The 144,179-nt window shown below is 43.7% G+C and overlaps 1 protein-coding gene across 4 annotated transcripts; it reads left to right on the top strand.

Annotated features, from left to right (window-relative positions):
• Positions 1–29,279: 29,279 nt before the first annotated feature.
• On the top strand, positions 29,280–96,936 carry LMCD1 (LIM and cysteine rich domains 1). Of its 4 annotated transcripts, XM_025375811.1 has the most exons (6): positions 29,280–29,548; positions 61,116–61,204; positions 65,588–65,843; positions 76,259–76,594; positions 93,726–93,941; positions 95,744–96,430. In XM_025375811.1, exons 1-6 carry the CDS (start codon positions 29,507–29,509, stop codon positions 95,900–95,902), a joined length of 1,098 nt encoding a protein of 365 aa, XP_025231596.1. In that variant the 5' UTR covers positions 29,280–29,506; the 3' UTR covers positions 95,903–96,430. The 4 variants fall into 4 exon arrangements, with proteins under 4 accessions (XP_025231596.1, XP_025231598.1, XP_025231597.1 ...); XM_025375813.1 differs by lacking the exons at positions 93,726–93,941; positions 95,744–96,430 and adding an exon at positions 77,561–78,947; XM_025375812.1 differs by lacking the exon at positions 65,588–65,843 and having other exon boundaries at positions 29,380–29,548; positions 95,744–96,936.
• The last annotated feature ends 47,243 nt before the right edge of the window (positions 96,937–144,179 follow it).

Raw genomic sequence — 144,179 nt, 5'->3', positions numbered from 1 at the left:
ACAGCAGATCTCTCGGCAGAAACTCTTCAAGCCAGAAGAGAGTGGGGGCCAATATTCAACATTCTTAAAGAAAAGAATTTTCAACCCAGAATTTCATATCCAGCCAAACTAAGTTTCATAAGTGAAGGAGAAATAAAATCCTTTACAGACAAGCAAATGTTTAGAGATTTTGTCACCACCGGGCCTGCCCTACAAGAGACCCTGAAGGAAGCACTAAACATGGAAAGGAACAACAGGTACCAGCCATTGCAAAAACATGTCAAAATGTAAAGTCCATCAATGCTAGGAAGAAACTGCATCAACTAGCAAAATAACTAGCTAATATCATAATGACAGGATCAAGTTCACACATAACAATATTAACCTTAAATGTAAACTGGACTAAATGGTCCAATTAAAAGACACAGACTGGCAAATTGGATAAAGAGCCAAGACCCATCAGTTTGCTGTATTCAGGTGACCCATCTCACATGCAGAGACACACATAGGCTCAAAATAAAGGGATGGAGGAAGATCTACCAAGCAAATGGAGAACAAAAAAAAGCAGGGGTTGCAATCCTAGTCTCTGATAAGACAGACTTTAAACCATCAAAGATCAAACGAGACAAAGAAGCTCATTACATAATGGTAAAGGGATCAATTCATCAGGAAGAGCTAACTATCCTAAATATATATGCACCCAATACAGGAGCACCCAGATTAATAAAGCAAGTCCTTGGAGACTTACAAAGAGACTTAGACTCCCATACAATAATCATGGGAGACTTTAACACCCCACTATCAACATTAGACAGATCAACGAGACAGAAAGTTAACAAGGATATCCAGGAATTGAACTCAACTCTGCACCAAGCGGACCTAATAGACATCAACAGAACTCTCCACCCCAAATCAATAGAATATACATTCTTCTCAGCACCACATCACACTTATTCCAAAATTGATCACATAGTTGGAAGTAAAGCACTCCTCGGCAAATGTAAAAGAACAGAAATTATAACAAACTGTCTGTCAGACCACAGTGCAATCAAACTAGAACTCAGGACTAAAAAGTTCAATCAAAATCACTTAACTACATGGAAACTGAACAACCTGCTCCTGAATGACTACTGGGTACATAACAAAATTAAGGCAGAAATAAAGATGTTCTTTGAAACCAATAAGAACAAATATACAACATACCAGAATCTCTGGGACACATTTAAAGCAGTGTGTAGAGGGAAATTTATAGCACTAAATGCCCACAAGAGAAAGCAGGAAAGATCTAAAATTGACACCCTAACATCACAATTAAAAGAACTAGAAAAGCAAGAGCAAACACATTCAAAAGCTAGTAGAAGGCAAGAAATAACTAAGATCAGAGCAGAACTGAAGGAGATAGAGACACACAAAACCCTCCAAAAAATCAATGAATCCAGGAGTTGGTTTTTTGAAAAGATCAACAAAATTGATAGACCGCTAGCAAGACTGAAAATGGCCATACTGCCCAAGGTAATTTATAGATTCAGTGCCATCCCCATCAAGCTACCAATGAGTTTCTTCACAGAATTGGAAAAAACTGCTTTAAAGTTCATATGGAACCAAAAAAGAGCCCGCATCTCCAAGACAATCCTAAGTCAAAAGAACAAAGCTGGAGGCATCACGTTACCTGACTTCAAACTATACTACAAGGCTACAGTAACCAAAACAGCATGGTACTGGTACCAAAACAGAGATATAGACCAATGGAACAGAACAGAGTCCTCAGAAATAATACCACACATCTACAGCCATCTGATCTTTGACAAACCTGAGAAAAACAAGAAATGGGGAAAGGATTCCCTATTTAATAAATGGTGCTGGGAAAATTGGCTAGCCATAAGTAGAAAGCTGAAACTGGATCCTTTCCTTACTCCTTATACGAAAATTAATTCAAGATGGATTAGAGACTTAAATGTTAGACCTAATACCATAAAAATCCTAGAGGAAAACCTAGGTAGTACCATTCAGGACATAGGCATGGGCAAAGACTTCATGTCTAAAACACCAAAAGCAACGGCAGCAAAAGCTAAAATTGACAAATGGGATCTAATTAAACTAAAGAGCTTCTGCACAGCAAAAGAAACTACCATCAGAGTGAACAGGCAACCTACAGAATGGGAGAAAATTTTTGCAATCTACTCATCTGACAAAGGGCTAATATCCAGAACCTACAAAGAACTCAAACAAATTTACAAGAAAAAAACAAACAACCCCATCAAAAAGTGGGCAAAGGATATGAACAGACATTTCTCAAAAGAAGACATTCATACAGCCAACAGACATATGAAAAAATGCTCATCATCACTGGCCATCAGAGAAATGCAAATCAAAACCACAATGAGATACCATCTCACACCAGTTAGAATGGCGATCATTAAAAAGTCAGGAAACAACAGGTGCTGGAGAGGATGTGGAGAAATAGGAACACTTTTACACTGTTGGTGGGATTGTAAACTAGTTCAACCATTATGGAAAACAGTATGGCGATTCCTCAAGGATCTAGAACTAGAGGTACCATATGACCCAGCCATCCCATTACTGGGGATATACCCAAAGGATTATAAATTATGCTGCTATAAAGACACATGCACACGTATGTTTATTGCAGCACTATTCACAATAGCAAAGACTTGGAATCAACCCAAATGTCCATCAGTGACAGATTGGATTAAGAAAATGTGGCACATATACACCATGGAATACTATGCAGCCATAAAAAAGGATGAGTTTGCGTCCTTTGTAGGGACATGGATGCAGCTGGAAACCATCATTCTTAGCAAACTATCACAAGAACAGAAAACCAAACACCGCATGTTCTCACTCATAGGTGGGAACTGAACAATGAGATCACTTGGACTCAGGAAGGGGAACATCACACACCGGGGCCTATCATGGGGAGGGGGGAGGGGGGAGGGATTGCATTGGGAGTTATACCTGATGTAAATGACGAGTTGATGGGTGCAGCAGACCAACATGGCACAAGTATACATATGTAACAAACCTGCACGTTATGCACATGTACCCTACAACTTAAAGTATAATAATAATAAATAAATTAAAAAATAAAAAAAATTAAAAAAAAAATAAAAAATAAAAAATAAAAAAAAGAAGAAAAGAGAGAAGAATCAAATAGACGCAATAAAAAAATGATAAAGCGGATACCACCACCGACCCCACGGAAATACAAACTACCATCAAAGAATACTATAAACACCTCTACACAAATAAACTAGAAAACCAGGAAAGGAATAATTTCCTGGACACTTACACTCTCCCAAGACTAAACCAGAAAGAAGTTGAATCCCTGAATAGACCAATAGCAGGCTCTGAAATTGAGGCAATAATTAATAGCCTACCAACCAAAAAAATCCAGGACCAGACGGATTCACAGTCAAATTCTACCAGAGGTACAAGGAGGAGCTGGTACCATTCCTTCTGAAACTATTCCAATCAATAGAAAAAGAGGGAATCCTCCCTAACTCATTTTACGAGGCCAACATCATCCGGATACCAAAGCCTGACAGAGATACAACAAAAAAAGAGAATTTTAGACCAATATCCCTGATGAACATCAATGCAAAAATCCTCAATAAAATACTGGCAAACCAAATCCAGCAGCACATCAAAAAGCTTATCCACCATGATCAAGTGGGCTTCATCCCTGGGATGCAAGACTGGTTCAACATACGCAAATCAATAAATGTAACCCAGCATATAAACAGAACCAAAGACAAAAGCCACATGATTATCTCAATAGATGCAGAAAAGGCCTTTGACAAAATTCAACAGCCCTTCATGCTAAAAACTCTCAATAAATTCGATATTGATGGAACGTATCTCAAAATAATAAGAGCTATTTAAGACAAACCCACAGCCAATATCATACTGAATGGGCAAAAACTGGAAGCATTCCCTTTGAAAACTGGCACAAGACAGGGATGCCCTCTCTCACCACTCCTATTCAACATAGTGTTGGAAGTTCTGGCTAGGGCAATCAGGGAAGAGAAAGAAATCAAGGGTATTCGGTTAGGAAAAGAAGAAGTCAAATTGTCCCTGTTTGCAGATGACATGATTGTATATTTAGAAAACCCCATTGTCTCAGCCCAAAATCTCCTTAAGCTGGTAAGCAACTTCAGCAAAGTCTCAGGATACAAAATTAACGTGCAACAATCACAAGCATTCTTATACACCAGTAACAGACAAACAGAGCCAAATCATTAATGAACTCCCATTCACAATAGCTTCAAAGAGAATAAAATACCTAGGAATCCAACTTATAAGGGATTCCTTATAAAGAACCTCTTCAAGGAGAACTACAAACCACTACTCAGTGAAATAAAAGAGGATACAAACAAATGGAAAAACATACCATGCTCATGGATAGGAAGAATCAATATTGTGAAAATGGCCATACTGCCCAAGGTAATTTATAGATTCGATGCCATCTCCATTAAGCTACCAATGAGTTTCTTCACAGAACTGAAAAAAACTGCCTTAAAGTTCATATGGAACCAAAAAAGACCCTGCATTGCCAAGACAATCCTAAGCCAAAAGAACAAAGCTGGAGGCATCACACTACCTGACTTCAAACTATACTAGGCTGCAGTAACCAAAACAGCATGGTACTGGCACCAAAACAGAGATATAGACCAGTGGAACAGAACCGAGTCCTCAGAAATAATACCACACATCTACAGCCATCTGCTCTTTGACAAACCTGACAAAAACAAGAAATGGGGAAAGGATTCCCTATTTAATAAATGGTGCTGGGAAAATTGGCTAGCCATAAGTAGAAAGCTGAAACTGGATCCTTTCCTTACTCCTTATATGAAAATTAATTCAAGATGGATTAGAGACTTAAATGTTAGACCTAAAACCATAAAAACCCTAGAAGAAAACCTAGGTAGTACCATTCAGGACATAGGCAAGGGCAAGGACTTCATGTCTAAAACACCAAAAGCAATGGCAACAAAAGCCAAAATTGACAAATGGGATCTAATTAAACTAAAGAGCTTCTGCACAGCAAAAGAAACTACCATCAGAGTGAACAGGCAACCTACAGAATGGGAGAAAATTTTTGCAATCTACTCATCTGACAAAGGTCTAATATCCAAAACCTATAAAGAATGCAATCAAATTTACAAGAAAAAAACAAACAACCCCATCAAAAAGTGGGCAAAGGATATGAACAGACACTTCTCAAAAGAAGACATTCATACAGCCAACAGACACATGAAAAAATGCTCATCATCACTCGCCATCAGAGAAATGTGAATCAAAACCACAATGAAATACCATCTCACACCGGTTAGAATGGCAATCATTAAAAAATCAGGAAACAACAGGTGCTGGAGAGGATGTGGAGAAATAGGAACACTTTTACACTGTTGGTGGGACTGTAAACTAGTTCAACCATTGTGGAAAACAGTGTGGTGATTCCTCAAGTATCTAGAACTTGAAATACCCAGCCATCCCACTACTGGGGATATACCCAAAGGATTATAAGTCATGCTGCTATAAAGACACATGCACATGTATGTTTATTGTGGCACTATTCACAATAGCAAAGACTTGGAATCAACCCAAATGTCCATCAGTGACAGACTGGATTAAGAAAATGTGGCACATATACACCATGGAATACTATGCAGCCATAAAAAAGGATGAGTTCGTGTCCTTTGCAGGGACATGGATGCAGCTGGAAACCATCATGCTCAGCAAACTATCACAGGAACAGAAAACCAAATACCACATGTTCTCACTCATAGGTAGGAATTGAACAATGAGATTACTTGGACACAGGAAGGGGATCATCACACACTGGGTCCTATTGTGGGGAGGCGGGGCAGGGAAGGATAGCATTAGGAGATATACCTAATGTAAATGACGTGTTAATGGGTACAGCACACCAACATGGCACATGTATACATATGTAACAAACCTTCACATTGTGCACATGTACCCTAGAACTTAAAGTATAATAATAATTAAAAAGAAACCTATCATTTATTTTGCTTATAAATCCAGAGGTTGACTGGGCTCAGCTGGGCAGATTTTGCTCAGGGCCCTCATGTGGGTGCAGTTGGATGGTGACTGAGATAGGGTCATCTCAATGGTGTATTCACTCATGTGTCTAGATGTTGTGCTGGGAAGTCTCCACAGCTGGGGCTGGATGAGCTGTGGCTCCTTGTCTATCTTTCATCCTCTGTGTTTTCTTTCTATGTGGGGTCTCTACCTGGGAGCCTCAAAGTCCCTGGGTTTCTTATACTGTGGCTATAAGTATAGGCCCCAGAGCGCAAAGATGCATGGCCTCTTCTAACTTGGCCTTAGGTGTTCTGCAGCATCACTTCATCCCATTCTGTTCGTTGAAGCAGCCACTAAGGCCCACCAGGCTCAAGGGGAGGAGACATTGATGCCACTTCTTAATAGGAGGAAAGAATTTGCAGGCATATTTTAAAACTACTACCTGGATATTAGCCCCCATTTTAATAATGGGAAAACTGAAGCTCAGAAAGGTTAAGGAACTTGGTGAAGGTCCCCAGAGCCAGTAAAAGGCATTAAACTCAAATCTGTCATCTACGAGCACTATCTGCCCAGTGTGCCCGAAGCATTGTAGGTGCTCAATAAATGTTTGTTGAATGAACAAAAAAATGAGAGCCATCATGATGATTATTCTTAATTTTCCCTTCTGCCATGCTTAATCAATGGCTCCCTGGAAATCACAGCATTCAAGAAATGATAACCAAGAATCATGGCAATTGACAATCAAGGAAGAATTTAAAAGAAGCTATTAGGTTGGTGCAAAAGTAATTGTGGTTTTTACCATTACTAAACCGCAATTACTTTTGCACCAACCTACTAGGACTATCGTTGTTCAGCCCAGGCCTCCCACACCCAAATCAAGTAAGATACTTAGAGCTGCCAGTCAAGACCTGATTATCCAAGACCGTAGAGACCATGCTGTGGACTGGCCAGATGGAGTGGAGGCTGCTGGGGACCATTCTCTCCCCCAGCACACCAGCCACTTTGATACCTAATGACAAGAAGAGTTAAAATGTTGGGGACAGATGATCTAAGATTTACTGGAAGAAACTACAGCACAGATGTACAGATGAAGAAACTAAGCCCAGAGACATAGGGACCAATTCAATACTCTCCAGTCCATTGGTGCTATGGCAGGGAAAAGCATCAGACCTTGCATTGTAGGTCCATAGACGTCTCAGTAGGAAGATATCATGGACCAGGTATTTGGGATATACACCAAATCAGACAGGCCTGAGAGGAATGCTGGCCCTCCATGTATGGCTACATGATCATGACCATGACCTAGACCATTAACTCTAGGACATTCAGTTTCCCTGTGTTGAGAAAATATAGCTATTAATTGTCTTTCTGGATTAGTAACAATAACACATTAATAACTCCTATAAAAAAGTCACTAAGCATATTAGTCTGTTCTCATGCTGCTAATAAAGACATACTTGAGACTGGGTAATTTATAAAGGAAAGAGGTTTAATGGACTCACATTCCACATGGCTGGGGAGGCCTCACAATCACGGCAGAAGGCAAAAGAAGAGCAAAGGCACATCTTACATGGTGGCAGGCAAGAGGTCATGTGCAGGGGAACTTCCCTTTATAAAACCATCAGATCTCATGAGAGTTATTCATTATCATGAGAACAGCACAGAAAAACTTGCCCCCATGATTCAATTACCTTCCAGCAGGTCCCTTGCATAACACATGGGGATTATAGGGACTACAATTCAAGATGAGATTTGGGTGGGGACACAGCCAAACCATATCACTAAGTAAAGCATAACTAATGTAATAGGAAAATGTGGGCAAAAGAAAGGAACAGATAATTCACGAAAGAGGAAACATAGAGCCAAATATATATGTGAGTTGTTCAAAATCTTTAATGATCAATGTGCAAATCAATACCACAATTTTTTTAATGTTCATTAGCTTGAAAAAAAATTTAAAACTGACAATTCCAAACATTGGACTGACTATAATCTACGTATTTCCAGTAAGCATGTAAATTGGTTCAACCACTTTGGAAAATCAAGATGCAAAAGAATGTTCAAGGCCACACTGTTAACAAGAGCAACAGTCTGGTGATAACCCAAAAGCCCATTCGAGGAAGAATGAATGAATAAACTGTGGGATATTCCCACAATAGAATATTTAAGAGTATATGGCAGATACTTAGAATATAATAAGAGTCTAAATGGATAAACTACAGAGAAATACAACAACTTGGATGGGTCTCAGCAATGTATTAAGTAAAGAAGACAAGTCCCTAAACTTCCCTAAAGTGTGATCACCTTTTATATACATTTTAAAACAACTAGAATGGAATAGACACAAGTATTTATGAATATGTATAGATGAAATAAAGTTATATAAAAAGGAAAGGCGGGGTGACGGATATGAGACTCAGGACAATAGAATGATGGGGGGGTGGGGATGAGATGACGGAGGAGGCATACACTTAGAGGTAAGTTATTGTCAAAGTCTGAGATTTTGTTTTAAATTTGAGGTCATGAGTATTCATTACATGATTCAAATATGAAATTTTTAGTATGTGTATAAACCAAGAATCCTTAATTAATTAATCCTCAATTTAATTTTGTGAAGCAGAGGACCAGTGACAACAATTTCTTCTTGGTCAGGATGCTGTGCAGATGCAGAATGAACAGCCCAGTTCTTACATAACTCCCCAGCACACAGCAGGCCCACAGTAATAGGGCGGTGATTGCTGAAGTGGGCTAAAGAAAATAAAATCCCTTTACTCCAACCCCCTCTGCCTTGTGGCTTCATTAATTTTATGCATAAATACAATCTTTCCATTCTTGAGGGGCCCATGCTTTTAAAAATCACCTAGGTCTTGTCTGATAGATAAGAAGACCTACTCACTTCCAAATCTCAGCAGATTTGTTTTGAACAGCAAGCTCTTTAAGGTACGGGGATGTGCCACACAATCCTTTGCTTCATAAGGAGCTCTCACAGTTTGATCTCTGGCCCTGTCCTTTTGAACCATTTCTCTTGGTCTAGACCTCAGGTCAAAAGAAAAACTGGCTTTCCACAGAGGGTGAGGGTACCTTGTTGACACGGCTCTTCTACCTGGCCGTAAGTTCGAGGTTTTTTTTCTTTTTCTTTCCTTCCATGCAACACAAGGAATAGAGAAGTCATTTAAGCCATATGAATTCTTGCAGGCTTAAAAAGCACATTGCCAGCCTTAAAAACATGTCTCTGTTTCCTTTGGCTAATTTGCAAATCCAGTAATATTTTCAGATAAGAAGGTAAACAGAGGATGGAGGAGATTAAGGAGGCCTATCTTAGGCTAGTATCTTTATAGAGAGACCAGGAGAAAAAATATTACTGAAGTCTTTCCTTTTCAGGGAAAAGAATAGTAGCCAAGCCCATAATAGCCTCAAAACCTGGAGGGTGATTGTATAGTCCATTCTCACGCTGCTATGAAGAAATACCCGAGACTGAGTAATTTATAAAGAAAAGAGGTTTAATTGTCTCACAGTTCTGCATGGCTGGGAGGCCTCAGGAGACTTACAATCAGGGAGAAAGCACATCTTTGCAGGATGACAGGAGAGAGAATGAGAGCCAAGCAAAGGGGAAGGCTCTTTATAAAACCATCAGATCTCGTGAGAACTCACTCACTATCATGATAACAGCATAGGAGTAACCATCCTGCCATGACCCAATTACCTCCCACCAGGTCCTTCCCATGACACATGGAGATTATGGGAACTACAATTCAAGATGAGATTTGGGTGGGGACACAGTCAAACCATATCAGTGATAGAGGGAGGTACTTCTCTCTGCACCTTCAAGAAAAATGGGAACACAGTGAATAGGGTGCCAGACATATTTGCACAAGACCTCAGCCTCAAGGCTTAGAGACAAGGAACAGTGTTAAAAAAGAAATTGGAATAGTCTACAGTCAGAGCTCTAGGATGAAATGAGCTGCCTGAGAAGGGAGCAAGTTCCTCATTTAAAAAAAAAAAATCCATTATCTTTCAGTAAGTTCTTATTTGCAAGGATACTGAGGAACTGTCTCAAGATGTTAGAACCAGATCAAAGGTTTTAACCTACGGCTTGGATTTGGGGAGGTAGGGGGGATGAATTATCAGAAACTGAAGGTGAAAGTTTGCATAGATTTAATGAGGATTCACATCTTCTATAACATTCTCAAAGAAGTGTGTGTTCCTAAGAAAGATAGTGAATCAATAGTATACGATCTTTAAGGTTGCTTCCCCCACCGAATCCCAAGACCTGGAATCATTTATGTCTTTGAATTCAGGCTGAGGCAAGTAGATATTTTATAGGCTTAATTTAAATATGTACCCAACTAGAAAGTAGGCTCCATGAAGAAAAGGATTTTTATGTTCCCTTTGTTGCTCCATAACCGGTCTCTAGAACAGTGATTGACACATACTAGGTACTTGGAAAACATTTGTTGTTGAGTGGATGAATTGACCCTACCTGAAGCCTGCATTCTTTTCACTTAGTGTGACCCACAGACAAATTATACCTCATCTGACTGGCAGTGGAGGTGGCTGGACCTTAGCAAGCACTCATTTTTGGACTTTATCTGCACCAAGTCAAGGAGTGTCCCACATAATGCTACTGACAACCGCATCGGCAATCAAATGTCAGTGCCTGATTATTTCACCTAATGGTGCAACTCTGAAATGTCACCCTACCCCCCACAGCAAAAAAACCCTTCCTAGTCCAGAAAGAATGGTGTTAACTGTGGCCCTGGACATTGGATTTATGAAAGGCATCCGCTGTTCCTGACTTCCAACCTTCCCACGTTGTTGATATTGAAACCTAATTGTGTTGATGTTGGTCTCCAAGGTAAACAAAGCTTTACAGGGGAAATGTTTGGACCTAGAGATTCCTGTTTGCTCCAAGTATGGACTAATGGCCAGAATAATGAGCATTTTCATTCATTTCCTTTTAAAGTGCTCCTGTGAATGTAGCTAAGTGGACAGCTCAAAACAGTTCCTACTGGCCAATTATCAAAAACAGTTTCTGGAATATGATCAATACTTCCCACCCCTGTGGAATTTTCACTTAGAGAAAATCCCAAGAATTGTATCTTTATGAAGGCCCCAAGATCCTGAGAGTAGAGCAATAAAAGAGGGGAAGTAGAAGAAGGGAAAAGAGAAAGGAAAGAGAGGGATGGACATCAACTGCTGACATGAGTGCTTACTACATGCCTGGGACAAAGTTAAGTTTTTCAAATATATGACCTCATTAAATTCTTTCGACAGCCCTAAATGAAAAATTTTCTTTTCCCCATTTTGTAAATAAGAAAACTAAGGCCCAGGGACAGTTCAAGGTCACACAGTTGAAGTATGACCGTGCTGGGCCTTGATGCGAAAGCCTGTGCTCTTATACACTAGGTTGCACTGCCTCTCAAATCTTGTTCCTCTCTCTCCTCACCATATGTAGTTTTCCCCATAGTGTGAGGATGGTTTCTGAATTCAACTGTGAGTCCTCTGGCCTGGAGAGGAGAGAGAATGCATATATAAAACAAGTAACCAATGGTGGTAGCAGATGGCAAAGGCTGGAGATGGTAGTAGAGGTTGGTGGGTAGACCAATGAAGTTGGACCTTCTCTGGAGGGCAATGGCGGCCAACGCAGGGTTGGAAGTAGGGGAGGAGCATGGCCAGGACTGTGTGTTAGAAACAACATGCTGACGGTGGTATGCAGCCTACATGGCATCCTGAACAAGACAGACATCACTGGGCTGAGGAAGTCGTCTAGCCCATGAGTGGCACTTGTGGAAGGACTGAGCCTGGCAAACCTCAGCCTCGTAACCTAGTCTGGGAAGCCAGCCTCTGTTGGGTTTGGCAAGGAGACATGTATGAGCTCAGCAGGAGGGAATGCAGAGTGTCACTGGTTTAGAGAGGAAAACGATCTGCTGAACCAAGACCACAGCTGGGTCATCCTACAAAAGGGCTTGGCAGTGTATCCAGGGCTGCCTTTGTTTTCAGACACATGTGGTATCACATCCACACTGGAGGCAGCCTCAACCCTGGCACACAGGGGCTTACGGCTCTGAAAACAATCCCTAGGAATCTTGTTCCTCCAGGTGTGGTCCAGAGACCAACAGCATGATCATCACCCGGGAGCTCATCAGAAATGCAGAATCTCAGGCTCCACCCAGACCTACTGAATCAGAACCTGCATTTTAACAAGTTCTCCAGGTAATTATTTTAAATTTGAGAATCACTATCCCGACATAGTGAATCAGAATCTCTGGAGCTACATTTCTCAAATCTGCATAATTTCTAAGTTCATCAGATGAATCAGACACACACTAAAGTTTGGTCACCAGGGCAGGAAACCTTTGAAATGTCCTAAGAATGTCAATATTGTGGCATCTAAACTACATTCTTCATAGGCCTCCCATACCCAGGAGTGTCACAAAAATTCCCTGTGAGCAGGCATGGGCAATATCATGACTTGACCTGCAATGTATCAACTTCTGAAAAAGGAATTGTGACTGTTTATACACAGAGCAGGTGGTCAGCTAAGGAGCATAATAGAATGTGTTCTAAAGAAATTCCACAACCTGCCACCCACTGAGCATGTCTCTCCATATCTGGAGGAGTTTCTAGCCTAAAACCCCAACACTGGCTTAAACTGTGCTTCTTTTAAAAACTTACATTTTTTTTTCTTGGATAAACACACACACACACACACACACTTACACTCAGATTAAGTTTTTGACGACTTTTCAGAGCCCGCTTTTCCTAGTGGCAATTTATTAGCAAGTATTTTCAGTCTACCTCCAAAGAAAATCTTGGATGTTCCACCTCTCTACACATCCACTGCCACATCTTGTCTCATCTGCATGCCTGCAAGAACCTCCCAGCTGATCTCTCCGCCTCTACTCCTGCCTTCTCTGGTCTCTACTCCACAAAGAGCTCCAAGGGCCCATTGGAAGACATAAATCAGACTATGTTATACCCCAGCCTGAGGCTAAAATCTGCCTCTATCAGTGTCCTTCAGCTGCTGTAACAAATAATTACAAAGATGATGGCTTAAAACAACAGAAACGTCTTGTCTTCTGTTTCTGAAGGCTGGAAGTCTGAAATCCATGTCACTGGACTAAAATAAACGTGTCAGCACAGCTGTGCTCCTGGCTCTAGGGGAGCATTCTTTGCTACTTCCAGTTTCTAGAAGTTGCCAGCACTCCTTGGCTTGTGGCTGTATCACTCCAATCTCTGTCCCATGTTCACATTGCCTTGTCCTCTTCTGTCTGTGTTGACTTTCCCTCACCTCCCTTTTATAGGAACATGTGTGATTACATTCAGAGCCCACCTGGATAATCTTCCCATCTCAAGATCCTTAACATAATCACATCTGCAAAATCTGGTTTGTAATATCAGATAACATTTACACGTCTAGAGATTAGGATCTGGATACCTTTTGGAGACCATTATTTAGCCTGCCACATTGTCTTTCCATTACACTTAATAAAATCCAAAGTCTTTACTGTGACCCATAGTTCCTACTGATATGGCCCTGGCCCACCACTCAGACCCCATCTTCTTCCACTTTTCTCCTCTCCCAGCCCACCCTGCTGGTCTACTTTCAGGTCTTCAAGTATGTTCCTACCCCACAGCCTTTGTTTTTGCAGTTCCTTTTGCTTGGAATGTAATCTTGGCCTAATGTGCTGAGTGAATGAATAGCTTATTCCCACGAGAGCAGAAAAGACAATGGCAAAACTAGAAGGAGCAGCACGGCTGGAGACTAACTTTGCCCACTTTTCAATTTGACCTAGAGAGTTTTCTGGTTAAAGATGTTTTTACCCCCTCTTTTTTCAATTACCAAATATCCCAAAATATCCACAGTTCTTAGTTATCTGTGGGCTCTCTAGAAGGGAATCACTTTAGACAATTGTACCCATTTGAATTGGGTACTGATGGAAATCATGTCACATGGAGCAATCTCCAGGTTCCTTGTTCTTGTAAAAACAAGGCAGTCTGAGAAAATCCAATAGATTGGCATTCCAATCTATTTTGACTTCCAGCAAGAATTTTGATGAGGCTGCTTCTTCTAGTGCTTGATGAATGTTCATTGTTGACTCTGGGCAATTTTACAAAAGCCACTGCTTCATCCTGCCCTGGAGACAGAAGGCCTGCCCGTGGCTAAGTGGCCTTTACTTACCTCCTGACTCTGAGAGCAAAGCTATCATTAAATGGAATTTCTAATAGGTTATTATGATGAAAACATAAATATAAGGAGGTGTTTTTGCCCCATAAAGATTCTAACTTCTATACAGTTACACAAATTAATATCAGTCACTATAATATAGATACTGGGTTATCTAGAGTGACCAATTCAACTCATTCTGGTTTGCCTGGGACTTTCTCTGTTAGCATTGTAAATCTTGCATCCCAGAGAAACCCCTTAGTCCCAGATAAACCAGGACAGCTCGTTGCCCTAGTAGTAGCTACCTGACCCTACCACTTGGTCAACCCAGGGCAAAGGGTATATAAGTGGAGACCCATATAGCATAGGTCTAAATATATGAGTTGTAAATCAAGCGAACACACCGTTGAATAAAAGTGTGTTCTCTCCTACCCTGACAAATGTTTTTGAAACAATTTGGCAGTTAAGGTTTGAATTCCAAGTTCTTGAACTTCTCTCTGGATCCTGGTCTGTCTCCACCTACTCTTCCCACTCCTAGCTCTGTTCCACACTTCAGGGGTCTTGCTCACATATATGCGTAAACTCCATCTATAACCCATACACAGCCAGCTCTTGGTTATTGCTTGGGCCTAGGGGTAAATTGTTATGAGGTTCATCTTGGAAGCAAATAAACCCAGGAAAGCGGCCCACTCAGCTCTGGAAGTGGGATTAAGACCCTTCAAAGACCCTTAGTGGGGACTAAGGTACTTAAAATCCGGCCTAGAAGGAGTGGATAGCCTAGAGGAGGGCCAGAGTGTGGTCCTCAGGACTGGAGCCACTCTTGCCTGGGCATGAGGGTGATGCTGGTAGTCACAACTCACTAGAGGCCCCTTGTAATTGGAAACCATGAAATAATTTCTAGTTTCCAAATAAACCACCAGGTCCTTCTAGGCAGAGGTTAGAGTTGTTCAACCTAGAGAAATAAAGTTGCACAAAATCTTACAGATGCCCTCAAACTATTCCTAGAAATAACTAAGGTCCTTGCTAGAAGAAACAATTATAGTACAGTAGAGAAAAAATACATGTAGTACATTATAGTACAGTAGTACAGTAGAAAAAAAAATTGCTTAGAAAATGACTCTCATGCCTGGAGATTTATAAGAAAAGTATCTGCCATAGAGGAGACCAGAAGCTTGACAAACTCCTCTTTCCAAGTTCATGTTAATGCTAGGATTTCTGTTTTCCTTCATGGGATTTACTTTGATGGATGATGCAGAGGGCAGTGGAAGTATCGGTAGGTTCAAAGGACCACATGCTCAAAATGACTTGTCTGATCTTGCAACCTAATCATACAAGTGTGGTGCATGCCAGGAACTCTATGTTAAGTAAATAACGGTACAGATGATAAGAGGTGGTGTAAAAAAATCATGAAAGTAGAAAGTGATGATGTCATAGTGCCAGATAAGCTGGGTTTAGATAACGCCTCTGCAATTTACTACTGGTGGGGCTTAGGTGAGTTACTTTACTTATGTGAGCCTTGGTTTGTTTCTAAACAAAACAGGGATCCAAACAGTATCTACCACATAAAACTAGTATGAAGATTGATTAAGATACAGCATGTAGGCCAGGCGGGGTGGCTCACGTCTGTAATCCCAGCACTTTAGGAGGCCAAGGCAGGTGAATCACGAGGTCAGGTGATGGAGATCATCCTGGCTAACATGGTGAAACCCGTCTCTACTAAAAATACAAAAAATTAGCCAGGTGTGGTGGCGGGTGCCTGTAGTCCCAGCCACTTGGGAGGCTGAGGCAGGAGAATGGCATGAACCCAGGAGGTGGAGCTTCCAGTGAACCAAGACTGCACCTCTGCACTCCAACCTGGGCAACAGAGTGAGACTCCATCTCAAAAAAAAAAAAAAAAAAAAAAAGATACAGCATGTAAATAACTCAACCCAGTGCCTAGAACCTGATAAGTGTTCCAAAATACTGCTTACCTATAGTAATAGAAGTGGTGGTGGTGGTAGTTGTAGTATGACACAAGTACAGTAGTACTAATTGTTTTCAGGAACAGGCAATAATTGTAGCAATATGAGGTGCAAGCAGATTACCTGGTGATATGGTTTGGCTGTGTCCCCATCCAAATCTCATCTTAATTATACCTCCCATAATTCCCACATGTCTTGGGAGGACCTGGTGGGAAGTAATTGAATCGTAGGGGTGGGTCTTACCCATGCTGTTCTCTTGATAGTGAATAAGTCTCATGAGATCTGATGGTTTTATCAAGGGGAGTTCCCCTGCACATGCTCTCTTGCCTGCTGCCACATAAGACATAACTTTGTTCCTCCTTTGCCTTCCACCATGACTGTGAGGCCTCCCCAGCCATGTGGAACTGTGAGTCAATTAAACCTCTTTCCTTTATAAATTACCCAGTCTCATGCATGTCTTTATTAGCAGCGTGAGAATGGACTAATACAGTTGGATTCTGAGGCTCACTGTTCTTGAGTCTGGATAAGAAGGAGCCAACTTTAGTGATAACTGAGATACTGGGTAAAAGAATCCTTTGGGGGAAGGAGATGACATATGGATGAAGAAGCCTGAAAAAACTGTAAAATGACCAAATGGAACTGGCAGGGAAACATGAATCATTCATGCCTTCATGAGAATATGCAGCACTGTGTCAGCAATGCCTTGAGCATAGAGCCATCCCAAACCATGTAGGGGACACCAAGAGAAGCTTCTGAGAAAGCTCTCCAGCATACTCACAGTTATGAAGACTCCACCTGAGTCACTGCAGCAAGTCAGTGACATCTTAGATGATAGAAGATGGGTCACTTACTGGCAAGACTGAATCAACACCCCCCTTAGCAACTGTCCCCATCACTGGCCAAACTTAGGTACTACACGATCTGTAGATGAATCAGTTCTAAATTAAGCATGAAGATTTCCAAGTTAGTTCAAAACGATCTAACATCTAGACAGAAGGTACATATCAGAGGACAGGAACATAAGGAGTGAGAAAAAATAGAAGGCTATGTTCTTTGAGAAAACTATTTTCTTTTGAAAGGCAGGACCTATTTTTGCAAAAAAATGACTGACTCACTTTATTTTTTGGATCACTGAAAAGGAAAGAGAGTGTGTGTAATGGATTGCTTTACAACCAAATAAAGATGTCATGTGTACATTAAGCTTTCTAATTTGGTTTATATTATTCCAGCTACAAAGAAAATGCACACTTGAATCTAAGATTGATTCATTTCTGGGTTGGATTCTCTAACATTCTTTCTACTATTATAAGTAACTTCTCGAAAACCTTTCTCATGCTTTCTGGGACTCAGGAGCATAGTTCACCCTAACATGCCCTCTGACCTGGTCACCCCAATTCCTCCTCTTGTTCCCAAGGGCTGTGAGCCTCACTGCAGGGTTATTGGCTCTTTGGGAGTAAACTAGGAAGTTCCTGAGTTCTCGAAGTCTTTTGTCACAGCTTTTCCAGTTCCAAGGCTTGTGTTGGGGCACAAGCACTCATGGTTATTACCAGGAGCTCAGAGAGACCACAGTTCAACTCCCAGCTCTGCCACCTGGCTCTGCATGACCACAGACAAGTTGCTTAATCACTTAGAGCTTCAGCTTCCTCATCTGTGAAATGGGAGTACTCAGAGGCCCTAACCCTAGGATTATTGGGAGGATTAAGTGTGACTATCTTTGTAAAGGGCTTGGCTCAGTGTCTACCCACATGGCAAGAGCTCCACAAATGTTAGTTCTTACTCTTTCTAATGGAGGAGTGTTTGGAGTTATTTATTTAGATGTCCTAGAAGTTAAGCCACTGGAATCTGATACTTTCGGTAATAGAGAACTGTAAGCGCCAGCCAAACTCAACTTTTCTTGCCTCAAGGCCCATTCTTTTCCTGTCATAATGCTCCCATTCATTACCTTTTGTTGTAATTGTTTGCTTAACATCTGTCTTCCCCAGGAGAGTGAATCCTGTGTGTGTCTTTTTACATTGCTGCATGCCCAGCAGAGCTCTTGATACAGAAAGAGATGTGCAATCGTTATTTGTTAAATGCCTGAAAGACTGCTCCACAGATTGAATAACTGAGTAATTCAATGAAAAAAAGAACAAACTCAATGATTGAAGTTGGCCATTTATATTCAACTGGAGTATATAAAAGTACTTTGCTATCATGACAAGAGGTAGGACTACAGAATTGTAGATTTTACCTAGGAAATAGTAAAGTCTTTAGAGGAACACATAATAACCATTTCTGAATATATTGAAGAGTTTAATTCTGTTTTTGCTACCCATCAGTGATGGGATAGGGAGTAATACCCTATGGCAAAGCACTCACTTCACATTCACATAGCCCTCAAATTGTACATCCCTCCCACCCTCCATCATAATCCAGGATCTGTTTGACAGCTTCTGACTTCAGTGTGACTATCCATGTCAGATGACGTCATTGCTAAACCATGTGTCTTGGGTTGTGAGAAAAGCTGGGAGAATCAACAGGAAGGCCCAAAACTTTTAAAGCCTAATTTCTGATAAGTAAGAATCTTTCCTGAAATCTCCTACCCATTCTTTTCTTCTGGGTGAGCTCATCCAGTCTTTCCAGAAAGACTGATCAGCAGCAAGGCATTGCTGGACTTTGTCAGGGGGATTTGGTGTCTTCATACCTTGTTCATCAGCCATGAACACACTCATCTTTCAGAAGCTTTGGAATTCTGCCCATGGCTGTCTGGAAATTCTGCTGCATTCCCAAGGGGCCTCTTGGGATGTGCATGTTTAGTCACAGAATATCCAAACTATGTTTTTAAATTATTACCTGCCTTGTGGGAACAAACTAAAATGGCCATTGAACAACATGCTGACTATCCTATTTTGCTCCTAAAAATCTGTGATTGTGATAAGTGGAACACTTACTTAGTGCCATTTTTTGTCACTAGGGAAGACTTGACTCCCAAATGTAGCCTGAGCAAAATCTTAAATGTCACTGGAAAGAGTTTCTCAGAGAACCAAACATGATAGCTACCTACCTGGCAATTAGAAAATAATTATACAGTACAGCTACCAAGTACCAAACAACTTCTCCATGCCAGGCACTAGCTGCACGCTGTTCGTTTCATCTGTGTGCCAGGACTATGAGGTTGGTAGTATTGCCTCCATTTTATAATAGGTGGATTGAGGATCACGGTAAGTAGCCAACCAGGGATTTGAACCAAATTTGTCTGACTCCAAAGCAGGAACTTCTACCCTCTTACAGGTCATACCAGCCCACTGAGATGGGGGGCGGGGGGCACTGCCCACAAAGTGGAATATAATGGTGGAATCAAACTTAAGCAGAGTACCATAGTGCCTAAAACACAGAGGGGAGAAGAGGAGAAGACCTCTCATGCACATGATCCTAGCTTTCTAATAGATTAACTGTCATCATGCGGGAAAGGGAGAGCCTTTCGAATAGATTCCAGAGGCTGGAAAAGCACAGAAGGGTGACAGCCCCAGGAAAGCAGATGTCAGCCCAAGGTAAAGAAGAACCTTCTAACAGTGAGAGCTGTCCAAAAGTACTTGGAACTGGCTGGTAAAAAAAAAAAAAAAGAAAAAGAAAAAAAAAGGAAAAAAAAAAAAGAGCTGCTTGCCATGGAAAGCATCCAAGCAGAGGGAAGCACACCCTGTTGGGATGCTACAAAGTTGGGGGATACGATACCTTTGAGGTTCTGTCCAGCTCCCAGCCCCTCTGTTTGCTTTGGGAAGATGTTTACTAATCCCCCTTGCCTGCACGCAGCTACTCCCTATTGCAGACATGCATGTAAAAGAATCTTTGCAGAATCAGTCTGACAAGACAGTTTCATCTCCCTGGTGATGAAGAAAGTAATATGGGGAACTGTTATTATGAATCCAATTCATGACAAACAAAGAAGAACTAGGTGGACATTAAAAAGGAAGGGAATCTTGGGAGAACTATGGGTATGACTCTGTGCCAGGCAATGGGTGGGTGCTCTATGCACATCATCTCACTTCAGCTAGATGCCTCCCTCTTGATGCCGGGCTCATCATTTCCATTTAATAGCCAGAACAACCTGGGAGAGAAGTCCATTTGCCTGTGGCCACATAGCTAACAAGTGATGGAGCTAGGGTTCAAACTCAGATATGCCTGACTTGGAAACCCTCACTCTTTCCTCAAAAGTATGCTGCTCAACCCAGTGAGGGGAAGGTGAGACAGGGCACTGAGAGGACAGTAGGCAGGACAGGTAAACTTTGATGGGCAGCAAATGAATAATGAGGCTTCAGCACGGAGTGAGACATAAAGGACTAGGACACTAGGTCAGAGGGACATGCTCGGGCAGATAATTTCATCACTGAGGAAGGGTGAGAAACTGGGAGGAAATGGATCAGGGCAGACATCCCCTCCTTCACAATTGAGTCTAATTTTGGCCTTGAGCCCAAGCTACAGAAATTATTTCCAATCACAAATGATGCAGGTTCATAGACAGGAGTTCAGACACAGGTAACATTCAGAAGCATCTTCACCATTTTTTTTTCTAGAAAATGACATGATTTCAACATCCCATGGGGCAATGTTGCCAGGTAACATCATGTTTTCCAGAAGGCATTGGAAAATTAAAATGCCAACATGGCAAACAGAATGGAAAATGTGATAATGGGAAAAATGCTAAGGCTTTAATTATTCTGATTTTTATCTCCTCTCTGTCTCTTACGTTCTCCTGGAGAACACAGGTGCTATAAGACTTCCCTCCTCCACTCACTAATTAGAGATTCCCTGATGGGAACATTCCCAATTTTCCCTATTTACTGGTGGGTAGAAGGTTATTCTAAACTGGAATGTTATTCTAAATAGGCCACATAATTAGGTTATTGAGGGTCACCTACAATTAGCCCACAGGTGTTAAGTGATGGGTAGGGAGGAGAGGAAGTGGTTTTTATTTCTATCCCAGGTCCCGTAGCACAGCACAGCTTGGCACATGGTAGTTACCCAAGAAGTGGTCACTGGTATTTTAGCTGTGGTTTTGTCCTTTTTCTCAGTGTTAACTTTGAAGTCTGACCCATGTGGGTTCAATTTCAGGCTCTGCAACCAGCTATGTGACCTTGCAAAAACTACTTAACATCCCCAGGGCTCAGTTTGCTCTTCTGCAAAATGGAGATAAGATCGCCTGACTCAGGAGAGTGTCAGGAGGATTCAGTGAAATTTTGTGTGGCTAGAGCCTGGCAATGTCATGTTGGTGGTAGCTCAGAAACAGCACCTGGTACCAATTATCCTGAGCATGTCCCTCGAAGCTGACAGTTCCCTCTTTGACAGGCTACTGTAAATCCGCAACCCAGCCCCCTGGAAGCTAGTTCACCCCTGCCACTACTCTCCCTTTTCCCCAAGAATCAAAGTGATTCTTAGACTAAGAACTTGAAACTGCTGTATTGCTCCTTAATCCTATTCAACACACTTTCTCGGTGAGTCATAGCGACACCTGATTCCCTGAGGGACACGTAGATAATGACAAGGACTTGGTTATATCCCACTGCAAACTCTACCTTTGGGTCAGCAAATTACAGAGATTCAGCTCAGTAAGAAGGTCCAGCTCAGCAATTGCTCTAGGTTCCCCACTACCTCACACTCACACCTAATCCCCAAAGAATCAAGAGGAGATTAATGCAACTGGTCCCCCTGGTCCAGGAATCCAGGCCATCAGGGCTCAAACCATACTTTTGCAGACAGCCCCAAATCCACTTCTCACAGCAAGTCCTACTTTTTAGGGGCAATTTTTATTGATAATTATTTTAATGACAATATTTCTCTTGCATCTTCAACTTACAAGTCATTTTTATGTATAGGTATTCCTGACCATAAGAAGTCCGATGGCTCAGGATTAGATTAGCTGAGGGAAAAGCACAACATAGAAAGTGAAGGAAACCACTCAGGAGAAGTGTTTGCCCACCTGTCGCCTCATGGCCCAGTGAGAGGCCCTGGTGCTATTTTCCATGACCCCGTGAAAATATTGATGGTGTTGACTGTTTGCATCACTCGTGTTCTTTGTGTTTCTTTAATAAGGCTGTTCCCATACTTGAAGAGGCCACATTTTTAAAGATGAGGAGACCCTGGCACAAGGGACTCAGTGCCTAAAGTCACTGTCAGTGGCTGAGGAAGAACTCAGCAGTCAGTTTCCTTATGACTCAAGAGCAGTCAACAAATCAATCTAGAAGGCTGCTAAATTTTTGTCTTGTCTTCCCAACACCTCAAACTGGTTTTCCTATTCTAATTCATTTCCAAGTCTTCAATTCAATTATTTTAATTAATCCATATACTAATAGACAAAGATAATATAAAAGAAACATACCGGGCAGACTATATCTGAGCAAGCCATCTAAGGCTGCCCTAGGATCATCTCTCAAACTCACTGTTGTGTCTGCGTGGGTTAGTGTTCTGGCTGGAAACACTCAAAGGGGTAGCTGGAGGGAGTTTAATGAAGGGGTTATTTATAAAGGAGAAGGCATGATTCAAGGACTCCCCACTGGTTCCCACAACAGTGGGAAGCAGGGACCACCCCTAGGCCTGAAGAGGCCAAGGGAGAGAGCAGTCACCAGACCAATGGGAGCTGTGGCTTTAGATAGGGAGGATGCCAACCCCTCCAAAACCCTGCCTAGCCCAACAGGGAGGCAGTGGGAGAACAAATACACCCACCCCTGATCTCCTACCTCAGACTGGCTGAATCCAGTGGAAGACAGCAAAGGAGTTCATGGATGGAGTCCAAGGGTCAACTTCCTGGGCACAGAGCTGAAAGAAGAGGGAAGAGAGTGAATCTGAGGGGCACATGGAAAATATCCAGAATAGTTCCCAAAGGCTGGGGGTCCAGTCTCTCCATCCTTGTCCAGGCTATGTCCTCACCCTGAAACCAGGGGTCTTCTGAGCAATCGCAGGGTAAGTTTGGATTCCAACTAGCGACGAGGCCTGGAACAGCTTACTTAACCCAGCAGAGCTTCAGTCTCTCATCTGCAAGTAGGAATAACACACTTTCCCCTGGGGTTTTAAGGATTAAACTTATAAAGCACTAATGGCACATTGGAAATAAAAGGCATGTGTTCACTTCCTTCCAGCTACCCAGAATGGGGGCCTCTCCAATTCTGCTGCCCGAAACAAAAATGATAGAGGCTTGACCACATCCACACACACCCTCAGAAGATGGATAGGCTGGATGTGTCATTAAATAGTACACTAGTTAAATTAAATGTGTAATATGATTAAATCCTCCAGGACCATAGCTAGAGTCATCTCCTAGATGCTAGAATAAGAGAAAATGCTGCTTTAAAAACGAGATACTCAGCTTATGGCACTTAGTGCCCCAGGAAAGTATAAGAATCAAGAATCAATTAAATGAAACCTTCATTTAAAAATAGGTACCAAGCTTTTTTACTCCAAGAGAATTAACTCTTTAAAACAGAACCAGGAAAGATGGGGATGATAGTGCATTGGTTTTCTACGCTATGTAACAATACCACTAACTTCACAGAGACTCCAAAGTATCTTGTTCAAATCACCCAGCTTGCCCCTGTGATGGAGCTAAACATGCAGATTTTCTGGGACTTAGGCATATGTGCCTTCCACTCCCTTATCAATCTGTCAAAGAAGGGAATGACGCCATTGCACCATCAGGTGGGATGTGTGACTGATGTGCAGAGCAAGTTTCTCACTTTCCCCCAGTAAATTTTGACAAATTTGAATTGCCAGATGATGGTCAGTCACATTTTTAGCAGAACCAGGATCAAAATGCAGGGCTCCAGAGTCCTGATCTATTGTTATTTTGTAACAGGCACATTTTCCTTGTGTTTCCACTTCCCTTGTCAAAGACTGCAAGGCAAGACACTGTTTGGGACCAACAATTATGTTCTGTTTTTATCCAGATGTTTTAGCCTTATAGGCAAAAACTTTTCTGGTTCTAAGAGGTCATCCAAAAATCTGGAAAAAATTAGACAGTTATTCTAAAGTGAAAGTTACCATGAAAATGACAGGAAAGAAACCAAAACCTTAAGTTGTGAATAATTCACATATATATGGTAAAATGATGGTCCACGTTGATACAAATTAATGTAGAAGGTTCTTGTATATTTATATTAGTTAATTCAGATATCCTGTGTTCCATGGACCATTTCTGTCTACCGATCCTTAAGTGTTAGTTGTGTTCAATGAATACAATATGTAAAAAAAAAAATCCAAATAGGATTTGGTTATAATTTAATTTAACTAGTATACTATTTAATGATATAAACAGAACATACTATTCATGTTTTCACATCGAAATAACTTGGGCCCTGCTTGCTACATTGTAATAGTAAAAACATCATTATGAGCCATGATTATTGGGAATTTATAAAGATGTTGGCATGAAACCAAAAGATCTGGGTTCAAGGTCTTTCTAGTTCTGCCCCTTTCTAGCCTTGTGACTCTGACAAAATCACGTGTGCCTCCCAGTGCAGTGTTTAGAACACATGGTAGACCATACTGCACCAATTAATTACCAGTTTTTAATTGCTCAGTTTCTCCGCCTGAGAGTGAGACATTGTGAGTTACTGGCTAGCTTTCCATTAACACCTTTTGGTGTCCTTGCTGTGAGTAAAACAGTAAATCAGACACTGTCATTCCCCTGTTTAAGACTCTCTATAACTGCTCTGCTCAATATGGTAGCCACCATCCAGATGTGGTTGATGGTAGCTAGATGGAAGCCACCAGCCAGATGTGGTTATTGAGTATTTGTGACGTGGCTAAACTGAAGACAGATATGCTGTAAGGGTAAAACACACACCAGATTTCAAAGACAAAGCACAAAAAAAAGTGTAAACCATCTCAATAATTTTTATATTAATCACAGGTGGGAATGACAACATTTTAGTTAAATTGAGTTTAATAAAATATATAATAACTATTTCACCTGTTTCTGATTTTTTTAATATGACTATTAGAAATTGTCAAATTACACACATGGCTTGCATTGTGTTCCAGTGGGAAAGCACTGATGTCTAACCTCCCACCACTTTCAGAATAGAATGTAAACTCCTTAGCATGGTTTATAGGGCCTACATGAGCCAGCTCCTGCATGCCTCACCTGAGGCTCCTCATACCATTCTCCCTGTCCCACCACACTGACCTCATGATCCCTCAGACACACCACACTTGCACTCACCTCAGGGTCTCTCCACTCATGACCCCATCCTCCTGGAATGTTCTCTCTATGGGGACTCTACTCACAGCTGACTCATTCTCCTTCATCAGGGCTTAGTTCACACACCACCTGTTCAGCCAGGCCATCCTGGATCCCCTGATCTAAAACGACTGCATCCAATGAATTTGTCCATTTATTTCCTCCTAGGCACTCACTGCCATCCTTAATTACCTTATCTAAATATCTGTCCACTTGTTTAATGCCTGTTCCCCCCTACACACACATTAGAATAGAAGCTATATGAGGGGAGGGGCATTTCCTGTCTTATTCACTGTTGCATCCTCAGCTCATGGCCTAACCCATAGTATTTCCCAATTCAATCTTTGTTTGTTTGTTTAATTAATTCATTCATGAATGGTAAAAAGAATACAAAACTCAGAGTCAAAAATCCCAGTTAGGACAAGACCAGTGAAAATGAGGACAACAACAGCAGCATCTTAATCCAAGTGCTTCCTGTTTTGCTTATAATTGACCATCTGCAATCATTATGGAAGCAGTGCAGTATAGGTGAAAGGGTGCAATCTGAAGTTAAAAACTCTGAATTTAAATTTCAGCTCTGCCACTTGCCAGCTGAATGACCTTTGATACAGCCCTGGGACTGTTTGGGATTTCTGTTTTCTCTGAGACTGGTGGTCTTGGAGTTCAAGTAAGATTAGGGCTCTGTCAACCAGAGAGCCCCAGAAACAGTTATTAGACCAAGATGTTCTCCAAGGAGAAGGATTCTTTTATTTACCTTGATATCTCTAGCGCCTAGCAGAGGGCTTGGCTTATGGCATGTACCCCAAAACTCCTTGATAGATGAATGAATGCTTCTAATAAGCCCCAGTGTCAAAAAGCAATGACCCTTGGAGAAATCAGATCTCTACTCTTTCAACTTGGAAAAGATATCCAATTTTCTTCCAAAGAGAGGTGAAGAGGACCTCAGAGCTGGAGTGAGGCTCAGGTGAAATAACTATATTTCCCTCATTCTCCTAAAAAGTCCCAAGTTGTAATAGTCTGTCCAGGTGTCCGGCTAAGTCTCTGAATACAGGTCCCCTGGAACAAGTGGGTCAAGTGTAAGGTTTAAAGTGTCAAAGTCAGAATCCTCAACTGAGGAGACAGCAACTTCTAGCAGAGAGCAGGGATCCCCTCTCTGCCTACAGCAGGTCTTTTTCCAGAAAGGAGGGAATGAGCCACCCCGAGCAGCAGCTCCTGACACTCACATTCTGAGAAATTCTGAGAAACAGCTGCAATATCTGCCTCCTTAATTGTACCTGGAGCCAAGGGTAAAAATAAGGAAGGGGAGAGACTCTTGTGGTTGGAGCTATTAATAAATAGTGTTAAAGTTAATAAATTAGTATTATTTCATGGAACAATATTTTTTCAAGATGGGGCAAGGAGGGTGGCTGGGAAGGGAGTGGGAAATGACTTCACTGGGCAGGCTTTTGCCTGGTTTGAAAGGGATAAAGCTTGCCTTTGTTATATTCCTGGCTTCTGTTCCCACAGCTCTAAAATATAAAAGCTTCTGACATGACATCCTGATTTAGCACTATTGTTCCTAGGATTTGCTACTGAAAGGACTATTCATGTGGAAACCTCCTCTCCCAAGCCAGGCTTCTGTTGACCACTGTTTATTTACATACTGGTTTAACATGCAGCCCACCTTGGAAGTTTGGACAAACCAGGCCAGGTGTGCCATTGCGCCATCTCTCCCTATGCTTACCTTGCCTGCTTACTGCATGGAGGTAGAGAGTAGAAGGTTACCAGAGGTTGGGAAGTGGTGGGCTGGGGTGTCAGGGAATTAAGAGAGGTTGGTTAATGGGAACAAACACAGTTTGATAATAAGAAAAAGTCTAGTATTCAATAGCACAGTAGGGTGACTATAGTTAACAACAATGAATTGTATACTTCAAAATAGCTAAAAGAGGCTGGGTGTGGTGGCTCACTCCTGTAATTCCAGCACTCTGGGATGTTGAGATAGGAGGATTACTTGAGGTCAGGAGTTCAAGACCAGCCTGGCCAACATGGTGAAACTCTGTCTCTACTAAAAATACAAAAATGAGCCAGGTATGGTGGCTCATGCCTGTAGTCCCAGCTTCTTGGGAAGCCAAGGTGGGAGAATCCCTTGAACCTGGGAGGCGGAGGTTACAGTGAGCCAAGATCATGCTGCTGCACCCCAGCCTGGGCAACAGCGCAAGACTCTGTCTCAAAAAAAAAAAAAAAAGCTAAAAGTGATTCGACATGTCCCTAATACGAGGAAATAATAAATGTTCAAGGTGATGGAAATCCTAAACACCCTGATTTGATCATTACACATTGTAAGCATGTATCAAAATATCACACATACGATCATTACATATCAATTAAAAAATATATAAAAGCCAGAACCCAACCTCTATTCATTTGCCAAATGTGTACTGAGCCTATATCACATGCTAGGTACTTCAGGATACAGCTGGGAGCAAACAAGGCAAAAATCAATTATAGCAGAAATCTGTGAAAGAAGAAATAGGTCAACCCTCATCTTGGAAAAGAAAAGCCACAAATAGAAAGCCCTTTCCAGGAATGTGTAATAAAAAGTCACAATTCAGGATCCCTGGCCGAGATTTGGGACGACTGGAGACAATGATAAGAACTAAATTGGAGGAGGCTTTCAAGAGGAAAAAGCCTCCAGCAAGAGACAGCCCCCAGAATGGGAACTGCAGCCTCCCCCTCTCAGCAAATCCCTCCCGAAGGGTGTACTTCGGAACCACTGTTCAGTCTCTGTGCAACCGAGTTTTATTTTAGCCCACAGGAGCCCTGGTTTCTAGCAGGGGGCACTGCAAAGAGGCGTTACAGGCCGAACCCCTCACAACAGAGACGGCAGTATTCTCTCTAGGATAAAAAGGGCTTGTGTTTAATCCTCTGTCAGGGCAGGGGAAAATGCCTCTGGGAATCCAAGTTTGTGGAACCAGCTCAGCAAAGAGATGTGGCTTTATGGGCAAACAACATGACATAGAGAGAGGAACCTGGCCAATTCTGTCTTACAAGAGTAGTTATGTTATGTGTTGCAAGGACTCCACATTCCATGGATTTGTGAACTCAATGGAATCTTGTTTGTCCAGGCCTTCATGACCCCATTTATCTAAAAATTACTAACTTACCAATTTATAGTTTACAATCCTGTGCCCCCCGCCCAAACCCCACCCCCATGAGCTCTCTCTGTCTCTTACTCTCAGTCTCTCAGGTTAAAGCCTTGCTCAAGAGTTCAGCTGTGGACCACTAATTCTCTCTGATTATTTCCTCATCTATCGTCTTAGAGTCATAATAATAATCATACCTGAGATAATATAAGCATACAACAAGACAATATGTCCTTAGGAGCATCTCTAAGATCAGGACAGTGATTTCTTGCTCATGGAATAGAGAGGATTTATGTTAAAGCAAGTTATGAGAGAGCAGTTTAATACTTTACAAATGTTAAGTTAAAAAAATTCATAACTCGCTGAATCTTTTCTCCTCTCTGGGTACTGGAGAACTCGCCCAGGTTTGGGAAAAGTTAGCCAGCTCCTGCAAAACACCTCCTCCCTCGGCCCTCCCCGCGCCCCCTACGACCAGGCAGAAAGGGTGGGAAGGGGAGCACAGCTCAACATTTATTTCTGGATCCAGCTCACTAAAAATACCTCGGCCCTCCTGTTTGATCACTCTCCCTTTTGACCTGAATGGATCGCGGGAGCCGCGCCGTCCGCCCCACCCTCGGCCCGTTGCCCTTTAAAGGAAAAGGGCGTGGGGACGGATTCCTGCCGCTCGAGGGATAGAAGCGAACCGGGCAGTCAGGGGCCGCGGCCATGCTGACGTCAGGGCAGCCAGCGCTCCGCTACGCTAGCGGCCACAGTGCAGAAACCTTCCGTCAGGGACAGCCTCGCGCTGCGATTGGCTGGCCTCGCGCGAGCGCCTGCGCGGAGTGGCTGGCGAGGTTTTAGAGGGAGTCCCGCTCTCCAATTAAAGCGGCCCAGCTGCGCCTGGCTGCGCATAGAGCTCCCTCCCAGGCCCGCGAACTTGGCCATTCAGCCGCCGCTGTCCCCGCTGCGCGCCCTCGCGCCTCTGCCTGAGAAGCCAGGCGCTGTTCCTCCACCCCAGAAGAGGATGGCAAAGGTGGCTAAGGACCTCAATCCAGGAGTTAAAAAGGTGAGCGGAAAGCTGTCTGTATTTACCCAGACTCATTCTTTTTCTTGTTTCCCCTTCCCATCTGTTCTCGGAAACTTCCCAAAAGGTAATGAGAAGGAAACTCTTTAAATTCCAAAACTGCATGGAAAACAAATAGTTGGGGATACATGTTTGAGCTAACAGGCACACACATCCCAAACCCATTGTTCTGTAAAATATTTGCAAAGGGTCTTATGTCTTTGGTGATGCTAGTTAAAATTTAATATTTAATTAAGATGAAACATATATATATATATATATATAATCTTATGGTCTGTAAAGGAAAAACCCCTAGCTTCCTCACTCCCTGTCCTCAGGTGGCTGAAGTAAGGGTTGAGGGCATGTAATATTTACTCATAGTCTCCCTTTTGCTATTATCCCAGTGTTTTGTGTGTTTTCCCCAGTACACACACACACACACACATGCACAGTTTCTTTAGTTGGTGATGTTGGCAGTGGCAGCAGTTCCAGCATAAGGGAACTGATTTCTGTCCCCAGGGTCTGCACGTTTCCCTTTCAAGAAGGGCTGGCCCGGAGCCCAGAAGGTCACGGGTAAACTCCTTCACAGGAGACTGCGGCTGTGCCTATAGCTCCAATATCATTTGTTGCTTACCTGAATGCAGCTGGGAGAGGGCACAGGCTGGAGACTTAGAGAACATGTGAATGGGAAGGGAACAGAGAGACAACCTAGGCTTTACAGATGGGGAAACTGAGGCCTGGAGTCACAGAGAGTTGGTTCTAGCAGGCAGCTGACTGTAAGGAAAGCCCTAGGTATCCAGACTCAGTTCCTGCCACTTTTTAACTGCACAGTATTCACCAAGTCACTTTTCTGAGCCTCAGTTTCCTTGTCTCTGATGTGGGGATGACAGACCTAACCTCCCTCAGGGCAGTGGTAGCAGGGATATTGACACTGTGAGTTAATTTCCCAAAGCAGTAGTTGTTAAACTCTGATTTCACAGGATTTAGTCTTGCAGGGCAAAGTCTTCCTTAAACATCTGCCATTAACCTGCAGGATAGAATGAGAGGGGGAAGAAAAAAGACTGTGAGAATCAAACTAAAGACACAAACAGCCACTTAGAGGCACAGCATTCACCATCTAATTTATAGCTGTGATCTTTTATAGACAATTTGCCCAGACCCTATCACAGAGTCCAGTGGATCCTTCTAAATGGGTATACCAAGTCACATTGAATCTGGGCATTTCTCTGGAATGTATCATGCCTCATTGCATTTGCCAAGCTATTTGCAGAATCAAGTCATTTCCCTTTCTACAGAAATTACCATAATACTTTAGACTCTTAGAAGATACCTATTAATCTCTACCTAGTAGTGAGTTATGCATGCAATGCTCTTATTTCTCTATACATTTTTCTGGACTCCTTGAGGACGAACCTGTCTTGTTCATCCCTGTTCGAACATAGCACACCATGCCACACAGCAGGACTCAAAAACGTATGAGTGAGCCACGAGAATGTCTGTCCAGCTAAGACCACACTGTTTGCATAGGCTTCATTTTATGCATTATTTTTTAACTTGTACCATTGATATTTGTGTGTCTGAACTGCCTCCCCAAGTTCAGACACAGAATAGTTCCGGGCTAAAGGTGGCAGAGTTCCATTGTCCTCTGGAAAGTGAAATGATTCTGAGTATTTTTAACATAAGCTGGTTTATGGTTACTGTATGAGGTGAGATGAGGTATATGGAGACTCCCCCTCCTCACTGCAGTCCTGGGTTGCCACTTGGAGGAAGCCTTGTTTTTATTTTCCTTTGCACAGGGGAGTGTGATTATCCTGATTAGAGGTGGAACATGTTCTCCTTCTTGTCACCCCCTAGTGCCAACTTCCTTGGCCTGCAAAGGGTTTGTTTTCCATTTAGATCCAATTACAGGCTTAGAGAAAGAATGCGGTGGGTAGAGATGAAAGGGCAGATATTTTTTTACCTCTTGGGACTGCGACAATCAGGAGGAAGATCACCATTTTGTAGGTTAACCAATGCCTTCAACTCAAAATGTGGAGGGGAGGGAAGAGAACCGACAAGCTCCTCTTGCTGAACTGAATGTCACAGAAGTGATTAAGTACTACGTGATATCAGCAACATGCTGAAAAGTTTTTACTGCATATTTATTTTTTAAATCTGTAACAGTGGGGGGGAGGTTTATAACATTTGGCTTCAGGATGCATAATCACACTTAGACATTTTGAAACAATTTCATAGACTCTTAGAGCTACAAGGGGCCTATTTACAAAATGAGAAATGGCATACAGGCTCTTTCCATTGCCCTACCCCCAAGGGGGTTGGGGCAGGAATCCCCACCAACTGGATAGTCATAAAAAGATCTTCAGCAGAGAACACAAAATCTAAAAACTGGAGTAGACTTAAAGATCATCTCACCAACCCCAGGCAGGCTAGGGAAAGAGACTCACTAGGGGCCACATACATACATCATGGCAGACCTTACAAGTTCCCCAACTTCTCTCTTTCTTTCTAAGTAAAATGCTACCACTGGCTGCTCTTGAACCATCTTTTTTTTTTTCTGTTAGGATAGAGAAGGTTTCCTAGCCCAGACAGTTCCCTGAAAATGGTGAAATCGCCAACATGTCTTAATAACAAAGGGCCTTGAAGGCCAAATGCCATTTTTCTGGGTGAAATCAATCTCAACTATGGATTTGTTCTTGTTGATTAAGGATGCAAATTATTAGTGCAGGCTATGGCTTCAGATCTGGGTTAAGTCCCAGCTCCACCACTTACTAGCTGTGTGCTCTTGGGCAAGCTAATTAACTCTGAGTCTGTATCCTCACCTCATTTGAAAGTTGAAGAAACAGTAACAACATCTACCTGCCAAGGTGGCTGTGATAATTAAGTGAGATGATGTACATAAAAGGCTCAGCATATGAGCACTCAAAGTTAGCCATGGCAGTCCTTGGTGGTGGCAGTACATTTCAGTGGGTGCATGGATACTGAAAGGAGTCTTTTGGCAAATGAAGGACACTTTTATTTATAACTGTCCCCATCTGAAGAGCACCCAGCTTGCACTCAGCTGAACCTAAGCCATTGCTCAGCTTTGACAAGCTAAGACAATGACCAAATGCTATTGCCTTCATTCTCACCCAATGGATGCAAAATCTGCTTACGTGGAATAGTCTTCCCTTCCAAATGTGGATTGCCAGTTATTGAGCATTTCACTTTGGAGTTATATAATGTTGGGCCTGGAAGGGGAATTGGAGCTCCTTACTTTTTAGATAAGGAAACTGAGGTCCAGAGGGATCAAGCTCCTTGTCAGAAGTTGCAAAGAAAATGTACTGAAGCCTATTAGGTTCTGCAAGAATACAGACCCCTTGACTCTCAAGGAGCCATCTGTAGGAATTTAGAAGGGATTAGAAGAAAGAGAGCTAGGAGCCTGTTCATAGTTGACTGTGCAGTCACCAGTGGGCTGGCTCCACAGGGAGCCAATTAGAAATTCTCACCCCTCAACAAAATGCCCACGGGGCATTAAATGATGGTAATTCTAAGTGCATTGCCAGGTCCACCTGGATGTCTCTCTCCATGCTTCTCTACGTCACATCCCTCTTGGCTTTCCTGTCCTTCAGGCTAGGCCTTCCCTCTGTACTCAGCCCTTCCTGCTTTCACCTCCACTTCCTGCAGTGTGCAAAACTACTGGCACATCACCCGGGTGAGCTGATCCAATGTAAACACGGCTCCTCGAGAATTGTCGTTGGCTCCCTCAATCTTAAAAACATATTAAACTGTCACTTAAAGACCTTAATAGCCAAGACATTGGAGACATGCCCATAGGTGTATAAGCAACTTGGCCCAAAACAGAGCCTTATTTTTTAAAAACAGAAATAAATTATCCAAGTCCCTTTTAAAGGCTCTCTAAAAACAGATGCTGAAACCATTACTTTATAAATTGCAGATTTTTGTCCTAACCTGCAGGTGTGTCTGACTATGTGGAGTTGGGGGCTGACAGTTAACTTTCACCAATGTATCCGCCACTGTGGTAGTGGGAGGCAGGGAGGAGCTTCATCAGATTATCTTCAGGCTTTAATCTAAGCCATCTCAGCTCCAAGGCTAGGAATTTGCTCAGAGCTTACCAACACTCCTACGAGTTGGAAAGTGGAAAAATGACTTTGGCATTCCCCTCTGAGGATGCTTGGTTTGATCCTTTCTTCATGCAACTGACCAAAGGTGACAAGGATGAAAAAAGAATAGGCTGAAATCAGCAAAGGCTGGGGACCAGGAAGGAGGGGCTGCGCACAGGCTTTTGTGTGTGTCTTTCCTTCCGCCCTTACGCAGGCCACTTCCCAAGAGGAAAAGGTAAAGAGTAGAGAAGTAAGGGAATAGTTCCTCTCACAGTCCTCTAGAGCCAAGAGGGCTCCAGGAGAAGTATTCGATTTGACTTTAGGGAGGCAAATCGTCCTTTCTTTTCAACTTCACATTCAAAATAGCTTGTGTGTCTCATAAAGTGGAGATTTGCCATGATAAGTAACAGACCTTGAGAGCTCTTATCTCCCGACCATTCATCCAACACCATTTAAATCTTTATTTTAAGAACAGATTTCTGGCAGGGGCGTGAGTCATTATAATAACTGCAGGCATTTACTCACTGGGTGACTTTGGACAGGTCACCTTTCCTAGGAAGTGGCAGAATTTGGGTAACAACCAGGGTTCTTTCTGCCTCCAGCCCACTGACCTTTCCTTTACACCAGACCATCTCCCAAATAACAAATGATTATGAAAAAATAGGCTTAAAACTTCATTCCACTGAAAGCGGAATTGTGAAGCAGCTTTTCAGGACATCCAAAATGAAGAGCCAGCTGTTGCTCTTGAAGAACCTTCGTTTAGAAATATCCTCACATCCCCTACCATTTGATAACAGGAAGAGGATTTGCCCAGCTGCTACTATCTCACCAGGTGCAGGGCCACCAGCTACTTTTGCAGGACTCCTTCAAGATCACAACATTTCCTTAACTCCACATGGAACAATTGGTGTGTCCCAAACCATTCTTGAATGTTTACACATAGCAATAGCGTAGATCTGCAAAAGCTCTAGAAAATGCTCTCTATAAAACTTTTATAGAAAGAGTTACATATGAAGTGAGTCTCCTATGTCCACCAAGGCTCCTTTAGTGGCTGAAACACAAATTTAGTATCTAATCCTGTATATTTGATGCAGAAATTGTGTTTTCACAAAAACAGAAGTGACAAATCAATTACAGTGCTTTGTGAAACTCCCAGATCAACTCCTTGTCTCATATCTGCTCTTTTGTATGAGAAGCAAACCCTTTTACTTTTTTTTCTCAGAAAAGAGAAAGGAATCTGTTCTTGCTTTTATTACCTATTTGGATTCTTGCCTCCTAAGAGACTTATTCTCTGTTAGGACAGGCCAGTTTGGGGCTAGGCAAAAGAGAGGAAGGAAAGACGTCTCTAAGGGTCCAGAGATGATTGACATTTTCTTGTGTGTTAGCTCTTTAGCTTCAAGGACTACCATGCAAAGATATTTGTGTCCTTTTTTACACATGAGTAAGACTAAGAGTTTAAAATGACTTGCCTAAGGTCACGTGATGACAGATTAAGAACTCAAACTCAGGCCTCTCTGACTCTAAAACTTTAGTTCTTTTTACTCTACAAGAAACAGAAGGCATTCATAGAAAGCAGAAATCTGGTGTGGAGGGACTATGATTATTACTGTGACTTTCATACACAGATCAATTTCTTCCAGCCCACTGAACTCATTGACAGTCTGGTTCAGAATCTTCCCAGCATTTGCAAAATGTTGCCAGGCATCTGCATCTCTTCGATAGCTCTTGGTCACCACCAGGAGTATACTGTTACCCACACCAAATCAGAGCCATTTCCTAGGTATAGAATAAAGACTTTCTTGATTTCTCCTGGTTTTCCAGAAGGCTAATGGACATCTCCCAGCAAAAGACTAGTAGAGAGACCTTTTAAAGAATAATACATATTATCCTAATACTCTAAAATAATCCTAGAGACCTTGTCCCAGAGCTTTCAGGAAACTCTGGCCTGGAGATAAGGTTGGCCTTGACATGCACATTTCTACATGTCTGGTCAGCCTGACCCATGGCCTACCCAATAATATGTAAATCATGACCGAGCCAAACATGGCCTGGGCCCCCACCAGGAGACATGCTTTAAAAGGAAGTGTAATTGCTAAGGGAGAATAAACAAAGGCTCCATTTGGCAAGTAACTCTGTTGAAGGACAAAGGAGTGCCAGTGTCCAACTCAAGGCGGCTGTTTCAAATCCACATGCTTTGTGTATAGGTTTTGTCTCCTCCTCCTGTTTAAAAAATATTGAGTCCTTTGTAAAATTTATCTTTGGAGACAAATGCTAATGAGACATTGTCTAAAAGAGCTGAGCAGAATCTTGTTATCTGCTCATTCAACCCCTTCATGTCACAAATGGGACAGGGGGAGAAAGGGCATATCTGAAATTTACAAAGGAAAAAATGGCATATCTGAAATTTACATAAGAAATGGCATACCTGAAATTTACAAACTTACATTTACTTGAGTGGTGCCACAACCAAGATACATTGACTCTCAGCGTCTTTTATGAATGAAGGAGAAAAGAGTATCTGCTGTATTCTGTCACTTCCACATCCAGAGTGTCCCAGTTTTGTGTCAACCTCATACCCTGAAACTCAGAAGTTCAGGTGGACATTTTGACTGTGAACTTAGCTTTGGCCACAAGGTCCAAAAGCCACTTCGAGGAGCCATTAAACACACAGCATTTGCAAGCACAAAGATCTAGGTGTGACCTGCAGTTCTTCAATTTGCCAGGTCTGCAAACTTTGCCAAGTTACTGATCCTCTCTGGACCTCTGGTTCTTCATTTGAGAAAGATAGCTAACCATAGTTCTACATTAAACAATAGTTTAATGAGGTAAAGTGCATAAAGTGCCTGGATACATAATATACCCTTGATAAACATTTTCTCTTGCTCTTATGGGTATCCCCTCTCATCAGCAAGATGCAAAAATCCCATAGGTTATTAAGTATTGGAATGTGGAAGACCAAATTCAGTTTACCTACATCACATGGGGCTTGTAAGCTTTCAGACTGCAGGACCTTCTCTTTGTAGTTAAACTTGGACCTAGCCATAAATATGCTCAGGCCACATCACATTGCAAAATCATGCGAATAGCCACAATTCATCTTGGGTGTTTCCACAGCAGCCCTCCCCTGTTCCATTACCCCATTACTGGTCTTTCCTTCCAATGTCTTGCTTATAAGATAGGGCAACAGTCACTCATTTCTTTATATAACAAATATTTATTTAGCATCTGTTATGTGCCGGCCACTGTGCTAAGTGCTGAATACATGACAATGAATAGAAAAGCTTTGATCCCTGCCAAGTAAACTTGAGTCTGGTGGAATTTATTTTTCATAAGGCAGGAGACGGGTCAAATAATGTCAGTGTTCTGTGAGTCTTTGTGTTCCTTGACCTCTCCCCTCCCCAACACACCCACATACCTCTCCTTCCTTTTCCAACCTCCCTTTCCACCCTCAGATTTTTCAGGACACATACCTTCAGAGCCACATCTCAACTCTGATCATCCCTACAGTGTAACAGTAGAAAGAGTGTGGTAGTTCTCCCAGTTGTCACATTTTAAACAGGGCCTTTGGGAAGAAACCACCAGAGGCACTGAGTGAAAAGGAGTCTGAGGCAAGGGGGACTATTGGCAGCTCTCAGATCCCACCAGCAGCCAGTGGTCTCTCAGCCTTCCTACAGTGATGTGGTGGTAGGCCAGTTGTCTTTGCTCAGCATATGTTTGCTCAGCATATGTTTTCAGAGGCAGCTGAACATTTAGATTGTATTTTGCATAGTATTGATGTCAAGGACACCAAAGGGCAGGAGCATAGGGAAAGGGCTCTTGGCTGGCTAATGACCTCATAAGAAACCTGCCCTTAGAAGAGAGCATCTATTTGGGCTATATGACTCAGTGGCGTTTCTAGGTACTGATTCATGAGGCTGACCATCCAGGTGACTGACCCGGGCAATCTGCTGGCTGAAAGAGGTGGAAGGAAAGTAGATCCCAGCTCTGCCCTCATCCTGGAGGAGAGCCACCCCTCCTACCACGGCACGCGGGTGCTCCCCACCCCAACCCTGGGTCAGTGGCCAGCCAGTCTCCTTGTTAAGAGGATCTGACTCTAATGTGGGGAGAGGTCAGCATCTGGGGGCTTCTTATTTTAGAGGAAGTATAAGAGAGAGATATTTTGAAATCTTATTAGTGGATAGAGGGGAGGCTTTTAACCTAGGATCTATAGATAGAATTGAGGGTGTCAGGGAACTTAAATTAGGAAAAGTATTGCATTTTTTATCCCTAACCTATAACTGAAATTTAGCATTTCTTACTGCTATGAATAATGATAAATACCCTAGAAGTTTAGCAGCCCCTATGCCTTTCATACCAATGGAAAGCAGGTATTTTTATATCACATTACAGCTGAGATAGATCCTCATCCTACCATTTATACTAATCCCTGCTCTGAAATAACCATAATTATACCCACTGCTAGATCATATTCATTAACTTAGTAAAGGCACATCTGTTACTAAGTCACAAATTTGTTTTTATATATTGATACTATCTCAGTAATGTTGGTTTTCTTTGCATTTTTATCTTATGCATTTAAGACATTGTCCTAAGAGATATTCTCATGTCAGATAAACAAAGAACCTAAAAATATAAAGACTCTTTCCACATCAAGCTAAGGCATTAGCAGCATTGCACCACACACACACACACACACACACACAAATATACACATATAATCATAAACATGTAAGCACACACATACAGCTATAGTGGATTGAGGTCTGAGGCTCTTGGAGTAAACAAACTCAATTCAAATTCCAACTCTGCCACTCATTTCCTATTACCTCGAACAAGGCATGTTAGTTCTGAGCCTCAGTTTCTTCATCAATAAAAGGGGCCTAAAAGTTATTGTACTCATAACAATCATCTAAGCTCTTGGCACAGTACTTGACATATAAGGAATGTGTGTTAAACACAAGGCATCCTCACCATTAAGAGAGCTAATGAAGGTGAAATGGTAAAGAGAATAAAAACATTACTTTGTTGAAGCTTTTTAAACTAACCTTTGATTTGGCTAACTCTAAGAATTTATTTTGTCCAAACACGTATTACACAAATATTACATGCCAGGGACTGAGCTGGGAAACGGAGAAATAAAAGGAGAGGAATTTTAAAATCTGATGGTCTCAGAAAAGGAACAGCCTAATCAAATCATCAAAGAATCATGGCAGTGCCTAAAGACCTTGATCGGGGTACATGTGTGGGACTGAGAGAGATCAGAAGAGGAAATATTTAATCTTACCTGGGGAGGTCAAGAAAGGCTTCCCAAAGAGGGGACATTTGAGCTGAGCATTGAAAGACGAGGATGAATGAGCTGTTAGGATCAGGCCACAGTCCAGTTTTATACCTTCCAAATCTGACACCCATATTTTCCATTCTATTCAATTTCCAACTTGGGGAATATCACCCATCTTGGACTGTGGAGAAATACATTCCACTGTATTCATCCAGCCACAAATGCACATCTTTTATCTTCTCATCTGAGAACCTGTTCCTCTTCCTCTCAAGCAAAACCCACTGGGGTGACAGGATAGCAAGGCCTTTCAGGCTGCACGTAGAAAACTTCTCATGGTAGTGACTTGAAGCTCTCCCAAGCCCTGCAGTGGAGATCCAGAAAACCCCTTCTGGTTGAGTTTGAATTTTTGCAGGAAGATACAGGTTTGTGTTTTGACAGCAGGAAAAAAAGGTAACCAAATATATGCAATATATATGGAAAGAAAGGAACACACACGTGTGTGCACACACATATACGTCTGTGAGATCTAGCACATGGCACATGTGAGCAGAACATGAAAACACCATTCAGAGGACCATAGCATGTGTGTGCACCCTGAGCTTCACTCTGAAGCCATTTAATAACAAGAGGAAAAGAAATCGCAAGTAGGACTTTTTGATGAACTGTGAGGAAGCAAAACAGCATTCTGAAATATGGGAACTTGGTTAACAAGATCTGGAATCTTGCATCAAAACAATTTCTTTCACACAGTTTTTACTTCGATTTCTGACTTGGTCTGAAAATGTGAGTTCCTTCTTGCCATATTTTAGAGCAGGTGATGCATTGAAATGAAACACACATGGCTTGGGTATCTCAGTGCCGCTAAGATGATTGTCCTTGATTTTTGTCAGTTGTACATGGTACATTAAACAGAGAAAAATAAAATCCCAGATGATTCCTTGGCAATTATCTGAAAAATAACATTATGGTGATCATCCCTGCATTTGCAAGGACATGAAGAAAGGGCAAGACTTGGTGGAAAAGCTTTGTTTCCTCTAATCTGTCCTCCTACAGAGCCAACAGACCTCAGTAGCCCATGGGGAAGATACAACCCTGTAATGAGATTCCCAGCTAATTAAAATGGCTGTCATCACCCACCTTGCACATTTCCATGAGCCCAGCCCAGAATTGGACCATCACAGGGGAAATCGTCCTATATTTATTTGAATAATGTTTGTACTGTATATTTCAGCAATTAAAATTAACTTTTAAGAAGTAAGAAGAGGCTTAGGGATTCTCAAGGTCAACTGCCTTCTTTAACAGATGAGGAAACAGACCCAGCAAGGCCAGATGACTTGCTTGAGGTCACAGAGCTAGTTAGTGGGAGAGGTAGGATTAGAATTCAAGGTACTATAGCCTTTCAAGTTCAGAAAGACTTTTAAAAACTGTGTTGTGTAGAACCACTTCCACATAAACATGAGATGAGCTGGGCAGCCAGTTGCTGTCAGAATACCACTGTGGAACACTCACACCTCCTGAAGATGTCTAATTTTTTAAACTTCTCTAATTATTGGAAAGCTCTTTGTTATTTTGAGCTAAAATTTCTCTCTATGTAACTTCTCCTTACTGGTTTTCTTTATTTCCTTGGCAGATTCAAGGAGGTAATGGCCATTTTTTTCTGAAGTCCCAGTCCCAGTTAACCTACTAAGTCCTACATATTGGTCAGGATGAAGGTCAGAGCATCTGTATTTTGGGTTTCTTCCTACCTTCAGGGAGACCTGGTGTCAGTTCTTAGCTGAGTGAGATGGCCAGCAGACATCCCCCAAGGTTTGTCTGGGGATCCGTCTTGTTACTTGTGCCAGCTCCTCCACCTGGCTAGGATAGTTCCCTCCCCTGGCCTCACTCAGGTAGGGAAGCCCTTCTGTGCCACCAGCTATCCTGTTTCTTGCAAGAGGATTTTTAATGTGGGAAATCATGGCAAGAAAGAGGTGCTAGGCAGCATTAAAGCACCAAGAGAACTCCAAACCCATGTCATAAACACTCAAGAAAAATCAGCACTGTTCTACATGCATACATGCATAGCACCTGACTTTCAAAGAAAAAAGGAAGAGAGGGATGTATACAAAATCAAATAAGGCTAAGGAGGCAAAGAGGAAATGCTTGATAAATAGAGGTAATATCCAAAACTTTTAAAAAATAGTTTGTAAAGTTGTCATCACTTATTACTCTGTGGAATGCTAGAACAGTACGAGGGTAATCAAATTTTGCATGCTTGTATCTTTTCCTCTGGAGGCAGTACTCAATAAATAACTATGAAGGCTGGCCATCAAAATGAACTTGCTTTCATGAAAAGATACCACTAAGAAAGTGAAAGGCAATCCACAGAAATAAAATATTTGCAGTATTTATATATACTGATCCCAAGACAAACCCTGGGGCATGTCTGCTGCCATCTCACTCCGCTAAGAGCTGACACCAGGTCTCCCTGAAAGTGGGAAGAAACCCAAGAAATAGACACTCTGACCTTCATTTTGAATATTTATTTGTGTGTGTGTATATATATTTGTGTATATAGATAGATGATAGATAGATAGATAGATAGATAGATAGATAGATAGATAGATCTGGGTTGTACTCAGAATATATAAATAACTTCTACAAATCAATTTAAAAATCCAATTTTTAAAAAACAGGTGAAGACTTGAATAAGCATGTCACAAAAGAAGATGTCTGAATAGCTAAAAGTATAGGAAAACATGTTCAACATCATTATTCATTATAGAAAAACAAATGTACAATGAGACAGTGTCACATACCCAGCAGAATGGTAAAATTAAATACTAACAGGACAGAGTGCTGGAGAGGATGTGGAGCAACTGGAACTCACAGACGTTGCCAGGGAGAATATAAAATTATACAACCACCGTGGAAAGCTGTCTGGTAGTATCTAAAAAGTTAAATATATATCCACTTTGTATTCCAACAGTTACACTTCTAGGTATATGTCCAAAAGAAAGGATCACAGATGTTCACAAAAAATCTTGGGCAAGAATATTTGGAGCCATGTTATTCATTACAGACCCAACCTGGAAATATTTCAAATCTCCGTCAACAGGAGAATGGATAAACCAATCGTTTTATATTTATAAAACAGAATATCTAACATATGTAACAATATGGGTAATTTTAAACCTGTTAGACAGAAAAATAAACCAGACACAAAGGAATACACACCATGTAATTTCATTTTTACGATGTTCAGAAACAAGCAAAACTAATCAACAGTGATAGAAATCAGAATAATGACCACCTTTATAAGAAGAGGTGTTTATTGAGTAGAAAGGGGCCTGAAGGAACTTTCTGGACCACTGAAAATATTCTACATGTTTATCTAGATGATGGTCACATGGGATATACATATAAAGTAATCGAGCAAATACTGGAGATTGGTGCATTTTTACTGCATGTAAGTTTTCCTTTGGAGTACTATTAGATAATAATAGAGACAGTATTTGATAAACAGTTGGAAAGTGATATGTATCCAGGCAGCAGACCAATGTGAGGGCAAAGCATGAAGAGTGAGTTCCTGCTGCAGCCCCCTGGAGGTGTCACGTTAAGGGAGAACTTTGTCTCTAGGAGCTGCCACCGGAACCCTTTCAAATCTTGCCATTGAACTTAGCCTGGCATCCAGGTTTCTATGCGATGGGTCCCTTTTCAGCCACATCTTCCGCTACAACATTCTGCTGCCCCAGGCAGACGTGTCACTCATTCCCTGAACATACTTTTTCTTCCTTGTGGGCATGCTGAGAGAGTTTCCTCCTCCATGGTCCCAAATCCCACCCCTTCCTCAGTGCCTTCCTCCGTAAAACCATCAGTTCTGATTAAGTTCGCTGTCCTGTGAACTCCTAGTGTGGACTTACTCTCCCGCTGCACGCACGTTTAATTTTCTGAATGGCCCTGAAGCATCTGCAGTGACTGTCTTGCCTGCCTAACTTTGGCACCGTCATATCCTGTTTATGCTGAAATTCTCCATGTTATGCTCCTTGAGAACAGAGACATTCCCTCTTCCCCTTTGGGTGTACCCTGGAACGGTGGCACATGTTAAGGGCTCAGTGATATTAATGGATAGAAAAGGGAATGGGATGGAATTGGGAAATAGGAGACAGAAGGAAAGACATCAAAAGAGATAAGAGCAGCTTTGTTCTCCTTTCTGACAGGGACAAGGAATTCTGAGAGGTTAGAAAGAAGGAAAGAGACCCTAAGAGCAGAGGATACAAAAACTAAACAGCTGTGGAATAGAGGAGGGCAGGCCATTAACCTATTCAATCTCCCCTCAGTGTGGTCCCTTCCCATTCTGCACCAAGATCAGAACTGGCAAAGTAGAAGTGGGCGGGGGGAATGGGTAGGAGACTGCCTGGTAGTGTTTAGGAGGAATCTTAAGATGGAAAGGAAATGAAAATGAGAGAAACTGGGGAAGGCAGTGCACCAAACCAGACCCTGAATTTTTGTATGCTTTCAAGTTTTATTCTCCTTCTTTAAGCTTATCTACAGAAAGATGGGCTTTAGGATGGTGAACAAGCCAGGCCTTGATTCATTTCCCCTTTTCAAACAACTAACTTGAACCTTCATCTGAACCTCGAGGCTCTCTCTTTCTGGATGGACTTCTCTTGAGAACAAACTCCAATTATTTCCATGGTCTGGGGAAGCGGTTGGCCTGGATCACGGAACAACAGCAGCTGCATCTCAGGAGGCTTGGCCCTCCTGAGAGACAAGAGCTGGAGGGACGACTGAAAACTGGCTGAAATTTAGTGCAAACCTCTTATAACTCAGACAGCTATCTACTTTAAGTTTGTAGTCCTTGATGAATATTTATACCAAACTAGGGCCAGTGGAAAAGTTCCATCTGCGTGGATTTTAAGAGTTTTGCCTTTCCTCAGCCACGTTGACCAAACTCAGGAAAGTGGCGGAATCATTGCCAAGTACATGCTCTTTGAAGTGCAAGAAATTCTGAGAAGGCCTTGAATTCATCATATTTCTTCTTATCCTGAAGACTTAGAGTTGGCACTCCTTTTAAAAAAAAAAAAATGCTTAATATCAACACCTCTCAGTGCTTTATAATTTTAGCCAAGCCCTTGACACCATGCTGACCACAGCACTCTTGAAGGAGTGGATAGGTCTATTCGAAGTTTTGCAGGGAGAAATTGCTTTGTTGGTTGATATTTTTAAAATATGAATGATCCACTTAATCACTGCAATTCTCCTCTTTAGTTTGCTAGTAAGAAAAATGACCCCAAGTTTTATCCTTAGTGTTGTTAGTCGTCCTCTACTCCTCAGAACCAAAACACCAGAAATTTCAACCATGTCGTACCTTTTGATGTGTGAAGATAAAACAGAGGCTTTACTCTAGCACGAGGCATAGTAACTGCTCTTACCAAGTACAGGCCAGGTGCCAGGCATTGTGCTACATCATTTTTTCCGAATTTTACAATCATCCCATTTTGCAGATGAGTAAACTAAGATCCAGAGGGATTAAGTTCCATGGTTACATACTTAGTCATGGTGAATGTGAATGAAATGTGGGCAGTTCAACCCACAGCTCTTCCTTTTCCTTCTGTACAGCTGGAGGATCCCTTATATGAAAATCTGGAATACTCTAAAATCTGAAACTTCCTGAGTGCTGACATGAAGCCTTGAGTGGAAAATTCCACACCTGACCTCATGTACCTCATGTACGCACACTTTGTTTTATGCACCAAAATTATTTAAAATATTGTATAAAATTACCCCCCAGGCTGTGTGTATAATGTGTATATGAAACATAACAATTTCAGGTTAAGGCTTGGATCTTGTCCCCAGGATATCCTATTATATATACGCAAATATTCCAAAATCTGAAAAATATCCAAAATCTGAAATACTTCTGGTCCTCAGCATTTTGGATAAGGGATGCTCAACCTGTACTATTTCTAATCTATATCTAATATGTTTGCAGTGTTCCAGAAGTATGGGTCATGGACTTGTTGGTCCAAAGATGAATTTAGTTGACACACAGACATGCACTGACAACATTGAACCATGTTAGTCAGCATCTTTCTCTCATTTCAGTTCTTTCATTCTTCTGATTATGTCAAGGAGGAAGTCTCCATCTGATGCTAAAACGTCTTTATCATCCCAAACACTTGCTGAACTTCACTTTAAACAATTGGCAATTAGTTCCCAGGCTCAGAACTTGTAAAAGTCAATCATACCTAGCTAGAATTTAATGATTCATATTTATTGCATTTGTCGTGGTTACCATCTAATTTTTATACACTTTAGAGATAATGTTTTTCAAGAAAAATGTTTTTAAACGTGTGTGTAAAGAAAAGTCAACAATCACACAGATGGTGTATGGAGAACAAAATTCATGAAGGAGGAACATGAGGTTTTATAAACATCTAATGTTTAATTATCCCTGGTTTTCAAAGCATCTTACATGCATTAAAATATTTGATTTCTACAACCACCTCTTGAAGCTCATAGGGATTATGATCAATTTTAAAGATGAAAAAAAGAAAAGGTTCAGAGAGCGGAAACTACTTGCCAGGGTTCACACAGGTAGTAAAAATGTAGCCAGGGCTCAGGTTCAACGCTAAGTTCCAACATGCACAGAGTTCCCCCAACACTTTGTCAGCAAATCATTCAAGGGCAGGAGTGGATCAAGGGGTATTCCAGAGCAATGATCCCAGACCAGAAATGCCATGGAAAGGCTGCAAGGCTTACTGACTCACTGATTGCCCTGAGTTTTCACAATTTCCCAGTGCTTGTCTGTATTCTATTTCATAGAGAAGCCTGCAGCAGAGTTTTTCTAGAGAAGTCTGATTTTCTGTCTCTAGTGAGTCACCTTCCAGATGGTCAAGAAACTGGCTGTCCCATCAGAGGGTCATCTCTTGCCTCCTGAGTACACCACACAAGGGATGGCACAAACTAGGAATGGACCACTTGATGAGGAAAACTGGGTTCTGCGGCAAGAAGACAGCATTTCTTTCCAAGTCTCCTTGCCTTGAGCAGTTGACTGGGATTCAGATGTCAGGTCTGGGTGGCTGGATAGGCAAAGATACCAGAAACATAGGAGAAACAGGGAGAGAGTGAGTTAGCAGTCTCATCTGTCTATCCATGAAGAGATTCCAGGAACTGAAAACACTACTGGAGATAAAGATGAGAGCTGGAGAGAATAGTTGAAACTACAAGTAGATTCTAAGAAGAGAGGAGAAGAGCCAGTGGGAGAACCTTGGGGAGAGAAGAAAGTTATTGAGGAAGGCAGAGAAGCGGGTAGTCAGAGGGGCTAGCATAACCACAGGAGGCTAGGATCCTGAAAACCAGAGGAAAACAGGGTGGCTCTCTTTCCTTCCAGCTCCCCTTTTGGGCATCAAACGCAGATGCAGGATATCTAACATATATCAGATTTGATGTGCCAAGAAGCATAGATGATGGCGTAGATGAAGCATAGATTAAGGCATGGATAAAGCATAGATTAAGGTATTTTATATAAAGGTTTATTGAGGAGCTACTATGTGTAAGGCATTATTCTAGAGACTGGTAACAGAGCAATGAACTAGACATAAAGGGACCCTGCCCTCATAGAGCTTACAGTCTAGCAGGAAACAATGACATTGAAGAGTTATATACATAATTAAATAATTATCATCATGGTGGATACTACAAAATAAAAGGTACAGGGTTCTCTAAGACCATATGATAGGAGTGTCTGAGGGATAAATAGAAGTTTGTTAGGTGAAGGGAGAGAGAAATGGTGTAAACAGAAGGAACTGTATGTGGGCAGGCTCAGAGGTATGCAGGAATTTGGCATCTTTCCTGGGGCATATGGTTAAATGAATAATTCTAAATTTACTCAAGAGATAATTTTCTGGAAAGTAACTTGGCTTCTGTAGTTCTGTTTTACATTTGAATTGTGGCAAATGAGTCTGAAAAACAAGACCTTGAAAGTGAATTATTTGCAACTAATTTGTTTCATAAAACTGAGCTTAGAAAAATGTGACCTAAATACTCTTTAAATTCCTTTTAGTCCTAAAGATCTATGACTTTCTTACATGCAGAATCCAGCTATATATAGTGTGTACAGTTAGATCATTATGTGGGGGAAAATCAAGGAAAGGATAAAACATCTGAACCAAAAAGTGTATTTAGTGTTAGTTTTAAAAACATATGATAGCAAAAAAAAAAAAAAAAGAAAAAGAAAAAGGAGTCTTTTATAAGAAGGATGCTTGGTTTAAAACCAGGAAAACATCTTGCTGAAGGCACTACACTAAAACACATGTGATATTTTACCATCAAGGCACCAATGTTGGTTGAAGGAAATCCTTTTCCATCTGCACACACGTGTGTGTGTGTGCTGTGTGTGACTGTGTGTGTGTGTGTGTGTGTATCAATGCTTCCATTGTCATGAAAGTTAACCCAGGAATTCCTGTGAGATTCCCGGCAGGAAGCATTTGCATAAGCAAAGCCTTAAGACTTTTAATAACAGTGCTGTACATTTATACAACACATTTCCTTTTAAGATACTAAGATTCAGACAGGCAAGATTAAAAATCCACCAACTTGGTGTGTTATGTCTCCCCTATTTCCAAAATTAACTCCAATAAAAGTGTGTTATCCTTGGAAAGATCAGTAGTGCTGCAAATTTGGATTTCAGATACATGCATGCACAAACACACACACACACACGCACACACCAAATGACATTCCTTCAGGATGACATTCTTAGACATCAGGCTGCTAAAATCAGGGGTATCTTATAAAACTGGGGAGGTATAATAAGTAGCTATTGCTGACCTCAAGCTTACAGATGTATCCTTGAGAAGGAGTCTGCTAAGGGCGGAAACCTAAGCACCACAAAACCAATTAGATTTTAATTTCCAAGTGTAACCTGAAGACACTGGCCTGGGGACACCAACAGCTTGTTCTAATTTAGGAAAGGTGGGGTGGGAGGGGAGTAAGGGGTCCCCATGGGGACCTTATTTTCTTCTATCTTGATTTCCCTCAAGTTACTTGGTAAATCACTAAATAAGATTCCCAGGGGAGTTGGATAACTTCTGGCTCATAGTGATGCTGGTGACTTTACTACATATTCCCAAAGGCTGGCAGGACATACCTAGGGAAAGAAAAAGACAACTCCAAGAGAAAAAACGATTGTGTTGGAACCTCTGGAAGCGTTTAGTTTGGCAAGAAATGCCAGGTCAACTTTTGCCCTATAGGAATCCCTTTCATAGGCAATTAAAACAATGCCTACTTTTGGGACTCTGAGTGATCTCAAAAGATTCATAAAAAGTCCACAAATGGAAGGAGATCAGAGGACCATCCTCTCACTGACTGAATTAAGCAGGTAGCCCCTCAAATAACAGGTTGACTTTTCTAGAAACATGGACAATTCTGAAATAAACAGCAGAGAATGGTTTTGCCTCTTAGCTGGTTTTCTCAGTCTGCCTTTGTACAATTCACTATTCACATTAGCCTGGGCAGTATCTGTAGCTAGTTCAAAGGGAGCTTGTGTCAAAGGAAAATATTAGTTCAGCCTTAAAAATCCTATCACTTCAGTCCAGTGGGGTCCCTTATACATAAGATTTGTGGGCCTGCTTTGGATACAATGGCATGTAAACATCAGCAAGAAGCAAGAAGCTGGCAGCCAAAAAGGCTGTTTTCCTTTCCCCCTCGGTCATCATCGTGTTCGCCCTGCCAACAGAATGTTCAACAAGGAGTCCATGTCCTGGGCCAGGACTGCCAGATTCGTAGATGTTCCATGCGCCATCACACAGATCCAGTCACCCAGCAATGAATCTTTGAATTTAGAATTTGGAACTTTTTGCCTTGTTCTGTACTCCTCTTTTTCAAAGTGACCCCAACTCCATCCCCTTTGACAGATAAAAGAGAGATCCTGTGACTGTTTCCATGCTTCCCCTTCTCAAAGGCTATCACCCATGCCAACTGGGAGAAGGAGCCCAGCCTGCGAATGATTGTATAGAATTGCTTACAGCTCCTCTGTCCAAATGTCCCTCACATCAGGCTGTTCCAAGAGTTGCAAACCCTTGAAAAATGTGCTGAGTTGAGTCTTATCACCTCTTCGTCTATTTTTGATGGAAGTGCTAAAAATACAAAAGAGTAAAATTATCCAAAAGGCAGACAGAAGAAAAAGAAAAAGGAGCAGATAGTCTCCTATCTTGGCTAGCAAAGCACTCACAGTGTCTGCTCCCTTATGCCAAGTGATACTGTGATGATAGGTAGACAATGCTAGTCGATTCGGTTGGTAGACCAGATGACCGAGGGAACTGTGATTGCAGTAATGGATTCTTAATTAGAAGGAGAGTTGTTTTTGTTTTGTTTTGTTTTGTTTTTGTTTTTCAAGATGCAGATGGTGGGGTCAGCTTCTCAGGTGGAGTACAGTTTTAGAACCACCACCAACACCCAACCCCTCAAAGGGAAGCACAGGCTTCTATACACTTACTTCTTTCATGGCCAGGCTCTGGGTATTTTGGCTTTCCTGGAACCATTCTCAAATCAGTGAAACTTGGCTAGCAGAGATGGGGTGAGGGGAGGCAAGAGCAAGGTCTTAAACAGAGAAAGCTTTCATTTTGTATTTCCCTTTCCACATATGGATTTGCTTTTCTACTCTGTTTTTATAGCCAGATTAACCCCTTTTGTTCACAGATGATGTGAGCCTTGGTGGTCTCCAATTATCCCCTCCCCTGGAGGGGAAGGCAGAGCTACACAAGTGATTACAAGCTCAGCAGTGTTCCATGAAAGGGCATCCATGGTGGCTTGGAGACTACAGCGGGGAGGAGAGTGGGTATCTAGTCTAGGAAAGTCAGAGTCTGCCCTGTGGAGGTGATAGGAGGAATTGGCCAGCCTTTTCCAGAAGTGCCCCAGGGTTCTGTTCCTCAAGGAGCCTGAACACAGTGATTGGAACAGAGACTTCAGGGACAGCTGCTGTGGGAGTCACAGGAGCAACAGTTCCCTTTCAACAGTTCCCCAAAGGGTCTGGGACTACCATGCTTCGCTCCAGCCTCTCACATGCTCCAGCTTGGCACATTGGGCTTCTGTGAATTTATTCCTCATTTGTGACCACCCTGATTTTAACTTAATCTCACCCATTAGACATGACATGTTGAGAGAGAGGGACATTAAGGAGAACATGGTATATTTTGCCCCAAACCCAAATTTTCCCTAGAGTTGAACCTGGAAAAACTAATCCTGAGAGGGGGAAAAAAAGGAATGATCGAACAATTTAATTGATGTTTAAAAATTAAAAATTAAAGAGAATATATCATTTGACATAGAGAGTGAAAACTATTCTTTCATTCAGCATTTGCTTAAAACTTTATTTGGGACACCAGAAACTCCTGACATCACGAGATAAATCCATCTGACTCTTCCAATTACAACCAGTCCGTGAGATAAATTTAACACACACAAACCATGTAATAGGAAATATCATGGAATCTTTACCCTGAAGTGCTGCTGATTCAGGCACTTCTGCCATCAATTCATTATCCACCAATTGTGTTCTCATTCTGTTGCTTTAAATAGTATTGATTTTTAAAAACAAAACAAAACAAAAGTTTCCATCCCTAGAATTCTAAGTACTAGATCAGTAGGACTCATCTCAAATTGTTTAGTCTGTGCATTTTTATCTTCATTACACAATTCAGGAAAAGAGTCCCTAAATTAAAGGGATTTCTTCACATTTGTGCGTGTCCAGACAGAGGAATAGGAATGCCCAAGGAGCAACCCTGGAATAGAAATGGTAGATCTGAACACACACACACACAAACACTCACACACATACACACGCGCACACATGCACAAGCACACACAGCTCCCTAAAGAGCATCTGTCATATGACCCCTAATACAGATGAGGTCTTTGTTGCTGTCTGTGTGAAACTCACTGTGGTTTTAGGATGCACTTTATCCAAGTTGTTTTTTTGGTTGATTTCTGCCATAAAAGTGGGCTGCAAGTCTCACTCTTTCATATCATACTTGGGAAGACAGGATTCTCTTGGCCACAGCCTAAAGCCGTAGCGTGGGGCTTCCCAAAGCTTGGGGAGATGAGTGAGCAAGAAGCCAAAGGATAAACACGGAGCAGCAGTTCTGCTTTAAGATTGGAGGGAGAAAGATGGGGAACATTTGTTTTACATTACAACAGAAAAAATAGAGATTATGGAATAGGATGCAAAAAGTCACCCTGATGTTTAAGAGCAAATAGACTGGAAAGAGTCATTGTTCCCCTTCCCTCAGCATCCCTGGCTTTCCAACCCCCTGGCCTTCTCCTCTGGTGACACACAGGACCTGTCTCAGGAAGAGAGGTCAGGCAGAGGATTTACTTTCAGGAAGGGCAACAAATGTAGGCTTTAAGTTATGGACAGGCAGTGATCATATTGGTAAGTATGTTGATTCCATTACTCTGTTAAGATTGTGTAACCCTGTTTTGGCAAGTCCTTGCTTCAATTCTTGGAAGCTTCAAACAATGGAAGAAGTCCAGACCCTTGTCAAGACCCCAGTATTCCTTTTTTTTTAACTTTTAATTTTTGTGGGTACATAGTAGGTATAGACCCCAGGATTCTTAAGTGGGAAAGTGAAAAAAGCCTTCCCTGCCAGGCCACTCCCCAGAAAATCATACTTCTTAAGGAAAAAAAAAAAAAGACTTCCCGTGCAGCTTGCAACCATTTGAGTGTTGCACATTCCCAGGTTGGGCCCCTTCATCTGGTGGAATTCCTCAGTCTAAGCTTCCACCTGGAGTTGGGGAGGGTTTGGGGACCACCCCTCACCTCAGGCGGGGCAGAGAATCTCAGTATCCATGAGCGCCCCAGAGAGGAGTCAGCCAGCCAGTGAAATTTAGAGGAAGAGGAAGGGCTGTGGTTTCCCTTCGGTCTGGTTAAGAGAATGACTGCATTTGGCACCAGAACCTGTGGGGCAGGCTTGTGCCAGGGCTGATGCTGAAATGACAACAACAAAAGCCAGACTTGCTATAAAAAACTTTCCTTGTAAGGAATGGTGGTCCACAAGCTGAGTATGAAAAGAGAATTTTTTTCAGCTTTATTGAGGTATAACTGACAAATAAAAATTGTATGTCTTTAAGAGGTACAACTTGATGGATTTGTGTTGTTTTTGTTGTTGAGACAGGGCCTCCCTCTGTCATCCAGGTTGGATGCAGTGGCACGATCACAGACCACTACAACCTCAACCTCCTGGGCTCAAGCAGTCCTCCCACCTCAGCCTCCTGAGTAGCTGGGACCACAGAAGTGAACCACCACACTCAGCTTAATTGTTTAATTTTCTGTAGAGATGAGGTGTCACTATGTTGCCCAGACTGGTCTCAAACTCCTGGGCTCAAGCAATCCCCCCAGCTTGGCCTGCCAAAGTGCTAAGATTATAGGTGTGAGCCACTGAGCCTAGCCCAAATTAATGTTTTGATATTCATATACATTGTGAACTAATCAAACTAATTTTTTTACATGGTGAGAATACTTAAAATCTACTCTGTTAGCAAATTTCAAGTATAGAATACAGTATTGTTAACTGTAGTCATGATGCTTTACATTAGATCTCCCGAAGTTACTCAATCTGCCTAACTGAAACTTTGTACCCTTTGACCAACATCCCCCCATTTCTCTCAGTTCTCAGCCCCTGGCAACCAAAATTCTCTTCTGTGTTTCCATGAGTTTGACTATTTTAGATTCCACTTCTAAATGAGATCATTATTTGTCTTTCTGTGCCTGACTTATTTCACGTAGTATAATGTCCTCGAGTTCATCCCTGTTGTCACGAATGGCATTATTCTTGTTCCTTTTTGAGGCTGAATATTATTCCATTGTGTGTGTGTGTTTGTGTGTGTGTATGTGGGGGTGTGTGCCACATTTTCTTTTTCCATTTATTTGTTGACAGACACTTAGATGGTTTCCATATCTTGGCTATTGTGAGTAGCACTGCAGTGAACTTGGGAATGTAGATATCTCTTTGAGATACTGATTTCATTTCCTTTGGGTATATATCCAGATGTGGGATTTCTGGATTGTATGGAAGTTCTACTTTTAATTTTTTGAGGAACCTCATACTGTTTTCTATAATGGCTGTACCAATTTACATTCCTCCCAACAGTGTGCGAAGGTCCAGGAAGGGAGATTATTAAACCAATGAGCTGAGAGCCTGAAAGTCCATGTTGGAACAGTTGAAGTTACAATGGTGAGATCAAATGATTCCCAAACTTGTCTGAACATTGGCATCCCCTGGGAACTTCCAGAAATACTGATGCCTGTAATCAACCCCCAGAGATTGTGGCAAAATTGGCCTGGAGTGCAGCCCAAGTTTTGGAAGCATTAAAAGATCCCCAGGAGAGTTTAATGTTGCAGACAAGTTAGGGAACCACTGTTGTAGCCTCTCGATACTCAAAGTGTGGTCCCTGGGACAGCAGAAATGGCTTCTCCTGGGAGGTGGGTAGAACTATATGTCAGGCTTGCCCCAGACTTGCTGAACCAGAGTGTACATTTGAGCTAGATCCCAGGTGATTTTATGCTAATTAGAGTGTTTACTTAATTTGAGGAGCACTGCCCTCCTCACACACCCAGACCAGGCAAAATCCCCTGCTAAAGGACAATCTCATGGCACACTGTTTCTCCTTCCTAGCACTGATTGCATTTGTAATTTTACATTTGTGTGAGTTGAGAAAAACCTGTGAGGGCCCCAAAATATCTGGAAGAGGCTTTTTGGCATGGAACTGTAGTGCATGGGTTAAATTAAAATGTGGATCTGGAATTCAGATACCTGTGTCCAAATCTAAGCTCTAGCACTTTAAATTGACCCCTTTGAGCCACACTTAACTAGAGAGACTGGATTTCCCAGGCTTTTCTGGTTTTTATACTAAAAATTTCTACATCCTAGGCACCAAACAGTCTAGTGCAAACCAGGACAGTTACCCTTCAGTTAACTCATATACAACCTAGAAGCACTAACAATATATCAGTGGTCTCAAACTTTAATTGTTTATCAAAATCACCTGGAGGACTTGAACAGCGCTGTCTGGGCCCCACCTGCAGAATGTTTGATTTCCTAGGTCTGGGGTGAGGTCTGGGAATTTGCAGTGCTCACAGGTTCACTGCTGCTGTGCTGCTGTGCTGCTGTGCTGCTGCTTGGGGACCACACCTTGAGAACCACTGCAACATACCTGCCTTATAGAGTTGTAAGATTTGCACAAGGTCAGGCTTAGCACAGTGCCTGGAAAACCACATATTCTAGTCCTTTTACAGCTACTATTATTCCTTTTGATTATGGAAAAGATGGGACTAAAGAGGGACCCTAAGGAGTGAGCAGGTTTGAAACTCTCTGAGGTTGAGATGAGCATGAGCAAAATCCCAGAGTTTGTGTGGATTTAGTTCTGCAAGAGGCTCAGGTGGTTGGAAAGAGAATCTGGGTGGAAAACAGTAAATAATATGGAAATAGAGACAAATTTGAATAGGTGAGGTGGGCCACATTGTGGAAGCCCCATGACATCTAACATCCAGCAACTAACATCCAGCAACCTTTATTCATTTAAAAGTGATTCAGCATAACTTCAAAATGAGACAGTCTCTAGTATCCTTAATACAGACGGATTTATGAAGAGTTGGGAATAAACCCAGAAATGAATTGCTTCTTGATTAGCATGGATTTTGCTTCTATTTTTTAAGTGAGAACAGTTTCTAGGTAGTCGTTTTCAACATGTAGTCCCCTAAGCTACTGTCCTTCCAGGCATCTGCACAACTTGGGTCCCAATGTGAGCTCCAGCTCCTAGATCTGGTCCTCAGCATATGCAGTCTCTGGCCTTTCAGGCTTCCAGGGAGGCAGCAGACAAACTAAGTGAAGTCAATATCCTGTCACTTTTCTCCCACAAACTTTGCCTGAGGTTCTGATTCACTTTCTCCTCTGGCCATTGACTCCCCACCTGCACTTGAAGTCTATTTGTTGCCTTGGACATCTACATTTTAGTTTATTGAACAGAACAGGAGCAAGTGGTAGAAAGCCTGGGACCAAGGTGAATGTGTCTAACCTTTGTCCTGCTACTCTCAGCCCAAACCTTTCCAGCACCCCTCACCCCTGCAGACACACTGTCCCTCCTTTTTGAACCCAACTGGTCCAATGCCCAGAGTCAGAGCTAGACTCCTAGGAGTGCTGTCTGGGGTCTGGAGACTCCCAGGACAGTAAGAAGTCATGAGTTCTGGGTTGCAATAATATGTGCGTAAATTACATTCTTAGGAGCAAATTCTGTCAGTTCTAGGGGCTTTTCTCATGAGCAAAATGTAAAATACCTACTTCCTAAGATCATTGTGAAAAGCAACTGAGATAAGGGATGTGAATATACTTTGTAAACTGTAAAGTGCTGTGTCCTTGGTGGAAAGTGCGATAGCAGATTGGATAAGAGCACAATTCTGATGTGAGGCCTGCCTGGTTTCACATCCTGGCTCCACCACTTACTAGCTGTTGAATCTTGAAGAAGAGCTTAACCTCTCTGGGCCTCAATTTCCTTATCTGAAAATGAGGCTAATGAAATTATCTCATAAAGTTGTCAAGAAGCTTAAATGAAATGTCATAAAATGTTTGGCATGTGCCTGGCACATAGGAAGTACACAATAAATGTTGACTATGATCATGATCACTGGGAAAGATAAAACACTTTTGATTAAAGGCCAGTATAGGAAAAGGTAGACTTAGGATACCCCACCACCACTGCCTTCAAAGGAGCTCCAGTGGAGACCATCTGGATGGGCAAGTTGCTTCTCCACTCTCAGACTCAAGGTCATTCATCATCTGTTGACTGGGAATAATGACGATAATAATTATACTTCAATGGGAAGTCATATTATTAAATAAGAGAATTACTAAGTAAAATCACTGTGTAAACTCTAAAGCCGTTATTATTGGGGTTGTTCATGGTGGTAGAGTAGTTTCAGGGTCATATTTTTAAATACAATTCCAGTCCCTTCCCAGACCTTCCCATAATTGTATTCCACCCAACCCATCTCACTCCATTTTCTCTCCTGGAACCCCTAGGGGAGGGTTTGTTTTAAATAACAAGTCATGTTGACCAATAATCTTTAATAACATTTATACTTATAGAACTTAACCAGTAAAAGACAAGTCTGCTTTGAATAGAATTTTGTGTCAATTTGGAACGTACCACCTCAGAAAGCAAACCTGTGGGTAATCATTAGAGCATGTGATAGTACTAAGATACAACTTTCAAAAAGGTAGAATCACGACTTTTGTGCAAATATGAAGTGAAATTTAACAAAGATTGTGTTCTAAGGAACCTGTATGATGTTTAGGCCAGTTTAAAAAGCTCTCGAGGAGTTAGGTATTTATAGGTAATTTAATGTTAGGACAAGATTGATGGGTTAGTTACAAAACTGGTTAATGTCTTCCAGAACAGTAAACTATAACATTTGGGGTTATCTTTTTTGAAAGGACAGAAATTGTTTGTATCTCTATTGGATCAAGATCTGCAAGTTAACATGTTACTTCACCAAGTCTCAGAGCTGAGCAAAGTAAATTTCTCTAATCCTATGGGGATGAGGAGAGCCAGTGTCATGTTGCCTCCATATGGCATTGAAAGGATGTGCCACTCACCTTTCTGCCTTACGTCTGAGTTTTAAATACTTTTCTGGGGGGCTGGGGGGACAGGATGGAGTTCAGTGCATGGTCATAGCTCACTGCAGCCTTAAACTGCTGGGCTCAAACTATCCTCCAGCCTCAGCCTCTCAAGTAAGCTGGAACTACAGGTGCATACTACCACACCTAGTTTGTTTTGTTTTGTTTTGTTTTCTTGTAGGGATGGGGGGGTCTCACTGTGTTGCACAGGCTGGTCTCGAGCTCCTGGCCTCAAGAAATCCCCCTGCCTCAGCCTCCCAGAGTGCTGGGATTACAGGAATGAGCCACCACATCTAATTATTTTTTTAACAATGGTAAATGCTTATTTCAATTTACTGCCTTTTAATGTTACATGCTGCTTACAACAGCCCTATTGAGACAAAGAAAGGGCAGGGATAATTCATTTTTCAGAGGAGGAAACTGAGTTACTCCATGAGGAAGAAGCTGAGCTGGAAGGAGAACCCCCATTTTCTAATTCCAAATCCCATGCTCATCCCTAAATTCCCAATTGCATTTTCTCTTTTACGTTCCTCTTCCTCTCAACCCTACGTTGTTCTTGGTGACATTTTTTTCCCTCTAAGACTTCCCTTGGGATTCACCTGAAGGCAAATGCTTGAGAGTTGCCCCTGCTCCTTGCGTCCCCAGGGGTCTCCTGGTCTGATCTAAGTCCTTTTAAGTCCCTGCCACCATTCAGTTTCACAATAATATCAGATGAACCACATCCTACTAACCCGAGCCAAATAAAATCGTCAAAACATTTCTTCCTCTTCTCGGGAGAAAGGACAGATTAGATGCTGCATTCCAAGAAACCTTTTTTTAAGTGATGGTTTCTTTTAAACTCTTCTATTCTCAGCTACTGTGAGACACTGTGCCGTCTTTCAAGAGACAGAGCCCACATCAGAAAAACCTACTGTTTATAAACCGGAGTATCTCACTTGGAACTGTGGCTGACTGATGTTTTCCCCTCCTCAGTAAACAAGATCGTTCTCTCTGTGTTGAAGATAGTGGGGTCTGTCTGGCTTCTGGATGAATGGCATGCAGTAGACAAATGACTATTTATTACATTAAACAGTCAGCCAGGAAACTAGCTGCAAGTGTGGCCTGATGACCTGAATCAATTTCTTCCTTGCAAGGCCATTTATTTTTCTCTCCCACATACTTCTGTTGCCATGGAAACTGTCCCACTAGCCAATGGAGACCAGGGCCAACTCTCTACTTCCTGAACCTCCATTTAGTTTAGCGTTCTTGCCCAACTAGGCCAGACTGCCTGCGTCTTCACTTGCCTGACTGCATGGGGCTTTCTTTGTGCTTGTTGAGATTTTAACGTCGATTCTCTTCAGGTGATGGGTAGCAGAGCACCGCAAGGGCAAAGGGCTAGGGATGGCCTCGCTTAATGAATTAATCATTAAGTATGGGACATGTGTGAGCTTATTTTGTTTTTACGTTTTGTAGGAAAACCTAGTCAGAGAGGCAACTCTTTTTACATGTCATAAAAGTAGGGAATAAGAAAGTACAAAGGATGTGTATTTAGAAAAAATAGTTCCTCTGAAGTCCCCTAGCATTTTGAAGCTAGAAAAAAAAATGCGTTGAGAACATCTAATTCAGGGTCTCTCAAACTTTTTTTCACAAGATGTAATTAATGACAACAACGACAAAGAACGCTCAGTGCCTAATAAGTGTGTGCCAAGCCCTTTTCAGGCAGCATCCCATTTAAACTCTTGGTAACCCTGCAAGGCAGGTTGCATTCTTGTTATCCCCATGACGCAGGTCAGGGTCAGGAGCCTGGAACTCAACAAGCCTACTTGCCCAAGTACAGCAGAGGAAAGGGGAAAAACTGGCACTAAAACCCAGGACTAAAGCCTGGGTCTCCAAACCCAAAACATCTGCTTGCTCTCTACCTCACTTCTTGCTTCTAGCGTAGGCTGGCCTGTTAAAGGCTTGGGAGCCCCTACACATCCAGTGCCTGCCATTTGTATTTGATCAGGTAATTCCCTCTCCCACTCCCAACCAGGAACCACTTTGTAACATCTCACCAAGTGAGGATCCTGCAGAACAGAATGTGGGCAACCCCAGTGCAGGCGAGTTCCTTATTTTTCAGAGGAGATGCTTTAGGCTGGGCAAGGAAATGACTCGTCTCCAGTTACACAGCTAATAAATGCCAGAGTTGGCACCCAAAGGCCAGACCCCTGCATCACCAGCCAGTGCTCTGCTCTGCCCTGCTATGCTACCTACGTCACTATTTCTAAATCAAACTCTGGGTTTGCAGGCAAATTGCAGCTCCACTCTCCAAGCCAAGCATCAGAACTAATCCCCTTGTAGAATGAGGGTTAAATCAGCCTCTCATTAGAAGAACAATAAAGCTGAAGTGTGCAGGGTGCTTTGCCACTTGGAAATGCTTCCACCTACCTCTCCAGTTTCCAGCCCTCTGAGTATATCTGAAATGGTCCAACAATGAAGCCTTATTCACAAGTTGTATATCTCCCAAAATAAACTTTGAATGCCTCCAATTTTAAGTGTGTAAAGATCACTGCATTTCAACTAGGAGAACTGAAGGTGTCAAGAAGGAGAGGTGGAAATGAGCAAGGTTATATGCCAGTGGCTTTAGGGAGCAAAGTCCTGCCTGTGAATGAAAGCTCCCCAGCTTAGGAGAATGAGTTAGCAGTGGGTGTTGTCTTAATTTTCACTTTTCACATGACTCTAGCATTGAATAGGCCTAAATGTAAACATGCTTCCCTCCACACTCCACATATGTGCAACATGGCTCTCACTCCCTGAAGCTGTAAATATGTACTGAACAAAATGACAGAGTGTGTGGCGACATGGTGTAAACAGCAGTGACCAAATAGAAGGCAGGGAGGGAGGCATTATTGCAGGAAGATTTGGTACAGAAGAGAAGTATTGTGAAGGACAGTTGTCTCTTTCCATATGTCTGAATTCTACCACTGGCAATGAGGATGGCTTCACAAGTTTCACTGCTTGTTTTTTTTCCCCTCTTAAATGCCAAGAGAGTACACTAGTAGCATCCAAAGGACATGCTCAGATTGTATGCCCTACTCATACCTTTTTTACCTTGCACATTTTCTTCCTTCTGCTAGGCGTCTCCTTCCCCTTTTCTGTCTGTCCATCTTGCACAGCCCAAATCCAAAGTCACCTCCTCTAAGAAGAAATAATCTGCTCTGATAAACTCATATTTCCCATATGAGTTTATTAGCACCTGCCTTTGTGCTTCTAAAATCTGTGGCAAAATAAGAACAGTTACCATTTCTAGTGCCTAATGTGGTCCTGTATGTTACATATATTATCTCTGTACCCATTTGGCAGGTAAGGAAACTGAGGCTCAGTATGTCCAAGGCCATGCAGCCAATAAGTTGAAAAGCTCAATTTGGAATCCAAGTCTCTCAAACTCCAAAATCCGTGCCTTTTTTACTACACAACAGGCAGCTTCCTTTACCTCAGACTTGCCCCTTACAGGAGCAGGAGATGAATGTGTTTTTCTCTCCATATCCGCCTAGCTAACCGTGAGTTCCACTAGGGCACACCTGAGTCTTATATTGTATTCCTGTGTCTGGTACATAGTAGATGCTAAATAAATGGTATGTTTGTTGGATAAGAAGCTTATCCCTTTACATTACTAGTTGATTGAGCCCTGCTTCTGGTGAAATCATAATAAAGTACATCCCTGTACCAAGTCGTCCCCACCCCAACCCCAGTGGAGAGCTGGGTAAGTTTTTCAGCCAGCAGATCCATATTACTAACCCACTTCTTCTCCAATGTTAATGTAATGAAGATCTCCTGGGAATTTTGTTAAGGTACAGATTCTGATTCAAACCGGCTGGAGTGGGGTCTAATGGTCTGTATTTCTGGCAAGCTCCCAGGTGATGCTTCTGGTTCGAAGATGCCATTTGGGTCTAAACACCTCAGCAGCAGGAGCCAATGCACTTTTGGTACCTTTGGCTGGTAACAAGTAATAAAACCTGTCTCATGCATTGTTCTCCTTCCAAAGGACATTTTAAGTGTTCATGTGATTTTTCAATGTTTTAGCAAAATATTTAAGTTATGCTTGGAGCTATAAACATTTGGCAGCATGCACGTTTGTTTGTGCCTGTAGCTTTGGTTTAATCACATTCTATCAATAAATCACAAATAAATGAGGGAGAGGAGACACTCATTGGAGATTCCATTCCAGTGACAAGTGAGAGTGGGTGAGGGTGGGGGATGGAACAGATAGATGGTCACTCACAGCAGGGCGTTTCCAACCAGTCTTGCTGTTTTGAAACAGCACTGGAGGCTGGGAAAGAACCCCCATTGCATTCTTATTGGGAAGAGCCCCACCCTTCCACACTTGCCTACCCTCTGGCCCCATTCCATGTTCCCGTTTGGTCTTCTCAGTTCCTGGTAAACAGTTTGTGATGGCTTATTGATCTCAAGCCCTTTGAACCCCACACAGTCCCTTTGCCAGCATGCCAAGTCTTTTAGAGGTCAAGCATCTCCGGTCCAAGATGTTTGGAAGGAAAACACCCTCTTTTCTGTTCCTTTTCCAGATGTCCCTGGGCCAGCTGCAGTCAGCAAGAGGTGTGGCATGTTTGGGATGCAAGGGGACATGTTCGGGCTTCGAGCCACATTCATGGAGGTAACAGATTTTGTCAGGAGGGTCCCTATCTGCCTTTGTTACTTGGCTGTCCTCTCGGGGAACCCTGGTTGCTTTCTTCGCTGAGACTGCTTTGGTTGTATGCGTTGTCAGGGAAGGATGGCTGCAGAGGGAAGGCACTCCTGCTTGGTCCAATTCAGAAACATGAAAAAAGTCCTTGGGGGAGGGCGGCGGGGGGAGTAAAGATGTGAAGAAGGAGTTTAGCGCTTCCTAAACCATTTCAAGGTAGAGTCCACCAAGCCCAGCCCAGCAAGAACTGCTCTGGAAAGACCCAGGCAGAGGTTAGCTGGTCCCTTGTGCATTTGGGGTATGCCTTAAGGTTTGGTGGATGGGATTGATCTCCCCGCACTGCACTAACATCGCTGTTGATGGGTTTTGGTCTAGAGTGACCCCTGGGACAGAAAGAGAGGTCATTCTGTCCACAGTACTTAAAAACCAGGACCTGGTATTCATATCCGCACGGGAGGACCATAAGATCCAACTGGAGTTGGATTTGCAGATGTTTTCTTTCTTTTTTTCCACTGATGATTCTGAGGACAAGAGTGAGGCTGCCACACTGCACAGTCCCTGGGCAGCACTCATGTCAGCATGTATGTGGACAGCACCTCTAGAGTTGTGCAGGGAATAGACTGTGAGACTGTCCCTGCAGCCTTGGGAGAGGAAAGTTAAGTTCTGTGGAGCACATAGCAAAGAAAGAGTTTTTATCATCACTGCTGTAGTGTTGCCTTGGGCCCTCAGTGGGGGAACAAAGTTTGGAAGGTGTTTTCGCAGCAGTACTGACTTCCATTATGAGATGGGAATTATAAAAATAACTACTTACTCATGAACCGAATGAAATCTTTTTTATTTAAATGTTGAAATAAACCAAAGCGGTAGGTATTAGGTATCTCCATTTCGTTGATCAGGACACTGAAGGCAGGCAATGGGGTGACAACTACCAAACGGCAGGGTTTGAACTCAGATCTGCGTGAATCCCAATCCCATGCTCCTAACCATTCTGCAGTACACTGGGCTATGAGCTTTCAGAGCAGAACTGTGTTCCCTGACTCCATTCCCTGACAGTTCCCAACCTCAGAGGAGCTCGCATCGTCTTCTGGTTGCTAGGGACCTTCAAGGTCATGTAACTCAGGCTTCTATCCCCTGCAAATAATCCATCTATAATTTAAACACTCCTAGGAGGATTTCTCCGCATTTCTGTTTTGGCCATTTGAGCTCTTTCCGGCCTGGAAAAGTCAACTTCCTTATCATTTCAACCCCACTGGTCCTGAATCTTCCCTTAGAATCTCAGAACAGCGTGGATTCCTCCTCAGCAATTTGAAGACAGCTAGGATGTCTCCTTTTAGACTTCTTGAGTCAGGAGAAAATGTTATCTAAATGCACCCACCGAGTCAATTAAATCGGTTTCCCCTTCTCTCAAGGATCACAATCCTGTGCTGCCTGCTGTCAAACATCTGAAAATGGTCGTTTGGTAGATTTTTTTCTGGTTTTCCAGTTGTTTAGGAAGAGAGGACAATTCTGGACCCTGTTTCTCATGGCTACAAGCAGAAGTCTCTTAGTATTGTTTTAATCCCTCCATTTCCTTGTCGTCGTACAAATGATTTGAACATCAAGTGAAGAAATACAGATTGAAGCTTATAGGTCCTGCATATCAAGTGTCCTTGGTTTGAAGAATCCAAATAGGGACTTGGTTTGAAGAATCCAAATAGGGACTTAAATTAGACTCAAATTGAAGCAGTAACATCACAGAAGCTTAGGAGGGAAATCCTGTTAAACTTTTTAAAACTCTCAATTGTTTGAAAGACCTTTAAATGACCAAAGTGCCAGCCAACCTGGTTTAATAGGAAAGTCCATCAACTAATCGTCACAGGACAGAATTCAGTCTCAGGTTACCAATGACAGATTGCAGAAATGACCGTTTTAATACCGTTGAGGATATTCTGGGGTGTGCCTGTGTCTTCTACAATCTGGGCACCTGGAAAGAGTGGGATGGGGTGAGAGGGGTGTATCCCTCATGTATAAAGTCCCAGAAATGTGCCTGGCCACATGAAGAGTGTGAATAAAAGGGGAAATTGTGTCAACACAGTTTCAAAGAACATCTCAGATCTGTTAACTTTTTTTTTTTGTTTTGAAATGTTTTGCATTCCCAGCCTCTCTAATTAGCATCCTGAAATTCCACATTAACCGAAAAAGCTATGGGCAGCCTCCTCATCTAGTTCTATTTATGGAAACTATTGGGGAGGTCAGAAGGTCAGATGGGACACTGAAGAGTCAGGTTCCTCCGTGTCCCTCCATGCCAGGATTTCCTTCACTTTCTGCCTCTTCCTCCTCCTTCCACTTCCAGCCCTGCTGTTCTCACTCCCCACCTGTCAACCCCTAATACTGCCTAGTGCCTGACTTCTTAAAGAAGCAGGTTCCTCGTGCCTGGCTCTGAAAAGGGATAAGCAAGAGAATATTACTGATTGTGAATAAAATGCAAAACAAAACCACCCATTTTTATTTTTATTTATTTAATTTTTTTTGAGAAGGAAAATCTCATTTATTCCCTGCAGCACCCTTAGGGTCATTTTCTCTTTTTTGCTGCTGGAATGCATCCTTGAGATTGTCAGTTTTAACATTTCTCAAATTGCAGCCCACTGAATGTGAACTTGTACTGCAAGCTTCTCCAGTAGCATTCAAAATGTCATGCTGCACATCACCGTATCAAAGTCAAGGAGTAGCTTTGCACTAAAGAGAGGTGTTTAACCTCCCTTAGCCCACTGTTTTCCAAACTCATGACCACTAAGCACCAAGCCTTTTTCTATGTACCACATAATAATCTCCCAAAGAACTGGCCTAGGCCAGTAGAACTACCCCCAGATTATAGGCAACTCTCTTCTGCCCCGAACATATTGTACTTTATATAGTTTCCATCTGATTGTCTCTCCCTCCCCCATCCCAACTGTAAGCTCCTTAAAGGTCACAACAAGGCCTTCTTTTCATATTCAGTGAGGGGTTCCCAGTCTCTTAGTACAATTGACATTTTGGGCCTCATAACTCCTTGTTGTTGGAGCTGTTCTGTGGAATGTAGAATGTTTAGCAGCATCCCTGGCCTCTACCCACCAGACACCAATAGCACTCCCCTACCCCACTGGGACAATTGAAAATGTCTTCAGACATTGCCAGTTCTGTCCCGAGGGACAGAATTGACCTTAGTTGAGCACCATTAATGCAGACCATCAAGGTATGCCCCCACTAGCCCCACAATCAACATTTGTGATATTCGATCAGACGTATTTACTTCCTGAGTATAGGAGGGAAAAGGAGGGTTCCCTCAGCTTTGCCGATCATTCAGCTGCAGTGACCTCCCTTGCTGGGCCTACCTCATCCCTGCAGTTGGCCTTGACATTGCTCACTTTACTTAACAAGCTCTCAAGTTGCATGCAGAAGAGCATCTGAGAGCCAGCACAGCCTGCCCATGGTGACAGGCTGGAAAGGGAGGGGAGCAATTTTCCTCTCACGCCATAGAACTCTGGATTTCTAAACCTTAACAGCATGACACCAAGTAGCCACACATTTTTTTTTATTATCAAAGAGAAGCATGAGGCTTTTTAGTAAACCTGAACCCTCCCCAGGATGTGTTTCCTTCTCCTTACAAAGCCTTCCCAACAAACATCCATCTCCCCAGCCAGAGGGATTTTCTCAGCTCTCTCCCTGCTGGGTCCTGTTCACAAATTTCTTGAAGAAAATGTTTACTGCATTCTAACGTCAGTATTTATGCTAAAGAGTTTAAAAGTTGCTGAAGCTCCGAGGCTATGATCTTGGGAAACAATTTTAATAATTCTTTAGAGCAGGAGTTAGCAAACTTTTTTTGTAAAGGGCCAGAAAGTAAGTACATATTTTAGGCTTTGTGAGCCAGGCGCTCTCTGTTGTAACTACTAACTCTGCTGTCGTTGCCCCGGATCAACCACTGACAATATGTAAATGAATGGGAATGGCTATATTCCAATAAAACTTTATTTACAAGAGCAGGTTGTGGGCCAGGTTTAGGCTATGGGCCACACAGACTCCAGCCCAGCTTTAGAGCATCTCTGATGAACAAATCGGACTTTGCCGTGGCAACCAGCAGGAGTGAAAACATGCCACTCTTTTTACCAGCGAAAGTTGTATCCTACATTCCTCACTGATAGATTAATATAAACACTGTCATTTCCCAAATGCAAATCCCAATTCCAAAGGCCTTTTAGTCTCAGGTTACCATTTGTCTGCTGCTAACCTTTCCAACTTAAAGTTTTAGCTTGCTTTTAAAAGGGTAGATGCTGCTAGCAAAAGAATCTGCCTCTTCTTTCTGGAAGTTAATCTCACTCATCTCCATCCACCCACCCCCAGGAAAATATGCAAGTCTTGCAAATGCAGCCAAGAGGACCACTGCCTAACCTCCGACCTAGAAGATGATCGGAAAATTGGCCGCTTGCTGATGGACTCCAAGTATTCCACCCTCACTGCTCGGGTGAAAGGTGGGGACGGCATCCGGATTTATAAGAGGAACCGGATGATCATGACCAACCCTATTGCCACTGGGAAAGATCCCACTTTTGACACCATCACCTACGAGTGGGCTCCCCCTGGAGTCACCCAGAAACTGGTAAGAGAGCTTCCCCAACTAAGCAGTTGTTTTCCTATCCTTATAAATACTAGCTACGTCAAGTGTTTCTGAACTTCAAACATGGGGTGGCAAGAGATCAAGGTCACAAAAATGACAGGAGTGGCTGTGGTTTTAGCCCTGCCCTTATATCATGTGATGTTGAAATGAAGACTATCTGGGCCTCAGTTTTCCTTATCCATGAAATGGGTAGAGGTATTCATATGGACCCTAAGAGGCCTTGCAGCTCTAGTACAGGGGCAATCATTGTTCCATTTGGGCTCCTTACTTCCGAACAGGAGATAGTTTTTCACTCAAAATTCTGAGTGCTTGTCTCCATCTGCAAGATATTCATTTTCCCTCAAAGGAGCCTGGGATATGCCCTTTGCAAACCTGTAGGAGAGCTGAGAAACAGTTCTCTCTTCTGCCTAAACACTGAAACCTATTGGTCTTAGAAGGGAGAAACAAACTGGTTTTATACAACCTTGAACAAAAGCAACCAGAGAAATCTCAGGTAAATGATCAGAGAAACCCTGAGGAGGGCAGAAAGGACACAGGTCCAGAGAGAGCAAGTGACTCACACAAGGTTACACCCTAGCTGCTCACTGGAATCCCCAGGACCTGCAGAAGGTCTCCATACCCAAGTCTCATCCCAGACCACTGAGTCAGAAGCTCCAGACTACAGAATCCAAATCATCAGATGTGACCATTTTAAATGACTCCCCATGCAGCCACCTTCAAGATCCAATGCACCGGATCGGGGCTCCTATAATCTCAACATGTGTAGATATCACCTGGGGAGCTCATCAAAATGCATCCAGCAGGTTCAGGGCCATCCTGAGATATGACACGCCTGTCACACTCCCAGGTGATGTTGATGCTACTGGTCCCCAGAACCCCACACATGGAGTAACAAGAGGCTAGATGATTTCTATAAGTTAATACAATTTGTAGGAGGTTCAACAGTTTTAAAAATGCAAGCATGGCATTTAACTGAATATTTGCTGGAAGAAGAGGAGTGCCTTTGGAGCCCTTCATGGCCCTACCCTTCAGGCTCTTCCATGGCTCCCATCACTGTGCTCGCACTCCCAACATCTCAACACCTTATGGCACTCCAACTTCCTGCTTCCAGTGTTAGAACACACCAAGCTCCTGCCCTCCTTGGGGCTTTCGCACTTCCTGATCCTTTTTTTGAAAAGTTCTTTCCTTGCTCTTCCTAAATAGTCCTTCCCCAGATATTCAGTTTACAATAGATGTTCCCTGCCATCCTATCACATTTTTTCTTTCTTTTGGTTTCTTTAACAACTTTTATTGCAAGTAGATTATCTTTTTTCTGTGCCTAGATATGAAGGCAGACACCCTGTCTGTCCTGTAAACTGTAACATCCCTGCACCCAGCACAGTGCAGGGTGCAGGATAGGTGTGACGAGTGTTAGTGCAATGTTACCTTTTAGGCCAGAGATGCTCCAAGTGTGGGCTGTGGACTGGAGCTGTTCCACACAGTCTTTGTGACCTAGACCCAATGTGAGAATATATGTTGGGAAAATGTTATAGCAGTTTGACATGCAACTGTGTGATGGGATGAGAACTCATACCATTGAACAGAATTCCACGTGGTAAGACTCACACTGAAATCTCATGGGGCATGTGCTACATTCTAATCACATGAGAGAGACCACAAATCACTCTGCAATAAGTGAAAAACAAACAAACCTTGATCCTTCACCATATGGAGTTTGAGACGCAGAGTTCTAAGCTGTTGCCTTAAGGAGGGAAAATCCCTTCCAGATAAAGTGAAGAGAGGCTAAGATTTTTTTCTTGATCTGTACTTTTTGAAAAGCAAAAGCACATTTTAAAAGAACACTTCAGCATCCATGAACTCAATCACCCTGTAAGGCAGAGTTGTTTTACATGTAAGGAAACACAGAATGGTTAATTGGCCTTCAAAAGTTTTTAGTGCTAGACAGGAGCTGGTCCCGGGCCACAGAGCGTGGCCACAGAACAACAGCAGAGCCAGGACATGCCCGGTAGTTCAGAGCTCAGGTCTCCCTCCAGCTCCAGGTCTGGGTAAGCTATCAAACAGGTCTCCAGGATGTCGGTGGAAACTAAAGCAAGCAGCTCATGAAAGAGCCGTCTACAGGCGTCAGGGACCGGCTGGTGAAAACCCCAAACACGTTGACCCCAGACTAATCAGGGGAAGGTATCGTCAGGCAGTGATTAATGCTGGCTCCTAAAACCACATAGCTATAAAGAACCCCTCTGTCTGCTCTGCATCTGGGCGTCCAGGGCAAGTCACATTTCTGAGATTGGACAACTCACCCTTCCCACTGACCTTCCTGACTTTTTTTTAAATTACTGAATGATCAAGACTGATTATATTTTGGGAATGGGACTGAATTTTGCTATGTCTCATCCTTTGCAACCAGAAAGAAAGCCTGAGCAATTCTTAAGCCTTCAAATGCTGATAACAATAAGCCTAATTGTGGATATTTGTTAAGTATTTACTGTCTACCAGCCACTATACTAGGAACTATCCATGCACAATCTCATCTAACTTTCCAGCACTGTTAGAAGTATATGCTCATTACCCTCATCTACAAAGAAGGAAACTGAGGCTCAGCGAGAGGATGCAGCGATGCAGCTAGCCAAATGTCCCACAGCCGATTTAAGTGACAGAGCCAGGTCTTGAACTCAGGCCACCCTGACTCCAAAGTTTGGGCTCTTCCCTACCAATCCAGGCCAGGCCAGGCGAACTGGCAGGTGGGAGGGGAGGCAGGAAGGAGCAGATACCCTGGGTTAGCATTTTCGGGGAAGGCGATCATGAAGAGGAAGCAGCTTGAGTGTGACTTTGAAAGCTAGCCAGGATTTGGGGGAAGGAAAGAAGGAGAAGACAAAGGAAACCAGCATCCACTGAACATTTGTATATGTATCTCATGAACACATCACCACTCCCTATTTGCTGAGTATGTTACAGGCCCATTTTACAGAGGAGCAAACAGAGGCCCGTGGGGAGCCAGTGCAGGGGTGGCACTTACTCATACTTCGCCCTCTGCTTCCACACCCATGGCAGGCATTGCTTATCAGTCAGAGTACTGTTTCCCATTGACTGCTTATCGGCCCTCAGGATCCTTCTTCACACAGCACTCTAGGTCACCACTATGGGCTGGGGTTGACTTGTCAGATGAAGCCCATTTACTGTTCTTGGCTGCCAGCGGAAGAATCAGAAAGAGAAGAATCAGAACAGAGTCTCCAGATTCCAGATCCCATGTGTGTTTCACTGCCTAATCCAGGGTATAGGAGTTCCTTCCCTTCCACTTTGCTTTGCATTTTTAGTTTCTTTCCTGATACAGTCAGATTCTTGGAACCTCTCCACTCAATATGTCCCAGCCAGGTTGCAGAACACCAAATAACTCAGAAAGGTCCTCAGGGGGCCAGGTACAGTGGCTCACACCTGTAATCCCAGCACTTTGGGAGGCCGAGGTGGGTGGATCACCTGAGGTCAGGAGTTTGAGACCAGCCTGACCAACATGGTGAAACCCTGCCTCTACTAAAAATACAAAATTAGCCGGGTATTGTAGCAGGCATCTGTAATCCCAGCTACTCAGGAAGCTGAGGCTGGATAATCGCTTGAACCCAGGAGGCGGAGGTTGCAGTGAGCCGAGATTGTGCCACTGCACTCCAGCCTGGGCAACAAGAGCAAAACTCCATCTCAGAAAAAAAGAAAAATAAAGAAAGGTCCTCAGGAAAAACATAAAACCTAAACCAACCTTCCCAACTGGTCTGAGAAAACGCCTCCTGCTAAAGGTTATGGGAACGTGATTTAGCTCCTATGACATAGTCAGGTGTCAGAGGTAGATAACGTGACATAGTTGGTTATCAGAGAGATACCTGGGAGATTCTGTTTCAGAGTCAGAGCAGTGCCAGGTGGTTGACTCTGGCCCAAACCTCTGTCCCTGTCATTCCCTTCCCAAGTCCATGCCAGTCAATCATAGTTGCTTGGAGGGCTGTGTTAAGAGGGATTCTGAGGTCTTGATTAGCAGCGTTTATGAATAGGGAGCAGTGGTGGAAGTCTCAGACCAGCCAGGCAAGGCCAGGCATCTTAAATACACACCAGTGGCAGCTGGATGTGGTAGCATTGACAATGCAAAGACAGAGAGGCTGGAGCCTTTTTTTTTTTTTTTTTTTTTTTCCGAGACTGAGTCTTCCTCTGTCACAGTGGCAGGATCTGATCTCACTACAACCTCTGCCTCCTGGGTTCAAGCGATTCTTGTGCCTCAGCTTCCCAAGTAGCTGGGACTATATGCCCAGCTAATTTTTTTTTAAGTAAAGATGGGGTTTTACCATGTTGGCCAAGCTGGCCTCAAACTCCTGACCTCAAGCAATCTGCCCCCTTCGGCTTCCCAAAGTGCTTGGATTACAGGCATGAGCCACCATGCCCAGCCCCAGCTGGAGCTTGAGCTGCAAAAGGATCACTGGGTCCTTGGGAAGGGAAACTCCCTTTCTCCAAGGCTCCAGCCAGGAAGCACATTACCCCTGCAGCTACAGACACCCAAAGCCAGTGCAGAGCCGTGAAAGGACACCATGAACGCAGGGGTCAGCTAACATCTGGCTGATTCCACACGCAGATGCTGCCCCAGGATCCCTAGCACACCAATGATTGTAAAGTTCACAAGAAAAGGGTGCAGGTCCTGGAATCCCAGAGAAACAGACACATCCAGGGAATGGGGGATCCTGTTACCACTTGATGCTTACACAGCCCGCTCACTCTGAAGTGATGACTAAAGGAAATGCCTCCAGAGATTGGGGAACATTTTTCCTCTTGGAAAATCATCCATCTTCTGGAGAGGCAGCAGAGAAGGGCTTGAGACCCATGCTGCTGGGTTCAAAGCTGTCTCTATCACATACTAGCTGTGTGACCTTGGGGAGGTTACTTAACTTCTCTGTCCTCTGTTTTCCAAGAGGTAACATTAGTACCTTCCTGCTAGGATTGTTGTGAGAATTAAATAGGTTAACGTGTGTGAAGCACTTGGCAGAGTGCCTGGAGCATAGCAAGCCCTCCCTGAGTTGGCTGCTCCTATCATCCCTTCAACTGCTGAACCTGGGGAAGTCAGCAGTCTTCCCAGGAGGGGCAGTTACTCTCCCATGAGCCGAATCAGCCTGCACGGGGCTGCTTCAGCACTTGGTGTGAGAAAGATGCTAGTCAGGCCTGATCCCCACGCTAGCAGAGTGAGCCAATCTCTTGTTTCCACTTCTCCAAAATCCTTCTTTAGATTCTGGAAGCAGGGGCAGACCCTGGGCAAGAAATAGGAAGGGGACAGTGTGAGCAAATTTGCCACCCAAGGCTACACACTAACACATCTCTGCAGGGCCCTGTGCCTGCCCCAGCCTGTTGGCTGTCCGGCTGCCACTTCCCACTGTCTCTGATGGTCACATCCTCTTTCCCCACTCACTGCTCCCAGAGAAGCCCCAACCCTGGGATGCCCTGTGTCAGAGCCACCCAGGAGAAACTTTTAAACTGCAGATAGATGGATGGATGGATGGTTGGATGGATGGATGGATGGATGATGGATGGATGATGGATGGATGGATGGATGGATGGATGGATGGATGGATGGATGGATGGATGGATTTTGAGACATGTTACCCAGGCTAGACCGCGGTGGTGTGATCATAGCTCACTATAACCTTGAGCTCCTGGGCTCAAGCGATCCTCCCACCTCAGCCACTGAAGTAGTCAGGTCTACAGGCATGTGCCACCACACCTGGCTGATTTTTTAGTATTTTGTAGAGATGAGGTCTCTCTGTGTTTCCCAGGCTGGCCTCAAGCAATCCTCCTGTGTCGGCCTTGGAAATGCTGGGATTACAGGCGTGTGCCACCACTCCTGGCTTAAAGTGCTCATTTCTAGGCCTCTCCAGACCTCCTAAATCAGAACCTAAGGATAGACCCAGAAAACTTTTCACAAGTCTCCCAGTGGTTCTTATGCACCCTAAGGTTTGAGATTCTTCAGACCTACCTGGCTGACATATTTGTGTTAGAAACCATCTGTAATTTCATACTGATCAAGAAAGAAACTACCAGACAACCCAGTCTCCTAAGACGGGGTCAGGACGAAGCCCTTTCCAGATGTTTCTGCAGCTGTGTGATGCACAGGGGCTTCTGCTCGTCCATGTGGTTTGTGGACTATCTTGGCCTCTTTGACAGGAATCCACCGTCTCCTTCCCCTTTTCCGAGCTATAAATCTGGGTTGGTGATATTGCTCTTCTCTCTCTCTTGGTTGTGGTGACTATTGAGTGAGATTGCCAGGGATTTCTCACAATGGTCAGAACCCTAGGGATTACACAATCTACCCTGAACTTTGTAGATGAGGAAACTGAGGCCCAGGAGATACTTTCTTGGTCTGACACAGAGCAGCAGGAGGACTGGACCTAAAACCCTGACTTCCTGACACTCCACCACCCAGGTCGTCTCTTCTGTCTGAGAAAGCACCTTGAAAAGCATTCAGAAGTATGCAGACATACCTGGGATTAGCTGGGTATGCTATGAGCCTACGGTGCCAGAAGGTGTCTCAGACAGGTGTCCTCTGGGATCTAGGGCAGAGCCACCAATGGGGCATCTGCAGCCATCCCTCAATTTGAGTCCCACAGAAGCTCAGGTCACCTGTCTCTCCCTTTTCTATGCTGTTTCCCAGAATTTATTTACTATGAATCCCAGCAGGTACCAAGCCCTAGACTTGTGCTGCCCCACCCCACAACAACCCTAGCTTCCTCACCACTGCTCCCTAAAATCAGACAGCAACAGGGTCTGTACAATATGCATTTCAGCATGAATTTCCGTGTTCACTCCCACAATTCCCAAATGAGTCCAGCCCCAACTGATAAGCTATGGGCCAGATGGGTTCTAAGAGGATGAACCTAGCAGCGGCCACCTAGGTGATGGGAATCAGGAGACCGGGTGCTAAGGTTCAGAGTCAGGGTCAGGCATGGAAATGGAAAGTGGTTGTCCAGGATGAACAATTTGCCTCTCACAGTTTCTCAGGCTGTGGCCCTGACCTATATCTTCCCCTAATCTCTCCGTCCCTGGGACTCACCCAAGTGTAAGAGTTCTGTTCAATAAAAACAAATATATAAATGAGGCCAAATTGGACAGTTACTTGTGAATACATTAATATTCAGACAGTTACCAGTCATATGATGTGGAAATGTTATTGACCTGAGACTTTGTCGATTCTACTATTAGAAGTTGCCTTTACATATTTTTTAATTAATAAACCATGAAATACCTTATGTCAATAATGATTTAATTATACTTTTCTAAGAAAAAGCAATTTTAAACAAGGTTGACTTTTTTTTTTATTAGGAATATTTCCCAGGAGGTAAATGAAGTAAAAATATTCAGTTTTGAGAGAAACAAAATTCATATTACAAAAACAGGAAGTCTAAAATGAACATCTACTTAAATTACACCATTCTGATCAAGAATGTTAATCTCTGACTATAACTTGGAGCAGAGTAAGAGCTCATTTAGGCCTCTCTCAGGTGTTAGCAAAATTCATATTTCTTCCTTGAGAATTCTTAAGTTCTGCAAAAGCCTGAAGCAGCTGGGAATCATCCACCGGCCTTTCCTCAGATATCTGTCCAGTGCTTGAGAATCCCAGTTGTTTATCTCACTCATTTTTTTTGTTTGCTGGTATTTTATTGAAACAGTAGTTCAAGTAAGGTCCAGGAGCCAACTTCTTGCATCAGAGTTACCAGGATTCTTGTTTAAAATGCAGATTCCTGTACCCCACACCTAACCTACTGGAGGGAGATCTTGACTGGGGCTTGGTGCCTGGGAATCTGCATGTTAGTAATTTTTCACAGGGTTATTGTACACTGTGTCCATTGAGAGACACTACTTTGACATATGTAGCTGGTGAATCTGACTGTAATCAGAGATTTGAAAAGAGAAAAGCCACAGATAGAAAAGCAAAGAGGGCCAGGTGCGGTGGCTCACGCCTGTAATCCCAGCATTTTGGGAGGCTGAGGCAGGTGGATCACCTAAGGTCGGGAGTTGGAGTTGGAGACCAAGTTGGCCAACATGGCGAAACCCCATCTCTACTAAAAATACAAAAATTGGCCAGGTGTAGTGGCTCACGCCTGTAATGCCAGCCACTTAGGAGGCAGAGGCAGGATAATCGCTTGAAGCAAGGAGGTAGAGGTTGCAGTGAGCTGAGATCACGCCATTGCACTCCATCCTGGGCGATAGAGCAAGACTCTGTCTCAAAAAAACAAAAGCAAATAAAAACAACAACAACAAAAAAAGAAAAAGAGAAGAGAAAGTCAGTAGCATGTAGATCGGGGTGTCCAATCCTTTGGCTTCTCTGGAAGAAGAATTGACTTGGGCCATACATAAAATACAGTATCACTAAGGATAGCTGATGAGCTTAAAAAAAAAATCACAGAAAAATATCATAATGTTTTAAGAAAGTTTACAAATTTTTTACGAATTTCTGTTGGGCCACATTCAAAGCTGTCCTGGGCCATATGTGGCCCATGGGCCATGGTTGGACCAGCTTGGTAGGTCCTACGGTTCTGTTAAGTAATCCTATAGCCACCCTAGGATTTACAAGCCTCATTTTTATAGCTGAAGAACCTGTGCAGAGAGTCGGCATGACATGGCCACAGTCACACCGCTGGGATACCTACAACCAGGATTTCAGTTCAGGACAAGCTGATTCCAGAGCCTTTGCTCTTGCTACTGCAGTAGAAGGGACATGGCCTGCCCTCAGGGAGTGGACAGTCCTGCTAGAGGGTCAGCTGAAATACACTAGGAATGGTTAAGGACTAGGGAGAGATCAAAGCATACAGTGCTGCTTGTAAGAACAGGAAAGACAAGAGAGGGCTTTTCCTTCTGGGGGCAGGGGGAGTTGTAAGTCCATGAGTGAAGGTAGAAATCAAGCCCATCAATTGTGGGGCCAGTGAGAAGAGAGCGCCGAGTGGGACACAGGTTTCGTGAAGGCAGCCAGCTGGCATTACTTGTCATTATACTGTAAGAGTTTTATCAACTGGCTACTGTCTAGCAAATGATACTAGAGAATAGATTTAAAAACAGCAACTTCTCTTTGGGGATAGAGGCAAACTAGTAAATGTAATTATTACTATTAATTGAAAGTCAGAGAACAAAGCAAAATGAGCTTTATTCAAATTCTGATGGAAAACCTAGCCCATGAGTAAATGTAGACTCCTTTCTCTTTCCAGTGCCGTCCAAAATTGAAAACTACAGTGTTCCTTGGAGAATAAATGATAAAATAATGATTATTATTAGCAAGTAGAGAGCTAGCTACTTAACGAACGAGCACACATTAGCAGATGCAAACAACTGTCTCTTTCTCACACTCAAGATTGTTGCCTGTCCCACACCATGACATGGGCTGGCGCGGTCACAGGAGAAACAGAACCCACTGACCAAGGACTCATTTTAAGTGGTACACACACACAGAAAATAGCATTTAAGTACATTAAGTACAACCCTGCTTATTATTTGTTCCAAGCAGAAAGAAGACTGGGTGCCCTTATTTAATAAATATACATAGGAAATAGTCTGGAAGGACAGACACAAAGTTGTTGGTAAGCTGTTACCATGAGCCAATAAGGTGTAAGTTTTTAAAATCCTTTTTAAAACAAAGGACAGTCATACACCACTTAATGCTGGGGTTTCGTTCTGAGAAATGTGTCCTTAGGTGATGTTGTCTTTGGGTGAATGTCAAAGAATGCACTTACACAAACCTAGACGGTTGTAGCCTACTACGCATCTAGGCTACACAGTATAGCCAATTGCTCCTAGACCACAAATTGTACAGCATGTGACTGTACTGAATACTATAGGCAATTGTAACACAATGATCAGTCAGTATTTGTGTATATAAACATATCCAAACCTAGAAAAGGTACAGTAAAAATAGAGTATGATAATCTTATGCGACCACTGTGGCATATATGGCCCATCGTGGACTGAAATGCTGTCATGTAGCACATGATCGTACAGTATGCATATGGCAAAGTACATGAGTCTGATGTGTACAGCTTGACGAACTTTTACACAGATACACTTCCATGGCCCTATCACCAAAATTGAGACATAGAACACTCCCTACATACACAAGGTAGCTAAGGGATGCATGTTTTTCCTTTACTAAAGTTTTTTTCTCTCATGTATGTATTATTTGTCACAATGGACAGTATTGCTTTCGTAATTTTCTAAAATTACAAAAGTAATCTAACTGCATTAAGTTAAGAAAATAAAGACTGTGGGTCTTTCAGTTGCTAAGAATGCTGGAAGAGAATGCATTTTTAGTTTTAGGTAGATTCTATCATAGTTTCTTTAACTGATGAAGCCCCGTCCACATCACGTTGTCCCTTCCTCCTCCTCCTCCTCCCTAGGGACTGCAGTACATGGAGCTCATCCCCAAGGAGAAGCAGCCAGTGACAGGCACGGAGGGCGCCTTTTACCGCCGCCGCCAGCTCATGCATCAGCTCCCCATCTATGACCAGGATCCCTCGCGCTGCCGTGGACTTTTGGAGAATGAGTTGAAACTGATGGAAGAATTTGTCAAGCAATATAAGAGCGAGGCCCTCGGCGTGGGAGAAGTGGCCCTCCCAGGGCAGGGTGGCTTGCCCAAGGAGGAGGGGAAGCAACAGGAAAAGCCAGAGGGGGCAGAGACCACTGCCGCTACTACCAACGGCAGCCTCAGTGACCCGTCCAAAGAAGTGGAATACGTAAGTTTCTCCCATGCTTCCAGCCAGGCTGAAACCATGCAGGCCCGGGGCTGGACCGTCAGGGCCCCATCACAGGACTTTGTTCCCTCATTCGTGCATTTATTCATGAATTTGTGCATTCAGCAGATACTGGTTACTCATTTACTCTGTGCCAGGCACGGGCCCATGGAAAATGATACAATACCACTGCCCTTGAAAGGCTCATAGTCCAGTGGAGGTCACAGACAAAACCGACACAGTTTAGAGAAGGGACATCTAAGCCTGCGTGGTGGTGAGGGTAAGCTTCAAGAAGTTGGTGAGGTACAAGCCGGTCTATAAAGAATGTCTAGGGGCCATCCAAGCCTTCAGGCTTTGAAGGGAGGATGTGTACCCCCTTAAAGAGGTGATCATTTGCAAAAAGAGCCAGGAGTTCAAGAAAGCACAGTGCATTTAGAGGATTAAAAGAAGTCCCACGTGATTGGAAGTGTGGCATGCTTGGGCAGCTGGGGACACGAGGCTGGGAAGGGCAGCAGAGGCTGAATTTCTGGAGGGTTCATTCCTTCCATCCATTCATCAGTTAAATACTGATTAGCTTGTATTAGCTGCTATGCCCCAGGAAATCAAACAAGCAGAGGACACTGTCCCCAAACTGCAGAATGCCATGAAGCTAGGACTTTATTCCAAAGGTCATGGACAGGCTTTTGGTCAGAGGTACATGGTCCATGCTGTGCTTGCAAAAGTTTCTTCTAGCAGTGTCTTAGTCCATTTTCTGTTACTTATAGCAGAATACCTGAAACTGGGTAATTCATAAAGAAAACGAATGTATTTCATACATATGTGGAGGCTGAGAAGTCCAAGGCCGAGGGGCTGCATCTGGTGAGGGCCTTCTTCCTGGTGAGCACTCTCTGCAGAGTCCCGAAGTGGCTCAGGGTATCACATGGCAAGGGGGCTGGGTGTGCTAACTCAGGTCTCTCTTCCTCTTCTTAGAAGCCAGTCCCACTAATGTGATAACCCATTAATCTATTAAGCCATGAGTGGATTAATCCATTCCTGAGGGCCTGAGCCCTCACGACCCAATCATCTCTTAAAGGCCCCACCTCTCAATACTGCCATGCAGAGGATTATGTTTCAACGTTAGTTTTTGGAGGGGATATTCAACCCATAGGAAGTGGCAGTGTGGAAGAAGTGCTGTTGAGGAGTGAGCCACTGGGAGCCATTTTGAGAAAACAGAAAGGAGGAGCCAGCGCTGGGGAGATGAAACCTCATGGCTTGGTTTGTCTTAAACTACCCCACAGAAGGCGAAAGGAATGCTTGAGGCTAGTGTGCACTGCATTTCTGGTCCCCAGCCCCTGTTTTACCTTTTGCTCTCCCTGCCCCATCAACCAAGTGTCCTCATTTGTTTCTATGGCAATTAACTTTTGGAGATAGAAGTCCCAGCACACGAGATCCCCAAGCACATTATCTACCTTGCTGAACAGACTGGCAGTCACCCATGAGCCAGGCGACCCAGGGAAATGCCAGCCCAAACGAAGCTGCTGCCACATCCAGAGAGGGTTGTACTCTTTCTCCCTTGGAGTCACTCAAGCTAATCATCCAAAACTTACATCTTCCATCTCCAAGCCCCATCTTATTAGCACCATCTGGGATTGCCATCCAAGGAAGTGTTTTATCTGAGGACTCTAAGACCAAAAAACGATTTATTTCCTCTACTACAGATTTGGCAGTGATGCATAAAAGGCCCAGTTCTCAGGAAGAATACATGTCCTAGGGATGTAAAAAAGAAAAAAATACTAGATCTAGTTACCATGGTCTATAAACTGGTCTTCCCCGCCCCACCCTGATCCTGGCTTCTGTCCACCCTCAAATAGCTGTTTGTTCATAAACCCTAAATACTAGATAATTCCAAGTTGGAAGGAGACCTCTAAGTCGTTGTAGTATTTCCAAATCGCCATTCCCAAGAGACATGTGGATCTGACATCGTATTTTATTCTTGACTGAGCCTCGCATATTTGTTCAGCATTGAACAAAGGCAAAGGCAGCGCGAGAACCCGGGTCCTACAGTCAGTTTTAGGAAATAACTGTGACACTTGAGAAGCATTTAAATAGCAATACTAGACAGTAAATGGAAAAGGCCAAAGTCAGAAAATAAGTAGGGATTCCAAAGGAAGCCTTTATTGGTTGGACTGGGCTGGGCTAGCTGTGGGAGACAGACTTCTATGTCCCTGCCCCAACCACAATTTTAATTTAATTATTATGTAATTAGTGAAAGAATGTCTGTCATCCTCTGTAGATGCTGAGGTCTTGTTCATCTCTTTATTTGCAGTGGCTGTCATTGATATACATAGCAGTTGCTCAATAAATATGTGACCCATGAATGAAAGTTTGAACTTAAGCCTAAAAAATGGGATCTATTTGGATGGGCAATTTGCCTAGGGGGATGGCACGGTTCCAATTCCACATTTATTAAGCCCCTGCTCTGTGCCAAACACTATGCTCACACTGTCAGGGTCTATCTTTAATTCTCACAGTTGCCTGGTAGGGTGAATGTTACCAAACCCATTTTACAGGTGAGATTCAAAGATAAATTCAAAGTAGCTTTTCTAAGATCCCATGGTTTCTATGGGGCAGAACCTGGATCCAATACCCTTTCTGTGATAAGATGCTAAGTTGTAAAACCTTGCTTGTTATTTGTTCCAGACAGGAAGAAGACTGTGTGCCCTTATTTAACTCCCTTTTCACCTCCCTGAAGCAGGGGAGTGAATCCTGATAAAGGTAGCTAGATAGGCTGACAGGCCACAGACAATGTGTTCCCAGCAACCCCGCCATTAGGAGTGGGTATGGGCTGCACTCCCTGACCCGTCTGCCTTGCCTCACCAGCATTCACATCAAGTGGACGTGTGTGCTGGCCGCCCTGTACGCTTGCGCCCTCTCCTTTCTCATAAAAGGGCAGCACAGAACAATTACCAGAGCCAAGCGTCAGGCAGGAAGCCTGACTTCTGCTCCCCTGGTGAAGGGCAATGATTTTTGCAAGAAGTGGTCCAGGGATCCAACTTGAAAATAAAGGTGTGGGGAAGAAATTGTAGGACTCAGCCTGACACCCCAAAACTCCCATAAAACTTCATTTTATGGGAGAAAAATGAAGGGCAAAAAGAGAGAAGTGAACATACGGGAACTGTAACACCCGCCTGTTTATCATCTTAATCGTGTTCATTGTGATTGTCGTTAGTGTTGGCAAGTCCGTGGGCATTGCCTGAACCAAGGACAGGACTAAGCAAGTATCTGATTTAAAGCTTACAACTGCCCCAATATGTGAAGTGGCTGTGCCTCCCCAGGCTGCTGGGCCTCAGAACTGGGATTCAAACTAACATCTGCCTAAAATCAAGTCTATGTTCTTTCCCATTTCCCAAAGCTTATTCCTAGGAGAGCTACCAGATATTTTGGACCATAAAAGGATCATGTGGCTGGCTCAGGAAACATTAGAGTGAACATGAAACTACAGCAGGAGTGAAAGAAACTACATGGGTTTCTTTACAGAACTTCTCAGAGCCTTTAGGAGGCTAGTGCTGTGGTCCTTAAACTAAAGAAAGGCTTGTTAAACTCCAGAAGCCTGGGTCCCACTTCCAGAGCTTCTTAGTAGTAGGTGTTGGGTGGAGCCTTTGCATGTGCATTGCTAACAAGTCCTTGGGTGATGCTGGTCTGGGGCTACACTTTGAGGACTGCTGCTAACAGTGTTAAAAAGTGCCTTAGCACTTTGGGAGGCTGAGACGGGAGGATCACGAGGTCAGGAGATTGAGACCATCCTGACTAACACGGTGAAACCCCGTCTCTACCAGAAAAAAATACAAAAAATTAGCTGGGCGAGGTGGCGGGCACTTGTAGTCCCAGCTACTTGGGAGGCTGAAGCAGGAGAATGGTGTAAACTTGGGAGGTGGAGCTTGCAGTGAGCTGAGATCTGGCCACTGCACTCCAGCCTGGGCAACAGAGCGAGACTCCATCTCAGGAAAAAAAAAAAAAAAAAAAAAAGTACCTTAGATGTGAGCTCAGCAGAAATGATACCACCAATTTGGCCTATAGTGAGAGTCTAGATGGTAACATGGGCATTTTCCAGATGTATTTGGCCTCCTGGCTCCATGTATGTATATATGTATGTATTTTGAGATGGAGTCTCACTCTGTCGCCCAGGCTGGAGTGCAGTAGCACGGTCTTGGCTCACTGCAAGCTCCGCCTCCCAGGTTCACGCCATTCTCCTGCCTCAACCTCCCGAGTAGCTGGAACTACAGGCACCTGCCACCATGCCCAGATAATTTTTTGTATTTCTAGTAGAGACGGGGTTTCACCATGTTAGCCAGGATGGTCTCGATCTCCTGACCTTGTGATCCACCTGCCTTGGCCTCCCAAAGTTATGTATGTATTTATTTATGTGGGATGGGGGGTGGGTTACCCCAAGCGAGCGCACCTTTGAGAATGCTGCATAACCCTTCCTGTTGCTGGAGAGTTCTGGAAGCACAGGTGCAGAATCTACCACACTATGCTCTGTACCCTATCTTGACGGCCCCCATCCCTGATGACACTAACTCTCTGCAATCTGAGGCCAGGGCCCCACTTTCCACTACACCCACCCCCTGACACACACCAGCTGTGAGCTTCCTCGGCTCCCTCCCACCTTGTCCACCTGCTGGGGGACGTCCTTCCTCTGAGTCCTTGGGAGAGGGCCTATCGGAGCGATGGCAGGGTCAGCCTGCCAAGTCCTCCCACCAAGCCCCCCAACCCAACCGTCCCCATTGGAAAATAATGTCCACACCAGAGAAGCGTTATTGCCAAAATGCCTGTGGGGAATTCCTACTAAGGGGCCATGTTCTGAGTGAGCCCAGATAACAGTGGTGGCCAGGTTGCAGGATGCACTGCCGTCTGAGCCCAGCCCACCTGCATGACCGGACTGTCAGTTACATGATCTGAACACAGTGAGCAGATTCTGACCCCAATCCCAGCTTCCCAACCCCAGGCCAGCAGACAGGCCCTACTGACAGGACAGGGCCACCTAAAATTAGCCTTGGCACCTCTGTCCACTTCAGAAATGAACGAAAAGCTGTGGCTGTCCATGCCTACCTCAGGGCAGTCCTCTGAAAGTGTTATTATTACACTGAGGTTAGGAGAGGCAGGATATCATGGGAAGTTCCTCCGGCCACCAAGTTGTCAGAGTAATCCTTCTTCATGGGGCAATACCAAGCCTGAAAAATCCTGGTCCCAAATGCTACTGCACCCGCTGTCACCCCTGAAGAAGTGAGCCCTTTTCAATCAGTGAGGCCAATGCAATTCAAAAATATTTAGTCTCCCTCTCTTTTCCTCACTTGTCCCATTGTGCAGGGATGGAGGGTAGGAAAGAAGACAAGATGAGAATCAAGGGAAGAAAGGGGAAACTGTGAGCCTGCAGCAGGCACTGTGCAAGGTCTCAATCTCTTTATTTTTTATTTTTCTGGATACACGGCTCTCACTCTGTCACCCAGGCTGGAGTGCAGTGGCAGGATCATAGCTCACAGCAGCCTCAAACTCCCAGGTTCAAACCATCCTCCTGCCTCAACCTCCTAAGTAGTAAACCTCTTTAACTATTTGTAACAACCAGCGAGAGAGGTTGGGGTTGTTATACCCATTTCACAGATGAGGAACCTGGGGCACAGTGAGGTTACCCCACTTGCTGATGAAAGTGGGGCTTCGGTTCAATCCCCAGTCCTTCTGCTTCAGTGGCAGAATGTAATCTGAAGCCGTCTTGGGGTGGGGCCTCGGCAGGGTGGGTCCAACCATGCCATGGGGTATATACGTGAGTGTTTAGGTTCTCCAGGGTGGGCAGCAGTGTTTGGGGTAACTCGCAGCTCAGCCCACTAAGCATTTGGGAGCCTCTTATCTGCATACTGAGAACAATGAAAGGACTCCCCTATCCACCCCCAGTTCCACGCACTGTGGGTTCTTGTGGGCCTTTTGAGTATCAGAGATCTCCATGGCCAGGGAGCTGCTGACTCCAGCAACCTGGACCCGTTGTACTCACCAGGCTGGTGGGAGTCCCTCACGCACTCTCCAAGCCCTGCACTCCCCACCTGGATGGAATTGATGGGCCCCTGAGCTGGGTGGGCAATGATCTTAATGTTCTGACTTTTAGCAGCTCCACCAAGCCATTGCCCTGCATTTAGAGAGCTCGCTGAATATTTTCTCAGAAATTAAATACACAGATTTCCCGGGCATGGTTATTTTGCCCAGGAATTTCCGCCTTTCTCCACACCCCGAACTTGTAACTGAAGAAAGGGGAAAGAAAGCCAGAACATAGCCTTTAATGTGATCTCTACTCTAGCATTTACCATTCCTGTCGGGCGCCTCCCCGTCTTGCCCCTTCCCCAACCACTCCTTTCTCAGGCCAAGTGACTGCCCCAAAAGAGCAAACTTAGGAGGATGACAGTCCATTGAGAGAAGTGAAGATGTTCCCCACAGTCATAAAAACGTGTGAATATGGTTCTAAATCATCCTCCAGGATGCTGGGAGCACAGTCTGACCCCTCTGCCCCATTTCCCCACAAGAATGCTGAGAGGAGGACGGGAGTCCTCCGTCCCCTCCCTCCCCACCAAAGTTCTGCCTCTCAGATGGAAACTTACAGCAGCTGGCGGCTCAGCCCAACTCCAGCCCCAATAGAGGGACATATTTGTGGGCAAGGGACTTCCAAGTCTTTGTCTAAGCAGATGTTTGGCTTGTGGGCTCGGCAGGCGGGCTGGCTGGCTTTCCTGCCAGCTCCACTTGGGAATTTGAAACTGCCACTCCTCCCCACTTAGTGAGCCCCATCTGAGCTGGAGGACAGGAGGGTAAGAGGCCCAGAGACAAACCTGGGGTCATTCACCCAGAGGAATCCCTGCTCCCCACAGTCCCACCACCCGTGGCTCAGGCATCATGGGCAGGGGCCTGGGGGCAACTGCAAAATCACTATGGTTACCAGCTTCTCGACATCTGCTTGCCTCTTGCTTTGCAGTGGAGATACTTTAGTGACTTTCAGGGAGATCTTTTTTTTTTTCCAAAGAAACTTCCCTTTCTCCCACTTTTTATACTATAAATACTTTCCCATGTTGCCACATGGCCTTCATGAGCTTTTTTTTTTTGAGTGGGCTGCATATTATTCCATTGACTAAAACAGGAATTGGTAAACTTTTTCTGTACAGGGCATGTAGTGAATATTGAAGGTTTTTCAGGCCACATGGTCTCTGTCACAACTAATTACCAGAGCTCTTGAAGCACTAAAGCTGCCATAGGCAATATCTAAACAGATGATCGTGGCTGTGTTCCAATCAGACTGTATTTACAAAAACAGGTGGTAGGCTGGATTTGGCCCACAGATGGATGAGGTTTCCTGACCCCTGAACTAGAAGAATCATAAAGAATGGTTTTAACTTTTTATTAATCTCTTTGGTTTTACTCAATTTTGTTTTGCTAACATGGGTTAAGTGATGACGATGATGTTGATGCTGTCATCTCCCATTCATTGACTACCTAGGTTGTGCCAGGCGCTGTGCCAGAGATTTTGCATGTTGTTTTACTTAATCCTAAGAACTATCCTACAAAGTATATCGTCCTCCTTTTTACAGACAAGGGAATTAAGAGACACTCTTAACAAAGTTAAACAGTGTTTTCAAACTTCAGGTCACAATCCATCAGTAGGTAATACATCAATTTAGTGGATTACAACCAGAATATTTTTAACTGAAAAGGGGAGAGTGTTTCAGGAGTAGTAAATATTTTTCTAGAAAGCTTTTTTTTTTTTCAGGAGTGTGTGTGTGTGTTAGATCAGGACATGAAATGTATTTCCCACTGTGGATCACAGACAAAAACAAAAATTTCAAAAAACAAAGCTAAGGAAATTGTCTAGTCACCTAGATGGTGAGTAGTTAATGCAAAACTAGGATCCAGACCTGCCTCACTCCAAACCTGACACAGACTCTAATTAACAGATGCTCCCATCTCCGGCGCATCCACACAGTTCTAAACCCCGGGCAAGGCCATTGCAGTGGGAGTGAACACATCTGAGACTCTGTCCCTGCTCAGCTGTGGGCCAAGCAGCATCTTTTTGCAAGGAGCCAGTCCTTGGGCCCATGCTTGTCAGAGCTGGATTTGAGAACAACCCACACTGATGTTCTCTTATACCTGTAGCATTTATGAAGACTTTCCATCTCCCTCACTTCATCACATAACCAGGGAGGGAAATTCAGTTAGAAATGTTTAATATTTTGCCTTGCTTGGCAGAGAGACCCATAATGGATAACCTGCCCCAAGAAGAAACGTAAGGTGAAGGGATCAGTTAACAGTAGTGACCACCAACATCAGGGTAAGACATTTCCTATGAGCCAGGGCCTGCTTCTGTGTGCTACAGATGAGACAACTGAGGTTCAGAGGGTTGGATGATTTGTCCAAGAGCTTCACCAGTGATGAAACCATGGCATGAACCATGTTCCAAAGCACATGACCCAAACCGTTGCCCACCCACCCTGCACATTCTGCACCATAGGGAGCCTTGGGAAGACTATACAGTGTGGGGAAACAGAACTTAAGAGAGCTAAGGATGCCAGAAATGATGTTAGACTACAAAAGAAAGAAACACACCCATAAAAACCTCTGGGATACATGAGGCTGCAAAGCAAAGATGGTAAATAGTCACCATAAGAGGAAATGGGGAGATGCTGTTTACAAAATAAATTATTGAGTATTTGTGTTGGAAAGAACTCAGTGCCTGAATTCAAGGCCCTTGTGTTAATATTTACTGTATTGTAGTAGTGAGATTTCCACGAGGCATTCTGGGTTTAGACTGGGTAGGCCTTTGGATGAGGGCCTTTCAGAGGAAAACAACACAATTCAGACAGAATTTCTGGCAAACCCGAGACAGAGATTATTGCTGATTTAGAGCCTTCTCCATATCTGCTGATCCCTCTCTGAAGGCCAACACAGTTCATTCCTCAGAGACAGTTCTTCAGCTGAGTAACCCTTGGCCACTGTCCCGAGTCTGCTGTTGCCTAAAACACTTTGTGTCTTGGTTACTCCCATTTCAGAAACCTTAATAATTCTGCATGTACACATTTGATGTTTCCATCACCTAGGGCCGCATATCAAAGCATCCCAAGGCGTATGGCTGAAACCAACATCTATTTTGCTCACAAATCACCATTTTGGCAGGGTTCAGTGGGGACAGCTTGTCTCTGTCCATTCGCTGTCATTTGGAGGAGCTTGCAGGCAAGAGGCTGGAATCACCTGAAACTCGTTCACTCATATGTTTGGGCTAGAGGCTGGGAAGACACACACAGCTGGGACCCTCCCTTGACCTCTGCAAGGTCTCTCCACGTGGTTGCTCTCAGATGGAAGCTTCGGGATACCAAGACTTGTTTCCTGTCAGCTGAAGGCTCCCAAGGTGTGTGTACTGAGAGAGAGAGCCCAGGGAAAAATATTGCCTTTATTACTACCCTGGGAGCTGCATAGCATCACTTCATCCATGTTCTGTTCTATAGAATCGAGTCACTAAGGTGGGACTGTATTCATGGAAAAGAAATTAAATTCCACGTTGGTTGGAAGGGTATCCAAGAAATTTGCCAACATAGCTTAAACACACCATGGCTGAGGGAACCCCACAACCCTGCAGGGTCTTAACTTTTCAGCAGCTGAATCTAAAATGTTCCTCAGCTTTCTTGAGGCAGGTGTTTACAAATTGCAAAGACCCCAATATTCAAAATCTTTCATTTCAATTAAGAATCTTGTGCCATTAGAATAAGGAACAAGGCAACACTTTATTGGCATGGGGAGAAACTTCCCATTTGTTCTACTTCTGAAAGGTTTGTTTCACACATCCTCTACCCAGGTGGGAAATAGTCTCCAAACAAGGTCACATGACAGATGTTGGAAGTGTTCTCATGAGCAAACTCCAATCTTAGATAGTTGGGAACATGAACAAGAAACAACTGATATGCTAATTATAAAGTATTCTTCTCCATGCCTTTTACCATAGTCCCAAAGAACTTTCATTTGACCATACTAGCTCCTTAATAGGGGAAGTAGCCTGAGAATGGCCTTATTGGCCTTTCTTAAAAATAGTGTTAAATTTAAACATCCCAGGAATTCAAATGAGCCTTTGTTATAACTGAACTGAATTGGTGATATCAGTTTTGCTGAGCTTATGTATAAAGTTATTTTTAAACAGTCTATAACAGCGGTTCTCAAAGAGTGGCCCCGACCACACCAGCATCCCCTAGGAATTTGCAAATTGTTGTGCCCCACCCCAGATCTACTGTATCAGACACTGTGGGAAGGTGGTGGCAAGGGTGGGGGAGCAGAGATATGTTTTAACCAGCCGTCTAGGGGATACTGAGGCAGGCTCAACCCTGAGAACCACATCAGGGTGCCTGCCAGTGCTCCCCAGACCAATCCAGGTGTATTTCTATCCCTCTCCCTTCCCCTACTTTCATGTCAATTCACATTTGGTAATGTGGAGTGGGGAGCCCCACTGACATATCATGGTGTTACCCGATGGGGTGTAGTTTGGTGAACTGATACGAAGTCCCTTTTGTGTGGGAGGGAAAGAGCTGGAAATTTCATTCTGTAGAACTGAGAAGCCAGACAGACAACTCACTTTGTATTCAGACAGCCCTGGCCAAAGAGTTTACAGTTCCCAGCTCTGTAGGAGGGAGGGTGAAAATAAGTAGACAGTAGACTGTCTCCAGGGGCAGGATCAGATATGGGGAGGAGCAGGTCCTCTAAGCAGAGGATGAGTGGAGCTGAGTCTGGAGCAGTGGCAAATGATGAAAAACTCACACGACTCGATTCTCTGGCCTTGCACAGATAGAGAGAACTGACAGGGGATAAAACAGAGCTCATCAGTGGCAGGAATGACCTCCTGCTAGTCTACATGCCCTTGGTATCATGGAAGGAAATCCAGGCTTCCAAACCTGCCTTCAACATGTCTTTGTCATTTTAGGAAAGTGATTTAATCCCTCCGGGCTTTACATTTCTAGCCTGCAAGGTGGATAGAGGTAAGGAATAGACGAGATTTTAGCAAATCATTATTGAGCCCTTAGAAAGTCCAAAAACTCCGTTATGTCATTTAACCCACACCACAATCCTATGATGTTGCTATCATTATAATCGCCATTTAAACAGGTGAAAAAACAGAGGCACAGATAAGTTAGTTCATTTGCCCAAGGTCACACAGCTATGAACCCAGGCAGCCTGACTTGGTATCTCCCCTCTCAGCCACCTGTTGCAATTTAGAAATTGCAAACCTCGCTACAAAAGATTGTGGGAGAGACTAAGTTTGTGCAGAGAAAGGGCCAGGATGATGAGACCCAAGTAGGCTGGGCATTCTGACTCTCAGCTGCTAGCTTGTTTCTGGTGGCTGAGGGACCACCAGATGATAGATCCAGGATATCCTCAGATCTCTCATCCTTTGAGATGACTGGGTTAAGGACACAGAAAATGGCTCAGAGGCAAGAAGAGCACATTTCATCCTGACACATGTTGAGAGGGCTCCTTACCCAGGCATCTTGTTTTCATAGAGTGATAGTGACACTGTTTGCTTAAAAGGGCCGGCTACTGGTAGAAACCGGGCCAAGAGCCAGGGATGCTAGGGAGAACAGTGAGGGATGAAACACTCCTCCAAGAGGGGCTTCACAAAGCGCTTTCCAACAGATGAGAAGGTTGCCAGCAAGCCCTGTGAACAAGAATTTTCCTTCCTTCCTTCATACTGCTGCCAGAATATCTCCCTACAGTGCAAATTAAAGCCTTGAACTCCTCATCTCAAGAACCAGTAATGGGTTAGGTGCAGTGGCTCATGCCTGTAATCCCAGCACTTTAGGAGGCCAAGGTGGGAGAATCCCTTGAGCTCAGGAGTTCAAGACCAGTCTGGGTAACGTAGTGGGACCCCGTCTCTACAAAAAATGTAAATATTTTTAAAATGTCTTAAAAAGAACCAGTCGTGGCTCCCCATTGCCTCCAGAGTGAAGTCCCAACCCATAACCTGGGTTCAAAGTCACCCATGATCACCCTAAACTGCCTTTTGGACCTGATATCCCCCTTCTTCCTTCAGTATATCATCAGGGTGCCTGCCAGTGCTCCCCAGACCAATCCAGGTGCATTTCTATCCCTCTCCCTTCCCCTACTTTCATGTCAATTCCCATTTGGTAATGTGGAGTGGGGAGCCCCACTGATATATCATGGTGTTACCCGATGGGGTGTAGTTTGGTGAACTGACACAAAGTCCCTTTTGCGTGAGAAGGAAAGAGTGGAAATTTCATTCTGTAGAACTGAGAAGCCAGACAGACAACTCACTTTGTATTCAGACAGCCCTGGCCAAAGAGTTTACAGTTCCCAGCTCTGCAGGAGGGAGGGTGAAAATAAGTAGACGATGATTGGTCACTGGTTTTTTGTCTAGACCCCCGATGGGCTCCAGGCCAGCTGAATCTCAATCATGTGAAGAGGAACAGGATTTTCATTTGGACGAAAAACTCACACCCTTCATTCTTGGGGGCATAACTGAAACCACAAATCTAGCATGTTCTAAGGAACATTATCAGGCACAGTCAGGATCCAGTTCAAGATATATCCAGTTAACCAAACACATTCCTTATGTAGGCAGTCATTCAAGACCTCCTATGCTCAGAAACTGCTATCAGTACATGGACATTCTTTGTTATTCAGTGTTTTTTTTTCTAATTTTCACCATGTTAATGTTTATTTCCTCTCCAATATATAAAAAGTATATTAAGTATGCTATCAAAGTATATAAGTTAAGAATAGTAAGTGTGCAGACTCTTATACGCTTCCCTGTTTTCACATGGCAAAACAATAAATATTTCTATTTTGGCTGAAACATAGTTGATACTAAGTTTAAATTAGCATCTAAAGCCAGGGTCAGCAAACACTTTCTGTGGACGGCCAGGTGGTAAATATTTTAGGAGATGTGAGCCAAGAGCCAAAATTGCAATATCATGTGGGCACTTTATGTAACAAGAGAGAAAACAACTTTCCTTGGGTTTTTTTAATGAAATTCAAAAGATAATAATAATAATTGAGCACAGGGGTTTTTTTCAATATAGGTCTACTAATAACAAAAGTAGAATTCTTTCTTGAGAGAAAACATTTCACTGAATTGGAGGGCAAACGTAAAATCCAGTCTTCATTCTCATGGGGCTTGCAAGAACAGACAGTGGCCGGGTTTGGCCACGGGCCGTAGCTTACTGACGCCGGATCTCAAGGCCACATGATGGAGTAGAAAGAACTTTGGCTTTGGAGCCAGGTTTGGCCTCTGTTCACATCCTAGCTTTGCCTCCCATCAGCTGTGCATTACTGAGCAAATCACTGAATCTCCCTGAACTTTAGTTTTGCCATTTCTAGGAGAGAAGATAATGATTTTCTGAATAGAAAATAACTCTAGAAGGAGAAATAACTCTCTTGGGTTTATGTAAGGGGTAATAGTAACAAGAGCAAAGTCCTGAGCACAGTGCTGGATGCAGACACGCCGTAGGGACATGACAGACATTGTCGTCTCCATCATCATTATCGGGGCTTACAGCAGCAGGGGATAACTCTAAAATGGCTCAAAAGATTGCGTGGATTGAGAATGTCAAGCTCCCATTCTTTAGAGGATTAGAATGGGCAAGTTATAAATGTGCAATGGATGGATACCTGAATGAACCAGTGAATGACTGAACATTTGGCAACTTTCGCTGCTCCTGGGAACTGGCATAAGACAGAAATCTAGAGCTCTCACAGAGAACTTCTCCCAGGCACACTCACCCTCTCCACAAAGCCCTAATCCTAACTGAAGCTGAGGAACAACATGAGTTGAGGTCCACCTTGTCATGATTTCTGAGCAGGCCAGTGAAAATGTTACTGGCAGTAAAAGACAGATGAAGGAGCCCCACATGGAAAGAGAATGACAAGCAGCCAGGCACTGGCTGCCTTAACTGCTGAGAAGCCCTGTAGGGAAGCTGCTTCTCACCTTTAGCCATTGGGCATGCTGCTCCTTTGCCATGCCAGAATGCATGCTCCTGGGAGCCCTCCTAGCCCTTCAGACAATTCCCTGAGTTTAGTCTCCCCACCCGACCCAGCTCAGTTCCCATAGAAAGTCACAGAGCCAAAGGCGGCAGTTTGAATCCCAGCTTGTTTCTTGGCTGTGCCCCCCTTCACAAGCTCTTTTGTCTCCTTGGGCCTCGCTGGTCTTATCTATAAAATGAGTGCATTTCCTATATACCTGCATCTCCTACCCAGAGGACTGCTGTGAGGTAGATAGGAATGTGGTTGATCCCTAGCCCCTTATCCCTCAGAGAGGCCTCTCCTGCTAAGGTGGTCCCTGCCATCCACCCCACAGTCACTCTCCATTCCCTTACCCTGTGATTGTTTTCCTAGTATTTATCACACTGCATGATTATCTCATCAGTTTGTTTATATATTTATTTTCTGCCTCCGTACACACACAGCCCCAGTTTCCCTGAAGACTGTGGCATTATATGCCTGGGTCTCTGCTGTATCCCCAGCATCTAGTCCAGGGCCTAGCACACAGTAGATGCTCAGTAAACAGGGATGAGCCCCTGAAAGGCAAGAGTGTTTTGAAAGCTCCCAAGAACTTTCCACAACTGTCTCTGGAGCCCAACTCTCTGCTGCACTTAGTCTAAACCTGTCTCTAAGGTGCAGACAGATGCATCATCTGCTAGTGTCTTCCACATTCATCTGTTGTCCCCTAAGTAGGAAGTATGAGGTTGGAGGGCAGAGGTTTCCAAATATTCATTGTTGATCTACTATGTGCCTGGCACTGAGGAGATGTGAAAGCAAGCATAGTTGAATGTGGCTCCTGCTCCCAAGGTACTTCCATCTAGTGTAGAAAGAACACGTATCAAATAACCATACAGAGAAAGGTAAGCAGAGAAGCTTTAGTATGGACTTAATTGCCCATGGAAGGAGGTCAGAGAAGATTTCCCAGAACAAAAGATCTTTAAGTCTGAGTTCTGAAGAATGAAAGGGAGTGAATCAAGCAAATAGGAATGGGAACAATGTACCAGACATCCTGAACAGCAAGGGGAAAGGCCTCATGGCAGGGTGGAGCATTCCTTCATTCAACAACTATTGATGGGGAATTTATGTGTGCGGGGCCCAGTAGAGGGTCCTGGGTCAGAGCAGCAACCAAGCAGCCTCTCTCTGCCCTCTGCAGCTAGCCACTTAGTGGAGGGAACAGATATAAATTAGGTAATTCCATAGGTATTTTAAAAATAATGTTAGCTAACATGCATGGAGTCCTTTTGGGGGGTCTGCCAAAATCATGCATGGGTTCCAAATAACATGTAGATACTTGGCCCTGGAGGAGATGGAGCACTCTTTAAACATGGTGAGCTTAGTGATTTCCTTCCAAAGAGGATAGTATGGAAAGGCAGAGAAGAGTCACTTTACAGTGGAGAATCTGACAAACACTGCCTCCACCAGAAGGTCAAGATCAACCCCAATGGTGACGAGTGAGGGCGACAGTACGTACCCTTGGTAGGATGTGATGAGAGGAGCAGTTTGCCTCGTGATCTTCCTCCCAATGTAGTCATCATAGTAACATCAGACAAATCCCAACCGAGGCACATTTTACAAAACACCTGACCAGTACTCCTCAAAACTGTCATGGTGGCCAAAAACAAAGTCTGAGAAACTGTCCCAGCCAGGAGGAGCCTCAGGAGACATGACAATTAAATGTAATGTGGGATCCTGGAATAGAAAAAGGACATTGGGTAAAGTTTATGAACACCTGAATAAAGTCTGGACTTTAGTTAATAATAGCATATCAATATTGGTTAATTAATTATGACAAATATACCTTATTAATGTAAGATGTTAAGAACTCAAGAAACTGAGTGTGGACTATATAGAAATTCTCTAATGTTTTTGCAATTTTTCTGTAACTCTATAACTACTCAATTATTATTATTATTATTGTTGTTGTTGTTGTTGTTGTTGTTGTTATTTGAGACAAGGTCTCACTCTGTCACCCAGGCCAGAATGCAGTGGCACGATCATAGCTCACTGCAGCCTCAAACTCCTGGGCTCCAGCAGTCCTCCCGCCTCAGCCTTCTGAGTAGCTGGGATTACAGATGAGCACCACCAAAATTGGCTAATTTTTAATTTTTTTTGGTTGAGATGGGGTCTTGCTGTGTCACCCAGACTGGTGTCAAAATCCTGGCCTCAAATGATCCTCCTACCTCAGGTTCCCAAAGTGCTAGAATTAAAGGCATAAGCCACCACTTCTAGCCAAAAATATTACTTATTAAATATTATTTAAAACTATTCATGCATGGGTAAAAGATCCATTCAACGTGCAAGGTAAACAAACAGGTTTTAATGTAACCAAGTATGAAAGATTCATTGATGTGCTTTCAGATTTCACACTGCAACTAACTTGAGAAACTATCCTCTGTCAAATTTTAATATAATATCAAAGAAGAATATCCACAGTTATCTGGAAGGGCTTTTAAAATACATCTCCCTCCTTTTTCCAACTTTATGTCAGTGTGAGTTGAGATTTTCTTCATATATTTCAACCAAAACAACAGCATGCAAAAGATGGGCTGCAGAAGCAGTTATGGGAATCCAGCAGTCTTCTGCAAGTCATTGAAGAGATTTGCAAAAATGTAAAACAATGTCTTAAAATTTTCTTCTCACTACTTTTTTTGTTTTGAAACATATAGTTATTTTAGTAACAAATATGTATGTTAATGTATTACAGGTTTAGTATTGTCATTTTTAAACAAAAAAATAAATATTTAAATTGTTCTCAGTTTTAATTTCTCTTATGGTAAATATCAATAGCTATTACCCACATGAACAAAAACTCTGTGGGGGTCTTGATAATTTTTAAGAGTATAAAGGGTACTGTGACCAAACAATTTGGGAATCACTGTGCTAAATAAATAACTTTATTTAGTCCTCATGAATAGCCTGTTAGGTAAGCAATATTATTGTGCCGCTTTGCAGATGACAAAACTGAGGCATGGAGAGGTATAGTGACTTGCCCAAGGTTACCCAGGAAGTAGAGAGACTGGAGCTGGAATTCGAACCCATGTCACTGTGCTCTCCTGACTTCCTTGTCTCCTGTGGTCCTTCCCCATCGTTCCAGGTCTGCGAGCTCTGCAAGGGAGTGGCCCCTACTGACAGCCCCGTGGTCTACTCGGACAGGGCAGGTTACAGCAAGCAGTGGCACCCCACCTGCTTTGTGTGTGCCAAGTGCTCCGAGCCGCTGGTGGACCTCATCTACTTCTGGAAGGATGGTGCACCCTGGTGCGGTCGCCATTACTGCGAGAGTCTGCGGCCCCGGTGCTCTGGCTGCGATGAGGTGGGAGATAGTGGCTAGATGGATTGGGGGGCTTGAGGGACACTGCTGAGGGTAAGAGCCCAGAGGCCAAGAGGAGTATGGCTTTGTGGATGATGTGTTCTACAGATTGGGAAACTGAAGTCAGGCCTCACTGCATGCTCTCAACCTTCATTTTCTCATCTGCAAAATGAGGCAGAAAACCATGGGATTGTTGGGAGGGGTCAGGCACAGTGCCCGTAAATCTTGTCCTCGGCATAATACCTAGCACTTAGTAAGTACTCAGAACATACCAGGGTGAACCAGGAGGCATTGCCCATGTTCAAACCTGTATCTGCATCTGTTGTTATTATTATAGTCATGTGGCTACCTAACTCCAGAGCCTCAGTTGAGCCTCAGTTTTACTACTTATGAAATAGGGATGAGACCAGCACCCATCCCATAGAGTGGCTATGAGGATAAATGAGATAATGCATGAAAATGCTTGCCACAGGGCCTGACCTAGGAACTTATACATGGTAGCAGCTCTTAGTCTTAACGATAATATACTATAACATAATATGAGATTTAACATTAATGTGACACGATACAATACGATATGATAGAGATGCTATGAAAGGGATTCAAGTCTCTCAAACTGGTTTGACGAAAGTAACTCTCAGGTGTATTAACAATGACAATACTAATTATGATCATAGTAAGTACTGTTTGCATGCCTTTGGTTGCAGGCAATATACTGACTTCATCTTTGGCAAGTATGAAGGTTAGAAATGCCTTCTTTATATTGAACCAACACCTATTTTCTACCACCTTCTATGAATTGGTCACCACATGAAGTTAAGACCCTGTAGTTCTCTTACCTAATAACTCTGTTATTAAGTGATATTAAGAAGGAAAAGAACTGTCACAGGCCTGCCCTGGAGCCTAATTTTTGAGGTGACAACAGTATATGCACAATAACAATTCTCCATCATTTATTAGGAGCTTACAGTGGGTCAGTAATTTGCTGCATACTTTATGTACAACATGCCATTTATATCACAACAATCCTTTAGGGAGAGATAAGCATGATTTTTTCTCATTTCATATTTAAGAAAAGTTCAGCTCTGAAAGGTCAATGCTAATCAGATATCCCTGACTTTGTGTCAGTCAACATTCTAAGCCTTTCATATGTAGTTGGCCATTTGGAAATCATGGAACTTTATGGTATGGAAAGTATTTGTATCCCCATTTTACAGATGTGGAAGCTGAGGCACAGGACGATTAAGTAATTTGCCCAAAGTCACAAAGCTGGTAGATGTCTTAAGTGAAAACTCATACCCAGTTCCTGTTTGACTCCAATACTAGAAGGCCCATTAAACATTATGCTCCTCTGCACTTCCTGAGCCTTAGGGGATCCTTACCGTGTGTCTATTCCAAGAGTCACTTCGTTCCAAGCCCAAGTGACTCACTGTACTCTTGCTCTTGATGATTGGCCATTGGCAGCTTATCTTTCCCTAAGCTTTCTTCACCAGGGTGTGTAATCCCACCTTGGAACTAAACTTTAGATTTGGCCCAAAAAGTATCACAGATGCTAGATAAGTAAAACCTGCGTGTGGTGGAGGAATTTTTTTTTATTCCATCTGAGAAGCTAAGATACAACCACAACCTTCACCAAATACAATCCTTACTGCCTCAAATTTATGCCAGATTTTTCCACTAAGGCTTTTAAAGGTTAAAACAAGAATAGGATGGGATGAACCACCACCCTATAACTTGTCCTAGATATACCATCTCTACCTAGGGACAGAAACTGAGTCATGCATTTCTCCTGCTTCCCTCCCCAGATAATATTCTCTGAGGACTACCAGCGTGTGGAAGATCTGGCCTGGCACCGGAAGCACTTTGTCTGTGAGGGCTGTGAGCAGCTGCTGAGTGGCCGGGCGTACATTGTCACTAAGGGTCAGCTTCTGTGCCCAACTTGCAGCAAGTCCAAACGCTCCTGAAGGGCTGCCCACTCACAGCCAGAATCCACAGGATCCCACTGAGAAGGAGAACCAGGTGTGCTGAGACCATCCTAAGGGGCCGACATGACAGCAAGCAAGTGACATAAACAGTGATTTGCTTTTCAGTGAGAATATATATATCATATGTTATATATATTCTAGGATGATATATATATTCTAGGTTGGGTGGTGATAGATCCTTGAGGGTCAGTAGTTTCAAAACCATAAATATTCTAAATCCTAGGATGGAGTTCCTTTTCTTTCTGTTGTTTCCCAGCTACAACCAACTAAAGACACAAATGGCATTCTGCAAGGGGACTCTGGGAGGAGTTTTCCAGAATGCAATTCCGTGTGAGCAAATCGCATAGCTGTAGAATGTGCGTGCTTTTTTGTGGACACAGGAGCTCCTCCAGGAGCAGGCTGGGATCCCAACTATCGCTTGTTGCCTCTTTTCAAGTGGAATTTGAATTTTAAATAAACAACATTTTTGGCATGATAAACATATCAATAAAAGTTTTGTGAATTCCACATACACCCTTATCTAATTATTTACACCATGGCAGTGATTCTGCAACATCTGTTTAACCCCACGACCCTGAATGCCAGTACTGGCAGAAAATATGGTAAAATACTAATGAGCCTCTCTATCAATGTATCTCATCAGACTTCCACTGGGAGTGTAGGCTTTGGGACAGAACCCCGCCCCATCTACCTATTCGAGATACTCCCAGATCACTAATGTAACAAAGGTGTCATGGTTTATGGTACACTAAAAAGTGGCCTGCTGGGAACCAATGAGCTTCTCTTTAGCCCGGTACCTGACTCAGCTGCCCTCAGAGCCCAGGCAGATCGTGAATGAACCCCTCTGGGAATAAGACCAGTACTGGGGAGCCGCTGAACAGGGGCCACCTAAGCTCCAGCAATGGGTGCCACATGGGACGTGGTGACTAATGTGGGCAGATCTTTAAAAATACAGCACTTTTTCAAATGCCAAAATAATGGGAAATAAAATTTTTTTCAATAAAAATCTAAAAAATTAATGCCACTTTTTTGAGAAATCTCAATTTTTAATGTTGCCAACAAAACACTGAATGAGTTAAGTAGACTAGGTCTTTGGGCCAAATTGTATCTCCATTTTATGGTCTCTCTGAACATTTTCAGCTCTTAAATTAATTTCTTTCCCACAATTTCTAAGAAAAACATGTTTTTTTCTACTGGGAGTATAAGGATGAAAAAGACACAAGTCGTCGGAGCTTACAGTCTGGTCGCCAGTGGTTTTCTTTCTGGAACTTCCTCATCTGCTGCCAGGTTTCTTTAACCTCACCATCCAAATTTTGCTCTGACCATCTTGTACCTAGAAAACCCCCATTTGTGTGCTTTATAAGTTTCACCAAAGCCATTGCTATATCCTCCCAAGGCAGTGGTGTTCTGCTCCCAGCTGCTTTCTCTAGTCACCCTCAGTTTCCTAGTTATGTTCATTTTCTCAAAGATAAGTTTCAAGTGTGTCATTTCCTTCACTCAATCTCCATAGCTCTTCATTGCCTGCCAAGTCAACAACCAAGTCCTCATGGACATTTGAATCCTTCCAAAACTTGGCTTTGTTGTCTTTCTGGCCTTGGAGCCCTTTATTTCCCTAGATTTCCAGTTCCCTATTCTTCCTAAGCATGCAGAAGCTCCCTCTGATCAAGGGAGCTTCCCTTTGCCTTTGCTAGTTGAGGACTGGCTACCTGAAGACCAACTCTGGCTGTTGAAATTCTATTCATCCTATAAGGTGCTTCTCAAGCATAACCTGCTTCTCTGGCACTTTCGTGAAGCACTGGTGAAATACTCACCAATTCATCAGTCATTCATCCATTCCACAGATATTCAGTGAGCATATCAAAGTTCCAATTCCCATGCTGAATATAGGGGATACGGCGTGCACAAAAAGAACAGTGACCCCTACACCCATAGATGTTACGGTCTGTGGGGGAGATGGACCTCAAGCAAATACTCTCACAAGTCAATGCAAAATTACACCTACTGTGCATGCTATACAAGGAAGATTTGTGTTACTATAATGCATGTAAACTGGACTTAGGAATATCGAGAGAGGTGCCCCTGGGAAAGTGACACTTGAACTGGGCTGTAAAGGATGAGTAGCCTTGCCAGGCATAGTGGCTCAGGCCTGTATTCTCAGCACTTTGGGAGGCCAAGGCAGGTGGATCACTTGAGCCTAGGAGTTTGAGACCAGCCTGGGCAACATGGCAAAACTCCGTCCCTACAAAAACTACAAAAAGTAGCTGGCATGGTGGCACACCTGTAGTGTCAGTTACTCTAGAGGATAACCTGAGCCCAGTAAGTCAAGGTTGCAGTGAGCCATGATCATGCCACTGCACTCCAGCCTGGGTGACAGAGTGAGACCCTGTTTCCAAAAATAAAAATAAAAAAAATTTAAAAAGAATGGGTTACCTCTAAGTTGGCAAAGAGAGAAAGGACAATGGTTAAAGATGGATACATGAACGCATGTGCAAAGGCCCTGTGGTGGAAGACCCACCAGTTTATTCAACACCTATTTGCTGGTGTTAGAGATACAGTGGTGAACATGGCCCATGGATGGAACTGAAAGAGCATGGTGAGGAGGGTGGGCCTGGGGCATGATAGGTGGGCATGGCCAGCCTGCTCCAGTTTTGGGGCAATTCAAGACTGGTCTCTGTCCTAGGAGCAAGGGGTATCCTTCAAAAAGCTTTAAGCAGGGGCTGGTGATAGCTGGACAGGGAGATCATGAGATACATCATCTCTTCTCTGTTGAAACCTCAGCACAATGCCTGATTGACTTTGTCCACTGGGTCACACCATCATGGATGGGCATTATCTCCCACAACAGTCCCCACGGGGCACCATCCAGAGCCTGTCCCTGCCTTTCTCATGTCTATTAATGACACCCGTCCTTGCGTTTGGAGCACCTGAATCATCTCTGGCACTCGCCTTCATATCTGATGGGTCACTCAGACCAGTCCTTTCTCTCCATCCTCCCTTTCACTCCATCCCAAAAGTCATATCTCACCTTGAACATTTTCTCCTCAGACTGACAAGTCTCCCCTACAGGAACTCACCCTTTCCACCCACCACTTCCAGATGAATTGCTCAGAAACACAACCCTCATCTTGCACTCTCCTCTTAAAGAATAATCAGGGAGCAATCTTGCACTCTCCTCTTAAAGGAACAATCCTCTTAAAGAACAATTCTGTGTTGCACACACAGAAAAAAATTGAAACTATTTTACCTTGTAATCAAGTTTATTTTTCCTGCCCCAACTCTCCTTCCTTCCTGTTATCCTTTCAGAAGCCAAATGGGCAGCTTGCAGTCACAGTATGTGCCCCTGCTTTCCTCACCTCTGTACCATCACTCAGGCTGTGCCTTTTGCCTGGAATTCCCCACAATTAAACACTGTGTTTAATTGCTACCTCTGCTGGGAGGCTGCAGTAGCTGAGTGGGATTCTGTACCAGAATTGGAAAGATCCATGTTAACTCTTGCCTGATTCTATCTCCCATGTCAGCAGGAAGAGGGGCTGCCATCCCCACCCCTCCCACTCTCTAGGAAGATTTTCCTCTCTCACCCTTCCCTTGGGGTGTTTTAGGTGCCCTTTATCTGTAAGCTCATAATATCCCAGGCTTACAATAATTCTTCCACGGCCTTTATTGTGCTATAATTATTTGTTCATGAAAGCCTTCCCCTATGAACTTCTAAAGAATAATTGTATTATCTTTATTTCCCCAACTCTTAGTACAAATCCTGGCAACTAAATGAAAGAACAAACAACCTGGGGTTCTGGGAAGGTTCGTCTTTGCTGATGGCACTGTGTTCCAAAATGACCAAGGTCAAATATAAAAATTTCAGATTGAGATGAGGTAGACACTGCTGGCGGCCTACACGTTGCCACCCCACTCCACTTCCTTCTTCCTAGTGGCAAGGAAGCAGTGGATGGAGAGGGTGAGTTCCTGTCAGGGAGACTTGTCAGTCTGAGCAGAAAATGTTCAAAGTGAGATATGACTTTGGGGATGGAGACAAAGGGAGGATGGAGAGAAAGGACTGGACTGAGAGAAGAGCTCACTCCCCTTTATGTAAATTTGCTTTGCCAACCTTTTCTGTAGCTGGAGAAAGGCCATGCGCCTCTATTACCAGCCACTGGGGCTTGTGCTTTGGGAGGGTCTTAGAAAAGTGTTCTTCCTTAATGAAAAGAGATACTGTGCAGTAAATAGCCCTGCTTTTGTTTTATTTTCTTTTGATAGAATGTCAAACTTACGAAAAAAGTTACAAGAAGAGAACAAAGAGCCATGGGAGGGTGTTGCTGACACAATGCTTTATCACTCTTGAATATTTTCATGTGTAATTCCTACAAATAAGGACATTCTCCCACATAACCATCAAAAGCAGGAAGTTAACACTGATGTGTTTCTACCATGAAATCCTCAGATCCAATTCAAGTGTCACCAGCTGTCCCAATAATGTCTTTTATAAGAAAAACATTCAGTCAAAGATCACTCATTCCATTTGGTTATCTTGTCTCTTTATTCTTCAATTTGGAAGTGTTCTTTGTTCTTTCCTGAATGTCCATGACCTTGACATCTTAGAAGATTAAAGGTTGTTTAAAGTTGTTGAGTTAAATATCCATTAAATTAGGTTTGTCAGATATTTCCTCGAAATTAGATTCAGGTTATGCATTTTTTGGTAGGAATACCACAGAAGTGATGTTTTCTTTCTGTTGCATCCAATCAGATGATACAGGATTTTGATTCGTTCCATTACTGTTGACATTAATTTTGAACACTTGATAATGCCAGTATCAGCCAGATTTTTCCATTGTGAAGTCATTCTTTTGTCCTTTGTATTTAATAAGTGTGTTTAGGGGCTTTGGGACTATGTCAATATCCTGTTCTTCATCAAAATTCCACCCATCGAACTAATTATTATTATGATAGTTGCCAAATGTTGGTTTTTCTAATTCAATCATTTCTTTAGTGTTTATTAGCACTCTACTATAAGGAAAAGCACTATCTTCTCCCCATTTATTAATTCACTTATTTACATCAGTTTGGAGTTATAGATTTCTATTTTACTAAATTGTTTATAATTGATTACCATCCTTATTTATTTTAATGCTCAAATTGTCCCAAATTATGGCCAAAGAAAGCTCCTTCAAACTGGTTGCTATGTCCTTTGAACATGGCCCATCATTCTTTAAACACATTTTACATCTGGCACAATAACGTGCTCCATACCCATCCTGTATTTTTCCTGCCCCATCTTTGAAATCAGTAATTTCTGAAGGAGTTCCTTCTTAATCTGGCTGTTGTTGTGTTGGAACTCCTGGTACCACCTTAGAACCTTAAGGAGACAAGCGAACCAAGCCAATAAGCTTTCCATGATGCTGCTTAGAGTTAAACAGAGCCTAGGCACTGAGTTATGTCATGGAGACAGTGAACTAACCTCTAGACTGCTTGCTACATGAGACAATTGATTTTCTTGTTTTCTATGTAGGGCAGTACATTTCCTCATTTTGAAATATATTTCTTCAACATATAGCTTTTCATTAGTGTCAATTATAACCAAAAACAATGTGACAGATACCTGAGATGTTTTACATTGTAGCTTGGGTGAATTAAACATTTCTGAAACCATTACACTTCCTAGTTTATTTGGATTTGTTTAAGTTGACAAATAAAAATTGCATATGTTTATGGTCTATAACATGGTGTTTTGATATATGTATACGTTGTGGAATGGCTAAATCAAGCTAACATATCCATTACCTCACATAGTTATTTTTTGTGGTGAGAACATTTTAAAAATATTGTCTTAGCAATTTTCAATCAAGCCTGTCCCATGGAGACACAAGCAATAGTGACACGAGTGCTTGACTCGCTGGGTTATCAGGCTTTGGCTCCAAATGTTTGGCTTCAAATATGAGAAAGTTACATGAAAGATGAAACTATGCAATGGCATGGCTGTTGGTCATTCACATCTCTCTCTGCCAAGAATGGAGATGATGCTCTTGAAGGAAGAAATGTGTTTTCTCCTTTTTCTCAACTGGTATTTGCCTTAGGTCAGATTCTACTAGTTTAAAGCAAAACGATCTCCTGGTCTGATTCTCTTGGGTCTCTAGTAATGGAAACTGCAAGGATCAGCATAAAGTATTTCTTTGTTCTGACCTTGGTACAACATTGCTTCTTGAAAAATGAAAGTATTTGGACGTGCAGACGGAAGCAATTTTATTCAGGTCTCCCTTGTTGCAAATGAGGAAAGTCCAATTCAAACTGGTTTAAACCTAAAAAAAAAAAAAAAAAGTGAGAAGGGATTTGCATTCTAGAATCTGTTTTCTAGTCAGAAAGTGCAGAAGAAGGGCTAGCTTCAGGAACGATTGGACACAGTAGTTCAAATTACAAGTTAAGTCTCTGCTTCTTTTCTCCATCTCTATTCTGTTTTCCTTCACATTGGCTTTATTCTTAGGCAGGCTTACCCAGACAGCCACAAACACAGCCACCAGCGGCAGCTGGGCTCACTTTTGTCCTTGGAGCCAGTGAGCCCAGTGAAAAAGGAGCTTCTCTTTCTGGGGCTTCCCGGGGTGACTTTGATCAGCCAACAAGGGTCAGTCCTATGCTTATCCCTTGACCAATCTCTCTGCCCAGAGGGTGGGGTACTCTGATTGGCAATGCCTTCATCGTGGGCCAACCACTGTGGGAAAGGGGGAGGGATTAGAGAAGACAGCCACACCCAAATCTCATGAAACAGTCCCCTTTATTTAAAAAAGTCCCTGTGAGAGCAACAGGAGCAAAGCACAGAGAAGAAGCCATCTTGGAGAAGCTGGAAGAGAACTGACCAAAGAATCCAAGAGACTAAGACTGTGCAGGGTTGGGGAACGGAAGCTCACACAGGAGGCCTGGGCAGAGCTGCAGCAGAGCCAGGAGAGAAGCCAAGTGGCGCAGCTCATCTTGAAGTAATTATAATGCCACTAAAATTCTCATTTGTCTTAATTTTTTTTAATTACTGGCAAGATAAGGCAAATGTTTTTAAAGGCCTAAATAAAATGATATTCCCTGAAGGTAAAGTCCAGAGGGTTTTACTGTGGCCTTATTTTTTTTCTTTTTCTATGAAAGATGATGGAGACTTACTAAACTGTTTTTATGGGGAAAGTTTAGCAAATGTGAAGGATGTACTTCCATGAGTTCAAATATGGAAAGTTTTAAAATAGAAGAGTGACACAAGCAGCTAATGATCCCAATATGTTAGAGTATGCAGGCTGCTGGCTCAGGTTCTGGTTTTTAATCAAATATATAAATTATGAAATATTGTTACAAGGAATCGCAAGCCTTTGCCCTACAAGGGAATCGTTTGTGCTTCAGTTGACAGGAGAGCTCTGTGGAGTTCATCTTCTGCTGATAAGGGGACAGGGAGAAGGAGCAGACGGGCAGGCATCCTTGGCCCACACAAGGGGACCATCCAGTGCCAAAGCTAGAAGGAAGAACATGCTCCAACCAAAGCCGCGGGCCAAATAGAACAGTGTTTGTCTGTTCAGTACGTTGACTGTGTGGTCTCTGTCTGCAGGGGAGGTGTCTGTGACATCTTGGGCCACAGCAAATAAGCTGAGCTTTCAGCTTATTTCCACCTGAAAGGCCTTCCTTCCAGCTGCCTCTGCCTTCCAAGTTTAACACAAGCTCTCCCCGCTTTAGGAAGCCCCACTGATTCCTCCAGATATTCCTTTAGGTTCTCAGAGTCTCGACTGACGATGTAAGTGATTTGGCCCTTGATCACACCGTACCCATGTCAGACCCCATGTTTTGTCTTCTGAACAATGGAAAGCTCACTCACTCACTAGTAGATTCTTGTATTCATTCAGTCACTGGGCATTTACTCAGCACCTACTATGCCCCAAGCATTGTGCTAGGCCTTGGAAATCCAATAGTGGACACAGCAGACATGGCTCCTGTTCTTAAGGAGGGATGGTCTATCAGAGGAGAGCAACAAGTAGACAATTATCTACTCAGACAGGCCTGAAGCCCAGCAGAATCCCACCTTATGTTCCCTTCCAAGGTACCCCTCCGCCTCCCACAAATAGTCATTGCAGGAGTGGTTTTTCCCACTCACTGACCAAGTAGATTCAACAGGCCTGGCAGTGTAGCATTGTCATTAACAGCATGGACTTAGGAGCTAGACTGCCTCAGATTCTAATCCCAGCACCTTAGATCAGTCATTTCACTTTGTCCCCAAGTTTCTCCATTATAAAATGGAGATAGTAATGGTGTTACTTTATGAGGTTGTTCTGAGGATTTAATAGGTTTATGCATGTTTAAAAGATTTAGGACAGCTCCTGACACATAGTGAGTGTTCAGCAAGTACCAGCCATTGCCCTTGTTGTTGCTGTTGTTTGTATTACCCAGCAGTGAACCCTGAAAGAAGATGTCTCACTTGCAATCTCTTCTACTCTTTGAAACAGCAATTAAAAAGAAATTATTATGTAAGTTTCTTAAAATCTATCAGCACAATTGCTCACTAATTTTCTTCTTTCCAGTCTGAGACCTTCCAGCAAATGCTCAAATATTACCTCCCCACCAAGAGAGACATTTCAACATCCTGATACACACACACACACACACACACACACACACACACACACAACTGTGAATGTAGATGCTCTTCTGGTGGAGTCTACCTGCCATTTCAAAGCAAAGCGTTGCCTGTCCTGTATTTGTGCCGTGCGTGTTCTAAGAAGGGCGAGTGACTGTACTGATCATCAGACTCACGCTGGGTCCCACAAAGTGTTAAGAGACTACCTGAGAGGCGCTGGGGAAACATTTTACTAACAGGGCCATGCTTTTATGTCCCACCTAACTCACCCTAGGATTCAAACTCAGAAATTGAAATCTCCAGAGGCCTTCAATTTAAAAAGTGGAGACCAGCACGTACCACTAACATCACTCCAGGGAGGTGATCTTCAAGAAAACTGCCTCTCAAACCAGAGTGCTTATGAGAATCACCTGGGGAAATGGTTAGACTTTGGACTCTGGTTCAGCAAATCTGGGGGATGCAAATGCTGGTCTGACAACCACACTTGGAGGAGCAAGGCCAGAGCACATTGGAGTTGAAAGGGCTGATTAGAAGTCAGGTTATGCCGGGCGCGGTGGCTCAAGCCTGTAATCCCAGCACTTTGGGAGGCCGAGGCGGGCGGATCACAAGGTCAGGAGATCGAGACCATCCTGGCTAACGTGGTGAAACCCCGTCTCTACTAAAAATACAAAAAACTAGCCGGGCGAGGTGGCGGGCGCCTGTAGTCCCAGCTACTCGGGAGGCTGAGGCAGGAGAATGGCATAAACCCAGGAGGCGGCGCTTGCAGTGAGCCGAGATCGCGCCACTGCACTCCAGCCTGGGGGACAGAGCAAGACTCCGTCTCAAAAAAAAAAAAAAAAAAGAAGTCAGGTTATCTGACCCCTCACCTAAGAAGAGGGGAAATAGAGTTAGGGAGTACAAGTAGCCATATCAATAGCACACAGCAAGCTCAAAGCAGAACCAAGAACACAATCTGGGTCTTTCACTCCCAAGCAAACACCCATTCTGAATCTACTAAACCAGGGATCAAATCCCGGTGCCTGCAAGAGCCAGGCAGTTTGGTAAATGTCTGATGCAAGCTAGCTGCCAAACAGCAGGGGCTCAGCTGCTTTGGCTCACTTTTTAAAACACCAGCAAAACATGGCTGTTAGGACAACTGGCCTTTGGGCAGCCAGTTTGCATTCCCTATAACCTTAGAACCAGTGGTCAGCAAATTTTTTCTATTAAAAGCCAGATAGTAAATATTTTAGACTTTGCAGGCCACATGAGCTCTATTGCAACTACTCAGCTCTGCTGTTGTAATGTGGAAGCAGACATTGACAATCTGTAGACAACTAGACATGGCTTTGTTCCAATAAAACTTTATTTACAAAATCAGGAGGTGGGCCAAAGTTTGCTAACCCCTGTCTTAGCAGACTAGACAACTTGGGGAGAAAATTGTCTCTATTTATACAAAGTGTGACTGATATTATAGAACAGTATTTTAAAAATGTAATTTGTGTCTTTCAAGGTCAATAAAGTGTTGTCTTCTGTGAGCTAAAAGGAGGGCAGAAGTTAACAGTCTTGTTTCTTCAGTTCCAAAGTACACATTAGATAAAAACATTGCATTCCTAAAATAGGGATTCATCTCAGAGATGCAGCGTACATTTAACACAGTAGCGTTTCTCCAGCCCTCTACAAGTTTGTTTCTTAAGTGAGTGGTAGGCACAATGAAGTGAAAAGTCATATATAAAGTGACATCGGATCAATTTGAAACAACTTGTATAAAGAAGTTCAAATTCCTGTGCCTGCAGTGTCACTTCGCTTAAGGAAATCTGCAGTAGTAAGCTGTGGTCATGCCACTGCACTCCAGCCTGGGTGACAGACCAAGACCCTGTCTCTTTAAAAACAAAACAAAACAAAACAGGCTAGGCACAGTGGCTCAACACCTGTAATCCCAGCACTTTGAGAGGCTGAGGCAGGAGGATTGGTTGAGCCCAGGAGTCCAAGAATGGTCTGGGTAACATCGTGAGACCTCAGCTCCACAAAAAATTCAAAATTAGCCCAGCATGTTGGCATGTGGCTATAGTCCCGGCCACTTGGGAGGCTGAGGCGGGAGGATCACTTAAGCCTGAGAGGTTGAGGCTGCGATGAGCTGTGATTGTTCCTGCCTGGGTAACAGAGCAAGACCCTGTCCACAAAAAGAAAAAGAAAGAAAGAAAAGAAAAGAAACCAGCTGCAGAGAGGGAGCTGGTATGAGACGTGACGTTTGGCTCCTCAGCTAACAAGGTGACAGGATATGACAAGTTGAATTTCTAAGTCAAGGAAGCAAACACATTTCCATCTAGGAGAAACTTCATGTCTTGCCTTGGTGAACGAATTGAATTCATTTGGAACCAGCAGTAGAAAATTGCTGTTTCTTTTCTGAAGTAAAACGCAATATATGACCAGTGTCACTTCACTTAAGGAAGTCAATTCAGTAGTGGCTGAATTATCACAAATTCCAAATTAGTACATGGGTCTGAGAGAATGAGCCAGGATGCACCAGTATATTCACATTTTTTAAGGAAAGCATTTTTTAAACAAAGGGTCGTTAAAGATAGGAGCCAATAAGAAAATGCCAAAAATTATAAAGGAAACACCCACAGTCTAAATCTAAAACACCTTATTATGGAATGACTAAACAAAAGTTTAAATAGCCCCAGAGACTCTCACTATTAACAATGAGAAGTCGAATCATTCAAGTCTAAAATTACCTGGCAGTCTACCACGGTCCTCAGGATGGATGCCTGCTTTTCTTTTGACTTTCATTTCTTCTTCCATATTCAGAGTCACTCAAGGGCCTTCTGATTGGGTACATGTGTTTTTTTGGTTCCATTTTGGTTGAGCTGTCAATCTACAAATTAGAAATGAGATCCTCTGGTCTTTGCTAAAATTGTGATTGCTTTCTATTGTCTTGAGTAGGAATCCCCTTGCATGAGAATGTGCACATGGCCCCAAATATAGGTCACCCATTGTCCATGGGGAGTGACTTTGGGAACTGACTTCACTTTAGGGGTCAGGGCACTGTTTACTCTAGGAAACTTCTTTCCACTTAAAAAGTTTAAAGGCAAACTCAGTTCCAGGCAAAGATTTCATGACACAATGTGGCATCCTCCACGCTAGAAAACTTTCAAAGAGGAAAAAAATAACTATAATAATAAACAGGGCTAATCTGGGTGTTGTCTGTTTCATTTATAATGCAGAATTAGAGCTATTTTCCTCACTGATGGCTTTTACCAAAAAAACTAAGTCATCTGCAGGCAACTGAGCAGCTGTCTGAAAAGAATGGACTTGAGCTAGTGACTGCTGTGTTAGAGACTCATGTAGCATCAGGCTTCCTTTCTGGGGATGGGGGAGTAAGGGAGTTTTACACGCACATCCCTAATTTAAGGCCAGGTATCTGGGCTCTTCTCCTCTCCTGCGAGTGTTTCAATGGCTGTGTTTTAGGAAAAGGTCTAGGAAGAGGAACAATGGCAGACACTATAACCCAGCACCAAACGACTCATCAGAGAAGTCAGTGCCAGGTGTTACTTAGAGAGAGGGAATTTCTGAGGTCTCTGAAGACTAGAACACCGTTCTGATGCTCTCTCGCTACACCCATCCCATAGCTACCATGGTATCAGGGCCCCTGCCAGCAGAGTAGCTTAGGCTTTTCCTAGCCAGAGTCTTCTTTCAGCCATGCAGGGCTACCTAGTTCTTGTGGGCTCTAGATATAAAAAGAAGCCGTAACCAAGAAGGCAGAAAGCCTGAGTTCAGATCTGAGCTTTAACAATAGTGGCTCTAAACCTCCATGTTCTACTGTACAATGGGACTACCTGTCCTATCCACCTCTCAGGTAGATGAAATGGGGGTAGGCAATAGGAAAGAGCTGTGTACATTGTCAAGAGCCCTATTCATGTGTGGCCTGTTTAATGGCTCCCGCCTAATCTGATTTCAGATGAGCATTCTTTCAGCAGCATTTAATGGACTAAGTCAGATACATTCAAACATTTTTTGAACTATTAACGTCAACGAAATTTTACACAGTCTCTCCATATATAAAATAAATGAAAGCAGGGCTGCAAGAATTAGCAGGGGGAGGGGAGCTAGAGACTCCCCCCAACACCACCCCACCCATCAGCCTCTCATGGCAGCATCCAAGGCCTCTGCACAGACCCCTAGGGCTCCCAGCAACCAAGTGCAAAAAGTTGTAGACCAGACCATACCAAAGTCTCATTCCTGGCTAGTGGCAGCATTAACAGAGAGCAGTAGAAGCGTCCTGCCCCTCCCAGTCTGCTAGTTCCTTAAGGAAGGACTTTGAGAGGGGAAAGAAGGCAACTTGACAGCATGGTTCAAATCGAAGAGGCAAGAAAGCTGCTGTCATCAGGGGCTTGGAGGGGACTGCAAAAAGTGCCTACAGATGAGGCAGGAAATTTGGGCAAAGGTTGCCAAGGCCACGTTTAATTATCCCTTCCAAGTCTTGCCCCGTCCAGCCTTTCTGCACACATCATGCAAAAGAAAACCGCAGGCCGGGCATGGTGACTCTCACCTGTAATCCCAGCACTTCAGAAGGCCGAGGTGGGTGGATCACTTGAGGTCAGGAATTTGAGACCAGCCTGACCAACAAGGTGTAACCCTGTCTCTACTGAAAATACAAAAATTAGCTGGGCATGGTGGCAGGTGCCTGTAATCCCAGCTACTCAGGAGGCTGAGACAGAAGAATTGCTTGAACCTGGGAGGCAGAGGTTGCAGTGAGCCGAGATTGTGCCACTGCACTCCAGCCCGGGCAACGGAGTGAGATTCTGTCTCAAAAAGAAAGAAAAAGAAAACCACCACCCACACTCTGTCCAAACAACCCACATGGTGTTGAGTAGGAGAAGAATTATGGGAGATTTCCTCAAGTTTGTTTTTCTTAACCATCCAACCACATGGAGCAGCATTTTGGCCCCAGAGCTGCAGGTTTCCAGACCAGATTTCAGGGTCTTCCGCATAGAGGACATGAGGTTTCTGTCCCACCCAAAATGCTGATGTCGGTGGGGGAAACAGCTCTGAAAAGGACCTGGTGCTTACCCCCAGATGGTTCCTTCTGTCTAACCAAACTCCTATTGGGAAACCACAGATTATACACATAAAAAATGATCTATGGCAGCTCCTGGCCTCAGATAACTGGGGAGGACTTGCTCCATCCTGTTCTCTTCCCAAACTGACAGTCCTCATGGCACTTGGAAAACAAAGTTCAAAAACAACTATGTTTATTTCTTTGGCCTGCGTCATCATAGATCACCAGATATTCAGCATGGAGCAGAGGAAGATTATAACATGGAAAGTATATGGGTGTGGTGATGCTCACTTGTAGTTCCAGCTACTCCGGAGGCTGAGGCAGGAGGATCTCTTGAGCCTAAGAATTTGAGACCAGCCTGGGCAACATAGTAAGACCCACCTCTTAAAAAAAAAAAAAGAAATACAGGGAAAATATCAGGACAATTGAGGAAAATCGGCATTAGTTACTATCAGTAATACAGCCTAGAAACAGTATGTCCAGGGGAGCCTGTCATGGCCTGGTGTTTTGCCTATGGGTAAGCTGGGGTGCAAGTAATCTCCTTTTTGCAAATGAGGAAACCGTGGCTCAGAAAGCCCAAGGTCACAAGGTGGCTGGAGGAACAGGATAGGGGTTACTGCATTTCATAGATGATAAAATGTGTTGTAGGAATTTTATACACGGGGAAACAAGTCCAGAGGGAAATGTGACTTTCTCAAGACCATGCAGCTAAGAGGAGTAGGGCTGGGGCTGGATCACAGTTGCCCTGGTTCCTGCTCCTGAGATCTTTCTACTTTACTCCTCATTAAGAGTGGTGGTAGAACCAGTGAAACAAGTACCACTTATTAATCATGTTGTTGTCTGTATTTTTGTTGTTTTCTTCTCATTTTTGGACCATAGTTCAGAGAATTCAACTAAAGTAAGTAAGCAAAGGAAGAATTGATTCTAAACAAACCCTCCTTTTCCTTGTTTCTTTACTGTAATTCTTCAGTTAGACTCTGCTTGCTATGCAATTTGGTCCTCCATTCTCAGTTTAAAAACCAACAAAAACCCTGCCACCTCAATTAGTTTAATCCATACTGAGCCTGGTCTTTGCCAGCTGATGGAATCCTTGTGCTAGCCAGAGTTTGACTGTGGCTTGCTGAACCACAAGAGACAAATATGACCTCCATTCTCAAATAATCCACACTAAGATAATGACTGGACTGGGGAAATACTTCAGAACCATGTATCCCAATGGAAACTTGCAAAAAACAGGCAGAAAAAAAATGGCCCAGGATCCCAGCAGAGCCACCCAGATTCAAGGCACACTCCGGGGGCCACAGTGGAAAGGAAAGCTCAGGGCCCAGAACCTTCCCCGGCATCTGAAGGCAGAGCTCAGAGTGTTCAGTCCTTCAGAAGGCTCTTCAAGAGCCACTTTACAAACAGGCTTTGCTGGCTTCTCCTGTAAGTTGGCCTTATAAGCTTTCTCAAGCTGGCCTATAAGTTTCTGTAGGGCAGAAGCATGTCTATTTCATGCCAGAGAATGTGTCTCTGAATTAACTGTATTTTCTTCTTTTCTGTATTCTTGATACACTGGCACCTGGAGCCTTGCTGACAGAGGAGGGACTGCCCCTCCAAGTGCCAGCCAGTTCTTAGAGATAGTAAATGGGCTTGCCTTTGATGTGCAATAAATCCTGAGTCCACACTTCCCATCTGCTTCCTTTATCAGGTTGCTGCAGCACAAGACACTATTCCCCTGCCCTAAATCACCCCAAGGCCAGGTACCAGGCAACTAGGGATTACCCCAGACCCTACGGCCCAGAGCCCACCATGTTATTCAAACTCTCCAGTTCCCAGACTGCTCAGCCTGCTCACTCTGCCTTGCTCATTTCTTCCCAAAAAAACCACAATAAGGGTTCCTGCCAATGTTTTCCCCTCACTCCCTCTGCCTCTGGACCAGCCCTGGGGCTTCCCCATGTGGCCCTGCGTGGCATGACACAACCCCTCTCCGGAACTGTGAGTAACAAACTATTTTTCAATAGCCATCAGCTTCTGATCTGTTGGTCTCACCAACCTGAATAATAGCAAAACCTACCTTTTAGTACAGTTTCCTGCCCCCAAACACAGATCATCACTCAACTAACACTCAACAAATAGCAAATGAGGACAGGAGCCACACATATCTATTCTGCCACTCCATCCCCAGAGCCTAGCACACTGCCTGGCACACAGTAGGTGCATAGGAAGCATCAGTTGAATGGATGAATGACTTCGCTGAGGGCCTACTAAGTGTCAGGTACTTTCCTATCTGGGGGCATAGCATATTGGGTGGAACCACAGATTTTAAAGGCTGGGTTTAAATTCTGGATCTGCTACTTTGTGGCTATGTAGACTTCACAGGTTGTTTAATTTCTCCAAACCTTAGTTTTCCTGTATAAAAAAGGAAAACATAGTGATAACCTCATAGAGTTGCAGGGACTCTTACATGAATGGTTGAGGCAAAGGGTACAGAGCTGCATGTGGTACACAGTTGTCACCATGTAAGTAATTACATTTTCTTGTTTTCTCCATCATCCAGCTTTGAGAAGCAGGGATTATTATTCCCAATTTTCAGAGGAGGAAACCAACATTCTAAGAAGTGAAGACATTGCCTGCTCAAGTTCACCAAGCTAGAAAGTGGTAGAGCTACATCTAGACCATTCATAACATATTAGAATCCAAAGTTCCCCCAAGTACAGACAGGGAGCTGGGTCTCATCGCTCCATGGGCTCACATTCCCCACCGCTCCTTGCACCCCATGCCTCCTGATTTTGTCTCCTGGCACTGTATCTCAGGATGCACACATAAGCCATTCAGAATAAGAACCTGGATTCCAGGAATTCAAGTTAAGTTACAGTTAACACCTGTGAAATCATGATTATATTATGCTTATCAGAGAGGCAACCAGACTTACCTAGCTGTCTAGTGGGATTTAAGCCACAGCTCCCCCCACAACACAGCTTAAACATTTTTATTAGTTTTCAGCAATGAAAAATTGTAAGACTCTACAAAGAACAACTTAATATCCATACTTTGTTGAAAAATCAGAAGGTCCAGCCACACCAGCCTTCAGGCACTTGTCTCCCCATTTCCCCTGTCCCCTGAAGCCAGGCTCTGCACTCTCCCTCAGGTTATTACAGCAGCTTCCAGACAAACTTCCCTCTGTCCCTGTTCTCCAATTGTCCCTTTACACCACCTGCCACTACAGGGGGCCCAGGGAAATATACTCCAGTGCCCTTGTAGCAGGGATTTTGAAATAATTTAAAAGTAATGGCAGAACCACAATTACTATTGTACCAACCTAATAGAACAAGGGTTCTATTACCTATACCGTATACCATTATTAATTGGGATTGTGTAGAATCAACAGGTCAATTTGGGAAGAACTGACATCTCAACAATATTCAGTCTTCCAATTCATGAATATGGTATATGGTTCTATTACTAATTTCATCAGGTCACACCCTGTTCTAAATGTCTGAGTCTTTGTTTCTGTATATTTGGTCTGAACTCCTTACAGGGCTATTCCTGCCCTTCAGGGTCTGGCCTCTAGCTACTTTTCCAGACTCTTTTCTTTTCACGTACTGTAAAGCCGTCTTGAACTGCAGTTATATTCTAATGGGAAAGACAGATAATGAACAAGTGAAGAAACAAATGAACAAGATTGTAGAAGAACTATAAAGGAGCTGAACAGAGCGGGATGATAAACAGTTATTGTGGGCCACCTTGAGGTACAGCAATCCAGGAAGGCTTCTCAGAGGAGGTAGCCTTTTGATCTGAGACTTGGACAGATTTGCAGAATTGTCTGATGAGTGGTCCCAAAGGTGCATCCAGGTTGCCTGCAGTGGTAGATGCCAAAATAGATCCAATCCTTCCCGTCTTTCTGTCTCCATGGCCCATGCAATATGATTTTGCTGTCCCTCCCATCAATAGGTACAGTCTATTTTCCAATTCCTTGAATCTAAACTAGCCTTATGAACTGCTTTGACCAATTGAATGCAAACACTCTTCTTCCCTACATCAATTGCCTTGGCACATTTGTTGAAAATCAGTTGACCATATGCATGTAGGCTTATTTTAAACTTTCTGTTCTGTTTCACTGACTTGTATGTCTATTATTCATATTTACCCATACACCACATTGTCTTGATTGCTATGGTTTTATCATAAATATTGAGATCAGATAGTGTGAGTCTTCTAACTTTGTTTTCTTTCAAAACTGTTTTTGTTTATTCTAGGTCACTTGAATATTTTACACCAACTATAGAATCAGCTCAATTTGTACAAATGTGCCTGCTGGGATTCTTGACTGCGATTGTGTAGAATCAACAGATCAGTTTGGGAAGAACTGACATCTCAACACTATTCAGTCTTCCAATCCATGAATATGGTATATGGCTCCATTTATTCAAGTCTTCTTTCATTTTTCTCATTATGGATATGTTCCATTCTAGAGTTCCATCATAGAGATTCAACATCTTTGGTTGAATTTATTCCTAAATTGTTGACAACATTGTAATTTTTTGAAATTTTATTTTCCAGTTGTTTGCTGCCAATATGTACAAACACAACTGATTTTGTTTGACTTTCCCTGAAAGGCACTTTCATCTGCTCTGTGCCTGCATTTTAGGGTTCAACCAGAGGCTTCTGGGAGAATATAAGGAATTTGGGGGCTCCTCTTCTTCAGCTCTCTCCCATCCTGGTGTCCACCTTCACTCCCCAGTGGTTACAAGCCCTATGAGAACCTGGCTCTGGTTCCCAGGCCAAGTATATGGCAGGATTTCTGTTGGTATTTTGGCTACGGTTCATTTCACTATGACTGCGTCCTGTCTTCAAGCAAAAGCCATAAACCCTAGAAACTTAGTGGGTGCCTGTCCTTTCTTTCAAGGTCTGACCCTCTCCAAAATCTGCCTACTTTGTTGCACTTTTTAGAACCTCAGGAGTTGATCTTTGCATTTTATCCAGAGTTTATCATTGTTCTCTGAGGATATTTTAGTCAGTGTTCTCTAAAAAGACAGAACTAAAGGGATAGATGTATATATAGGGGAATTTATTAGGGATTATTAACTCACATGATCACAAGGTACCACAATAGGCCATCTGCAAGCTGAGGAGCAAGGAAGCCAGTCCAAGTCTCAAAGCCGAAGAACTTGAAGTGCGATGTTGAAGGGCAGGAAGCATCCAGCACAGTAGAAAGATGTAGGCTGGGAGGCTAAACTAGTCTTGCCTTTTCACGTTCTTCTGCCTGTTTAGCAGCTAATTAGATTGTGCCCATCCAGATTAAGGGTGGGTCTGCCTTTCCTTACCCACTGACTCAAATGTTAATCTCCTTGGGCAACACCCTCACAAACACACTCAGGATCAACACTTTGCACCCTTCAGTTCAATCAAGTTGACACTCAGTATTAACCATCACAGAGCATATTCTACCATCTGAGAAGTAGAACTCCTTGATACAAGTTTTTCCAAAACAAAAAACAAAAAAACAAAAAAACAAAAAAAAAAAAACAAAAAAAAGGGAAAATAACAAGTGTTGGTGAAGATGTGGAGAAATTGGGACCCTCGTGCTTTGCTGGTGGGAATGTGAAATGGTGCAGCCGCTGTGGAAAACAGTTTGGTGATTCTTCAAAAAGTTAAACATAGATTTACCATATGATCCAGCATATGGATTTACTTCTGGGTAAATACCCAAGAGAACTGAAAGTAGAGACTCCAGCAGAGACTTGTACACCAATGTTCATAGCAGCATTATTAATAATAGCCAATAGATGGAAACAGTTACATGAATGGATAAACAAAATGTGGTATACATATACGATGGAATATTATTTGGTCTTTTTAAAAAAGGAATAAAATTCTGATACATGCTGTTTCCTAGGGCTGTCATAACAAAGTACCACAGACTGAGTGACTTCAACAACAGAAACTGATTCTCTCACAGTTCTGGAGGCTAGAAGTCTGAAATCGAGGTGTTGGCAGGGCTGGTTCCTGCTCAGGGCCATGAGGGCAGGATCTGTTTTAGGACTCTCTCTTTGGCCTTAATCTAATATGAACGGTGTCCTAATATCTTCTTCTAATAAGGATACCAGTCCTATTGGATTAAGTCCCACCATAATGACTTCATTTTCACTTAATTATCAATGTAAAGATCCCATCTTCAAAAAAATATTACATTCTGAGATGCTGAGGTTAGGATTTCAAAATATAATATGTTATACACACTTGTCCAGGCACAATTCAGCCTATAACATGTTATAACATGGGTGAACTTAGAAAACCCCAAGGTATATGAATAAACCAGACACAAAAGTTAAATATTATATGATTCCACATACATGAGGTACCTAAAGTTGTAGCCAGATTGATACAGACAGAAAGTGGAATAGAGGTTACTAGGGGCTGGGGGAAGGGAGAGAGGGATGGGAAGTTATTGTGCTATAGAAAGGGTATGTAGGGTCTGTTTGGGACGATAAAAAAATTCTGCAGATGGATGGTGGTGACGGTTGCACAATCATGCGAATGTACTTAATACCATTGAATTATACACTTAAAAATGGCTAAAATGGTAAATTTTATGTAGTATATATTTTACTACAATAAAAATACTTTTTAAAAATCTATGAAAAGAAATTATTACCGACAGTTTCTTCTCTTTCACAGCTGAAAATTGATGTAGTAGTGAAGAGTACATCTATTTTTGTTTCTTGAGAAGCAAGAAATTTCCATTTTATGTTGTTTTTCCCCCCTTTGAATTACGTACCTCAATGCAGTGATGCTGTGATGCTGACCATTATTTTAAGACAACAGACAGGTAATTAAAGGCAAAATGAGAAACAGAAAACAGCTCTGAACAAGTCTTTAAAAAATGAGATTAAAGTCAGCACTTCAGCTTGAATGGCAGGTATCAATAAACCAGGCATTAAACTTAAATAGTTTACTCCAAATTTCCTGGATAGTCAGCTGGTGTCCTTCTGCCCCAGTAAAATATCATCTTTGGGGCTGTAGATTCAGCAGACTGATTTATCTCTCTCTGTGTCAAATGGCATCGTTACAAACTTAGAGTACAAAGTGCCGTGGCTCTCAGAGTTCAACACACGAAGACAAGCAATTCTCATTGTGTACAGCACTTCGGGATTTCCAAAACTTTTCCCTGGCCATTCACAACAACCCTGAAGGGCTTATCACAATGACCATGGAGCAGGTGAGAAAACCAAGGCCCCAGTCGTCCTTCAGGAGGCTACGTAGAGCTCCATATCTGGAAAGGCTATGCAATATTATAAATTACCTGAGAACAGGTTTTATCCTTTCCTCTGGTAGTTCAAAACTAATTGCCTTTTCTTTCCACTGGCTGAATAAAAGGGGGATATATACAATGGAGTTATAGATAATACACGCCTGAATTATAAGTTTTGAATACTTGTTTTATGACCTTTTCAATGAATCGTGTAACTTCAGAAAGTCATCTCACTTCCCTGTGCTTAGAATTTGTCAATGGTAAAACAGGAATAATAATAGAAATTACCTGGAACAGGGTAAGCACTCAATAAATATCTGCCAATGTTATTATTGCAGTGGTAAGTATTTTACGTTCTTGGCAGTACGTCCAGTGCTTAAGCATATTACAATCTATTGTATCTATCTACAGCTACAGGTAGCCATCCATCTATTAATATCTATCTACGTTATCTAAGTCAACCATCTCAACAACTCCGCAAAGCAGATTATCTTATTCCCATCTTATAGGAGGGGAAATAGGCTCTGAAACATTAAATAACTTCCCTAAAGTTTCCCTAATAACCAGTTTACTGGTTTTGAAGTCCAAGCATTTAGATAAAGTTGTGACCTTGAAGACCCAGTTCCACTACCAGTGTGTGACTGTCAAATCACAAACCTTCCCTCTTTTGCCTTCCCCAGCCTCAGTTTCCCTCATCTGGAAGACAGGAAAAACCAATCCATGCCTCCTCCACATGCTTGCTATGCGTAAACTGAGGCTACAGCTGCAAAAACACCTTATAATTAAAATGTCAGTCCAGCGAGGCCCTGTAGTGAAGCTTTCTAAAGGGTGGGAGGGTTCATGTCTGTATTGTCCATGACTGTATCCCCAGTTTTGAGCACTTGGATTGGGATATAGTAGGTGCCCAATTAAAAGTAGCTTAGATGAATTGGGCAAATTCATTGTTATTGCTTCCCGCTGAATGGAGGTTTCTCAGAGCAGATGTTTCCCGAATAATCTCCAAAATCCCAGCACTCCTGCAGTCTTCAAAACAAGAACCCGAGAGGGTGGTTACAATATTTGCCCCAGGTTTAACTGTGGTTCCAAAGAGTAAAAACAGAGCCCAGATTCCAGAAGAATTAGGTTACCTTTATGCCAGCGGCAGCTGTTCCAGATTAGGAAGGGTTGGTATCTTGCAGTAATTGTGCCCCAGCCTGCCTGAGAGGCCTTCACCACAGGGAAGGTAAATCCATCAGATCTCATAAATGGAAGTTTACAGGGAAAAATAAATGCCAGTTTCATTCATGACCACCTTCTGCTGGCTCAGAGAGCAGCCACTATTTCAAAGCCCATACTTAGAGAATGAAACGAAGCATTCTAAGTCATTGTTGACTGCCCTGTGGCCATCCCTGTATTCGACTTGGATTTGTCCTACTATGCTTGGCTGACATTAAATTCCCATTCATTTCCTACTGTATCTTGGAGGAGGCATAGATCTGAGGATGATTCATGCCTGGAGAAGAAATGAAGAAAACTCTCCAGAGGCAGCCATTTATTTGGTTGCAGATAAAGATGCAAAGGAAACTAATTAAGGCTTTTGTTTTTAATTTATGTTCAATTTTGGAATGCACTATTATCAAAAGACCAAAGGAATATGTTTGCAGTGTCTCAATGATTTCACCAGCTAGGTTACAAGAGAAAGCGCTAAAACTTAAAGAATCTGCAAACAACTTTCCAGGGTTCAGTGGGATGGGGTCAGGAATGAGGCAAGAACTCCAGGTCTCTCCTTTCCTGGGACTCTCCTCTTCATAGAGAAAGTCATTCACAGTATTATTACACCCACTCATGCAGCAATGCAGACTCAACTACCAGCTCTGCCCCTTATTAGATACTGACGGGCTAGATGCTTAGCTTTTTTGAGCCTCAGTTTTCTCACCTGCAAACTATAATGTTTGCTTATATGAGTTGTTCTGAAAATTCCAATTGCTCATTGAGTGACAAACTTTGCAAATGGAGAAGTGCTTATCAGAGTTTGAACTTTCTTTAGTTGCATCATGTCTCATCTTTCCCACCTCTACCACCCCTCCTCCAAAGGGACAACAAGTTCTTTTAAGGTAGCATCTCTGTCTTGCCCAGCAGTGAAATGCTGTTCAAGATGAACAGGTTTTGAAATTAGACACATCTAGGCTTAAATTCTACCTTCAACATGTCATGGCCTTGTCAACTTAAGCAAGTTTCTTAAACTGAGACTCTGTTTTTGTCTTCTTGAAAATGAGCTCATACTATTTTTCTCCAGTGTTGGTGTGAGGATTAAATAAAATAACAAATGAATAGCAATGGCCACTTATTAGATCTGCAAAGGATGTTCATTCCATTCCTTTTTTGCTTCTCTCAAAATACCTGTTTTTATAGCCCTACAGTTGTCAGCACTGGGCCTCTGCACATAGTGTAGGCCAACTTAGCATTTTCTAGATAAATAATTGGTACCAGATAAATACTTTGTTCTAGACTAGCTGACTAATTTACTCAGCCTTGTAGTGCAACAAGAGTCATTTTCCAACAACACATTTTAGTTCCCTAATTACTACTTTCTTTGTGGGAAACCCAGAGGCAACTAATAGAAATGATATCCTTTCAGTTATTAAAAGCAACAAGGTAGATTTCCATGGTCTGGTATGAAAATCATTATCATCTGTTTTGTAACCCTAAGTGCATAACAGGCACCAACCTAAGAGCTTTACAAACATTTGTTCCTTTACTCCTCATAACAATCCTATAGTTGAAGCTGCTGTTACTAACCCCATTTTGCATGTGAGGAAACTGAGGCACAACAGGCATAAAGAAGGTCTCCAACCATATGAAAGATGAAATTCAAATCCCAGGACCATGAATGGAATTCACTATCAGGTAATTTAAATACGCACATGTATACATAGGTAAAACCACACACTGCAATTAGGTTAGGCAACTATAAGGTTAGAGGGCACTGTCCCCAAGACCACCTTCATTTCTCATGCCAATTGTATACTCAGAGGGATTCCCAAAACCCTCAGCTTCAATAATTTTCTTAAAGAAAAACTCACTAAAAGTGATTACACCCACAGCACAGTTTATATTACAGTGAAAGAATACAGATTAAAATCAGCCAAGAGAATAAGCTGATAGGGCAGAGTGTAGGAGAAGTGCCAAAGGCAGGGCTGTCATTGTCCTCTTCCCAGGGAATCATGGACATGTTACTCTCCTGGCACCCATATGTGACAATATGCACAGAGCATTGCCTAACAGGGAAGGTTGCCTGAGCCTTGGTGTTCAGAGTATTTACTGAGGTTTCATTACACAGGTGTAATTGATTGATTGGTGGATTGTTTGCCCACATGGTTGATCTAGTCTCCAGGTCAACTGATACTGCGTGATTCAAAGCCCCACCCTCAATCACACTGTTGGGGCTTGGGGCCCTAGGCAAACAAAGATCACCTCCCAGGGGTTGAGGGCAAAACCAGACCTTCTTGTAGGCAAGGTTAAACTCTTTACTGTATGCACATATATATAGTTGCACTTGTGTTTACACAAACAATACAAAGTGTATTCAAATACGTAGAAAAAAGACTGGACTAAAACTGTTAATAGTCAGAATTGATTGAAATGGAACTTAAATGTTTTACTCTACATATTCTTCCTATATTTATCTATCTATTTATTTATTTGTTTATTTAAAGACAGGGACTCACTCTGTCACCCAGGCTGGAGTGCAGTGGTGTGATCACAGCTCACTGCAGCTTTGACTTGCTGATCCCAAGCAATTCTCCCACCTCAGCCTCCCAAGTAGCTGGGACCACAGGTGCAAACCACTACACCCAGCTAATTTTTGTATTTTTTGTTGAGATAGGGTCTCCCTATGTTACCCAGGCTGATCTCAAACTCCTGGGCTCAAGCAATCCTCCTATCTCAGCCTCCCAAGGTGCTGGTATTACAGGCATGAGCCACTGCACCCAGCCATATTTCTCTATTTTTAAAATCCTTTCCAGTGAGAATATATTTGCATACATTGCTTGCGAAAATAGCTATCTTTAAGACTTTTGGGAATAAAGAACAAAGAGAAAAGAGATTTTACTGTGGCCACCAGGTCAGCAGACACAGTGCCAGGTCTGAATTTCCACGTCATTCTATAAATAGTATAAAATCTGCTGACTTAACTTGGTGTGGAATGGCATGAGCTGGCCATATCGCAGGAATTCAGTTGGGAAATCCTAGTGAAATGGCACAATGTTGGGATTCAGGAGGAAGGGGAGTAAAGGAGACCAATCCAGGAGAGAAATGATCATCAGACAAGGATCAGGTTGACCTGTGGTGAGCTGGCATCTAAGGCTGGCCTGAGTCCTACCAGAGGAGAACTGGGGACAGTGGCTGGGATGGAGAACATGGAACTCAGGTCTTGGCATTGAAAATGGGGAATGGAAGGTGAAGGTCAGAGGTGCAGGAGGAATATTCTCCACCCTGAACCTCCTCCTGCCTGAACCCTGGCCAGTAGCCCAGAGGTGAGTGGCAAAGCCACGTGTCTGTCCTGTGTGTTGCTGCATGGCACTGTTCCCTCCTCTGGTGCTAGCCACCCACAAGCACTTCCAGCTCGGCACCCTGGGAGCTCCCTGCTTCACGCCACACCTCTCTGCACAGAGCAAGGCAGGCCTTGTTCCACCTGTGGCTGCTTGTCAGGAAACACTGCTGGACCCCTGGTCTGAGGGCCCCAGCTGTCCCAAACAAAGGCAAGGCCTGGAGGCTTTGACTTTTGAAATGCAGCTGCATTTTCCTCTCTATAAAGACTTCCTAACAAAACCTAGCAGCAAAGAAAAGCAAACCTACAAAATGTCACCTGCTTGAGAAACACAAATTAGGAATCATTTTGAAAGCATAATTCAAGCACCATATGGAACCTAAATTATTTACATTTTCCAGCATTTTTTCCTTTTTAAAAGAGTCACAGCTTTTTCAAAAGAGTTCATAGTACTATTAGAGGCAGGAAATGCAACAGTCTACTGTGTACCGGGTACTGCATTCATTCCGTTAATCCTCGCAATGACTCTGCAAAATACTACTCCCATTTCACAGATGAGAAAAACTAAGGCCCTGAGAGGCTAAGAAGCTCAACTCAAGGCCACACAGTCAGTGACAGGAAGGACCACTGTGCAAACCCCAGACTAACTGATGTTAGAGTCTAGAGTCTCTCCAGACAGTACTGAGAGCTCCCAGCCCTCAGATGGCCCGGTTAAATCTACATATCACACTGACCTATGGTCACTTGGTGCCTGTCAAGTATCGTCTCCAAATTCAACAGGACCTTGAATCCCAAAATGACCTGGGCTGACTAAGTCATCTTTTCAGGGGAACACATTTTTTAAATCAAAGAGCAAGCCCAGGGTCCAACAGATGAATGTTATTCTCCTTCAGGTATAAAAGACAGTCTGGGAAGTTGTCATTTGGATACCAGAGTGTGGTCATTCCAGGGATAGCTCAATGGTTTTTGAAGGCCATGGGGCAGAGCAGCAGGTCTTGGGACAACTCAGCAACTCCGTGCTCCCATAGTGCCCTGTGTGCCCCTCCAGCCCGCCTCTTACCACAGGCATGGAGGCTAGTGATTGCTATGTGTCTCTCCCGCTGGTCTGTGACATGGAGGGCAAGTCAGTGTCTCAGTCGTCTCTGCACTCGGCACCCAGAGTAATACAGTTTGTCTGTGTCCCCATCCAAATCTTATCTTGAATTGTAGCTCCCATAATTCCCACATGTTGTGGGAGGGACCGGGTGGGAGATATTTGAATCATTGGTTTCTCCCATACTGTTCTCATGGTAGTGAATGAGTCTCACCTGATCTAATGGCTTTAAAAGGGGTTTCCTGTTTCAGTTGGCTCTCCATCTCTCTTGTCTGCCACCATGTAAGACGTGTCTTCTGCCTTCCACCATGATTGCGAGGCCTCCCCAGCCACGTGGAGCTGTGAGTCCATCAAACCTCTTTTTCTTTATAAATTGCCCAGTCTTGAGTATGTCTTTATCAGCAGTGTGAGAACGGACTAATACACAGGGCAATGGTGAATAGAGACCATGCTCAGGGAAAAAAATTTTCAATGGAAAGAGAGGAAGGAAAGGAAGGGAGAGAAAGAAGGAAAGGAGGAAAGAAAATAAAGTAGAGCAATGTGAGACCTATTGTCCCTCTAGTTATGAACCCACTGAGCTCAGCCTCTGGAAAAGGTTCTACAGGGGAGCTGACCTGCACGAGGCCATAGGCTCCCCTTTCCTTGCACCTGTCGCTCAGGCTACAGCCCTTCCTTGTGACCTCAGTCAGAAGCCCAGAGTCTCCATCACCTGCTAATCAGCCCCAAGGACCCCACACAAGCAGCTGCCCCACTGAACGCCACTGCCTCATGGCTTGCCTCTCTTCTGGCTTCCAGGGCAGCCTGGAGATTGTTAACCTTCTAAAAAGTAGGCAGAGATCACTAGGAGGTAGCATGGGCTAGCTGTGCACAAGGCATAGGTAGTTCAGTTCATTGTCTCATTGCCTAAGACAAGATACTTCAGTCAGGAGTTGTGTGTAGACACAGAAAATCTAGACCACAACTAGGCTTCCCCTAAGACTCTTATGAGTAGGTGAAGAAATGGGAGCTATGTGGCTGTACAACCTATAATGTGCTGAAAGACCACCCCCAAAAGGGTGCCGAGTAACAGCTTCATGCGAGCCTGAGAGGGATGCATGTGCCAGCCCAGACGGCGTGTTTATCAATGACTTGGGGTGAGGCACAGAGCATGCTCATCAATGGCGTGGGTGGCACTGTGATGAGAAGGGCTGCCAAATGTTGAATGAGAAAATTAGGACCCAAAAATATCCAGGCATCCTGGAACAATACAGCATGAATCCAACAGGCAAAACTTTAATGGGGACAGATGGTGGAAAGCTCTGTGCTTGGGCCCTGAAATGCAGCTGCCCTAATCCCAGAGGGGGTAGCACAGAGTGCTAGCAGCATGTGTGAGGAAGACGTGGGGAGTTTTGTTGCATGTACAGAGTGTGGGGTGTCTGCTAAGCAGAGCTGTGATCGCAGATGTGTGGTGGGGGGGGCAGAATAAAGTGAGTGTCCTCCTTTTCCTTGCTCCGATTCAGAGCCTCCAGAGCCCCACACTTGAAGGACAGTGAAAAACAGGTACCCATCCAGTGGAAAATGATGAGGACTGATGGGGACTGAAGCCATGTCTTACGAGCAATGGCTGAAAGCGCTATGTTTGGCATAGAGAAGAAGCTCAGGAGGACATGAGAGCTGCTTTCAAATATCTGAAGGGCTGTCACAAGGAAGAAGAATTCAAACTTGTTCTGTGTGGCTCCACAGGGTGAAGCCTGTGTGTGCAATGCCAGTGACATCAAGGAAGATTTGTGCTAGTAGAAGTCAACTCGGTACTGACCAGCAGTCAGGGCTGTCTAATCATAAAATGGGTTGTCTCCAGAGAGACTGAGCTCCCCGTCACTGGAGGTAATCAAGCACAGCAGAATGACCACCTCAGAGGGGTACTAAGAATGGTAGTCGCTGGCCAAGATGCTCCCTGTGGGCCCTTTTATCTCCAGGAACTGAACCTTTTTCCTGGGAGGCCTCAGGATGGAAACACTGCCTCTAGGGCCAGGTGTAGCAAAGCACCTTTTTCTGAAATTCTCCAGCCAGCCCCTCTCAACAGCTGCCATCCCACTGACTCCTTCTCCTAAATTAGGCTCCCTGGGGCCTCACACAGGGGCTAGAGCTCAGAGACAAGGGCTCCAGAAAGTAATTAAGTCCATGATATCATCACTCAGCTTGTCCTAAAGAACACCGAAGCCCCAAGGACAGGGGGCCAAGTTTCCTCAAATTACCATTCTTGTAGCAGATTTTGGCCTCTTGTCCCTGAGGGCCCAGGCCTCAGCAAGGCGACACCTGCCAAATGGTAACCAAAATAGAGCTGAGCCCTGGGACCCAGGCTATCACCCAGAAAGGGGACGCTTAGTCAAGGACACGCGAAAGTGGCTTCCCACATGCTTGCCCCTTCTCCCTCCACTGGGGGCTGCAGTTGTTCTCTTCTCAGTCAGCCAAACTGTCAGGAATGAGAGATAAGCCCAACTGTGAGATGGAAGTGAGACGTGCTCAGATGGGCGAGACTGCGCATGAGTCTTAGGCGTGGGAGAACAGCAGGGCTTCAGAGCACAAGGGGTTCCTGAGAACACCCAATCCCCTTGCTCGGCAAACATGAGCCAGTGCTCACTACATGCTAGGCATTTTGCTATAGGGCAGACTCGATTCTAATGGTGGGAAAGAAAGGGAATAACAAATGAACAAACGTTCTGTTTTGTGGCATTTGAATACACTGGAGCCCAGAGAGGTTGAGTGACTTGGCCAGGGTCACAGAGCAATGGCAAGGCTGAGGGTCAGACCAGGTTTCCTTCCACCTTTGGTCAAAGTGTTGTTAGAAATGTCAGCCCCACTGGGCCCAGAAGCACAAAGGAGGCCCTTGCATCCTCCAATCTACCAACTCCCTCATCTCTGGAACCTCTTTTTTTCAGGGAATCAGAGTTTCTTGAGAATAAAAACTCCTAAGGCAGTAGCCAACGCACAATCTCTGAGTGTCTCTAGGAGGGAGGTTGGAACCTCACAGAGCAGACAACACCCAGAAGAGCTTGGGGACTCCCAAGACATTTGCAGTAATCCTCCCTTATCTGTGGTTTTACTTTCCACAGTTTCAGTTACCCTAGGTCAACCACAGTTTGAAAAGATTGAGTAAAAAATTCCAGAAATCAACAATTCATGAATTTTAAATTGCACACCACCATTCTGAGTAGCATAATGAAATCTCACACTGTCCCTCTCCGTCCCACCTGGGACTTGAATCTTCCCTTTGTCAAGCGTATGCACACTGTCTGTGTCACCCACCATATTATACAATGTGAATGCATAGGGGCCGGGCATGGCGGCTCATGCCTGTAATCCCAACACTTTGGGAGACCGAGGCGGGCAGATCACTTGAGACCAGGAGTTCGAGAGCAGCCTGGCCAACATGATGAAACCCCGTCTTTACTAAAAGTACAAAAATTAGCTGGGTGCGGTGGCGCATGCCTGTAATCCCAGCTGCTTGGGAAGCTGAGGCTGGAGAATCACTTGAACCCAGGAGGGGGAGGTTACAGTGAGCCAGGATCACACCACTGAACTGGGTGACAGAGCGAGACTCTGTCTCAAAAAGAAAAGTGATTGCATAGGAGAAAAACATAGTAAACATAATATACATAAGATTTGGTACTATCTGTGGTTTCAGGCACCCACGGGGAGTCTTGGAACATACCCCTTGCAGATAAGGGGGGATTACTGTGCTTCATTCCCAAATGTCCCCTGTTGGGATAACTGTAAACATAAGGGACATGGGAAGAAAGATGGAGACATGTGAAAGGAGAAAAGGCAAGGTGAAGACGCTGCCAAAATGGGTGGACCACATTTGAATCCTTACCCAAATAAATAAACTTTAAATAAATATGTTTACCTACCAGAAATGACATAAGGTTCAACCTAATACATTCTGAAGTATTTGTGGATGAAATGACATAATTATAGGATTTCCTTCAAAATAGCCTAATGGGGGTTCCAGAAGAGGGAGAAGTGACAGATGAAACAACCGCAGTTAATAATCGTTGAACTGGGGGCTGAGTACCAAGGGGCCTTGTTATATTTGCTCTTCTCTCTACTCTTGTATACATTTGAAATGTTCCATAATTAAAGTTTGAAAAAATACATTGCCAATATTTTGAGCATCACTGCTAATGTCACAGCCTAGAAAGAGAATTTTAAAAGGATGTGAATATTTTGCAAAGGTCAATTTTGGTATCCATAATTATGTTAGTGCTTCTTAGTCTTCCTGGAAGTCATTTGGCCAAACTGCTATTGAATGGGACAGGGACTAGGAAAATTACACTCATCAAAATAACTCATCAAAATAATGGCAAAAAAAAACCACTCAACAAAATAATGGCAAAACTGTTTCTCATCCTCACTTCTTTTCCAGGGGACCAATTTACCAGCTTCGCCTCCTTCTTTGGGAGGAGGGTCCTCTATGGAAGCACCTAGAAGGGAGAAGCATTTCTTGTCCATTTAATTGCTTCATGGTGATCTCTGAGCTGGGCTATTGTCCCCTTGGCTCCAGTGATGTCACCCACAAGTCGGCTTTGGAGATTTAAGCAATCCTTCTGCAGTGCCTGGCCCATCCCAAACTCAGCTGCTCGGATGCCTTCTCTAAATAGAAGCCTTGTTTAGTGATGCCTACCCTTTTGCCTGCCTACAGAAGCCAGGCTGAGAGGCCAAGCTGATTAGTTATGATCTAATTTTTACCTGTGTCCACCTGCTGACGTCCATTTCCACAGGTCCTGAATAGTGTAGTCACGTGGTGTGTAATATGACAGCCTGTCTTTGAAGCAGGACTGTCCATGGTATAACGTGAGTATCACTGGCCATTCAGGACATGGCTTTCAGTGCTCCACAAATCTAGCATTAAGTAACATTGACTCACACAGTGAAAAATTGACCATATTCTTTTATCACTTCTCTGCCAATCTAGCTGGTTACTTCAAGGAGAAAGTCTCACTTTGAGCTAGGAACGTTGGCTCACATGTGTTATCCCAGCAAAGGTGGGTGGATCACTTGAGCTCAGAAGTTGAAGACCAGCCTGGGCAACATAGTGAGACCACATCTCTGAGAAAAATCCAAAAATTAGCTGGGCATGGTAGCATGCACCTGTGGTTCCAGTTACTCTGGAGACTGAGGTGGGAGGATCACTTGAACCTGGGAAGGTGAGGCTGCCGTGAGCTGAGATTGTGCCACTGCACTCCAGCCTGGGCAGTAGAACAAGACCCTGTCTCAAGAAAAAAAAAGTCTCTCTTTGTTGCCACTGTCTTTATCACCTTTCTGACATACTTAATTTCCCTTTTTAGCAAAAACAAAAGTGTTGGCAGGTATCTGACTAAATAGGATAATTTGGTTCGATCTCATTATATTTAATTCTGTAGCTACTTTCTATTTATAAAAGTAATGTTGGTATCATGTATAAGCATAAGACGTGATAACAGCCAAGTGATGTCAGTTCCCATGTAAAACCATAAGACAATGTAATAAAACATAAAGTAAATATAATTCAGATATCCTGAAAATTACAAAGAAATAGATTAAACACACAGCTAATGAAGTTTGCATAGGTCCTTCCTGAAGCTGTCCCAGCACCACTCAATAAAAGCACCACTCAATAAAAGAGATAGCATACAGGAGAAAAAGCCAGAGTGAAAAGAGAAGGCAACCTTAATTGATTAGGATTAAGATATCCAACTTTTCAAATTCTAAAAAGCATAGGACCATATGAACACATTTTGTATGTTTTTCCCCTCAAAAAGGACTCCCTCCATCACCTAGCCTAGAACTTCAGGAATCATCCTTGCCTTTCCCCTCAAATCTCACTTATCATCTCCATCCTTCATAGTTATAAGAATCATTATCATTACCATCACAATCACCATGCTCACTTTCACTGTCATCATCATCATCACCATCATCAATGTCATGACTGTCATCACCACTATCATCATCATCACCATCATTATAACCATTGTCATCATCATCACCATCATCATCAATGTCATCATTATCATCACCATCATCAATGTCATGACTGTCATCACCACCATCATCATTATCACCATCATTATAACCATTATCATCATCATCATCATCACTATCATCAATGTCATGACTGTCATCACCACCATCATCATTTTCACCATCATTATAACCATTATCATCATCACCATCACCATCATCATCAGTGTCATCATCATCATCACTATCATCAATGTCATGACTGTCATCACCACCATCATCATTATCACCATCATTATAACCATTATCATCATCATCATCATCACCATCATCATCAGTGTCATCATTATCATCACTATCATCAGTGTCGTTGCTGTCATCATCACCACCATCATCATCACTATCGTCATTATCATAACCATTATCAGCATCAACATCATAAATATCATCACTGTCATCACCACCATCATCACCATCATTTTCATCATAACCATTATCATCACCATCATCATCACTGTCATCACCATCATCATCACCATTATCAGTAACAATAGCCAATAGTATTTACTGAATGCTTCTTATGAACCAGGCATTGCCAGGCATTGTGCTTCACCTCTCTTTTAGTTATTTCAGTGAATCCCTCACAAGCAGAGATGCTGTTATCCAGTCTGTCTTACAGCGGATGAAACAGATTTGGAGAGATTACATAAACTGCCCATGCTTACACACCAGGTAAGCAGCAAGGTCAGGATTTGAACCCTGGTCTGTAGTTAGAGTCCAAGCTATTAATCACTACACCTTCCTGTCTTTAGTTTAATCACTGACTAGCTTAGACTTTCAGTATTTCTTTCTTCGACTTCAATACTACCTAACCAACCTGCTGTACTCCTATCTCCTCCTTCTTATATGGGAACTCAGTCATTCTTTCTAAGCCATCAGCATAGTCTACATAACACTCAAATATTTCCCCATCTAAAATCTTTCGAAGGGGCTTCACCCACTAAATAGTATAAACTCCTTGCACCTATTAGGATTTCTTGATGGAAAGCAACAGGAAAAACTCTGAGTAATTTAAGAAAAGAAAGAAAGGCAAAGACAGGGAATTTATTGGAAGGATCCAAGGTACTTCACTTAAGCTGAGCCTGGAGCCTAAGATATGGTGAGTACTCATCATAAGTTTGTTGAGTGGATAAATGAATGAAAGAATAAGTGAAGCAAGGGAGCAGGCTTAGTGGACCCCACTGATTTCTAGGCAGAACTGTAGAGATCCACAAAATCACCTCAGAAACCTGTAGTGGATGAGACTCTGGGCCACACCTACCCCCTCTCACCACTTCCATCTGTTTATGAATTGAGAATATTTGTGTAGCCTGGCACAGTGACTCACACCTGTAATCCCAGCACTTTAGGAGACTGTGATGGATGGATTACCCGAGCTCAGGAGTTTGTGACCAGTCTAGGCAACATGGTAAAACCCTGTCTCTACCAAAAATACAAAAAATTTTCTGAGTGTGGTGGTACACGCCTGTGGTCCCAGCTACACGGGAGGCTGAGGTGGGATGATCACTTGAGCCTGGGAAGCAGAGGTTGCAGTGAGCTGAAATGGCCGCCACTGCACTTCAACTTAGGTGACAGAGTGATACCCCATCTCAAAAGGAAAAAAACGGGAAGATTTGTTTAAGACACATTTTCTAAGGGAGTTTACCTCTTTAAAATCATGGGTAAAATAAGTAAAGCACCAGCCTGGAATCTGGAGGTATGCATTGTTTTCCTGGGTTTACCACTCACCAAGTGGATGCTTTGTGGCTAGACATGGCCCCTCTCTCAGCCTCAGTTTCCACATCTATAAGATGGTCATGTCCAGCAACTCTAAGTTGCCCACACTCAGGGAGAAGAGCTATGCAAGATGACTACATAAACACTGGATAAGCCCAAACACAAGCCCTGAAGATCCACTTTCTTAATTGCATTTTTAAAGTTAACATTTAAATGAGCTATACCCAGTCACAGGAAATGGTGAGGCCCCAGGGTAGTGATGGGGGGGAGAGGGCCTTGTTCAGGGTTTCCATAGCTACTACTAATAATCCACTAAATGCATTTCCGGCATCAGGATAAGTAGTAGGAAGATGAAAATTAAAATAGGTAAGAGTTGGGATTTATCCACCATCCAGCAAGTTCTTAATGCAAATAAATTTGGGATGGATTTGTGTGTGTGTACATGTGTGTGTGTGCACACTGATGCACATGGGTAAATGTGTGCTCAATGGAAAATGCCCAAGAAAACTTTTCCAACATTAACCCACACAGAGAAGGAAGCTGAGGCTCAGAGAGGCTGTTTCCACTTCTTTTACTACTGTTGACTTTGTACTAATGGTCTCTACAGACCAGTGTCTCCAGGTCTCCACACCTAGAAAGTGTTTACCCTGCTGATATGGTTTGGCTCTGTGTCCCACCCAAATCTCATCTTGAATTGCACTCCCATAATTCCCAGGTGTTGTGGGAGGGACCCAGTGGGAGAGAATTTGAATCATGGGAGTGGATTTCCCCATACTGTTCTCGTGGTAGTAAATAAGTCTCATGAGATCTGATGGCTTTATCAGGGGTTTCCGTTTTTGTATCTTCCTCATTTTCTCGTGCCACCACCATGTAAGAAGTGCCTTTCTCCTCTCACCATGACTCTGAGGCCTCCCCAGTCATGTGGAACTGTAAGTCCAATTAAACCTCTTTTTCTTCCCAGTCTCGGATATGTCTTTATCAGCAGCATGAAAACGGACTAATATACCTTCCGTCAACATCCCATACGTAAACCCTTTCTAAATCACACCCTGCTCACTTGTCCTCCAAAGAGATCTGGCTACCCAGGAAGTCTCTGGGAGGAGGCTGTGGTGCCCTCTGAAATCATGTGAGGCAGATGCTGATATGTTCATCCATGTAAACTCACCTTATAGTGTTTTCACTTTAAGTGAGTTGGCACCAACACACCATGGACCTGCCAAAACTCTCCTATGTTCTTTGGACTCAAGCCCAGGGTCATCACATCACTTTCCAGGGAGTGGTGGAATTGGCCCCAGAGGGGAGAAACATCTGGAAAGTAGAAAGTAGGCACATATTACTCTTGGAACCTTCACGCACACCATGCGCTCACTAATCAGCATGGGGCTCACCTTTAAGACCAACTGAAGTGAAACCTGGAAGCAAAGCAAGGCCTAGGGGAAGGGCTGGGATCTGGAGTGGAGCCAATGCCTGGAAGCAAGCCCCTACTAAACTCCATACATTGAGACACACACTGTCCTAGGGGACTGGCAGGAGAAATGCTTTTAGCACACTAAGTCCTCACTTAACGTCTTTGATAGGATCTCTGAAACTGAGACTGTCAGCAAAACAACATGTAACAAAACCAGTTTGACCATGGGCTAATTGATATAAACAAGAGTTAAGTTCCTATGGCATAATTCTGGTCACAAAATCATTACCAACTTCTAAAGAAAGACCCAAAACACTCTAATAACAAACACTGAAATAAATGTAAGATACACATACTAAGAAATATTAATAAAAACAAGTAAGAGAATTATTTACTAAACTTTTGGTGAATCAGTGAGTGAGTTAAATCAAGGAGTAAACATATGCAAAGCAAACATTGTCAGAAGCACCTCCTACCACCACTCAGTTCAAACACCAACAATCAAAAATACGGTGGCTTGGTGAGCACATTGGTACCAAATAGTTTATTGTTGTGCATTTGTATGATTATCGTGAACTCTATAAATTATTATTTTAAAATAATTCATGTTCATTCATTTATTCATTTTCCAACTTGCTTATTCCAAGTCAGGGTTGTGGGTGGCCAGAGCCGGTCCCTGCAGCTCAGGACACAAGGTGGGAACCCACCCTGGCCAGGACACCATCCTACCTCGGGGCACACTCACTCACACACCCACACAGACTCAAACTGGGACAACTGAGGGCGCCCATTCACCTACAGCACATCCTTGGGATGTGGGATGAGACTGGGGTACCCAGAGAAAACCCGCGCAGACACGGGGGAACGTACAAACTCCATGCACACACAGCAGCCCCAACCGGGAATGGATTTTTTTATCAACATTATAACGAAACAATGTTGAACAAAATGACCATATTTGAGGGTCTTCTGTACAAATTTCCTGGAAACTAAGTCATCAATATTTATTAGGACTCTAAAAAATGTTCATGTTTTCTATCATGCTATAATTCCACTTTTAGGACTCTAAATGAAGGAAATAATTGTACGTGAACACAAATATGTAAGTAGAGGGTTTGTATATGTTAGTTACATACATATATAAGTATGTATCATTAACTATAATAGCAAAAAATTAAAAATTAGAGACAAAAAAGTAAACGCCACTATTATGGGAATGATTATGAGTTGGTTATACAAACAAATTATGGCAATCTATGTGACAAAAAAATAGGAAGTTCTAAAAATCACATTTACAAAGAATGCTTACTCATAATGCTAAGAAAAATATATAGAAAACAAAGTTATAAGAAGGGAATGACTGCAGCTGTATTGAAGAAAAAAGCCTGGAAGGAAATATGGAAAATATGACCTGCGTCTAAGTGGTAAGATCCTGGGTGATTTTTACTTTATGCCATATTTTAAAAATATTTTGTAATGAATCTGAATTACTTTTGTAATCAGAAAAACAGAAACATATTTTCAATCTCAGCACCTCAGAACCCTCCTAGCTGACATGCCTAGACATGGCCTATAAACACTTGAGCTCAGCATCTGATCTCGGACCAAGGCCTGTTTTTACGTTTCTATGGCTCTCTCAATGCTGCGGTCTACTTGACCTGTGACCTTGAACCTCTTATAACGTCAATTTCCATATCAGTGAAATGGTCACATCAGCAGTTCTCAATCTCCTACTTTCTGTGTCTTGAGATCCTAGTTGTTCCCGGTCTCAGTTAAGGAAAGACCTCTCCATGATGGCCTAAGGGGCCCTAGCCTGGGTGAGCTCCTGAGGCTGCTCTGATATTTTTTTTTTTCACACTGAAGCATGTAGATTTTTGCAGTTGTTGTTGTTGTTTATCTACTTTAAGTTCTATGGTACATGTGCACAACGTGCAGGTTTGTTACATAGGTATACATGTGTCGTGTTGGTGTGCTGCACCCATTAACTTGTCGTTTACATTAGGTATTTCTCCTAATGCTAACCCTCCCCCACTGAGCCTCGAAGTTTGGAGTTGCAAGCGGGAATGGCTTCAAGCGGCAGCCAGGCTGCTGTGATATTCCCGGAGAGCTCCCAAATGTGTTTGCTTTAACCTACAAGCCAACTCTTCCCTGGTGTGAACTTGTTGCTCAGCCCCTCACCCAGGACCGAACCCATGTCCTAGACTGGCTTCCATGAGAAAAGCACTCACACCAAGTGGGTCTGTCAGAGTCCTGGCAGGAAACAGCCAGCACACTCAAACCAGGATTATTTGGGAAATGTTCAATGGAGGGAAATTTTGTCAAGGTGTGGGCAAGGCTTATAGAAACCCCAAGGGATTGTGTGACTCCCTAGAGCTAGTAACAGCAGAAGCCAAGGAAGGAGCAACTTCAGGAAGCAGGAGACAGAGAAGGCTGTGGAGAAATGCCACTCCATCACGGCTGAGGTCTTCTGTCGAGAGACCCAACCAGCCCAAGGCAACACAGCAGTTGGGGGATAGGGGAACCAGTATCTCCAGCCTCACTCTTTTCCCTCCCAGGCTTAAATGAAAGCTCCTTGTTGTCCAAACCTAAGTAAAGCACGTATCTTAGGTAGTTTGGGCTGCTACAGAATACCATAGACTAGGTGCCTTATAAACAACAGAAATTTATTTCTCCCAGTCTGGAAGCTGGAAGTCCAAGATCAAGGTGCTGGCACATCTGGTGTCTAGGAAGGGCCTGCTTCCTGGTTTGCAGATGGTCACTTTCTTGTATCCCCATGTGATGGAGAGCAGAGAGCAAGATCAAACCCTTGCATCTCTTCTTATAAGGGCGCTAATCCCATTCATGAAGGCTTCACCCTCATGACCTGATTACTCCCCAAAGTAAAGTGCATTCATATTGAGGGTTAGGATTTCAACCTATGAATTTTGGTGGGACACATTCAGTGCATTGCGCTCCCCACTGGCCAAACCCTCAAAAAAGCCAGAGGGCGAGGAGGTCCATGCAGGAAAGCCTCCCAGGGACCAGTCTAGAGTGGAGAAGGGTCCAGAGAGGATCCAGAAAAGCAAAAAGAACAGATTCATCCACCAAGCATTTGAGGATTTCTCAACAGTTTCCCCTGACAATGTGGGAAGGTCCATGTCACCCTGCACCCAAGATCTCCCTTGAAAGTTCTCTACTAAGTACATGGGCACGCCCCAGGCCCTTCTCTGCAGGGCTGGCTTTCTCTCTCTCTCCTGCCACTCACTCCTCCACACAGTGGTCAGTTTGCCCAATCCAATCACTCCCTCCCCAACATCAAACTTATCTCTCCTTAATTATGCAGAGTGATTTAGAGAGCGTCCTGCCCACTGCTCCAGAGGATCACCACAGTGTCTCTTCCCGGACTACAGTGCTCTCCCGAGAGGCAATCTAGCCCATAGCTTTCTCATCTCGTCTCACAGTTTTGGCATTCACATTGCACAACTCAAACTGATTATTAGCTGCAAAACCTTGTTTGAGGAGTGTTGCGAAAAATAATTTTCCCTAATTGATCTGGATAAACATGTGTCTGTCAATATAAATCCCATCTCTTCAGGGACGGTTGCTGCATCTGCAGCTATCTGCTTCAGGGCAAAACTAAAGAGGCTGTTCTGCAGCTGTGAGGGGCAGCCGCTGAGTGGATCCTTCTTTGAGAAAACTTTCTCTGAGCCAATCTGGAGGAATGAGAAGAATAACCAGATGCTTCCAGCCAGGAAGATTTTCATGTTTGTAGAGTCAGATTGGATCTGTTCCCCTGCAAGAATTTGGACTCCCTGTGCCCACCAATGACCACAGAGCCAAAGCCACCTGCCCATTGCTGCCCAAAGGCAGACCACACTGGCTTCTGCAGCCTGGGCTGTCCTCATTCACTCTCTCTTTCTCAGGGGAGAGTCTGCATTCTGTACCACCTGGAGAGAGCATGTCCCTTAGAAATAATAGGCATCTTGTCTTCCGCAACAGCCTCCCTGACTGTGAGGCAGGGCGATCGTCGATCGTTGGTGGCTGCTGGGGTCACCAGGAAGGAAAATTGGGAGCCTGATTGTCCTGCCCAGCTTCAGAAAGAACTCAGGCCAGTCTAGACAGAGAATCTCCATCCCAGCCCTTGCATCCTCAGAGGAAACCCTCCACCCTGGTTTCTTATCACGTTCACATGTGACATTGAACAGGTCCAAGCTTGCAGTCTTACGAGGAAAGTGGTTGGCTGGGGACACCCAGTGTCCAGTATGTGCATAAACACTGCCCTGGGTGTTGGTGGTTTTACTGCCAGGATTCTCCTCTGCTTCTGGAAATGGCACCTGAATTTTCCTGTGGGAAGGAGGGTTTGCCCTCTCCTTATCCAGGGTGTTTTGATGGGGCAGGTCCCATCCCCTGGATCCAGGCCCGGATAATCAGCTTATTTCAGCACAGGGCCATAGAGACTGGGGTTAGGCTCGCTCAAGCCAGGGTGTTTGGCCCAAGGAGTCTCAGTCCTGGGACCTTTTGTAGAGCAACCAGGAAAGTCATAAGCTCTTGGCTGCAGGAATGCTGAGAGAGTCACAGCCAGTCTGGAACTAAGGGTATACCTCTTGCCATTAGCAGGATAGAGAAGCCTAGGAGACATGTAGAAAGAAACATGTTCAACAGCATTGCCTGAACCTCTGGGAACACCCCAGCCCAGAGTCAGAACTACACCAGACTTCTCAGTTCTGTGTGCCAGTAAACTGCTTCACCCAGGGTGGGTTAGGTTTCTGTTACTTGCCACAAAGTGTCCTAATGCCCACGTGTACATCTATGTTTTCTTTCTGCTGTTTCACTATTTGTTGGTGGGGTCAGTGACATCTATCTGTCCTCTGTATCCCTGCACACCTCCCTCTGTTTGCCTCTGAATGGTCCTGCCCATCTACTGCCAGCTGGGTGTTGGGAGGTGAGATCTCAGGCTCAGCCATACCACGTACAGGTGACCGCCTGCTGGCAGGTCTGAGATGACAGTGTGGAAGTGGGGCTCAGAGACTGCAGGGTCCAGTGCTGGGAGACGCACTCGGAAGGTTCACACCGGGACTGTGCAGTGAAAGGGAGGCAGTGCTGGCTTCTAAGGCACAGCAAGTTCACCAGGAGGCACCGAGTACAAGAGAGGTTGGAGGCCACAGTGAGAGGCTGGCCCTCATGCACAGTTGGGACCGCCAGGATGGTCAGGGAGGTGAAGACGGAGAAGGAAGAAGCCTGCTCTGTGGAGGCACTGGGTGCTTCTTGGCACACCCCAAGCCTCCTCTGGATTTAAACAGACTCTTTCTTTAATTCCATACTGGAGAACCAGAAGCCAGAAGACCCTGGTCCGGCCCCCCCTGCTGCATGGCTTTGGGCAGGAGGCTCAACTCTTTGAACCTCAGGTTTCTCATCTTTTAAATGGGTTTCAAAATAGACGGGCCTCAAAGGACTCCTAAGAGCACGAAATTGAAATGATAGGTGGAACGGAATTGTGTGAACAGGCAGTGTCTCAGTCTGTCTGGGCTTCAATATCGAAGTACTATAGACTGGGTGGCTCATAAACCACAGAAATTCATTTCTCACCGTTCTGAAGGCTGGAAGTCCGAGATCAGAGTGCCAGCACGATTGAGTTCTGATGAGGACCCTCTTCCGGGTTGCAGACAGCTGACTTCTCCTGTATCCTCTCCCGGTGGAAAAGGCTAGCTCTCCGGCCTCTTAGAAAAGTTGTTACTAATCCCAGTTATAAGAGCTCCACCCTAGTGACCTAATCACCTCTGACCAGCCCCACGTCCTAATGCCATCACCTTGGGGACATGACTGCTGGGAGGACACTTTCAGACCCTAGTAGGCAGTTAGTAGCTGGTGTGGTTTAAGAGGCCGTGTTCCTCCATAAGAGAAAGATGGTTCAAAAAAGGCTTTAATGCCTTACCCCTTAGTAAGAATTCATGGTGGTTAGGAGAAAGGATGTAGGATTTTCAGACCAAACATTTTGAATTTCAATTATGCCTTTCATGCTTCCTCTTTAGGAAACATGGAACAAGCCATTTTGGTTTTTTTAGATGCATCTGTTTCAACATTTTTCAAATGAGAAAAGGAATCCCAGCCTTCCCCCACATCTGGGGTGGGGATCAAATGAGGAAGAAAGAACTTTGTAATAACAACAAAAATATAAACTACCCATTAATGAGCACTTACTTTGTGCGAGGAATCATTTCATTTATGCATTTAAGTCCCACAATGACTCCACATTGTAAAAGTAACAGTAATAATGACAATATGTGACACTGGACTTAGCCAGGCATGGTGGCACACACCTGTAGTCCCAGTTACTTGGGAGGCTGAGGCAGGAGGATTGCTTGAGTCCAGGAGTTTCAGGCTACAGTGAGCCCTGATTGTGCCATTGCACTACAGCCTGGACAAAAGTGAAACCCTATCTCAAAAAAATGATTTAATAGTAATAATAATTACTGAGTATTTAGTATGTGATATGGTTTGGCTGTGTCCCCACCCAAATCTCACCTTGCATAGTAATAATCCCTATATGTCAAGGGTGGGGTGAGGTGGAGATAATTGAATCATGGGGGCAGCTTCCCCACACTCTTCTCTTGGTAGTGAATAAGTCTCACGAGATCTGATGGTTGTATAAATGGGAGCTCCCCCAACACATGCCCTCTTACCTGCTGCAATGTAAGACATGTCTTGCTTCTCCTTTGCCTTCTGCCATGATTGTGAGGCCTCCCCAGCCATGTGGAACTGTGAGTTAATTAAACCTCTTTCCTTTATAAATTACACAGTCTTGGGTCTGTCTTTATTAGCCGTGTGAGAACAGACTAATACAGTACGTGCTGGGCTGTGTTCTAAGACCCCTCCATTAATTATGTATCTCTAGTCCTCGCAACAGGTCTGGGAGGAGTAGGTACTCTTAATACCATCATTTTGCAGATCAGCAGACCAAGTTCACAGAGACTGATGAGACGGTCTCAGGGCTGGGATGAGGCTTAGCTAAGATTTATTCAAAGGCAAAAGTTGTTTTACAATTACTCGTATACATGTTGTGTGTGTGTATACATACACCATATCTTGCATAATATGCATTGTAAGTAATTCTAGTCCCACAGTGGCTGGCAGAGGGGAGGCTCACCCAGGGCTCTACTGGTCACCTTGCCCTGAGCAATGATCACGCACAGGAAGCTGTGGATAGGACCCTTACTTGCCTTCCAAAATGAAGATGTTTCTACTCTCAGGTGTAGCTAAAGAGGTTACCTGGGACCAGTATGAGGAAACTGCCCCCATGATTCAATTATCTCCGCCTGGCCTCACCCTTGACATGTGGGGATTATTAGTATTCAAGGTGAGATTTGGGTGGGGACACAGCCAAACCATATCACATACCAAGTACTCAGTAATTATTATTACTATTAATTCTTTTTTTTCAGATAAGGTTTCACTCTGTTGTACAGGCTGAAGTGCAATGGCACAATTACCAGTTATTTGCAAAGAGGCCAAGCTGGCCTTGGCAACAAAGCAACCTGGGGCCAAAACTCCTACTGAAGAAGAACAATCCACTTTCACCCAGCAGCTGCTGTGCTAGGGCCTCCCAATCACAGCCCTAGGCGACCAAGCTGCTCTCCTTATCCAGCCTCCTCTGACAGTTCCTGGTGGAGAAGAGGGGAGCCTGCTGTCGCTGTCAGCTGGTCTGCCCATTTGTCCCCTGGGCGCTGCTGAGGATAACACATGCTCCAGCACACCGGGTAAACCAGCACATTGCATTTCCACCCAGAATTTAAAACCAGGCAGTGGCCTGGCTCTGCACTTCCCAGCTCTATGACTTTTGGCAAGCGATTGAAACTCTCTGGGCTTCCGTCTCCTCATCTGTAAAAATGGGGATAAAAACAGTCCCTCCTTTATAAGCTTGTTGTGAAGACTTAGGGTCTGACACTTGAAAAATAGTTAGAATAGCGCCTGTAACTTGGGAAAAGCTTAATAAATGTTTGCCATTATTAGTACCTGAAAGGATCCCTTAAAAAAGCAAGGAATTGGGAGGGGGTCATGGTGCCCCCCTAAGGGTAGGTTAGAGGAGTCACACAGGGCTTTGTAGTATGACAAGGTGGGGAAGAGACAAGCGTTCTGTCAGTAGAACAAAGTCTAAATGTTTTACTGGGTTGTGCTGGAGGGGTTCAGGCTGTTTGAACCTTTAAAATGACTTTGGTTTCTTCCAGGTGTCTGCGGGCATCTGAAAGAAATGAGGAAGAAGTGCAGCATATCCTCTAGGAGCCCAGGACACCATCAGGGCCAACAAAGATCAGAGAAGGATGCCCCATGCCTGGAGCAGGTGACAGGGCAGAAGATACGCAGGCAGCAGCTGGGCCACCTTCAAGAGCAAGGCAGAGCACTGGGCCGCTGCGGAAAGCAGGGGGCTAAGGCTACCACCCAGCTCCCAGGGGAGCCCAGCAGCTGAGCATTCCGGCTGTCAAAGCCTATCACATTCGAGACTCGAAGCATCACCATCCCCATTTCACAGGTGTGGAAACTGAGGCCCTGGGAGGTTATGTGTGGCTTCAGATGGCTCCAGAAAAGTCAGGCAGAAGCAACTGATCTGACCAATATGGAGGAAAAAAATGCTTAGAGATGAATAAGAAGGGTACAGAAGGCACTGGGATTCCAGGGGCTGGCTCATGGCTCTCTGAGACCTCAGACAGGCACGTGGGTTTGAAAGGCGAGGAAAGCATCAGTGAGGGAGAACACCCTTTAACAGGAAGTTAAGAGAGGTGATCTGAATCCAAATGTCATCTCTTCTGAGAGGCCTTCACCACCCTCTACAAGGGCAAAGTAATGCCCCCCAAAGCTTCGCAACCTCTGATTCCATTCATCCCTGGCATGTTCTGGGCTGGAGCCACAGCTGTGCCTAGAACTCAGCCCTTTGTCCTTTAAAGGATACAAATCCTGGGAGATACAGTGGCCTTAGGCAGGGCTATTTCCCAGAACAGAGCCTGAGCCAAGGCTTTCAGTGGGGGTCGTTTATTTGGACAGGGATCCCACGTACACTGTTGGGACAGCCACAGGTTCCTCTGAGGGCACCTGGAGCTCAGTCCCTCTGGGGAACGCTAGGAGGCACTCTAGAGCAGCCCTCCACGACTGCACCACCTGGAGAGAATCAACTTCCCACTCTCCCGTCTTTGGCTAAAGGTTGCTCCTACGGGCACCCCCTTCAGCACTTCCAACTGCCAGGCACAGTCGGCAGGAGGACGCCTTCAGACGGGGGCTCAAGGGCTGGCAGCATGGCTCCATCAGAGCATTCCCAGGAACAAGCGGCTAAGGCACAGGGCTGTGGGCACCCACTCTTGAATCGATCTCACGTCTGCTTCGCCCATCAACCAGGGAGAGTGAAGGCTCTGCAGCCCAGCTGCCCATGTCCAAAGCCCTGTTTCTCTCCTAGACCTGAGACCTTGACTTAATTTCTCTGGGCCTCAGTTTCCCCTCTGTCAAGTGGAGGGAATAATAATACCTCATTCACAGGACTCACATCTTGACACCTGTAAAAGGCTGAGAACAGCACCTGACACATGGGTGGTATTCTAGAAACATCTGCCGCTCCCTTAAAGACCAAGAATCCCCAAGGCAAGATCAGGGCCCTATTCACCTTCGTCTCTCCCATGCCTGGCCTAGTTAGTGCCCGGCAGAAAAGAGGCTCAGTTCAAGTCTGATGGATGGATGGATGGATGGATGAATGAATGAATGAATGAATGAATGAATGAATGAATTGGATTCAGGAGCTAACGTATTAACCTAGACCATGAACTTCCAGTCTGGCATCTCAAGCCTGGCTTTCTCAAAGACACTATAGTTCTCTGTGTCATCCTTCCTTTGGGAAGATAAAACACTTTAACTACAGCCTGCAAATAATAGAAGACACACTAAATCCGTTTCTGAAGAAACTTCCTGGAGCCACCTCGATTTTCCAGAGGGTCTGGTCCTGTAAGGGCACTCCATGGCCCAGGGACTGCTGAGAGGAAATTGGATGCAGGTGTTGCAGTCACCAGCCCTCGCTCCTGCGGGAGAAACGGCTCCAGCTCCGAGGTTTCATGTACGAGTGCCTGCTGCCCCCTGGCGGACCGAGTGAAAAGTGCCGGAAGTCTTGGAAACCATCAAGGTTGTCATTTCCACTCCTAGCAAGAAAAGATACTGAGGCAGTGCTTCTGATTGCGAATGTAGCTCGTGTGAGCCTTAAAACAGCCCTGCAAGGTAGCTAAAGATTATCTCCATTTCACAGATTTTAAAAAATGAGGCTTAGAAGGGGTCCTCCCATGGTGAGCTAAAAAAAATGACACGAGGCTGAGAGTTCTAATCCCAAAGTTCAACTATGCGTACTCTAAATGCCAATTTCCTCTTCTGACCGTGCATAAGAATCCTCTGAGGACACTGGGTAAAACTACAGAATCTCAGACACCGTTATCCCCAAATACCTAAGGGCGACTGAGAATCTGCATTCTGATGAGCTTTCTAGGTGAAGCCGGTGCAGTCAGGTCCCAATATTTGGACTGGCATTTGGAAAGCATTGCCTTCATCACATGGTCTCAGAGTCTGTGTGCGGACACCCCTCTCCCTCCAGTCCCGTGCCTGAGGGTTTGACCTCTCCCTCCCAGCATGTGCCTCTCTCTCCCTGTGTCCCCTCACATAACACCTAATGTGGCTTGAGGACATGCGTGCTATGCACACTGTGTGCACAATTGCACTGAGTCCTCACTGCAGACCCGTCACTAGTCCCAGGCAAACAGAGGTGCCCGAGAGTTCACTGGTTGACACGCAGTCGAGCCAAGATGTGAGCCCCAGGCTGTGACCATGGAAGCCACACTGGGTGATTTGAAGTCCCACTGTACTGTCTCCCCTAAAAAATATTCCCATCCTGTGTCCCAGTCCCCTGAAAGTCTTACCTTACTTTCTGATTATGGGACAGAATATATCACTAAAATGACGGTAACTGATTTGACCTAAAAGATTCATGTCACCCCATCCCCATTCCCACATCCCATCTTCCTTTTAGCTGGAAGTTTCAATTCCATCAGCTGATGAGAAAAAAGCAAAGAAATGCCACAGGATCAAAGATGCAAAAATAAGTAGCAACATGCTTCTGCAGCTTGGAGATCAGGATAGAGGGAGGGGCCTCTGAATCTGGATGCCCCAGGGCCCATCTGCTCTAGATAAAAAACGGAAAAACTGTCTGCTGCCCAGAGCACCCCTCAACAGGGCTCTACAGTGCTTTTCTCCTCAATACGTGTGCCATTCTGAGAAATAAGCAGAAAATCAGATTCAGCCAAGGTTTTAATTCTTAAAAAAAAGAAAAAGAAAAGAATTAAAACTTTTGGGAGTGTCCTGTGGTCTATTAGACATGCAGCTCATCCCCCAGACTCACACATGTGGTGGCAGGGAGGCGCTGAGTGGCTCTGCTCTGGCTGTGTTCAGCTGAATTTCTAGAAGCTGAGGGCTGGAGGTGAGCAGGGCCCAGGCGCTCAGGCAGGAAAGGGTTCTGAGGCCCCACACACACCCAACCACAGCAGTCCTGCTTGATTCGTGTGATATATCAGTGAGAAGTAAACAGTGCCATAGGAAAGGAAAGGAAATATAAGATCCAACCCCATTCTTCACAGTGCAAGAAAGAGACCTCAGGGGTGAAAGGACTTGCTCAGGATTGCACAGCTGGTAGAGGCCAGGCCGGAATTAAAATCCAATATTCCTTGTATTAAATCAACATTCTGCACTTTTATTCAGGCTTTCAGTCATGCTTGCTGGCGTTTATTGACAGGCACCAGTGGGACAGGCAGATACAAGTCAAATGTTCAATAAATACAACAATGCATGTGCAATACAGCAAACACATGTACAGTTGCTGCTAAGATGTGAGCCCTAAAGGAAGGACACGGGATCTCACCTGAATAAAGAGCAAGGGAAACCTCCCCAGGGAAAGCATCTGAGAGCTGAGACGAGTTGAGAGATGAATAGAGGGCCACCGGCCGGGAAGCCATATCTCTCCTATAAGCAGCCACTGTGGTGCAGGAGGCCCGGATCACCAGCCCCGGGGAGAGGCCGGGGACCAGCAGCCAAGCACTGACCCACCAAAGAGCTTGATCCAGGGAGAACGAGGACCCTTCTAGGTACTCAGCACCTCCTCATGCTGAGCTCTGCATGCCTGATCTCTTTTCATCTCTTCAATCCATCCTGCAAAGCAAGTGCTATCATCCCCATCTCACAGATGAGGAAACTGAGGCTTAGCCAGATTAGATGAATTGCTCAACATCTTAGAACCGAAAATGATCAGGGCCAGAATGTGAACCTGAGTGTGTCTGATTCCCAAACCCATACTCTTTCCACAACCCCAGACCACTCAATGCAAACCAAAAGCAGAGAAAATGGAAATCTGAGTGTAAACCAACAGCATCCAAGCTGCTGTATCTAGCAGGTGCCTTCCTGCTGAGAAACATAACCCCACTTGGGCTGTTTGACCTGACTGAAAAAAAACAGTTCTTTCATCATTCTCCATTTAAAGTTCTGCCCGTGAACTAGAAATTTAAGTCCACCATGTTACAACAAGGTGATCACATGCTGAGGGCCAGAGTATTGGGAACCACAAGAATGA

This window comes from Theropithecus gelada, chromosome 2 (assembly GCF_003255815.1).
Source record: "Theropithecus gelada isolate Dixy chromosome 2, Tgel_1.0, whole genome shotgun sequence".
Classification (NCBI taxonomy): domain Eukaryota; kingdom Metazoa; phylum Chordata; class Mammalia; order Primates; family Cercopithecidae; genus Theropithecus; species Theropithecus gelada.
This window is presented reverse-complemented; position numbering and strand designations above follow the sequence as displayed.

What these genes read in the sequence shown, in the direction of transcription:
- LMCD1 (XM_025375811.1), top strand. Translation starts at nt 29,507, where the DNA reads ATGGCAAAGGTGGCTAAGGACCTCAATCCAGGAGTTAAAAAG. An exon ending in TTCGAGCCACATTCATGGAG is followed by an intron (nt 61,205 to 65,587) that starts GTAACAGATTTT and finishes ACCCACCCCCAG; the next exon opens with GAAAATATGCAAGTCTTGCA. An exon ending in GGTGCTCTGGCTGCGATGAG is followed by an intron (nt 93,942 to 95,743) that starts GTGGGAGATAGT and finishes TTCCCTCCCCAG; the next exon opens with ATAATATTCTCTGAGGACTA.